This window comes from Xyrauchen texanus, chromosome 31 (assembly GCF_025860055.1).
Source record: "Xyrauchen texanus isolate HMW12.3.18 chromosome 31, RBS_HiC_50CHRs, whole genome shotgun sequence".
Taxonomy (NCBI): domain Eukaryota; kingdom Metazoa; phylum Chordata; class Actinopteri; order Cypriniformes; family Catostomidae; genus Xyrauchen; species Xyrauchen texanus.
In genome coordinates, this window is record NC_068306.1 from 2,767,141 (window position 1) to 2,911,319 (window position 144,179).

Genomic DNA, 144,179 nt, shown 5'->3' on the forward strand with positions numbered 1-144,179 from the left:
GTAGACATGAGTTATACAACATCTTACCAACAATAAGTGCATCTGATCTAATGTTTGAAGGTGCTGCCATCTTGTGGTGGTGAAGAGTCATCACAATCGCTGGCAAGTTGCATAAGACAGCATGTTTGATTCCTGGTTTACAGAGTGTGGGTATAACCACTTCCGGTTTCACCTGGGGCTGGTACGGACACCATAGAAAATGGCATTTTACATGAGATGTTAACAGAAAAGAGATGTAAAATGTATTGAAGCTTCATAATGAAGACACATGAGGTCGATCTCATAAACAGTGTGTTTAAGGCTGTTGTTGGAAACAGCCACGCCGTACACTCTGTAATGGTTTAGAGAAGCACACTTAAAAACAGCGGTGACCCCCTTCTGCACAGTCTGCCCCATGCACACATACATACACTAAACATAAGAACGATAATAAACTTTTGTTAGCACTTTACAATAAGGTTCAATTCCTAAACATTGGTTAATGCATTTGGAAAAATAAACTTACAATTGTAACTATTTTAGAGCATTAATCTAAGCTAATGTTAAATTTAAATATATTATTGTTCATTGTTCATGTACCATTAGTTCATATGCCCCATGTAAATGTATAGATAATCACATTTAATCAAATTTGCTGCTGCTGGTTGAGGCACAAGACAATGTAAAGTGAATGTTATCTACCGTCACTGATAAACCACTATCATTTCTTTACTTGTAAACATGCTCATGCTGGTCTCAACCAGGTCTCCTTTGGAAGTTTATTCTCAAAGCAACACCGCGATCACACCATGTGTTCTCACTCAGTTTCAATGAGCACTCATACAACCAGACATAAACATGCACATAGTCGTGTGGTGAAAGCTCACAGGCGCCATCTTGTGAAACAACCAATTAGACAAGACTATTCAGTATGAATTCTCTCATGTTTTTTTAGGTTGTCTGACCGAGTGAAACTCTTTCCACAGTGTGAGCACTTATAAGGTTTCTCTCCAGTATGAATTCGTTGGTGCTTTTTCAAGTTGTCGGCTGTAATAAAGATCTTTCCACATTCACAGCACTTATGAGCCGCCACACCGGTATGGATGTTCTGGTGCTCTTTATAATAGAACAGGCCTGCAAAACTCTTTCCACAAGAAGAACAATTGTAAGGCTTCTCTTTTGAGTGAGTTTTCAGATGTTGTTTTAGGCCTGAATTCACAGCAAATGTTTTACCGCACTGATCACATTCAATTTACATGCATTTGCTGCTGCTACTATCTGTAGAAGCCCAACTCATGGCACAACAACTCCCGGTTGCTAACCTCCTGGAGTATGCCTATTTGAAGAAAGCATTCTGCAACAGATTGGCTGCAGCCCGGAACAGCACCGCCAGCATATTTCCAGGACCAATGCCCCACGATGGAGGTGGAGACATTGGTCCGGGTCCCCGCCATATGTGACAAATGCCACCGGCCACCCCCGATCGAGCAGGAGTGTAACGGATTCCATTTTTTAAAGGGGGGTACATATCAAGCCTTGGTGGATTCCAGGTTGTAATCAAACCTCCATTCACCAGTTAGTTCACGCCAGCGGGTGAAGGTAAGGTATGTGCACGGGGATATTCACAATTACCCGTTAGTGAGAGGTGGTCTCCACAATTGACCGGGGTAACTTGATCGGTGGCTTTTCAGTTCATCTCCGGTCCGAGCTCTTACCTATCCAGGACCAAGGTCGCGAAAGTCACGGGAACTGGTTCGCTTCTATGGTGTTTAGGAGATTGAAGTGGAAATCTGACATGCTTCGCCTCTAACTGTTAGTTTAACATGTTAATTGATTGTGTTACCTCAAAGAGCCCTTGCAACCCGGTGCAAATTCCCATAGCTGAGTACCCCTATTGTATAATTCTCCTGTGTTAATTGCCCCAGCATATGGAGTTTTGCTCTCAAGTCAAGAACATATTGAATTTAGTTTTTGCTGTTTGAAGGTCCCTCCTCCCAATTTTCCCACAGGACTTCGAGCATGACACGTGGTCGAGTGGAGAACCCCATGGATGCTTGCAGGACCTCTCAAACTGAAAATAATAGGGGCTCGAGACACTTGTCTCAATTCTGAGGGTCTTTGTGCATGACCTTGCAAATCATATTTTTTGTGTCTGATTAAATAGTTGACCAAGCTGTCTGTTTGGGGGGTGATAAACGATGGTCCAAATCAATTTAATCCCCATTTATTCGTACAGTTCACATAGTGTGCATGACATAAAAGTCATGCCTTGATCAGTGAGGATTTCTTTCTTTCCAAGCCATGCCTGTGTGTTGTCTGCTCTATTGGCCTGACGAGGTCCATACCAATTCGTTCTAAGGGGACCTTGATCAAGGGAAGCAGGTGCAATAGTGCTCTTGGGGTGGCTGGCAGATTCACCAGCTGACATTCAAGGCATGTCGCACACCATCTGCGAACATCCCCGTGAATGCCCAGCTAATAGAAGCGGGCCATTAGCCGGTTCAGTGTCTTTTCCTGCCCCAGGTCACCTGCCATCGGATTATATTTAGCTGTCTGGAACAACATTTCCTAGCGGCTCTTCGGTACTAACAATTGGGTTGTATCTTCCTTTGTATCTTCCTTTGTCTGAGCATCCGGTGGCACTGGATAGAACCAATACTTGAAAAATATGGATATGTAAGTGCAATGTCTGGCTGGAGGTGTTGACCATCAATCACTTTCACTTGATCAAAGGAATGCCTCATCTCGCATTTCCCAATTCCTTACGTCATCCTGATGTACAGCCCGGCTCTGCCTCCCCAGCCAGTGAATCACAAACCACACATCAAGACACTTTGTTAAAGGACACATCCCAACAAATTTCCCTCAATAAAGCAGTAAACGTTGGCTAGTGCATACACAAGATTAGTGGATGGGTGGGGCAGGGACTAACCGCAGCCTCGACACTATGCTTTTGTCACCGAAATGTAACGATGACGGTCACTAACGGGTAATTGTGAATATCCCCGTGCAAACAACTTACCTTCACCCACTGGCGTGAACTAACTGGTAATAGACAAATCCTATAGTGAATGGGCCAGCCCAGTGGTGTTGATTCCTAAGAGCGATGGCTTTGTCCGATTCTATGTGGATTATAGAAAAGTCAATATGGTGTCTAAATTTGATGCGTACCCGATGCCTTGGATTGATGAACTGCTCGATCGGTTAGGCACGGCTTGCATTTATTCGACAGATTTGACTAAGGGATATTGTGGTGATGGGGGCGTGGCCGAGCAACGTCTGTGAAGATGTGTGAGTGTGAGCAGTAAGGATGACACCTGTGGGAAATCACCTATAACAACTGTTTTGTGTTTGCAATGAGAACTATTTAGGTTCAGATTTGTCCTGAGGAGCCAAGAGAGAATCTCAGCCATGTCAGGGGATGGTTTATCACTGAGAAAGGAGGGACATAACATCTCGTTCCCTCCATTCGGGAACAGACATTCCCTTTCTATTACTCGCTTGACATTGTGTCGATGTAGTGACACTAGGGGTTCCTTTTCGAAATGCCGCAGGCGCTGAGCCATGTCACGAGGTATGGAGGAGCGGACACAGGCAAGCTTGTTGGTGCAAACACCAATTTGCGAAGAGATGCCACTTGAGAGTGTACAGCTGCCTCAGGAGTGATCATGTCTATCTCCACTTGCAGAAGGCCTGCTAGGTCTTCTGCATCCTGTACAGGAGTCAGACGTGGAGGTTCCAGAGGTGTGGCCATGGGTGCCAGAGCATGCCCTGCCCATGAGTGAGAAGGTCTGCCTCAGGGGAATGTGCAAGGGAGGGGCTAATGCCAGGAGCATCAGATCTGACAAAAGTTGGGCTAGTACAGTGCAACCATCAGGACTTGCTGCCCATCCTCCCTGACTTTGCACAATGTCTGTGCAATGAGGCTAACTGGGGAAATGTGTACTTGCGCAGCCCCTGAGGCCAGCAGTGCGACAAGGCCAGCTGTGCGACAAGGCATCCATGCCAAAGGGAGCCTGTGACGGGGAGTAACAAAGAGGGCAATGAAAGGACCCTCGGGAGGTGAACAGGTCCACCTGCACTTCCCCAAATCTCCCAAATCAGCTGAACTGCATGTGAATGGAGTCTCCACTTTCCACAGAGCATAACCTGTCGTGAGATGGCATCTACTGCATGATTGAGGACGCCCAGGAGGTGAGTGTCTCGCAGAGACTTCAACCTCTGCTGACTCAAAAGGAGGAGGCGGCAGGCGAGTTGCGACAGGCTAAGTGAGTGTACGCTGGCAGTTCATGTACACCACGGTCGCTGTGTTGTCCGTCCAGACCAGTATGTGCTTGCTCTGAATCAATGGCCGAAGCTTCCGCAGGGCCAGTGATACTGACAGCAACACCAGGCAGTTGATGTGCCATTGCAGACGGGGCCCTGTCCAGAGACCCAATCCTGCCTGCCCATTGCACACAGTGCACTTGTCCGATTTCGAGGCATCCATCGTGACTACGACTCGCTTTGAGACCTGCTCTAAGGGAACCCCTGCCAGTAGAAATGCCAGATCTGACCAAGGCCTGAAAGTATGGTGGCACTGTGGTGTGATAGTCACATGCTGGGTGCCGTGGCGCCATGCCCACCTCGGGACTCGAGTCTGTAGCAGTGCTGAAGTGATATCATATGCATCAACCTGAGGGGGAGTACCGCCGAGGATGCCATATTCCCCAAGAGCCTCTGAATTTGTTTCAATGACCAAGTCCAACTCCATACAGAGAAAAGAGATGCTATATGCCGGAGAGAGCTTGCTCTTTTCCCCAGTTGACTTGAAGCCCCAGTCGGTTGAGGTGCTGAAGCACGAGGTCCCTGTGCACACACAATAGAACTCACAAGTGAGCTAGGATCAGCCAGTTGACGAGATAATTGAGGATGCAAGTGATCTTCTCCCTTAGCGGGGCCAGGGCAGCCTCTGCGACACTGGTAAAGATGCGAGGAGACAGGGACAGACCGAAAGGGAGAACCTTGTACTCGTATGCTCATCCCTCGAAGGCAAACCAAAGAAAGGGTGTGTGTCGAGGAAGAATCAATATGTGAATGTTGCGTCCTTCAGGTTGATGCCCATGAACCAGACCTGATGTCATACTGATGCCAGGGTGCAGCTGAGACGGATCGTCCTGATGCGCCATCTTGATGGGCTGGAAAGCGCTAACCAGGCTCCCAGCCTCTGCACTCATGGCACCAGGGAGACAATTGATTTTATTACTCCCGGGGTGGGAGCCCTGTAGAGGACAAAATTGGAATGTATTACATTATAAATTGACAAAGACATTAATGGATAGGGAAAGCTGTGAAATTCTCTGGCCACATGTAAAAAATTTCCCACATTTGGCACTTGCTGAATGTTACTTTAGGAGCCTGGGTGAAATTGATTCAATTATTATGTGCACAAAAAATAAGCATGACAGTGATCAATAAATAAATGGAAATGAAATATTGATTTGAAATTAATTTATCCATGTAATCCGTGTGTATGTGAGCACACTTGGCAGTAAAGCTCATTCTGATTCTGAACATGTGAGAATAAAAAGAGTGCAGAGTGACACAAGAGACATAAATCTAGCACAGCTAAGCTTGCTCGTGATGACAGACAATTATTCAGTTTAATGCTTGTTATGCAAACATTTTTGTCTGCAGACTGCCACGACTGACCAGTCACAAAGTATTCCAGAGTGCCAAGTAATTATTTCTTAATTGCTCACTGAAAGAATTAATTGCAATGAAAGCGAGTCAGTCTCAATCTGGTCTTCTTTACATCTCCTCCAGAGGATTGAGAATCTGGAAGAGGCCTCACGCTGCTATGGGGAATCTCACACCTTTAATAGAACCTTCTAGATGAGAGCAAAGACAGGCAGGTGGCTTTTCATCTGTTACGCATTCAAGGAAATCTCTTTCACAATGATCACAAGTCTGATAAATCTCTTAACGTGGGCTCAGAACGCTCTCACAGGGAACTGTGGGTAAGACAGCAATATCTGGAGTAAACGAAGACGAACAACATGAAAACACAAAACCTTTATTGACAGGAACAGTGAGGTCCAAATCAGCCTCAGTCTTGTGTATCCAGACCTAAGCATAAAGATATAAGCATAAAGTCTGGTTCACATGGTTCAAGAAAAAACAACATAAGGTTCATTCACATCTTAACAACTCTACCAACAACCTTAATGTGGATCAGAGTCTTGAAAGGGATTGCTCATCCAAAAGTGAAAAAATCTAACAGAACAACGTACTCCAGAAAACACGAGTTGTGAAAATAAGATGTGATCTAGTAACTTAAAAACAGCGGTGAACCCCTTCTTCACGGTCTCCCCCAATACACTAAACATTCAGTAACAGCTATCAATGCAAGACATTACAACCCAGTAAAATACAGAACACAAATTTCTCTTATCAGTTAGAATTAAACCATAACCAACATGTCAACATGTTACAGTAAGTACGCAGTTACATCGATGACTATGAAGGTAAGAACGATAATAAACTTCAGTAGCTCATCTAAGTTTCTGTGAAAAGAATTAATAATGCTAGGCTTGGATACAGATTCAGTAAGATACACAATTTGAAGTTGAATATACAACTGTAGAGTAAATAAGGTCACATTAATCCTCTGTTGGACAACAACCAACAGTTATAAAGTTACAATTTCTGTTTGTGTCTTACGTCTGATTACACATGCAACTTTTTGGTAACACTTCACAATAATGTTCAATTCGTAAACATTGCTTAATGCATTTGGTTAATGTTTCATTTAAATATATTGTTCATTGTTAAAAAACCATTAGTTCATATGCCCCATGTAAATGTAGATAGAAATGAACATTAATGAAGGTTAATAAATGCTGTAAAAGTATTGTTAGTTATTTCATGTTAGCTATTGCATGTTGACATACAGAACCTTATTGTAAAGTGTTACCTACAATTTTAACACTATTTACTTCATATCATTGGTCAGCTCGTCGCTGCTGGTTGAGGCACACAACAATGTAAAGTGAATGTTATCTATCGTCAATGATAAACCACCATCATTTCTTTCTTTACTTTTAAACACGCTCATGCTGGTCTCAACCAGGTCTCCTTTGGAAGTTTATCCTCAAAGCAACACCGCGATCACACCGTGTGTTCTCACTCAGTTTCAATGAGCACTCATACAATCAGACATAAACATGCACATAGTCGTGTGGTGAAAGCTAACAAGCGTCATCTTGTGCAACAACCAATTAGACAAGACTATCCAGTATGAATTCTCTCATGTAATCTCAAGCTGTTTGACAGAGTGAAACTCTTTCCACATTGTGAGCACTTGTAAGGTTTCTCTCCAGTATGAATTCTCTCATGTGCTCTCAAGCTGCTTGACTGAGTGAAACTCTTTCCACAGTGTGAGCACTTGTGAGGTTTATCTCCAGTATGAATTCTTTCATGTAATCTCAAGCTGTTTGACAGAGTGAAACTCTTTCCACATTGTGAGCACTTGTAAGGTTTCTCTCCAGTATGAATTCTCTCATGTGATCTCAAGCTGTTTGACAGAGTGAAACTCTTTCCACAGTGTGAGCAGTTGTAAGGTTTCTCTCCAGTATGAATTCTCTCGTGTGTTTTCAGGTTTTGTGACTGAATGAAACTCTTTCCACAGAGTGAGCACTTGTATGGTTTCTCTCCAGTATGAGTTCTCTCATGTGTTTTCAGGCTTTCTGACCGAGTGAAACTCTTTCCACAGTGTGAACACTTGTATGGTTTCTCTCCCGTATGAATTCTTTCATGTGTTTTTAGGTGTTCTGACTGAATGAAACTCTTTCCACAGTGTGAACACTTGTATGGTTTCTCTCCAGTATGAAATCTCTCATGTGCTCTCAAGCTGTTTGACAGAGAAAAACTCTTTTCACATTGTGAGCACTTGTAAGGTTTCTCTCCAGTATGAATTCTCTCGTGTGTTTTCAAGTTTTGTGACTGAATGAAACTCTTTCCACAGTGTGAGCACTTGTATGGTTTCTCTCCAGTATGAATTCTCTCGTGTGATCTCAAGGTATTTGACAGATTAAAACACTTTTCACAGTGTGTGCACTTGTAAGGTTTCTCTCCAGTATGAATTCTCTCATGTGTTTTCAGGTCTTGTGACCGAGTGAAACTCTTTCCACAGTGTGAGCACTTGTATGGTTTCTCTCCAGTATGAATTCTCTCATGTGATCTCAAGCTCTTTGACTGAATAAAACTCTTTTCACAGTGTGAGCACTTGTATGGTTTCTCTCCAATATGAACTCTCATGTGTTTATTAAGACTGCTTTTACATTTGAAACTCTTTCCACACTGAGAGCAGGTGAAGGTATTTTTGGCTGCTCTTCTTTGAGGCTGTTTTGCTGTCTTTGAATTGCCAATTGCGTTATGAATTATAAAATCATGATGTTTCTCCACTTCATTCATTTCTTGATGTTCCTCTTGCTCTTCCATCAGCTCTACACAATTAATAAATTAACAGAAGTTATTTCAAAAGGGACAAACATTACATAAATCAAATCGAATGCTAATTTAATAGTAGAACACAAGCGTCCATTATATATTTGTGATTTTTGTTGTATACCAATTCTCTCTGATAACTGCATCTCATGATTATATTATAATTATAAATGAACAAATTAAGGCTTTAAGCAAAAATCTTAATCCCAAGTTAAGCCCCTGAAGATCTTTTATGATTTTGGAAACAATAAAAGGTTAATTCCAGCATTACAGATGTGACATTTGCAGTGAAAATACAAAGTCCCCATTCTGTCACTCACTCGGCGTTGTGTCGATGAATTGACACTAGGGGTCGCTCTTGGGAGTGCCATTCTTCTTTGATCTTTTGAGAAAAGGCCAATGAAAAGTTGCGAGTGTAATTTGCATGACACTCCCCTGGACATACGGGTATAAAAGGAGGGAAAATAAAGCCACTCATTCAGATTTCTCCTTCGGAGTCGAGCACTTGTATTTCATAGAGCTGAAACTACTCTGCCAAGCCATTTTCATCTCTCCCTCTTACTACTGAATTCTATGGTGCATTACAACAGTTCTCCCCCTCTCGCACTGGTGTTGGGTAGAAAATTACTCCTAAAAGAGCTGATTTTCCTGTTTATTCTCCTAAAAAGATAATATTTCCCTACTAAAAGAGTGGCACTCACGAAAGTGTCTTTTTCAAGATGCCTTTTCATTTGTGTGTTATTCCTGGTTGCGGTCATTATCTCTGCTTCTGATGGCCACGATTGCTGTCTCACGTGTCTGGGTGCTTCCCGTGGATGGTTCATGTACTCATTAAGAACATCACCATGGTTACGTTGTGGCTTACCTTCGTAAGAGGGAATGCCAACCCCAGGCTTGGTACGAATATGAGGTGGAATTGGTTAGCGCTGTTTCTTTCATGGCGCGGTCTCTCTTGGGCCTTTGGCTCAACCTGGTCGAGTCGAGAGTGGCTGACAAAGTTCGCTTCCTTGATGCCCCCATCTCCCAGGTTGGCCTGTTCGGTGACACCTTCTGAGACTTTGCCTGGCCGTTTTCGATGGTGAGGAAGCAGACGAAGTCTATCCAACACATTCTGCCCCGGCGCGGCTCTAGATCCCGCACCCAGTGTGCTCGCCAAGAGCGTCCTCCTGTGGAGACAACAATGGCTCCACCACAGCCCGCCCCAGCAGAAGACACCTGTCTCATGGCCGGCCACAAAGAACCTGCAGAAGGCTTCATAGCGCTCCTGAGACAAGCAGCCCAGGAAGTTCAGTAGCTGCGCTTCAGGAGCTGGTAAGGAGACCACTCCTTCCCCAGGTGGAGGGCCGGGTGGAAAATCTTTATTTCGCTTTACTTTTGGTTTTGCCGCATGCCCGAAGGAAGAAAAAGGGCAGTTTCCGCACTTTCTGAGCCCTACACTTGGTTTGCACGGACATTGTTTTCATGACTGCCAGGCACAGTTTCTTTTTGGCAGGTTTGGCACTCCGGGTGCAGGTCCCCTTGCCACACATGCCCAGCTGTGGCACAAATCCATCCCCTATGTAATTGCCTCCACGGGGTACGAGGAAAAGACTCTTCCTCTCCCATCCGAGACTTTTTCCAGGAGTGATCACAAGGAGCCAGGTAATTGCTTTGATGTCCCTGGACTCAGCACAACCACAAGTGGCACCTGAGGCTCTGCCCCGTCGTGAAGCCTTGCCCACCGGTTTGTCCAACATGACTGTTCCCTTGGTCACCTCACACAGAGCTTTGGGGCGTGGCTCGTGCTCCCCAACCCATCGCGGTGGCTGATCAGGACTCTCCGACTCGGCTATGCACTTCAGTTCACCAGGCGCCCGCCCAGGTTCAACGCTTGCGTGCTGAGATGACCGCCCTTCTACAGAAGGACGTGATAAAGCCTGCCCCTCCAGCTGAGATGAAAAAGGGGTTTTACAGCCCCTACTTCATCATAGCCAAAAAAGGCAGGGCATTGTGGCCAATCTTGGACCTGTGAGTTCTGAACCGGGTTATCCACAGACTCCCGTTCAAGATGCTGTTGCAAAGGAGCATTTTAGCAAGCGTCTAGCATCAAGATTGGTTCGCGGCAGTAGACCTAAAGCATGTGTACTTTCATGTCTCGATTTTACCTCGTAGGCTGGACAACACCTAACACTTATGCAAGGTTTTACAAACTTCAGTGTTGAGCCAGTTTTCTCCTGTGTTATCAGGTGACACAAAACGGTAAGTTTGTGACAGCTGGCCGGGTGTACCGCTTGCGCATAGCACCTTTGCACTCCCTTGAGCTGAAGAGATGTGCACTCTTTTCCCAGTCGTGTTCGCAAAAAAAGTGTGAACCCTGGTTGAACCCAGTGGCTGGCAAGTCTTCCGAGAAGCTTATCGCCAGCCCAGTACGTGCGTCAACTAGGCCCTGTACTGAGGTAGGTGCTCCACATGTGCTGGTTACCCGTTGATAACACCGTGTGATGTATTTTCCGCAAATGGTTTCCCCGTTGGTAAAACATGTCTCCCTTCCCAGATGCTTCCGGTCACTGTGTTTTGTAGTAACTCCTCCCCCCTTGGGTAGGATCTACCTCGGGACCCTTCCACATGTCATGCTTCTGACCTGAGAGGTACTCGGTGAGACCATGTGTTGTATTTCCAATTTAAAGCCCCCCCCCCTCTCTTTCTAGGTGGGGTGTGGTCTCCATGGTGTTCTCCTCTTTGGCGGACACACCCCCCGACGTGGACCTTATATGGCCATCAGATGAACGATTTCATTCCTTTCTTGGGGAGAACAAAAGAGAGAAGGCCGTGGCTGGGTCAGCTGGTCCTTAATTTTTGAGCAGTCATCTTGTCCCTGAGGTGCAGGGGACCATTTTGACACCTACCTGTGCGTTGGGGTAGTTACGTGATGGCCTGGTGCACTGGCTACGAGGCACAGAAAGTTCTGCCGGTCTCGCACCACCAGTCCACGTAACACAGTTCAGTAGTTGTGGCATTTTCCATAGGGACCCCTAGTGTCACTTCATCGACACAACGTCGAGTGTGTGACAGAAGGGGAATGCCTCGTTTACTAACGTAACCTCCATTCCCTGATGGAGGGAATGAGACGTTGTATCCCTCCTGCCACAACTCTGAACTACCCGCTGAAATGGCTGGGACCTTGTCTTGGCTCCTCAGTGCGAAACCTGACTGAGTGGCTGGATTTTCCCTCCTTTTATACCCATTTGTCCGGGGGAGTGGCATGTACATTTTCATTGGCTTTTTCTCAAAAGATCAGAGATGAATGGTGCTCCCATTGAATGTCACATCATCAACACAATGTCTTGTTCCCTCCATCGGGGAACGAGGTTACGTTAGATGTTGATGAACAAAATGGGTCTCCTTTCTTGTCTTTAAATAACCATAATAAAACATTACATACGTGACAGTTACAGATCGCTTTATATCAGATCATTTGGATAGGCCATAAATGAGAGACTCAAACATACAATGCTTCTTCTATTATGTTAATCATTTATCATTTCATACTGATGCATTGCTCAGTGTGGACCCCAGACTGCTGCTAGTGGGCACCGTGAAGGGTTTATGATTATACATACAGTGCATTCAGAAATAATTAAAATGTTATGTTTTGTTGGAGCCTTGCTAAAATGCTTTCAATATGTTTGTTTCACATCAATCTACACTCCATACCCCATAATGACAAAGCAATCCCCAGATTTTTGATAACTTTGCAAATATATTAAAAAGAAAAAACTGATATATCACATAAGTATTCACACCCTTTGCTATGAAACCTGAAATTTTGTTTCTACACTTTGATTGGAGTCCACCTGTGGCAAAATCCAAGCCCTGAGGACAAAGGAACTGCCTGCAGAGTTCAGAGACAGGATTGTGTCAATGCACAGATCTGGGGATAGCTTTAAAACATTTTGACTGCATTGACGGTTCCCAAGAGCACAGTGGCCTCCCATAATTATTAAATGGAAGTTTGGAACCAGGACTCTTACTAGAGCTGGCGTCTGTTCAAACTGAGCAATCAGGGGAGAAGGGCCTTGGTAAGAGAGAAGACCAAGAACCCCATGAACATTTCAGCCCATGTCTGCATTGAGTGCTTCAGTCAGTTCTGCGTGATCGAGCAGCGCCCTCTAACGTTGTGTATGGCACATGGGTCATTCTATGAAAATGGTGGCTTTTTGTACAGACAACTTTTAAAAAATTTAATTCTTTTTTTTTATACCAAAACTTATAGTCAGATAATAGTTAACCTCTTAACATTATAAATCAACTTAAATGACAGCTTAATGTATTTTGATATTTTTACTACATTACATAAAGAATTGCTTGTGCTGCCTTTTTGTCACTGGTGTTACCTATATTTTAGATGACAATTCAGGCTTTCCAGAATGTAATTTGACTATTTAATTTTCATACATAATCAAAGACAGAAAAGGTTAATGTAATATTAAGAAATTGTCTTGATTAGTAATAATTTACTTTAAACAGGTATGTGTAAAGTTCTATTGTGTGACAATTTTTATTTCTACCATTGTGTTTTTTGTTGTAACATTAGAAATATTTGAGGTTGAGTGATCAAAATTGAATGATCATATCCTTAAAATGCTTACTAATGAATGCAGCAACAGGTAGATACAAAAACCATAATCTAGAAACTGGGCAACTCTGATGCCAGAACACCAATACATGCCATGCAGTAACACCAGTGACGCAATGTAACACCAGTGACACAATGTGAAACCAATGACATAACTTAAGATTATATCAAACAAATTTTTATCAATTTATTAGTAATATTTTACATTACAAATAATTTCAGATTTCATAAAATTAAGGTTATTGGTCAGATTATGACCGAACGATGAAGCCATATTGACTAAAATGTGTCTTATAACACAACATTGTCATACAAACATAAATCATATCCACTAGAACATTAGAAACACCAACATTGAACGCAAACTAAATCTGTTTTTCCAACAGTGCTGATATGAACATTTTGTATGGAATATATGTTTGTCTTTGCCATGTTATTGTCGCGTCCATTTTACACATTCAGGTGCTCCAAGTACTTCCAGATACTGTGGTCAATGACCTTGCAGTACTGGGTTGACTGTCTGGAGTGGATGGGGGGGTCAACACTGTCTTTCCTGCTCTCAATCTCTCTCTGTGTTTTGCCTGTCTGACCCGCCATTTCCTTTGCTCCTGTCTTTTTCCCCTTTCTGTGAGATCCTTCACTCGCTTTCTTTTTTGACTCTCTAGATCCTTTAAGTAGGTCTGTTGTTTCTTTTTAAGGTAGGCTGCTCTGCGGTCTGGGTCAGTGTCCCTGCGCTGTCTGTAGAGTTTTTGCTTTTCAGCAGCACTTAATTTCACCATATCTGTCAAAAGGAAAGCCACATTATGTTTGTACAATATTGAAACAGTAATAAAATGCTAATAAGTCTTTATTAATATAATTGTTGAGGCTTTTATGAAATCTTATGTTGATAAAAATGTTAGTGGTGTTATTGATTGTCACTGGTGTTATCATCATGTCACTGGTGTTACCAGCAGCAACAGTAACACCAGTGACGATAACACCAGTGACAAATCTGCAGACAAGATGGGATATCTAAGATGGCGGCCACAGTAGCTCAAACTACACTTCTTAAATTGTAAATAAATCACTTAATCATGCAAATTGAACAATTATTTTAATCAAATTTCCTTTCCCCTTACTATAAACTGTAGAACAGCAGTGACGCATCTTAAGTCCTTGCATGAATTATCAAATTATTTATCAAATTGCTAAAAGATGAAGAGAGAGTGAACACTCACCATGTGCTTTTCAAAACAGCCCCGCCTCCAATGAACCTTTGACCCAGGAAGAAGTTGGCAAGGATGTTGCATTTTTTCAAAGTGGTGTTTTTTATAAATTGTAACACCAGTGACATGAAATTGAGGGACAGCTATTCCTTGTAAATTATTTATAATATTTAGTTGATATTTTAGTTTTTTAAGTAGTCCACTAAATAACTATACTTCTTTCATTTGTATTATGACATTTAAAGGGGGAGAAAAATATATTTTTTAACTCAAACTATGTCACTAAACAACGACTCCTGACCCGAGGGACAAGCCAATTTCATGGTACTGACCGTATTCTACAATATATAAAAAAATTGCTTTTCAATATAACTGTCTTACATATGTTTTATTAACAATAAAACACTTAAATTAAAACAAACAACATATATTTTGAATCGTTATCCGACACTTTTAAGTGTTTTTCCTGGTGATTAAGGCCGGGCCAGGAAAGCCACCATTTTCGTAGAATGACCCACATGCTGAACAACACAATAATGTAAGATTATGCTAATTAAATAACGATTCAAATTGCTAGATTTGTCCAAATTATCCCTTCCCAAATGTTGGCCATTAATGCAATTAGTAATAAAAATAGCAGTGAACTTTTAAGTGACTTTTGAGTTATTAAACCGCATTTGTCTGACATAAGAGTCGATAGTCATAAAAATATATTAAACATTAAATTAAGAAAAATACCTAAAGGAATAAAATCCTCATCATCTTCATCACTCTGTTGTTCCTCTGCTATATTTTCTTCTTTTATCTCCACCTCCTTCACTTCAATCTTCACTGGTGTCTGCAGCATCTGCTGTTCTCCAGCGTTACAGACAGAAGTCAGAGACTCTGTGGAGGTTTGATCACCCTGATTACTGTCACACACACTCTCCTGAGCATCAGTAGAACAGAGTAAAGTGAGCTGTGAGTCCTGTGTGTCTCTGGATCTCTGTTCAGAGAGTTTGTCCAGCAGCTGCTGTGGTGTGGACCGATCTCTGCCGCTCCACACTGAATCCTGACATTCTGTGGAGGTCCCATCAGTCACACACACTGAAGATTGACAGGAAACCTTTTCCAGCTCCTGACAAACACAACACAATCACATCTGTACTGTTCATCATCACAGAGTCACAGTCATATCACATCATTTGAAACTTACTTACAATATCAACTTTAACTCGCTCAAAACAGGTGCAGGATGAATACAGTTCTCTCTCCTTCAGTTTTGTCTCCAGTGACGTCACCTCTTTCTTCAGCTGAGAGATTTCTGTGATGAAATCATCAATATCCAGCATGGACAGATCAGTTCCTACTGATTTACAGCAGATCACATCCACCTGCTCTCTCATGATGAACATCTGAACACAAAAACATCCTCATTATAATGGACTGACATTCATCACACTCAAAAACATTATTATAATTACACACACAAGAACAGATCTGTTAAACAATAGGTTTGTGTTTTGGTGTATATAATTGTGTGCTTTGTGTTTGGTTTGATTTTCCTAACAGAATATTATCGGATTTTAACCCATAACGAGCTTTTTTCGACATAAAATCACCTTCATTGAACTCTTTTAAAATCTCTTTTATAAATTTAACGAGCTCATTTATCAAAAATTCATCATAATATTCAGATATTTCTGCTTGTTTCTCCTGAAACTGAATATATTTTAAAGCGTCCGTCACAAAACCGCCACATAAGACGATAATAAGATTCGTTTACGATCATTAAAACTCAACATGAACAGAAACAAAACATCAAAACAAATATAAATCTCACAAATTACCCAAAAAAACACCTTAAACACGAACCAACTGAGCGCTTAAACTGTGAGTTCCTCTTTCTTCTGCTCGTGTTTAATGGCATTTGCAAAACAATGTATGACGCTTTCGCGCCAACTACTGGACTGGATCGGACTGGTGTGTGTGTGTGCGCGCGTGCGTGTGTTATAAATGTGTAAATGACATGACGTTAATTATATGTCCAGACCAATTACATATCCAAAAGTGTAAATCCCACAAAACATTTATTTGAATACACCTCTTCTATGATTCTATGATGCAATTTTTTTCTGGGGCTGAAATTAAAGACAAACTTTTAAGATTCCGAAAAAACTGGAGGTAAAAGTTATATCTCGTAATAAACAGCTCACTACAAAGAGTTTGTACCAAGGAGGAGAGAATGTATTTCGAAGAACCATCACATATAATCTTAAAAGCGTAATTTAACCTACATTGAAACTGTCTGTTATCACTCATGAGTTCTTGTTTAGAAAGAGGATTATATTATAATATACATTAATTGTCCACTAGCTTTTGTTCACTTCATAAAATGTAGCAAAAAAATAAACTCTGAGTTTTATTTAAAAATCCAGGTTGTTGTACTGGTTTATTTCATACAATATAACAAATATACATTTTATAACATGTATTTAGCTTTTTATTTGATTACATAAAATCAAATGGCTAACTAAATAATGATATATGCAAAAGGTTTTAAAACACTGTAACAATATTGAGAACGAGTAGAGAAGCATTAGATTCTCACTTTAATAAGTGCAACACATTGATCAATTAAACTTCAACATACCGATTTATTGATGTGAACTGGGATCTAACTCAAATCTGCCATCTCCTTATTTGCAGACTTGTTGATCTATCGGGGGAGAAGTGCCTTGGTAAGGGCAGTGACCAAGAACCTGATGGTCAATGTGGTTCAGCTTCAGAGATCATGCATGGAGATGGGAGAAACTTGCAGAAGGACAACCATCACTGCAACACTCAACCAATCTGGCTTTGTGGCAGATTGGCCAGATGGAAGAGTTTCCTCAGTGCAAGACACATAAATAACACCTAAAGGACTCTCAGTCTGAGAGAAACAAGACTCTCTGGTATGATGAAATGAAGATTGAACTGTTTGGCCTCAGTTCCAAGCGCCATGTCTAGAGGAAACCAGGCACCACTCATCACCTCAATACCATCCTAACGGTGAAGCATGGTGGTGGTTGCATTATGCTGTGGGGTTGTTTTTTAGCGGCAAGGACTGGGGGACTGGTCAGGGTTGAAAGAATGCTGAACACAGCAAAATAAAGAGATATCCTTAAAGAGAACCTGGTTCAGCGTGCTCAGGACCTCAGACTAGGCTGAAGGTTCACCTTCCAACAGGACAATGACCCCAACCAAACAGCCAAGATAATGCAAGAGTGGCTACGGGACAACTCTGTGAATGTCCTTGAGTGGCCTAGCCAGAGTTCGGACTTGAACACAATCGAACATCTCTAGAGAGACCTGACAATGGCTGTCCACCGGCAGTCCACATCCAACCTGACAGAGCCCAAGAGGATCTGCTGAGAAGAATGGCAGAAAATCCTCAAATCCAGGTGTTTTGCAAACTGTTCTAAACTTCTTCCATTTAAGAATTATGAAGGCCAATATGCTCTTGGGAACCTTCAATGCAGCCAAAATGTTTTGAAGCCATCCTCAGATCTGTGCCTCGACACAATCCTGTATCTGAGCTCTGCAGGCAGTTCCTTTGTCCTCAGGGCTTGGATTTTGCTTTGATATGCATTTTCAGCTGTGAGACATTATATAGACAGGAGTGTGCCTTTCCAAATCATGTCCACTCAGTTGAATTTGCCACAGGCAGACTCCAATCAAAGTGTAGAAACATCTCAAAGATGATCCAGGAAAATTGGATGCACTTGAGTGAACATCTCTAGAGAGTGGAGGTGGCGTAGTGGACTAAAGCACATAACTGTTAATCAGAAGGTTGCTGGTTTGTTCCCCACGGCCACCACCATTGTGTCCTTGAGCAAGGCACTTAACTCCAGGTTGCTCCGGGGGGATTGTCCCTGTAATAAGTGCACTGTAAGTCACTTTGGATAAAAGCATCTGCCAAATGCATAAATATATAAATATAGAGAGACCTGACAATGGCTGTCCACCGACAGACAACATCCAACCTGACAGAACTTGAGGGGTGCTTCAACTAAGTACTGATTTAAGGGTCTGAATACTTCTGTCAATGTGATATTTCATTTTTAATAAATTAGCAAATTTATCAAAAATCTATGGAGTGTAAATTGATGTGAAAAAATAATTGAAAGAATTTTAGCATAAGGCTGCAACAAAATTTTTTGAAAAAATGAATACTTTCTGAATGCACTGCGCAAATTGTTTGATTTACTTGTGATGAGTACTTTCTACAAAAACTTCACAATTTCCAGATATTAATTTAGATAAACATTAATTGGCTTTATTTTATTCATTATTTATGAACATCTGGGTTATTTTAAATGAATAAGGTTTTAACTTATTTACATTTTAATTCTGTTGACTACTTCCTGTGTGGTGCACTTTGTTTCTTGTGCATTTGTCTTGCACATTTATGTTTTCTATAACGAACAGAACTTTGAATGTGAGTACATTTAAAAGTTGAAAAATCGACATGAATCAACCTTAAGTTAAAAAACAAAAAACTTTGATTTACATTTTTTGCCATATCACCCAGCCGAACATGCAGGGTTTCATTTTTCTTCATTGTCGTTATTTCATAAATGGGTAAAAAACAACTGTGGTGATAGGAGCATGGCCGAGGGTTGTCTGTGGAAAGCGAGGCCAAAAGAGTGAGTGCGGTAAGGTTGACACCTGTGTGAATTCACATCTTACAGCTGTTTTGTGTTTGCAGTGAGAGTGGAGAAGTATTTAAAGGGCAATCCAGACTTCTGGGGGTGGGAGACGAGCTGAAAAGCATTGTAAAAATAAAGATTCAGGAGAACTGTACACCTGGCCCGGCTTCCTCCTTGAAAGACATGCGGAAACCCTGGATAGGAGTTTTCAAGTCCCTTGCCAGCATCCACCAGGCACAACACCAGGCTCTCATGGAGCTGCGGAAGTAGCAGAAGCATATTAAGGTGCTCCTCCAGGCCCAAATGGAGGATCGGTGTGTGTTGTGGTGCTTGCTACCCCAGGAGGGGGCTTCAGCCGCGACCTCAGCAACAGCAGCAGGACTCCATGTGACGCTCGCTAAGATGGCACCACAGAACGACACGGAGACCTACCTGGAGCTCTTGAAGCACATGGCCAGAGCCCTGAAGTGGCCGCGCTCGCAGTGGGTGTCCACAGTGCCGGTGGTGGTTGCAGTCTGAGGAGGGCGTCACGGACGATGTCATCAACATCGTGGTGGTGGAGCAGTTAGTCTCTCGCTGCCAAAGGGGATGGCAGAATAGGTCCAGTACCACCATCTGGCGTCACTGGAGGAGGCAATTCAGATGGCTGAGGACCATATAGTGGCATATCCGGGGGCCGGTGAGCCCTTTTCTCTCTCTCTTTCTCCCTTTCCTCCCCCTCCCCTTCATCTTGTTCTTGTTCCCGGAAACGGGGAACTCCCTAACCAAAACCGGTTCACCAGTCCCGTTGTTCAACCCATTGGCTGTCCCTAACCCTGTCCTTTCTCCCCCACAGGCTGGCGAATCCGCTGCCAAGGGTGTGGGCATGAAGTCTGGGCTGGTCAGCTGGAGCTGCGGGGGTCCTTGGTATTTCCAGGACAGATTCCCAACAATGGAGGTGGAGACATTGGTCTTGATCCCCGACATGCCACAGGCCACCCCCAATCAAGCAGGAGTGTACCAGATACCTGTGAGTATTCATGATTACCCATTGTACTCGACAATCATCATTCAATTTCAGAGACAAAAGCATAGTGTCGAGCCTGTGGTTAGTCCCCGCCTGACCCATTCACTAATCTTGGGTATGAATTAGCCGGCATTTACGGATTAATTTAGGGAAATTTGTGCGGATGGGTCCTGTAACTCGTGTGTAGTTTGCCATTCACTGGCTTTAGAGGCAGAGCCAGGGCTGTCTACATCAGGATGACATAAGGGAGGGGGAAGTTTCGGCTTCCCCAGCCCTTAGACGATTCCCTGCAGGGGATTTACCTCTGGAGCAGATATGAGACAAAGTGCCTCTTAGGCACTGATCAAGCAAAAGGGATTGATTGACAAAGCCTCCAGCCAGACATTGCTCTCGCATATCCGTATTTTTCAATTATCAAGGATTGATTGTATTGAGTGATACAGGATTCTCAGACAAAGGAAGACACAACCCAATTGTTACTACCAAAGACCCGTCGGGAAATGTTGTTCTTAGACAGCTCATTAAAATCCGATGGCAGGTCACTTGGGGCAGGAAAAGACACTAAAACGTCTAATGGTCCATTTCTATTGGCCAGGCATTCACTGGGATGTTCACAGATGGTGTGTGGCATGCTGTGAATGTCAGTTGGTTAATCTGCCGGCCACCCCAAGAGCGCCATTGCACTGGCTTCCATTGATCGAGATCCCCTTCGAACGATTTGGCTTGGACTTTATTGTGCCATTAGAGCAGATGGCAAGCAGGTATCGCTCTGTGTTGGTCCTGGTGGAATACGCAACAAGATATCCGGAAGCAGTGCCTCTGCTCAACATCTCAAAATGTAGTGTTGAGGAGGCACTCTTCAGAATAAGACTTTTCAAAGTGTAGTAGATGTTCCAAACGCACATATGTTGCCTTTAGCTTTAGCTATAGTTTAACACTTATCTCTCAAATAATGTACATATTCACACAGCATGTAGTGATGGTAAAGTATTCAACTCAAGGTGCTGTCTTCACAGAAGTTTTTGAAATGGTTGCCAAATTTAGCATTAATAGTAATCAGACTAGCGTGATTCCACCCATTCCGGTACGTAGGGCTAGCCGCGACCTTTCATATAAGGTGTGTTTGACTTCATGCAGTGCTGTGCAGACCGTTTCAGCACCTGACTTGTAGCACTGCATGTCAGTTAGAAATTTTGTCTGACTTTTGTCTATACCACTGCTGCATCTATAGTACATTTTTCTATATTATAGTGTATTTTTATATCAAACATAGAAAAAGTACTTATATAGAATAGCCTGGGCATTATGTGATCCAGGAGAGAGAATGAGGCCTAAAGTGCTTATGCTGTAAGAAACACACGGTGCACTCAGCTGTAGCAAGCACAATGGTACAATGCATTCCTAGGCACTGGGAAACACAGCCAATAGTTAAAGATTTAAAAAGACAATGGTCAAAGGTTACTGTATTATGCTTAAACTGTTATATTCTTTTTACTAAAAATTTATACTTTTATAATAAATGAGTTTAAAAGGTTATTTTTAAAAATGGACTAAAAGCCAGGTTTCCACAAATAAAAAGAAGTCAGAGGCTCTGTGAAATATTGGTGGAGGACGGCACCTATTGGCTAGAAAAAATAACAAGATGGGCATGTGTATGAGGTAATTCAAGATAACAAACTGTATAAGAATGAGAGTCTAGACCGAGAGAGTCAGATCGTCAGCTGGCTTTCTCTGGTTTGTTTGAAGATTGATAAGTTAGATAGCTTGACAGGGAGTTTTTAAATACCATAATTACATAAAAAACACATTTTGCACCCCCAAGTTGTGAGAAGGCAAGCTGAGGGAAAATATTCCAAATAGAGGAGGGATTTTTAAGGAATCGATTCAGCAGTTTATTTTAATTGTGTTATTTAGTGAGCTGAAATCAATGCAGTTTAAGCCACCCTTTATGTGAGAATTTAGTATCACTGACTTTTTCAAATAATGGGATTTGTTTTTCCATAAAAATGTAATAAATATCCCATTGATTACTTTACACGTGGGCTTATCAATGTACAATACATGAGTGGCATTAATTAGGTGAGACAGACCCTCTGATTTAACAAGCAAATCTCTGCCTATCAAAGAAAGGTCTCTCTGCAGCCAGCAATTAAGCCGTTTCATTGTTTATGTAACAATTGTGTTAAAATTAGCAGTGCTAATCTAGAGTTATCTTTGGTTATTTGTATACCCAAATATGTAAAACAGATTTTAACTGAAATACCACAAATTGAAGATATCGTACCTTTTTAATCGGACGTAATTCACATTTATTAATTTTAAGATGTAGGCCTGAGGCTTTAGAAAAGACATGGAGTACATATGGCTGCTGTTAAACTAAATAGTTTACATTAGTTAGAACCCATTTGGGAAATGGAGTGGAGGTGGTGTAGTGGTCTAATGCACATAATTGGTAAACTGGTAATCGGAAGGTTGCTGGTTCGTTCCCCACAGGTAAATTGTATTAGTGCTGTTAGGCTTCTGAAATATGTATTTCAGTGGTTCAGGAAATAAACAGTTTGAAAATATCAACCGATTTCCCCAAAAGGAATCGTCTCCAGCTCTGGAGTCGATTCCAATGTTCTGAGTCGATTCTTGATTCCCAAAGCCTCGGAATCAAGGAATAGATTTTTTTGGAATCGATTCCCAGCCCCACTTCCTAGCAAGTCAGTCCACTGTCGGATATCTTTGGAATGATCTCAGGAGGCTAGGCTATTTCCAGTCATGACCGTGCAGCTCCTATCTACTTGAACTGAGAAAGACCAAAATCTCAATAACAGTTGGTCAAGATTACGATCAAAGAACAAATTTAAAATAACCAATAAAATCTGACAATACTGTTATCATATATTGTGATTCTTAACCTCATGTCATGTTAAAAAACAAAAATGTCCAGGTTTTATAGCTAATGCACATGCACATTCTTGGGTTGATTGACAGATGATGTCTGTATCTAAAAGGTGATTGGCTATTTTACCTGTAAGGCAGGACTTCCTTTCTACATCTGTTGACAGTTGGGTGCTTGGAGCTCCAACTTCTCCCATTCACTTTAATAGAAGTGGCCCATCTCTGCTAAATAATTTCTGGCAGGTATGCATATATACTGTATATATACACACAATTTTTGCTTTCTTTAAAGAGAAGGAGGGACGAGTCCAAATAAATGTTTGTGGTAATCAACAACATTATGCCACAATTTAATGCAATCGATTGAGCTTAACTTGTAGTGAACCTGGAACATCCCTTTAAGTTTTTTGTTTTTCTGTCTCTGGATGGTTACATCACATTATTATTTTTCCTTGCAGCCCCAGAAAAAAATTGAAAAATAGCCACTCCAATACCTTGACTTTGCTGTCCTTAAGCCATTTTGCCACAACTGGAGGTATGCTTGGGGTCATTGTCCTTTTGGAAGACCCATTTGCAACCAAGCTTTAACTTCCTGGCTGATGTTATTTCAATATATCCGCATAATTGTCCTTCCTCATTATCCCATCTATTTTGTTAAGTGCACCAGTCCTCCTGCAGCAAAGCACCCCCACAACATGATGCTGTCACCACCATAATTCACGGTTGGGATGGTGTTCTTCGGCTTGCAAGTCTCATCCTTTTTCCTCAAAACATGGTCATTATGGCCATACAGTTCAATTATTGATTCATTAGACCAGAGGACATTTCTCCAAAAAGTAAGATCCTAGCTCTGGTGCCTGTCCAAACGGAGCAATCAGGGGAGAAGGGCCTTGGTAAGAGAGGTGACCAAGAACCTGGTGGTCAATCTGGTTGAGCTCCAGAGATCATGAATGGAGATTGGAGAAGCTTGCAAAAGGACATCGCTGTAACACTCTGCATCTGGTCTTTATGGCAGGGTGGCCAGACGGAAGCCTCTCCTCAGTGCAAGACAAATAAAAAGCACCTAAAGGACTCTCAGACTGTGAGAAACAAGATTCTCTGGTATGATAAAATGAATATTGAACAGTTTGGCCTCAGTTCCAAGCATCATGTCTGGAGGAAACCAGGCACCGCTCATCACTTGTGCAATACCATCCCAACGGTGAAGGATGGTGATGCTGTGGGGGTATTTTTCAGCAGCAGGGACTGGGAGACTGGTCAGGATTGAAGGAAACTGAAAACAGCAAAATACAGAGATATCCTTAAAGAGAACCTGGTTCAGCGTGCTCAGCACCTCAGACTGGGCTGAAGGTTCACCTTCCAACAGGACAATGACCGTAAGCACACAGCCAAGACAATGCAAGAGTGGCTACGGGACAACTCTGTGAATGTCCTTGAGTGGCCAAGCCAGAGCCCAGACTTGAACCCAATCGAACATCTCTAGAGAGATCTGACAATGGATGTGCACTGACAGTCCACATCCAACCTGACAGAGCCCAAGAGGATCTGCTGAGAAGAATGGCAGAAAAGTCCCAAATTCAGGTGTGCAAAGCTTGTCGCATCATACCAAAACAGATTTGAGTCTGTATTCACTGCCAAAGGTGCTTCAACTAAGTACTGAGTTAAGGGTCTGAATACTTCTGTCAATGTGAGATTTCATTTTTTTCTTTTTAATAAATTTGCTAATTCAAAAAGCCATCCAATATGGAATAGTCATAGCTATTTAAATCTTGGCTCTACCACTTTGCATATAGAGAGACCCCCTTCTTCACAGTCTTCCCCGTGAACACATACATACACTAAACATTCAGCAACAGCTAGAATAAGGCCATAAACAACATGTGAACATGTTACAGTATGTACGCAGTTACATCGATGACTATGAAGGTAAGAACGATAATAAACTTCAGTAGCTCATCTAAGTTTCTGTGAAAAGAATTAATAATGCTAGGCTTGGATACAGATTCAGTAAGATACACAATTTGAAGTTGAATATACAACTGTAGAGTACATAAGGTCACATTAATCCTCTGTTGGACAACAACCAACAGTTATAAAGTTACAATTTCTGTTTGTGTCTTATGTCTGATTACACATGCAACTTTTTGGTAACACTTCACAATAATGTTCAATTCGTAAACATTGCTTAATACATTTGGTTAATGTTTCATTTAAATATATTGTTCATTGTTAAAAAACCATTAGTTCATATGCCCCATGTAAATGCAGACAGAAATGAACATTAATGAAGGTTAATAAATGCTGTAAAAGTATTGTTAGTTATTTCATGTTGACATACAGAACCTTATTGTAAAGTGTTACCCACAATTTTAACACTATTTACTTCATATCATTGGTCAGCTCGTCGCTGCTGGTTGAGGCACACGACAATGTAAAGTGAATGTTATCTACCATCACTGATAAACCACTATCATTTCTTTCTTGTAAACACGCTCATGCTGGTCTCAACCAGGTCTCCTTTGGAAGTTTATTCTCAAAGCAACACTGCGATCACACCGTGTGTTCTCACTCAGTTTCAATGAGCACTCATACAACCAGACATAAACATGCACATAGTCGTGTGGTGAAAGCTCACAGGCGCCATCTTGTGAAACAACCAATTAGACAAGACTATTCAGTATGAATTCTCTCATGTTTTTTTAGGTTGTCTGACCGAGTGAAACTCTTTCCACAGTGTGAGCACTTATAAGGTTTCTCTCCAGTATGAATTCGTTGGTGCTTTTTCAAGTTGTCGGCTGTAATAAAGGTCTTCCCACATTCACAGCACTTATGAGCCGCCACACCGGTATGGATGTTCTGGTGCTCTTTAAAATAGAACAGGCGTGCAAAACTCTTTCCACAAGAAGAACAATTGTAAGGCTTCTCTTTTGAGTGAGTTTTCAGATGTTGTTTTAGGCCTGAATTCACAGCAAATGTTTTACCGCACTGATCACATTCAAATGGTCTTTGTCCAGAGTGACGGTGGAGATGAGTCTTGAGATCGTGTGCATATGCAAAACTTTTCCCACACTGATGGCATGTGAAGGGCTTTTCTCTAGTATGAACTCTCATATGTGCATTGAGCTTGCTTTTACATTTGAAACTCTTTCCACACTGAGAGCAGGTGAAGGTATTTTTGGGGGCTCTTCTTTTAGGCTTTTTTGGTGAGAAATTATTTTCTGTCTTTGAGCAACTCAAAGACTTTTCTCCAATTATAAAATCATGCCGTTTCTGATACTGATGTTTCTCCACTTCATCCAGTTCTTGATGTTCCTCTTGCTCTTCCATCAGCTCTATAAAATGAATAAATTAACAGAAATCATTTCAAAAAGGACAAACATACAATAAATCAAATTGAATGCTAATTTAATGGCAGAACACAAGTGTCCATTATATATTTGTGATTTTTGCTGTACACCAATTCTCCCTGATAACTGCATCTCATGATTATAGTCATTTAGATTAAATGTGAGCCAGAGTCACAGAAAGAAAGTCATACATGTTGGGAATAACATGAGAGTGAGTACATATTGACAATTTAAATTTTTGGGTGAACTATTCGTATAATGTCATAATTATAAATGAAGGCTTTAAGCAGAAATCCTAATCCAGAGTCATTGTCCCTCAAGATCTTGGAAACATTAAAAGGTTAATTGTCCTGGAGTATGCCGATTTGAAGAAAGCCATTCTGCAACGGGACAGCCCCAGCCCGGAACAGCACTGCCACAGCCAGTGTTTCCGCAAACTAACTGAGCAAGGTAAGCCACCTGTGTTTGCTTTTACACAACAGCTCTGTGATGCCTGTTGGCAGTGGTTGCTGGCTGAGGAGGAGGGTGACACCAACAAAATGTAATAACATCGTGGTGCTGGAGCAGATAGTCTCCCGTCTGCTGAAGGGGATGGCAAAGTGGGTCCAGTGCCACCGTCCAGCATCGCTGGAGGAGGTGATCCAGTTGGCTGAGGATGATATAGCAGCATATCCGGGGGACGGTGAGCCTCTCTCCTCTCATCCTGTTCCCCGGAAACATGGAACACCCTTACCAAAACCAGTTCCCCGGGCCTGTGGGCCATTTATCCTGTTGGCTGTCCGTACCCTCTCCATTCTCTCCCACAGGTTGGTTAATCTGCTGCCACAGGTGCAGGCATGTAGTCTGGGCTGGTCTGCTGGAGCTGTGGTGGTCCTGGGTATTTCCAAGATTCCCACATGAGCCACAGGGCGCCCCAATCAAGCAGGAGCATACCGGATACCTGCGAGTATAAAGGGGGTACATAGCAAGCCTTGGTGGATTCAGGTTGTAATCAAACATCCATTCACCAAAGCTTGATTCAATCCGAGGCTTTGGATACAAGCCGGCGGATGAAGGTAAGGTGTGTGCATTCATGATTACCCCTTAGTGACTGTCATCATTCAATTTCAGGGACAAAAGCATAGTGTCGAGGCTGCGGTTAGTCCCTGCCTCACCCATCCACTAATCTTGAGTACGAATTGGACAGCATTTACTGCTTTATTATGGGAAATTTGTGTGGATGGGTCCTGTAACAAAGTGTCTTGTGTGTGATTTGCGATTCACTGGCTGGTGAGGCAATGTCAGCTCTGCGTCAGGATGACATAAACGAGGGGTAAGTTTCAGCTTCCTCAGTCCTTAGAGGATTTCCCTCTGGAGCAGACATGAGATGAGACTCTTAGGCACACCTTTGATCAAGTGAAAGTGACACATATTGCACTCACATATCCGTATTTTAAATGATATCGAGTGACACAGGACGTGCGGAAAAAGGAAGATACAACCCAACTGTTAGTACCAAAGAGCTGTCGGGAAATGTTGTTCCAGACGCCTCATTATAATCCAATGGCAGGTCACTTGGGGCAGGAAAAGACAATGAAACATCTAAATTACCCTTTTCTATTAGACGGGCATTCACAGGAATGTTCGCAAATGGTGTGCGGTATGCCGTGAATGTCAGTGAATCCGCAGGCCGCCCCAAGAGCGCCAGAGCGCCCGCTTCCCTTGATCGTGGTCCTCTTCGAACAAAATGGCATGGACCTCATCGGGCAATTAGAGCATATGGCACGAGGGCATCGCTTTGTGTTGGTTCTGGTCCACTATGCAACATGATACCCGGAAGCAGTGCCTCTGCGCTACATCAACATGAAGTGTTACGGAGGCACTCTTCAGAATTATCTCCGAGCCACACGAATGAAGTGAATGACGGGACTCGAACACGCAAAAATGCTTCATTTGCGTATTGAAATGTTTATTGAAACTTGAGCGAGAAATTTGCTTGACGCATTGTCGCGAAAGCCTATCAGCATTGAGGTTGTCCGGATGTCACTGACATTCTGACGTAGTAGCAGAAGAAATCTGGAAAAATTAATGAAAATATTGTTGTAGCGTAGTGTGGGCACCCGTCATACACGTACAGAGAACGGACAAAAAAAAAGACATCGCTTGGAGGAAAGTGAGCGAGGAAGTTGGACTTCCTAGTAAGTTCTGAAAATATGCGCGTCTACTTGATTCCAGCTATTGATTGTACTTTATTCTGAACCAAGTCGTAGAAGCCACTCCTCCTGTCCTTATCCGGAAGAGAAGGGGGAATACTCGCGGGTTTTTCGTGCAAACGCAAGTTTAAACACAAATTTATAATCCAGCGGTCAGACTTGCATGAGCAATGTTAGGCACCACACGAGGCAAGTGTGCAATTGGAAGGGTGGCACCAGATCATGTCCAGTGGACGAAGCCATGCCAACAAGCGTTCACACAAGTGAAAGCTGAACTTTGCGGCGGGCTGTTATTGCACCCTCCTGACTTCTCTCTCCCTTTTATCTTGCAGACGAGCACATTGGACAGGGGGTTGGGAGCTGTTCTGTCCCAGATGGTGGAGAGGGAACAACGCCCCATGATGTGCTTTCACCCTCTTTTCAGACCATGCCCCGCTCAAGTGGCTCCATCGCATGAAGGATACCAATGCACGGATCACCCGTTAATATGTAGCTCTCCAGATGTTTAAATTCAAGGTGGTCCACAGGCCTGGGGCGCACATGGCTATTGTGGATTTCCTCTCCAGAAATGGGGGGTGGGGAAGGGAAGTGGCAGGACATATGGCTCTCCGGCCTGAGTCGGGCATATTTTTTATCATTGTCATTATTACATAAATGGGGAAAAACTGACTGTGATGACTGTGGCCGAGCAAAATCTGCGAAGAGCGAGGCTGAAAGAGTGAGTGCGGTTAGGTTGACACCTGTGGGAAATCACCTCTAACAGCTGTTTTGAGTTTGTAGTGAGAGCGGGAGGTATTTAAAGGGCAATCCCGACAGATAGAGGAGAAGAGAGAGCAAAGCCTGAAAAGCATTGTAAACAACAAAGAGTAATGAGATCTGTTCGCCTGGAACCCGCTTCCTCCTTGAGAGTACGAGAACCTTGAAACACCGATGTAACAGGTGAGACATTTGTGAGGCTGCACTTACATGATGAGGGAAAGCCATCCAAAACGGTTTAAAAACCCTTAAACTTTGACCTCTTTAACATCAGTATGGTTTCTATCAAGGTTTCATGACGGATTGAAATAAGATTGAAATAAGATTGAAATCCCCATTTGTCCTTGCACGATTGCTACACTTCAAAAGGCAGTGATGACATTTCAGTGGAATTGGCAAAAAAAAAAAAGTACTTTTTTTAAAAGTTAAAGGAGCACTTCTAAAATGCCAATAAAAATAACAGGGAACTTTTAAGTGACTTTTGAGTTCTTAAACCGCATTTGCTGCAACAGATTCTGACATAACAGTCGATAGTCTTAAACTATATAAAACAGCAATAAAGAAAAATACCTGAAGGAATAAAATCATCATCATCTTCATCACTCAGTTCTTCCTCTGTTGTGATTTCTTCTTTTATCTCCACCAGCTTCACTTCAATCTTCACTGGTGTCTGCAGCATCTGCTGTTCATCTTCATCTTCTTCATCATTCTGTTGTTCCTCTGTTGAGGTCTCATCATCATCTTCATCACTCTGTTGTTCCTCTGCTGTGTTTTCTTCTTTTATCTCCTCCTGCTTCACTTCAATCTTCACTGGTGTCTGCAGCATCTGCTGTTCTCCAGCGTTACAGACAGAAGTCAGAGACTCTGTGGAGGTTTGATCACCCTGATTACTGTCACACACACTCTCCTGAGCATCAGTAGAACAGAGTAAAGTGAGCTGTGAGTCCTGTGTGTCTCTGGATCTCTGTTCAGAGAGTTTGTCCAGCAGCTGCTGTGGTGTGGACTGATCTCTGCCGCTCCACACTGAATCCTGACATTCTGTGGAGGTCCCATCAGTCACACACACTGAAGATTGACAGGAAACCTTTTCCAGCTCCTGACAAACACAACACAATCACATCTGTACCGTTCATCATCACAGAGTCACAGTCATATCACATCATTTGAAACTTACAATCTCAACTAGGGCTGGGACAACGCGTCGACGTCATCGATAACGTCGACGCAAAAAATATGTCGACGCAAAATATGCGCGTCGATTCGTCGGATCCAAAACAAAGATGGCGGCGCCGGCGAGTAGTAGTAACACGAGTGGCTCCTCAGACTATCAGAAGTGCAAGGCGGCATGCACTCGTTCCTCTAAAGTATGGGAATTCTTTAATTTAAAAGGAAACAATTCCGTGATATGTCGTCTTTGCAAAATGGAGATGGCCTTCCATTCTAGCACCACGCCAATGCACCAGCATCTGAAGAGGCGCCACCGGGAGCAGCTGCAGATGACAGAGCACCGTAAGTTTTTTTCAACTCCCGACTTTGCACTTTCGATGTTGGAGTAGGCTATATACGTTGTCGACACCTAAAGTTTTAAACTATAGCTATTAATAATAAGCTTATAGCTATGAATGTACGTGAAAAATACATAGAGGACACTGACAACGGCTGACAGACAGGACCAAGCAGGTAACATTTAATAAAGTCTCAACTTTCAAATTTGGTAATTCAAAGAAAATTAAACCATAAATAGGCCTACTATTTTGTGGCTCTTTAATGTGTCGTGACAGATTGCTTCAGTTAAAGCTGCTCGTGAACCGATCATCTTTTCCTTGGTTAATTTATAGCATCAAATAGGCTAAACATGAATGTAGCCTACATCAGAAGGACTGTTGTTTTAACCGCGGAAAGATGTCAGTACAGTAGCCTACAATCCATTATTCAAATTCAAATTCACCGACGTTAATCTTCTCTCTCCTGACTACTTTGTCTGACAAAAATGGAGTATTATGATTGATTGATCAGATCGCCAGTCAATCAAACTCCCGGCAAATGTTTTTTTTTTACATTTTATACACCCCCACCCCCGATGAAACCGGTATTACCGGTGTTGTCACAAGTCGATTCATCGAATCGAAATCGAATCGGACTGGAAAAAAAAAATTAATCGTTAGATTAATCGATGCACCGGAAAAATAAATCGCTAGATTAATCGTTTAAAAAATAATCGTTTATCCCAGCCCTAATCTCAACTTTAACTCGCTCAAAACAGGTAATGGATTAAATAAATGTTTAACCTGTAACCTGTCATCTCTCTCCTTCAGCTTTGCGTTCAGTGACGTCACCTCTTTCTCCAGTGACGTCACCTCGTTCTTCAGCTGAGAGATTTCTGTGATGAAATCATCAATATCCAGCATGGACAGATCAGTTCCTACTGATTTACAGCAGATCACATCCACCTGCTCTCTCATGATGAACATCTGAACACAAAAACATCCTCATTATAATGGACTAACATTCATGACACTCTAAAACATTATTAAACACAAGAACAGATCTGTTAAACAAAATAGCTTTGTGTTTTGGTGTATATAATTGTGTGCTTTGTGTTTGGTTTGATTTCCTGACAGAATATTATCGGATTTTAACCCATAACGAGCTTTATTCGACATATAGTCACCTTCATTGAACTCTTTTAAAATCTCTTATAAATTTAACGAGCTCATTTATCAGAAATTAATAATGATATTCAGATATTTCTGCTTGTTTCTCCTGAAACTGAATATTTTAAAGCGTCCGTCACAAAACCGCCACAAGACGATAATAAGATTCGTTTGCGATCATTAAAACTCAACATGAACAGAAAAAATACATCAAAACAAATATAAATCTCACAAATAACCAAAAACACACATTAAAAACAAACCGCTTAAACTGTGAGTTCCTCTTTCTTATTCTCGTGTTTAATGGCAGTTTGCAAAACAATGTATGACGCTTTCGCGCCAACTACTGGACTGGACCGGACTGGTGTGTATGCGTGTGTGTTCTCTCACTTTTATAAGTGCAACACATTGATCAATTAAACTTCAACATACCGATTTATTTATGTGAAATGGGAAGCTAACTCAAATCTGTCATCTCCTTGTTGCAGACTTGTGTTGTAACATCAGGTAAGTTGTTATTGAATGTCACAAATTTGGCACGTTGATTAAATGTTGAATCAAAAGTAAAATACCAAACCACAAACAGAGCGGATTTACAGATGCGGACAGACTACAAAATCATGATGTCAAGCAAAGAGGCGCTGAGTTGACTTCAACTGTTTGTGTGTGTGTGTGTGTCTCAAAATTAATTCAGAAAGTATTCAGACCTCTTAATTTTTTCACATTTTGTTGCAGCCAATTTAAAATGCTTTAAATTGTATATTTTTCACATCAATCTACACTCCGTACTCCATAATGACAAAGCAATTTTTTGCAGATTTATTAAAAATAAATAAATATCACATTGACATAAGTATTCAGACCCTTTGCTATAACACTTGGAATTTAGCTCAGGTGCATCCCATTTCTCTGGATCATATTTGAGATGATTGGAATCCACCTGTGGCAAATTCAATTGATTGGATGTGATTTGTAAAGGCACACAGCTGTCTATATATGGTATAACTGCGGAAAATTAATATCAGAGCAAATACCAAGCCATGAGGTTAAAGGAACTGCCTGCAGAGCTCAGAGACAGGATTGTATTGAGGATACATTGAAGGTTCTCAAGAGCACATTGGCCTTCATAATTCTTAAATGGTAATTTGGAACAACCAGGACTCTTGCTACAGCTGGCCGCCCGGCTAAACTGAGCAATCAGGGGTGAAACGACTTGGTAAGAGAGGTGACCAAGAACCCGATGGTCAATCTGGTTTAGCTCCACAGATCATGTGGAGATGGGGGAATCTTGCAGAAGGACAACCATCACAACAACACTTCACCGATCTGGGCTTTATGGTAGAGTGGCCAGACGGAAGCCTCTCCTCAGTGCAAGACACATAAAAAGCATCTAAAGGACTCTCAGTCAGTGAGAAACAAGATTCTCTTGTATGATAAAAGGAAGACTGAACTCAGTTCCAAGCATCATGTCTGGAGGAAACCAGGCACCACTTATCACCTGTGCAATTCCATCCCAACGGTGAAGGATGGTGGTGGCAGCATCATGCTGTGGGGTGTTTTTCTGCGGCAGGTACTGGGGGACTGGTCAGGGTTGAATGAAAGCTGAACACAGCAAAATAATGAGATATCCTTAAAGAAAATCTGGTCCAGAGCACTGAGGACCTCAGACTGGGCCGCAAGTTCACCTTCCAACAGGACAATGACCCTAAGCACACAGCCAAGATAATGCAAGAGTGGCTTAGGAACAACTGTGAACAAGTGGGGGGCGAGCCTGAACTTGTGTGTGTGTCTGTATGCTGAAAAGCATTGTAAAAATAAAGAGGTAGGAGAACTGTTTATCTGGCCCCCGCTTCCTCCTTGAGAGAGTACAAGAACCTTGTCACACTGGTGCTGAAACCCAGGATAGGGGGAAGGATACGTCGCCATGATGTCCTCGCCGTTGCAAGAAGTCTTCAAATTCATCGCCAGAATCCACCAGGCACAACACCAGGCCCTCATGGACTTGTGGAAGGAGCAGAAGAAGCATTTTGAGGTGGTCCCTGGGTGTAGCGGAGATTGATGCTCCAGGATGGGGCTTCAGCCGCGACCTCAGCAGCAGCAGGACTGCATGTGATGCTCATTAAGATGGCACCACAGGATGACCCGGAGCGCTTCAAACATTTGGCAAGAGCCCTGAAGTGGCCACGCTCGCATTGGGTGGTCCATCTGCTGCCACTGCTGTCTGGGGAAGCCCAACTTGCGGCACAACAACTCCCGGTTACCAACCTCCTGGAGTAGGCCAATTTGAAGAAATCCATTCTGGCATGGGTCGGCCAGGGCCCAGAACAGCACCGCCAGCGTTTCAGTACACAAACAGTCCACAGCCACTCTACAACGCCTGCCAGTGGTGGTTGCTGGCTGAGGAGGGCATCACAGATGATGTCATCAACATCCTGATTTGGAGCAGTTCCTGCTGCCAAAGGGGATGGCTGAGTAAGTCCATTGCCACCATCTGGCGTCACTGGAGGAGGCGATCAAGATGGCTGAGGGCCATATAGTGGCATATCCAGGGGCCGGTGAGCCATTTTATCTCTCTTTCTACCTTCCCTCTCCCTCCCCCCTTCATCCTGTTCTTGTTCCCCGGAAATGGGGAACTCCCTAACCAAAAACGGTTCTCCACTTCCGTTGTTCATCCTGTTGGCTGTCCCCAACCCTATCCGTTCTTCCCAACAGGCTGGCGAATCCGCTGCCAGGGGTCTGGGCATGAAGTCTGGGCCGGTCTGCTGGAGCTGCGGGGTCCTGTGTATTTCCAGGACAGATGCCACACAATGCAAGTGGACAAATTGGTCTGGGTCTCCGATGCGCCACAGGCCACCCCCACCCCCACCCCCAGATCACTTGACTGTTTGATGAGTCTAAGCTCTTTTTTGTGCTTGTTCTTCCCATAGGCTGATGTCTATTTTGTAGAATAACACACCTTCAGGAGTTTTATGGATGAAGCTACACACTCATTGTGTTTCTTCTGCCTATTGGCTGGAGTTTGTTTTATAGATTATCTTTTGCTGTGTAATGTTTTTGTCTACTGATGAGGATATTAGAAATTTTGTGGAACCATTAGAACTTCCTAAACTGATGACTGAGCAAAAAAAATTATCTTGATTCTGTGATAACCTTGGATGAACTTGCTGTGGCTCTGGGGCCAGACGGCTTTGCCGCTGAGCTTTTTAGGTCTTATGCTACAGAACTGACTCCGCTTTTGTTAGAAGTTTATACAGAATCATTAAAGAATGGAAAGCTTCCGCCAACCATGATGCAAGCCTGGATCAGTCTGATTCTTAAAAAGGACAAAGATCCAAGCAAGTGTAAGAGTTACCGTCCAATTTCCCTGATCCAGCAAGACATTAAAATATTGTCAAATATTTTGGCTAATGCTATGTTATGACATATCTTATACATATTTATCAGGTGGGGTTCATTCGGGGCCATAGCTCTTCTGATAACATTATGCGTTTCATTAATGTCATGTGGGAAGTGGCGAACTCTCACTTGACACTGATAAGGCATTTGATATGGTAGAAAGGGATTATCTTTTTAAGATTTTGGAAATGTACAGGTTCAGGAATACTTTGATTGGGTGGATTAAGTTTGTTTGTAGACACCCGGTAGCGGTGGTATAAACTAATGGATTAATATCAGATTATTTTACTCTGGATAGGGGCACCCGGCAGGGTTGCCGTCTTTCCCCATTAGTGTTCTGTCTTGCCCTGGGACTTTGCGGGGTGAAGGGTTTAATTTTTAAACTTGATTCTGCATTTTCTCTTATGTTTATATAATTTGTTGATTTGAATCAATAGAAATAGTTCATAATAAAAAAAGAACCAATTCTGATACAGCAGTTCGTTTGTTCTCTAGAAACACCTGTGCAATTGCCTGTAGGCCTCCCGAGCCCTGTAGAGGATAAAACTGGAACGTATTACATTATAAGTTGACAGACATTGATGGATTGAAGAGTGCAGAGTGACACAAGAGACATAAATCTAGCACAGCTAAGCTTGCTCGTGACGACAGACAATTAAATTTAACGCTTATGCAAACATTTTTGTCTGCAAACTGCCCCGATTGACCAATCACAAAGTATTCCAGAGTGCCAAGTAATTATTTCTTAATTGCTCACTGAAATAATTAATTGCAATTAAAGCGAGTCAGTCTCAATCTGGTCTTGCATACATCTCCTCTAGAGGATTGAGAATCCAGAAGAGTCCAGGGGTTTTGCCTCACACTGCTATAAGGAATTTCACACCTTCAATAGAACTTTCTGGATGAGAGCAAAGACAGGCAGATGGCTTTTCATCTGTTACGCATTCAAGGAAATCTCTTTCACAATGATCACAGGTCTGATAAATCTGTTAACGTGGGCTCAGAATGCTCTCACAGGGAACTGTGGGTAAGACAGCGATATCTGGAGTAAACGAAGATGAACAACATGAAGACACAAAACCTTTATTGACAGGAAGAGTGAGGTCCAAATCAGCCTCAGTCTTGTGTATCCAGACCTAAGCATAAAGATATAAGCATAAAGTCTGGTTCACATGGTTCAAGAAAAAACAACATTAGGTTCATTCACATCTTAACAACTCTACCAACAACCTTAATGTACATCAGAGTCTTGAAAGGGATTGCTCATCCAAAAGTGAAAAAATCTAACAGAACAACGTACTCCAGAAAACACGAGTTGTGAAAATATAAATAACTAGGAACTTTATAGAGTTGAGGAGACTTCACATTGCTTCCGAAAAGTTCAAATTTAGTAGGGTTCTTATCGTCTGAAACACAAGAACAATACAGTACAACATTACATGTTCTCAAGACATGAGTTATACAACATTTTACCAACAATAAGTGCATCAAATCTAATGTTTGAAGATGTTGCCGTCTTGTGGTGGTGAAGAGTCATCACAATTGCTGGCAAGTTGCATAAGACAGCATGTTTGATTCAGTAAGATACACAATTTGAAGTTGAATATACAACTGTAGAGTACATAAGGTCACATTAATCCTCTGTTGGACAACAACCAACACATTTATAAAGTTACAATTTCTGTTTGTGTCTTACGTCTGATTACACATGCAACTTTTTGGTAACACTTCACAATAATGTTCAATTCGTAAACATTGCTTAATGCATTTGGTTAATGTTTCATTTAAATATATTGTTCATTGTTAAAAAACCATTAGTTCATATGCCCCATGTAAATGTAGATAGAAATGAACATTAATGAAGGTTAATAAATGCTGTAAAAGTACTGTTAGTTGTTATTTCATGTTAGCTATTGCATGTTGACATACAGAACCTTATTGTAAAGTGTTACTCACAATTTTAACACTATTTACTTCATATCATTGGTCAGCTCGTCGCTGCTGGTTGAGGCACACGACAATGTAAAGTGAATGTTATCTATCGTAACTGATAAACCACCATCATTTCTTTCTTGTAAACACGCTCATGCTGGTCTCAACCAGGTCTCCTTTGGAAGTTTATTCTCAAAGCAACACCGCGATCACACCGTGTGTTCTCACTCAGTTTCAATGAGCACTCATACAACCAGACATAAACATGCACAGTCATGTGGTGAAAGCTAACAAGCGTCATCTTGTGCAACAACCAATTAGACAAGACTATCCTGTATGAATTCTCTCGTGTCTTTTTAGGTTATCTGACTGAGTGTAACTCTTTCCACAGTGTGAGCAGTTGTAAGGTTTCTCTCCAGTATGAATTCTCTCATGTGTTTTTAGGCGGCCTGACCGAGTGAAACTCTTTTCACAGTGTGAGCACTTGTATGGTTTCTCTCCAGTATGAATTCTCTCATGTGTTTTCAGGTTTTGTGACTGAATGAAACTCTTTCCACAGTGTGAGCACTTGTATGGTTTCTCTCCAGTATGAATTCTCTCGTGTGATTTCAGGCTTTCTGACTGAATGAAACTCTTTCCACAGTGTGAGCACTTGTAAGGTTTCTCTCCAGTATGAATTCGTTGGTGCGTTTTCAAGTTGTCCGCTGTAATAAAGGTCTTCCCACATTCAAAGCACTTATGAGCTACCACACCGGTATGGATGTTCTGGTGCTCTTTAAAATAGAACAGGCGTGCAAAACTCTTTCCACAAGAAGAACACTTGTAAGGCTTCTCTTTTGAGTGAGTTTTCAGATGTTGTTTTAGGCCTGCATTCACAGCAAATGTTTTACCGCACTGATCACATTCAAATGGTCTTTCTCCAGAGTGACGGTGGAGATGAATCTTGAAATCATTTGCATATGCAAAACCTTTTCCACACTGATGGCACATATAAGGCTTCTCTCCAGTATGAACTCTCATGTGTTTATTAAGACTGCTTTTACATTTGAAACTCTTTCCACACTGAGAGCAGGTGAAGGTATTTTTGGGGGCTCTTCTTCGAGGATTTTTTTGTGAGAAATTATTTTCTGTCTTTGAGCAACTCAAAGACATTTCTCCAATTATAAAATCATGTTTCTGATACTGATGTTTCTCCACTTCATCCAGTTCTTGATGTTCCTCTTGCTCTTCCATCAGCTCTATAAAATGAATAACAGAAATCATTTCAAAAGGGACAAACGTAAAATAAATCAAATTAAATGCTAATTTAATGGCAGAACACAAGCGTCCATTATATATTTGTCTCATAAGTACAATTCATGATTATAGTAATTTAGATTATATGTGAGCCACAGTCACAGAAACATGAGGGTGAGTACATAATGACAATTTTCATTTCTAAGGGTGAACTATTCCAATAATGTTTGGTAATTTAGCTCAGGAGCATCCCATTTCCCAGGATCATCTATGAGATGTTTCAACACATTGATCAGAGTCCACCTTCAGCAAATTAAATTGATTGGACATGATTTGGAAAGACACACACCTGTCTATATAAGGTCTCACAACTTCAAATGCATATCAAGAGCAAAAACCAAGCCATGAGGTCAAAGGATCTGCCTGCAGAGCTCAGAGACAGGATTGTGTCGAGGCACAAATCTGGGGTAGGCTACAAAACATTTTGGCTGCATTGAAGGTTCCCAAGAGCACAGTGGCCCAATAATTCACAAATTTGGAACAAGGAGGGAGCAGGAGAAGCATTTTGAGATGCTCCTCCAGACCCAAGTGGAGGAGTGGCGGGTGTTGTGGAGCTTGCTGCCCCAGGAAGGGGCTTCAGCCACGACCTCAGCAACAGCAGGACTCCATGTGACACTTGCTAATATGGCACCAAAGTATGACCCGGAGGCTTCCTGGAGCTCTTCAAGCACATGGCCAGAACCCTGAAGTGGCTGCACTTGCAGTGGGCAGTCAATCTGCTGCTGCTGCTGTCTGGAGAAGCCCAACTCACGGCACAACAACTCCCGGTTGCCAACCTCCTTAATTATGCCAATTTGAAGAAATCAATTCTGCAACAGATCGGCCGGAGCCTGGAACAGCACTACCAGCATTTCTGCACACTAACACTGAGCGAGGGCGGCCACCCATTTGCTTTTGCACAACAGCTCCGTAACACCTGATGGTGGTGGTGGTTGCTGTCTGAGTGGTGGTGGCGTAGTGGGTTAAAGCACATAACTGTTAATCAGAAGGTCGCTGGTTCAATCCCCACAGCCACCACCATTGTGTCCCTGAGCAAGGCACTTAACTCCAGGTTGCTCGGGGGGATTGTCCCTGTAATAAGTGCACTGTAAGTCGCTTTGGCGTCTGCCAAATGCATAAATGTAAATGTATCCAACATCCAGCATTGCTGGAGGAGGCAATCCAGTTGGCTGAGGGGGGCTTTGAACCCTTTTTCTTTCTCTCCTTCTCCCTTCACCTGTTGACTGTCCCTAACCCTTTCCATTCTACCCCACAGGCTGGTGAATCTGCTGCCACGGGTGTTGGCATTAAGTCTGGGCCGTTCTGCTGAAGCTTCAGGGGTCCTGGGAATTTCCAGTGGACAATGGTCTAGGTCCCAGATATGCCACTGGTCGAACCCCGATTGAGCAGGAGCGTACCGTATACCTGTGAGTATGGAAGGGGATATAAGCAAGTCTTGGTGTATTCAGGTTGTAATCAAACCTCCATTCACCAAAGCTTGATTCAATCTGAGGCTTTGGATACAATCCAGCAGGTAAAGGTAAGGTGCGTGCACAAGGATATTCATGATTACCTGTTAGTGACCATCATCATTCAATTTAAACCATAGTGTCGAGCCTGCAGTTAGTCCCTGCCTCATTCATCTACTAATCTTGGGTACAAATTGGATGGTATTTACTGCTTTATTGAGGGAATTTTGTGTGGATGGGTCCTGTAACAAAGTGTCTCATTGCAGAGCCGGGGCCATCTACGTCAGTTCTGCGTCAGGATGACAAAAGGGAGGAGGAAGGTTTCGGCTTCCCCCAGCCCTTAGAGGACTGCAGGGAATTTCCCTCTGGAACAGATGTGAGACGAGAATCTTAGGCATGCCTTTGATCAAGTGAAAGGGATTGATGGTCAATGCCTCCAGCCAGTCATTGCACTAGCATATCTGTATTTTCAGCGATCAAGGATCGGTTGTATCGAGTGACACCGGACACTCAGTCAAAGGAAGATACAACCCAATTGTTAGTACCGCAGAGCTGTCGGGAAATGTTGTTCCAGATGGCTCATTATAATCCAATGGCAGATCACTTGGGGCAGGAAAAGACACTGAACCATCTAATAGCAAGTTTCTATTGAACGGGCATTAACAGGGGTGTTTGCAGATGGTGTGTGGCATGCCGTGAATGTCAGCTGGTGAATCCACTGGCCACACCAAGAGCGCCATTGTGCCCACTTCCCTTGATTGAGGTCCCTTTCAAACAAATTGGCATGGACCTCATCAGGCCATTAGAGTGGACAGCATGCAGGCATCGCTTGGTGTTGGTTCTGGAGGACTATGCAACACGATATCTGGAAGCAGTGGCTCTTCACAACATCTCAGCACATTGTTGCGGAGGCACTCATCAGAATAATCTCCTGAGTGGGAATTCCGAAAGAAATCCTCACTGATCAAGGCACAAACTGTATTAATAATTGAGGATTAAATTGATTCGGACCAGAGTTTTTCACCCCCAAATGGATGTCTTCGTCAAGCGATTTAATCAGACACAAAAAAATATGATTCGCAAGAGGCTCAAGCCACGGTTATTTGCCGTTTCAGAGGTCCCGCATACCTCCACGGGGTTCTCCACTTGACCGCACGCCGTGCTCCATTTCCTGCAGGAAAATTGGGAGGAGGGACCTTCAAACAGCAAAAACTAAATGCAATAAGTTCTTGACCTGAGAGAAAAACTCCACATGCTTTGGCAATTAACACAGGAGACTTTGCTCCAGGCTCAAGAACGTCAAAGCCGGCTGTATAATAGAGGTACTTGGCTACGGGAATTTGCACTTGGAGATAACGTTCTTGTTTTACTCTTCAAGTGGTATGGGCCTTTTGAAGTCACATGGCAAGTCGGGGAAATCGATTATGAGGTTAAATGAAGGGATAGAGGTGGAGCATGTTAAATTTACCACCTCAATCTCCTAAAACCATGGAGAGAGGCGGTTGCTGTAACTTTGGCGATGGTGGTCCCAGAGAGGGAGGAGCTTGGACTGGAGGTGAACTTAAAAGCCACCGATTGAGTCACCCCTGTCAACTGCAGAGACAACATCTCACCATCACATGTCATGGAGGTTGCCAAGTTGGAAGGAAAATTATCCGACATGTTCTCGCCTCTTCTCGGTAGTACAAATCACATAGAGCTTCATATCGAAACGATCCATGGTGTAGTGGTACGCAGTTGCTCCTACCGATTACCTAAACACAAAAAAGTGGTTTTGAAAGACTTAAATGCCATGCCGGAAAGGGGGGTATACCAGTGGACAAAGCAGTGTCAGCAGGCGTTCACATAAGTGAAAGCTGCACTTTCTGGTGGGACATTATTGCACTTCACTGACTTCTCTCTCACTTTTATCTTAAAGGCAGACAGGAAACTGGGGGCGGTTCTGTCCCAGATGGTGGATGGGGAGGAAAACACCATGCTATACATTAGTTGCAAGCTCTTGATGAAAAAGATTAAGTACAGCACAATCGAGAAAAAGAGTTTGGCCATCAAGTGAGCGGTCCTCACACTCCTGTACTATCTGTTGGGACATGCTTTCACCATCTATTCAGAACTCACCCCACTCCAGTGGTTCCATAGCATGAAGAATATCAATGTGCGGATCAACTGTTGGTATCTAGGTCTCCAGCCATTTAAGTTCGAGGTGGTCCACAGGCGGAGATGGCTGTTGCGGATTTCCTCTTCAAAATTGTGTATGGGGGAGGGGGGTGATATGTGGTGATGGGGGTGTGGTAACGTTGACACCTGTGGAAAATCACCTGCATTTTGGTGTGCTGAAAAGAATTGTAAAAATAGAGTTACGAGAACTCTTCACCTGGCCCCCGCGTCCTCCTTGAGAGAGTACTTGAACCTTGTAAACACCGATGTTACAGACATGACGTTTGTGAGGCTACAATTGCATGATGAGGGAAAGCCTTCCAAAACGATTTAAAAACCCTTAAACTTGGACCTCTTTAACATGAGTATGGTATCCATCAAGGCTGCATGATGGATTGAAATAATACTGAAATCACATTTGTCCTTCAAAAGGAAATGTTTTAAAATATAGTCTGCATTGAGTGATTCAGCCAGTTCTGCATGAGCGAGCCAAAAAGGTTGAGAATCACTGGTTTTAAGGATATAAAATGTACCTCTAAAAAATCCAGCAAACCTCATTAATGTTGTTTCTTTCATTGCTGAAAACAAAATTTTTCCACGGTATAGTTGCTATTTCAGTGGAATTGCCAAAAAAAGAAATATGTACCTTTTTAAAAGTTAACAGGGAACTTTTAAGTGACTTTTGAGATCTTAAACCGCTTTTGATTCTGACATAACAGTCGATAGTCTTAAACTATATAAAACAGCAATAAAGAAAAATACCTGAAGGAATAAAATCATCATCATCATCTTCATCACTCTGTTCGTTCTCTGTTGATGTCTCATCTTCATCACTCTGTTCTTCCTCTGTTGTGTTTTCTTCTTTTATCTCCTCCAGCTTCACTTCAATCTGCACTGGTGTCTGCAGCATCTGCTGTTCATCTTCATCACTCTGTTCTTTCTCTATTGAGGTCTCATCATCATCTTCATCTCTCTGATGTTCCTCTGCTTTGTTTTCTTCTTTTATCTCCACCTCCTTCACTTCAGTCTTCACTGGTGTCTGCAGCATCTGCTGTTCTCCAGCGTTACAGACAGAAGTCAGAGACTCTGTGGAGGTTTGATCACCCTGATTACTGTCACACACACTCTCCTGAGCATCAGTAGAACAGAGTAAAGTGAGCTGTGAGTCCTGTGTGTCTCTGGATCTCTGTTCAGAGAGTTTGTCCAGCAGCTGCTGTGGTGTGGACTGATCTCTGCAGCTCCACACTGAATCCTGACATTCTGTGGAGGTCCCATCAGTCACACACACTGAAGATTGACAGGAAACCTTTTCCAGCTCCTGACAAACACAACACAATCACATCTGTACCGTTCATCATCACAGACTCACAGTCATATCACATCATTTGACACTTACAATCTCAACTTTAACTCGCTCAAAACAGGTAATGGATTAAATAAATGTTTAACCTGTAACCTGTCATCTCTCTCCTTCAGCTTTGCGTTCAGTGATGTCACCTCTTTCTCCAGTGATGTCACCTCTTTCTTCAGCTGAGAGATTTCTGTGATGAAATCATCAATATCCAGCATGGACAGATCAGTTCCTACTGATTTACAGCAGATCACATCCACCTGCTGTCTCATGATGAACATCTGAACACAAACACATCCTCATTATAATGGACTGACATTCATCAAACTCAAAAACATTATTATAATTACACACACAAGAACAGATCTGTTAAACAATAGCTTTGTGTTTTGGTGTATATAATTGTGTGCTTTGTGTTTGGTTTGATTTGATTTTCCTGACAGAATATTATCGGATTTTAACCCATAACGAGCTTTATTCGACATATAATCGCCATCATTGAACTCTTTTAAAATCTGCATATTGATTTAACGAGGTCATTTATCAGAAATTAATCATAATATTCAGATATTTCTGCTTGTTTCTCCTGAAACTGAATATTTTAAAGCGTCCGTCACAAAACCGCCAAATAAGACGATAATAAGATTCGTTTGCGATCATTAAAACACAACATGGACAACAATAAACAAAAAACTAAACATTTATAAATCTCACCAATTACAAAAAACAACAACACACATTAAACACGAACCAACAGAGCGCTTAAACTGTGAGGTCCTCTTTCTTCTTCTCGTGTTTAATGGCGGTTTGCAAAACAATGTATGACGCTTTCGCGCCAGCTACTGGACTGGAGTGCGTGCGTGCGTGCGTGCGTGTGTGTGTGTGTGCGCGTGCGCGCGAGTGTGTCATACCTGTCAACATTTAGGCAGGCTAAATGCAAATTGCGCTGTTGTGATTTAATGTGCTGAGTAACGTATCGGTTACCTAACGTAACCTCGGTTCTCTCTAGATGAGGGAACGAGTATTGCGTAAGCTAGCTTACGCTACGGGAAAGATTCATCTTTTCTGAGATATTGAAGCCAAAAAATTATCCTTAATTTTTGTATCCATTGTCAACGCAGTGCGGCAGCTGCAGACCTTGAGCGGGCTAGCTAGCGAGCTCATAGGTTGCTCTGTGGCAACTGCTGCAGCCTATAGACGAGCTTGGGCGAACTCACATCCAATGAGAGGTGTCCGCGCTCACTGCATCAAAGCCCGCCAAAATGGGCGTGACTAGAGTGCATATAAGCGTGGTTCAGTAGGCTGGAACCCTGGTTTTCATTGACTGAAGCGAAAAGTCGCCAGTAGGCGCTGAACGACGCCGGCTACGCTAATACTCGTTCCCTCATCTAGAGAGAACCGAGGTTACGTTAGGTAACCGATACGGTCTCTTACGAGAGGTTCTCTCAGTATTATGTAAGCTAGCTTACGCTCACGAGAACCCATTGTCAACGCCGTCGCGTCAAGCATCCACTGTATGAGCCCCAGGGAATTAAGGGGGACCGGGGAGCCCTTATGAGTGGGGAAATAATATTTGGCAGGCAAGAATGCGGGTCATTGATTGTGTAATACATAAGCACATAGTGGGAAGGGAGCGACAGAGCGGCGGTGCGGTCTGTGTGGAATGTGTCCCATCAGTGCAGCTCACCAGGGAGCTGTAGCGTGTTAAACCGCTAGTAGTTTTGCCTGCAGAGCGGGCACTTCCATATTGTAAAATCTGACAAAGGTGGAGGGAAGTCCATCCGCTGCCACACATATGTCGTGAATGGAAATCCCACTGGACCATACCCACGAGGATGCCATGCCTCTAGTGGAGTGAGCCCTAATGCCCAGCGGGCATGGCAGGTCTTTGGCGCGTATGCAGCAGCAATAGCGTCCACTATCCATCTAGATAGTGTCTGTTTCGAGCGCGAGACCTTTGGTGCGCCCTCGAGCGAAGCGAAAAGCTGCTCGGGCGTCTGAAAGCAGCGGGCGCGCAGTATACAATCTCAGTGCTCTGACCGGGCAAAGGAGATTGGCGTCGCGTTCGCTATCGGGTGCTGGCAGCGCCGATAGGGAAATGACCTGTGCTCTGAAAGGAGTACCGATCACCTTGGGAACATAGCCGTGTCTAGGCTTTAAAATGACCTTGGAGTCACTTGGTCCAAACTCAAGACACGCTCAAGCTCGTTTTTACCCCATGACTGGCCGTGCAGGGGTTCAGCGAATGCCGCAACGGCCGCCACATACACTTTGAGCGTGGATGGGGATCTGCCCTTATCCAGCAGCTCTTGTAGAAATACGAGCAGCGACGACACCCCACATGTCCGCGGGTCCAGGTCTCTGTCGGTGCACCATTTTGAGAACACAGACCATTTTGGCGCATAGAGTCTTCTCGTGGAAGGGGCTCTAGCGTGTATGATGGTGTTTATTACTCCTTCTGGCAGAGCGGCGGGTAGTCGTTGATCACTACGCATGCAGCCCAGCGCTCTGGGTGGGGATGCCAGATTGTGCCGTAAGCTTGAGAGAGGAGATCTGCTCTCACTGGGATGGGCCCGCGGCTGTCAGTGACAGCTGCGTAAGCTCCGGGAACCATGTCTGATTCTCCCAGCGGGGCTATGAGGAGCACTGAGTGGCCGTTTCCCTGATCCTCTGCATTACCTGTGGCAATAGCGAGGCGGGAGGGAAGGCGTAAGCGGGCGTCTGGGCCAGTCCTGGGCCAGCGGCGTCCTCGCTTCGAGAAAAACATTGGGCAGTGAGAGTTCTCTTTGGGCGCTAAAGAGGTCTATCTCTGCTCTGCCGAATAGGTGCCATAATGTCTGGACTGTTTGGCGTGCAGGGACCATTCCCCTGGGGAATATTGTCTCTGGACAGTCTGTCGGGCCGTCATTCAGGTGGCCTGGCACGTCGCGTCGCCCTCAGCGGCGCAGGTGGCACTGGGACCAACTCAGTATGCGTTTTGTCAGATGGAAGAGGTTCCTGGATCTGACACCGCCCTGGCGGTTTAGGTAGGATACCACAGATCTGTTGTCGAGCGGACCAGGGCGTGATGACCCTGAATGACCGGGAGAAAGCGCCGCGGCGTGCTCGACCACTATCATTTCCAGACAATTTATGTGAAGGAGCTTTTCCTGAACTGACCATAGGCCAAAACCGGAGAGCCCTCGCGGACCGCGCCCCAACCCGTGTTGGGCGCGTCTGTCGAATGACTTTCGGCGAGATACAGCTCCCATTGTCACTCCCGCTGATACCATTCGGCCACTGTCCAGGGCTGCAGAGCTGATATACAGGTCTGAGTCACCTTGATGGGCTGGCGGACTGTGGCCCAAGCCCGGCGAGGCAGCGGTGTTTAGCCAATGCTGAAGCGAGCATGTGCAGTAAACCCAGCTGAAGTACTGCTGCGGCTGAGGCCATGTAACCTAGCACTCTCTGGAATTTCTTCAGAGCGTGAGGCTGTTCATCTGAAAAGATCGCGACTAGTCAGCTGAACACGGCGTCGTGCTGTGTAGATAAGCGAGCCGTCATTGCCACGGAGTCTAGTTCTATTCCCAGGAAGGAAATGGTCTGACTGGGCTGTAGTGAGCTCTTGGTCCAATTGACTGCAAGACCCAAACTGTTCAGATGGCTGAGGAGAACTGCTCTGTGAGACAGAAGCTCCATATGTGACTGAGCCATAATCAGCCAGTCGTCCAAATAGTTCAGAATTCGCAAACCCTGACTCCGCAGGGAGTGCGGCGCCGCATCCATGCGCCGTGAAAGTGCGAGGTGCTAAGGACAGGCCGAGCGGAGGGCGGTGTATTGATAAACCTGGCCGTCGAGGCGAATCTCAAGAATGGCCTGTGGCGGGATTTATCTGAATCTGAAAGTATGCATCTTTCAGATCGAGAGAAATAAACCAGTCCCCTGGCGCACATCTGCGAGGAGTTTCCTGATTGTAAGCATTTTGAGCGGTCTTTTTGCAAGCACCTTGTTCAAAACCCTGAGATCTAATATGGGTCTGAGGCCGCCATCTTTCTTGGGAACAAGACAATAACGGCTGTAAAGCCCGACTTCAGCTCAGAGAGGGTGGCACTTTTCTATGGCCCTTTTGCACAGAAGGCTTGCTATTTCTGAGCGAAGCATGCACGCTGCTTCCGTGTTCACAGTGGTTTCGAGCAGCCCTCTGAAGCGAGGCGGCGATCGAACTGTAGCAAATAGCCCTGTTGTATTGTGCTTAACACCCACTTGGATATCCCTGGAATAGCTTCCCACGCTTTGAAGCGTAGCAGCTAGAGGGTGAATGGCCAATTCGCTCTGATTGCCGCACACAGAGCTGAACAAAATGTGTGGCGCGTTTAGTGTGTTCATGCATGATTGCTGCGCAGACAGCATGAACAGGCTGTTTTGTGAGTGACTTCCGATTGGAATGAATGGGGAAAGAGTCACATCTGTTACGTGATGCGTAAGCATAGTCATGAGCACGGGACTTACACACAGAGGAATGGTTGCTGGCCGTGTAACAGAGCGGGCAGAGAATGGTAGCGTGCGCGCATTTGTGAGCGCCTTCATTGACTCTGGCGCTTCGGCGGTTAAGTAACAGCTTTATGTGGCGTGCTCTGGTGGGGACCACGAGACATGCAGTGCTTGTGTGCAGAAGTGAACACTGGATTGTGGGCACATTTTCTACACATAGGGCTGGTGCGTGTGACAGAGCGGGCAGAGAATGGTAGCGCTTGCGCATTTGTGAGCGCCTTCATTGACTCTGGCCTTCGGCGGTTAAGTAACAGCTTTATGAGGCGTGCTCTGATAGGGAACGCGGGATGTGTTATGCTTGTGTGTAAGGCGAACACTGGGTTGTGGGCACTTTTTCTACACATAAGACATGTTTGCTCTTTACAAGATTTATTTGAGTCGCCGTGAAAGCGGCGTTTGAGTCTGAGCAAGCGGGCAGTGTCACCGGCTTGTTGGCTGCTAAATTCACCACTGTAGTAGCCTGAGAGAAGGGGACTGACAGGGGCAAAGCTTTGGCGGTGGTCCGGCCGGCGGGACTGAGCCGTCGTTTGTTCAACAAAGTTAGGAAGACTTCGGTTGCTCTGGTTTCAGCGTTACCTTAAATCGAGGCCAGCGGGGCAGCGGTCTGCGGCGGCTGTCTGGCCTTGATCGAGGCGGCCACCCTGTCGGCGCTGAGAAGTCTGAGTTTGTTGAACTGGAGCTGTGAAGAGGCTGCGTGCAGGAGGCTGATCACGTGGCGGCCTGCAGAGGAGCTAAGCGGCAGCGGCAGGAAGAGGTTCATGGCTTGGGTGGCTTTCTGGACTTCTGAGAAGCGGTCAACAATGCCACTCACCGCGGAGCCGAAGAGACCCGGTCGGAGAGGCGGTGCGTTGAGGAACGTGGGCGCTCTGCTTCTCCCATGTCGGCTAGTGTTAGCCATAAGTGTCTCTCGGTCACAGTCAGCGAGGCCATGCACTTCCCTAGAGCTTGGGCTGCAGCTTTGGTAGCCTGAAGGCGAGGTCTGTCGGCTTCAGTAGATCAGTAACAGCCTCTGGGTGCCTGCCTTTCTCATCCCACTCCGAAGAAGGTCTGCTTGTAGGATCTGTAAAGCGGCCATTGAGTGCAGAGCAGATGCGGCTTGGCGGCGGCGGAATAAGCGCGGCCAACATAGGCGAAGTCAGCTCTGCAGGCCTTAGGCGGGAGCACAGGCTTGGAGCGCCATCTCGCGGAGGCGGACAAAGGTGTGCTGCTACCGAGTCCTCGACCGGGGGATGGAGGAGTAGCCTCTCTCAGTGGCGCCGTCCACCGGCCGAGAGAGGTGGAGGCGTGGGAGCGGGTCCTGGCTGAAAAGGGCGTTCCACGACTTTGCAAGCTCCGTATGTAATTCTGGCAGGAAGGGAGCCGGCGTGGTGTAAGCGGCGATGGCTTTGAAGAAAGCAGCCGTCGAGTCTGTTGGGTGCCTGCTCAGGGGCGGTGACCACTCGAGCCCGAGGCGGTCGGCGGCCTGTGTGAGGCGTGTTAACTCCCCTTCGACTCCGGCGCGGTCCTGCTGGATTCCTGGGCGAGGAGGATGCTTGGGAGCCTGACCACTCCTCGCTGTCGAAGCCATGTTGGAACAGCGGCCCTTATCGTCCGCCTCGTCATCCGAGATGGCAGCAGTCGCGGCGCTTCGGTGGCAACTGCGGCGTCCGAGGCGGGGAGGGTGAGCGATGCTTTCGGGGAGAGGCTCCGGCGAGGCAGTCGCTTCAACCACAGTTTCCGGCAGCCTTTGTGGCGGCGCTTCTTCCTGCTGTGGCTGAAGGTAAAGCGGCGGTTCTGCGTCGGGTCGAGCCCGCAGGGTCGACATCGGTAGCTCCTCGCAGAAATCGCATCCGCCCTCAATGAGGCGAGCTCTGCGTGCCCCAGTCCCAGGCAGAGGCGCCAGATGATGTGGCGGTCTCCTGTGCTGAGAAGGGTGCGACATGAGGCGCAAGTGGGCGAGGCATCTTGAAAAGACGCTCGTACTCTTTTGTGAATAGTTAAGTGAGAACTAGCTTGCTGAATAAAAGGATACGTCGTCGGATGGCGTAGCTTCGCAGGATGGCTGAAGGTGGCTGAGGCGGCCGGCTTCTTCTAGCGCTATCCACGCTTGCTTGATGCCCCTCGAGCGGCGGCGGCTTCCAGGTCAGCGATCGCGAAGAGCTTCGCTGAAGAGATGAAAATCAGGGTTCCAGCCTACGAACTACGCTTATATGCACTCTAGTCACGCCCATTTTGGCGGGCTTTGATGCAATGGCGCGGGCGCCTCTCATTGGATCGCGAGTTAAGCCCAAGCTCGTCTATAGGCTGCAGCAGTTGCCACAGAGCAACCTATGAGCTCGCTAGCTAGCCCGCTCAAGGTCTGCAGCTGCCGCACTGCGTTGACAATGGATACAAAAATTAAGGATAATTTTTTGGCTTCAATATCTCAGAAAAGATGAATCTTTCCCGTAGCGTAAGCTAGCTTACGCAATACGAGAGAACCTCTCGTAAGAGAACGTCATTTTTCCCACCGTGTCCGATATTAAAATCAGTGCGACACACTTTGCAAAAGGCGGGCATTGTCGAAATGGCTTCGAGATATGAACTTTAATTCTTCCTTCCAGCTGTTGTTAAATGTACATCTATATTTAGTTTTTTTTTCGCCAGAGCACCACCTGAGTCTTCTCCTCATCTACCAGTGACGCTTGATTCAACTTCCCGCGTCTACCACCTGCGCAGATATCAACAGCGCAACTGGGTTTGCCAGTTTGAGGTGGGTTGAAATTTGTATGTCTCGATTGTGTGCGTACGATGCGTTTATAAATCCAGGTAACAGTTTTAGGTTCTGAAAACGTTTTCCAAACGTTGTTTAAAAACGTTACTAAAACGTTAAAATGTCCAGTTTTCTTGTCGTGATTATAACGTTTTTTAAAAGTTAAAAAAACGTTTCTTACAACGTTCTCCTAACTTTAATTTCACCCAAAATACAAAGTTCTCTGAACGTTTATTTTTAATATTCTGTGCACATTAAAATGTCGTTTTTTTGTGATTTTAATATTATTTAAATGTAACAAATAAAATAAAAGTTTTAAAAACATTTTTCAAACTTTATTTTCCCTCACAATATAACACTGTTTAAATGTTTATTTAAACATTATATTAACATTACAATTTTCTTGTTGTGCTTAGAATGTCATTGAAAGGGTAGAGTAATGTTTATTTTACATTTTGCTAACTTTATTTTCCCTGACAATATATTTCTTGGAATGTTTATTTGTAATATTCCAATTACATGAACATGTCCAGTCTTCCTACCATGAATAGATCATTTACAGCATGCATAGAACAGGATAGCATTCCTGCTAAAAAAAAACTGTATTCTTTCTCATAATAAAGAAATCATGTAAAATTATGTTATATGAAACATTTAAAACTTTTCACAACAGATCTGAAATGTTCAAATCATTTTCAAAAAAACTGGTTTAATTGTAATTCAAAAAAACAAGGACAACAAATATAAATTTTTATACATTACATTTTCATGCAAAATTATGAAGCCTCAAATTAAATGTATGTATGTGTATTTTATAAAATTAACAGTATATAAGTGTGTGTACACATTACACACACCACTGGTGTCCACTGTCCTGATTCTCCTCCTGTGAAGTGAACAGATTGCCTCAAGTTATTATTTTTAATTGTTGTTATATTATGAGCATATCCTAAGACATTCACTTTCGCAACTTCATGCAACTGAACTTATTTTATACTTACTGAACTTATTTTATTCATACTAGTCATCGACAGACCTAGATGACTAGGCAAGGAAAGGCAAGGCAAGTTTATTTATTTATATACATTTATATACATTTCATACACAATGGTAATTCAAAGTGCTTTACATAGAAGAGATTAAAATAAGAATAAAAAAATAAGAATAATTGAAACAGTTTAGAATAAAATAAAATACAGTACAAACAGTCGGACACACAGTGGCACAGTGCTCAATCAGTAAATGCACAGCTAAACAGATGTGTTTTGAGTCTGGATTTGAATGTGACTACTGTAGGAGCACATCTGATCTCTTCTGGAAGCTGGTTCCAGCTGCGGCTGGCATAATAGCTAAAAGCAGACTCTCCTTGCTTAGAGTGAACCCTTGGTATTTCTAGCTGATGTGATCCTAATGATCTGAGTGATCTGTTGGGTTTATATTCAGTGAGCATATCTGCAATAAATTGAGGTCCTAGCCCATTGAGTGATTTATATACCAGTAATAATACTTTAAAATCAATCCTAAATGTAACTGGGAGCCAGTGTAAAGACCTGAGGACTGGTGTGATATGTTCATATTTTCTGGTTCTGCTCAGAATCCTGGCAGCAGCGTTCTGTATGAGCTGCAACTGTCTTATGGTCTTTTGGGAAGGCCAGTGAGGAGTCCATTACAATAATCCACCCTGCTGGTGATGAAAGCATGCACAAGTTTCTTTAGGTCTTGACTGGAAACAAAGCATCTAATTCTTGCAATATTTTTCAGATGATAGTATGCTGATTTAGTTATTGCTTTGACATGACTACTGAAACTGAGGTCTGACTCTAGAGACACACCAAGATTCCTGACTTGATTTTTAGTTGTTTGACCCCTAGCGTCAAGGTATGCATTCACCTTGAGAACTTCATCTTTGTTTCCAAACACAATAACTTCAGTTTTGACTAGTATAAATAAATATCACTGACTGCTCGGGGAAGGTTATTGAGTGGCTGGAAACAGTTAAGATCACATATGTGCATTAAGCCTTGCCAATATGCCAGTAAGTCACTGACCACCATGTGGTACACATCCATGTTGTAATTAAAACTTACCCTTGTTCTGCGATGTGGAGCATACTTTAAGGTCCCTGCGATGCACTCAACAAACACTTAATAGACACCTTTGGATGCATCTTGCGGCATGCCTCATAAATAATTTGCTTGCATCAAAATAAACAATTTTAAACACTTTTCACACCTGAGAATTTTAACCAAGGGTCAGTACAATAACACCCTTTCTACACTGTGCCAGGCAGATGGCACATGAGCTTGAGTCTGTCTACACTGGCACAATGAAACATTTTTACATATTCTTCTCTCCCTGTTCTTGCCTGTACTTTTCTCAATCACTTTGGATCCTCATATTGTTATCACTTCTTATGTTATTGCTGATAAATGGCTTGTTGTATTCCTGATTTGTAAGTCGATTTGGATAAAAACTTCTGTTAAATTTGACAGACATTCCCTTTCAAGCCGGTCACTTCGATGCTGAATCAGTAGCTAATGCTAAAGGAACCATATACCACAGTGCCATGCTACTGATTCACATGCACAAGGCATTGCCTAATAGCCAATAGGATAGTTGAAAGGCCTCGACATGTTCCCCCTTTGTATCGAAAAATAGGATTGAAATAGAGAATTCAATAACCGCATATGGTTTGAAAATATAACAATGACACTTCATGCAGGATAGTAAAACATTTTACAGAAATACTTGCCCATGCTGTGACAGGGAATGAGTTCAGAGTGGTTAATGACTGACAGAATAATGTAATGCTTTTACTAACAGGGTAGCAGACATTATAAACATGACTCTTCATATCAGAAGAGTCAAAGAAACAGCTAATATACAATGACACCAGCCCCAAGGGCAGTCACCATGGAGAAATTAACTCTCCTTCACAGTGAGGAATTGGGTAGAAGCTAGAGAAGAAATGTCAAAGTTATAAAACCTGGCAATGGTACTAGGGGAAGCCCAGTCTGTAGCCAGACAGATATCCTCCAAGAACACACCTTTTGCCCTAGATGTGGGCAAAAGCCCAGATGTGCTATCAGCACATTTAATTGAGACTTCATGAGTGTACGAATCAAGTGTCTCAAGTCCAACATAGGCCGTAGCCCATAGTCCTTCCTTGTGTAAGCATAAAATAATGGCTGTAGGAAATGTTCTGCACACTGGTACGCTACCTATTGCATCTTTGGCGAGGAGATTGTACTGGCACTGTGACAGTGGAGGAGAGGATGCCATTAAAGCGAGGCGGACACCTTGTGATGTGAAGAACACAGTCCTGAGTAGTTTCTTGACTTGCACAACTGCAATTGGGTTTGAATACTTTGTTGAAACATGACAATCATTGCACAAAGCCAACAACAACACAACCAGTGAACACACTGCGACCGTTACTTGTTCCTTGCTTGTCAATGGCGGGAAAGTGAGAGGGCCACTTTACCGGGCCTACTGCATACATCTTATGTTGTGTTGTGACATGGCAGTCTTGTGGCATGTCATTATCAACAGCAAGACAGGCAATGATGTGACCAGCATCACGGCACAAACTCATTCCCGGGTCGCCACGAGAAGGCTGCTAGGCTACATGAAAGCACCTTAAATATCTTTGTGTGCTGCGACATGGCAGTCCTGGTATGCAGTCAACGGCATTAAAAACAGGACGAAACTGTCCGGTGTTACAGAGGAGATGTCACATGGTGGCAGGAACGGCAATCCGTAGCACTGCATAAGATGCAAATAACAGCACCGGCAGCTGGCAATCATAATCCTAGTTAGTTTTTGCAGTTTTTTATGTGCTTATTCTCCATATTAATGACTGCCCCATCTAAAATACAGAGTCTGGGGCAAAATAAAATTTGAGAGCGCCATACCTCATAGGCATAGATCTAGTGGGGTCGGAGATGAATAATAAAATATAATCTGCGTAGAGCAATAGTTTATGCGCCATACCTCCCGCCACTACTCCTGGAAAATCATCTTTGTTTCTTATCGCGGCTGCTAATGGTTCCAGGGCAAGACGGAACAATAATGGAGAAAGAGGGCAACCATGCCTGGTGCCCCTATCCAGAGTAAAATAATCTAAAATTAATACATTTGTACCGCTGCTACCGGTTGTCTATAAAGTAACTTAATCCATCCAATAAAAGTATTCCCATACCCGTATATTTCCAAAATCTTAAAAAGATTTCTGCCATATCAAACGCCTTTTCAGCATCAAGTGAGATGGCAGCGGCCGGAGTCTGATCATTCACCACTAACCACATGATATTGATGAAACCCCTAATATTATCAGAAGAGCTGCAGCCCCAAATAAAACCTACCTGATCTATATGTATAAGAGATGTCATAACTTTACTTAATCAGTTAGCCAGAAATTTGTACAATATTTTTACGTCTAGCTGGATCAAGGAAATTGGACGGTAACTCTTATTCTCGCTTGGATCTTTGTCCTTTTTAAGAATCAGACTGAAACGGCTTGTGTCATGGTTGGTGGAAGCTTTCAGTTCTTTAATGATTCCATATAAACTTCTAGCAAAAGTGGAGCCAGTTCTGTAGCATAAGATCTAAAATATTCAGTGGAAAAGCTGTCTGGCCACGGAGTCTTGCCTGTAGGCAAGGCCTTAATTACCTCGCCAAGCTCCTCCAAGATTATCTCAGAATCAAGATAATTGTTTTGCTGAGTCGTCAGTTTAGGAAGTTCTAATAGTTCCACAAAGTTTCTAATATCCTCATCAGTAGATGAAGACATGGAACTATAGAGATCAAGATGGAATTCTTTAAAAGCAATATTAATATCAATGGCTAATATTGGAGGTAAATATTTTACCACCGGCTGATTTCACTGAGGGAATGGTAGAAAAAGACTCACTCTGCTTTATATATCTAGCCATAAGTTTTCCTGCTTTGTCCCTCTACTCAAAGTATGACTGTCTTGCCCTGAATAGCCAAAACTCCACCTTCTGTGACAAAGAAGTATTCCATCTATATTTCAATTGGGTCAATTGAAAAAATGTATAGTCCCTACCAGATGAGTTCAAAAGTCTTCAAATATCAGTAAGACCAAGATTTTTACACATCCTGTGAAGCATCAATGTTGCTCTAGAAGGCTTACACACTTTTGCTTCACTATGATCAAGGACTGAGTCCATCAATAGATTAAAGTCTCCTCCCAATATTATATCATGAGGGGTGCCAGCAGCTTGCAACATCCCTTCAAGATCTATAAAAAAGCCCTGATCATCAGTGTTAGGTGTGTAACTATTAGCCAAAATCAGTTTGCCCATGAATTTCTGCTAAAACAATAATGACTCTTCCTAATCTTGAATCTGTTTGAGACATTTAAATTGTAGATGCTTTTCAGTGTAGAATTTGACATATTAGAAAAAATAGATTGTGCCAAAAATAAAATTATAAAGACCACATTCCATCATTAGTGAAACAATCAAACCCAAATTTCTCCTGAACCAAAAAAACAAAAATAAAGCGCACGACAGTGCCAACCGGCGTCCATCCCTCTAAACTCAAACAGTCCATGTACGACTACGAGAGCCCCCGTGACAACTTTGCCATCGGATTGCTTAAATCTGGTGTTTCTATACAAATTTTGTGAGACAGAATTACACAACAGAAGATAATCTAGCAAACAAACTCCAACCAATAGGAGGCATAAGCACAAAGAACATGCAGATTCATCCACAACACTGTCCCGAAGGTGTTATTCCATGAAACAATCTCCAGCCACTAGGTGGAACCAGCACAAAAAAGGTGCCCAGTTTCCTCGGATGGTCAATTGAATGTTCAGTGAGTCAGGCTCACCTTGCTGCATTGTGAGTACCACAAAATTACTTAGTCATTTAACTTTATTAAGGATATGTCTTGCCGCCATTTTGTAGCCATCCTTAGTATTTTTATTCTCAATTTGGCCGGGAACATCAGTGCAAGAGTGACCTTCAGTTGATGCAAGAGTTTCTTGCATTCCTTGAATCAATCACATTGCTCTCATTGAATTTGCAAAGTCTGAGAACAAGAAAATTCTGTGGTTCTTCCAAGAAAGCCTTCCTTTACTCCTCGTATAACACAAGATCTTTATCGGATGATCTCAGAAATGTGGCCAGAATTGTTTAGGGCCTGTCTCCCTAAGCGGATCGCCGAGCCGGAACTTTGTGAGCTCGCTCGATTTCCAACTTATGGCCTGTTATGTCGAGCAGACTTGGGAGAGCCCATCCAGGAATTCCACCATATTCTGACCCTCCATTCCAACAATTTGGACGTTATTCTGCCGGTTCCCAAATCTTCCAGCTTCACCCAGACATGCTCCAAATCCACCCTGGTCGCTAGGAAATTAGCAATTCCCTCTCCGATGACTCCAGATAATCTGTTTCTCGACAACCCCCACACTTGTAACCATCTCAGTGAATTTTGTCTCCATGGCAGTGATCAATCAACGTATTCTAGCAAGCTCCTCCGAGTCAGCAACGAACTTCGTCAGTATTGCCAACACGTTCATCAATTCTCGCCGAATTTCCTTCACCTCGCCGCCCATATCGGCTCCTGGGCTTACCGCCTACTGCTCAGGGGGTTCAGCTTGAGCACATAAGTGTCTTTTAATGTCTCCAGAACCCAAGGATTTTAAATTCTTTGTAATATTGTCTTCTTGGAACATATAAGAATCAGGGTGTATCAAATCTCACCAGTTTATGACACGAACGGATTTGTGCATCTGCCAAATGCACAAAAAGTATTAAAACTAAAAAAAGTGTGCAGAGCTCACCGTTCACACATCCGAACCTTTCTTGGTGCCACACTACTCTCTAATCTAACATTTGAAGGTGCTGCCATCTTGTGGTGGTGAAGAGTCATCACAATAGCTGGCAAGTTGCATAAGACACCATGTTTGATTCCTGGTTTACAGAGTGTGGGCATAACCACTTCCGGTTTCACCTGGCGTCGGTATGGAGAATAGTACGTAGATTTAAAATGTATTGTAGCTTCGCAATGAAGACACATGAGGTCGATCTCACAAACAGTGTGTTTATTTAAGGCTGTTGTTGGCCACAGCCATGCCGTACACTCTGTAATTGTTTAGAGAAGCACACTTAAAAACAGCGGTGAACCCCTTCTTCACAGTCTCCCCCGTGCACACATACATACACTAAACATTCAGTAACAGCTATCAATGCAAGACATTACAACCCAGTAAAATACAGAACACAAATTTCTCTTATCAGTTAGAATAAGACCATAAACAACATGGCAACATGTTACAGTATGTATGCAGTTACATCGATGACTATGAAGGTAAGAACGATAATAAACTTCAGTAGCTCATCTAAGTTTCTGTGAACAAGAATTAATAATGCTAGGCTTGGATACAGATTCAGTAAGATACACAATTTGAAGTTGAATATACAACTGTAGAGTAAATAAGGTCATATTAATGCTCTGTTGGACAACAACCAACACACTTATAAAGTTAAAATCAAAACTTTTGTCTGATTACACATGCAACTTTTTGGTAACACTTCACAATAAGGTTCAATTCGTAAACATTGCTTAATGCATTTGGTTAATGTTTCATTGAAATATATTGTTTATTGTTAAATACCATTCGTTCATATGCCCCATGTAAATGTAGATAGAAATGAACATTAATCAAGGTTAATAAATGCTGTAAAAGTACTGTTAGTTGTTATTTCATGTTAGCTATTGCATGTTGACATACAGAACCTTATTGTAAAGTGTTACCTACAATTTTAACACTATTAACTTCATATCATTGGTCAGCTCGTCGCTGCTGGTTGAGGCACACGACAATGTAAAGTGAATGTTATCTATCGTCAATGATAAACCACCATCATTTCTTTCTTGTAAACACGCTCATGCTGGTCTCAACCAGGTCTCCTTTGGAAGTTTATTCTCAAAGCAACACTGCGATCACACCATGTGTTCTCACTCAGTTTCAATGAGCACTCATACAACCAGACATAAACATGCACAGTCGTGTGGTGAAAGCTCACAGGCGCCATCTTGTGAAACAACCAATTAGACAAGACTATCCAGTATGAATTTTCTCATGTGTTTTTAGGTTGTCTGACCGAGTGAAACTCTTTCCACAGTGTGAACACTTGTAAGGTTTCTCTCCAGTATGAATTATTTGGTGCTTTTTCAAGTTGCTGGCTGTAATAAAGATCTTCCCACATTCAAAGCACTTATGAGCCGCCACACCGGTATGGATGTTCTGGTGCTCTTTATAATAGGACACACGTGCAAAACTCTTTCCACAAAAAGAACAATTGTAAGGCTTCTCTTTTGAGTGAGTTTTCAGATGTTGTTTTAAGCCTGAAATTACTACAAATGTTTTACCACACTTGTCACATTCAAATGGTCTTTCTCCAGAGTGACGGTGGAGATGAATCTTGAGATCGTGTGCATATGCAAAACTTTTCCCACACTGATGGCACATGTACGGCTTCTCTCCAGTGTGAACTCTTTTGTGTACATTAAGGCATTCTTTACGTGCAAAACCCTTTCCACACTGATGGCATGTGAAGGGCTTCTCTCCAGTGTGAACTCTCATGTGTTTATTAAGGTGGCTTTTAAATGTGAAACTCTTTCCACACTGAGAGCAGGTGAAGGTATTTTTGGCTGCTCTTCTTTGAGGCTTTTTTGGTGAGAAATTATTTTCTGTCTTTGAGCAACTCAAAGACTTTTCTCCAATTATAAAATCATGTTCCTGATACTGATGTTTCTCCACTTCATCCAGTTCTTGATGTTCCTCTTGCTCTTCCATCAGCTCTATAAAATGAATAAATTAACAGAAATCATTTCAAAAGGGACAAACGTAAAATAAATCAAATTGAATGCAAATTTAATGACAGAATTGATGTGCATCAATTCTGTCTGATAACGGAATTTCATGATTATAATCATTTAGATTAAATGTGAGCTAGAGTCATAGAAAGAAAGTCATACATGTTGGGAATAACATGAGGGTGAGTACATAATGACAATTAAAATGTTTGGGTGAACTATTCGTATAATGTCATAATTATAAACTAACAATTATAAGATCCCTGATAAGATTATATGTCCCTGAAGATCTTTTATGATTTTTTATAATTCCAGCATTACAGACGTGACATTTGAGGTGAACCTATGAAGTTTAAATTCCCTTTTGAATACTAATTGCCAGTTTATAAATATATGTTGCCTGTATAATCCCAAACCCCAGCACATACAGTCCAGACATCAGAAAACATTTAGTCAAGACAAGTGTTAGAGTTCACCGTTTGGATAATGAAAATTAGACAAAAGAACGTTTTGTTTTTGGAGAGCACACACTTAAAAACTGTGAATTACAGTCCAGAGATAATACTAACCACAGAATGGATACGAGTTGACAATCCCAAGTACATGTATGTACAACTGGGTGATCTTTTTTGTTTTTTATACCATTTTTAAATTTGGAAAGGCACACACCAGTCTGTATAAGCTCCCACAGCTGAAAATGCATATCAGAGCTAAAACCAATCCATCAGGAACTGCCTGCAGAGCTCAGACAGGACTGTGTCGAGGCACAGATCTGGGGAAGGCAAACAAACATTTCAGCAGCATTGAAGGTTCCCAAGAGCACAGTGGCCTCCATAATTCTTAAATGGATGAAGTTTGGAACAACCAGGACTCTTTCAGAGAAGGGCCTTGGTAAGAGAGGTGACCAAGTACCCAATGGTCACTCTGGTTGAGCTCCTGAGATCATGTGTGTAGGTGGGAGAAATTTGCAGAAGGACAACCATCACTGCAACACTCCACCAATCTGGGCTTTATGGCAGAGTTGCCAGATGGAAGCCTCTCCTCAATGCAAGACACATGAAAGCCTGCTTGGAATTTGGAAAAAAAAGCACCTGAAGTCCTCTCAGACTGTGAGAAACAAGATTCTCTGGTCTGATGAATAAATATTGGACTGTTTGGCCTCAATTCCAAACGTCATGTCTTGAGGAAACCAGGCACTGCTCATCACCTGTGCAATACCATCCCAACGAAGAAGCATGGTGGTGGTAGCATCATGATGTGGGGATGTTTTTAGTGGCAGGGCGGACTAGTCAAGCTGAACGCAGAAAAATACAAAAATATCCTTAAAGAAAACCTTGTCCAGAGCACTCAGGACCTCAGACTGGGCAGGAGGTTCAAATTCCAACAGGACAATGACCCTAAGACAACACAAGGGTGGTTTAGGGACAACTCTGTGAAAGCCCTTCAGTGGCTCAGCCTGAGCCCGGAATTGAACCCAATCAAACATCTCTGGAGAGACCTGAAAATGGCTGTCCACCGATGGTCCCCATCTAACCTGACAGTGCTTGAGAGGATTCTGCAGTGAAAAATGACAGAAAATACCAAAATCCAGGTGTGCAAAGCTTGTCGAATCATACCCAAAAAGACTTGAGGCTGTAATCACTGCCAAAGTTGCTTCAACTAAGTACTAGTAAGTTAAGGGTCTGAATACTTGTGTCGATGTGATATTTCAGTTTTTTCTTTTTAATACATTTGCAAAGTTATCATGTTTTTGTTTTGTCATTACAGGGTATGGAGTGTAAATTGATTTGAAAAACAAAATATATATATAGCAAAAGGCTACAACATAACAAAATTTCATTTCTAGCTAGACTTGGTTGGTTTATATTGACTAGATTGGCTTTTGACTACTTCCTGTGTGGTGCACATTATTTTTGTGCATTTTTCTTGCACACCTATGTTTTCTATAATGAATAAAACTTTGATTTCTCTAACCAGGCTGCCATGCATTCTAATAAAAATTATGTTGAAGTTACGTTTTAGATGAGTATATTTAAAAGTTTTTTTTTTTCTTTTCATATTTTGCCATATCACCCAGCCCTAAATGCAGTGTTTTATTTGTATAAATTGTCATTATTACATAAATGGGGGAAAATGACTGTGGTGATGGGTCATGGCTGAGCAACGTCTGTGAAGAGAGAGGCCGAGAGAGTGACTGTGGTAAGGCTGACATCTGTGGGAAATCGCCTCTAACAGCTGTTTTGTGTTTGCAGTGAGAGCGGAGAAGTATTTAAAGGGTAATCCAAATGCCGGAGGGGGAGAGAGAGCTGAGCCTGAACTTGTCTGTGTGCGTTATGGTGTGCTGAAAAGCATTGTAATATAAAGAGTTATGAAAATTGTTCACCTGGCCCTTCCTCGTTAAGAGAATCCTAGAACCTTGACACACTCATGCTGAATCCCGTGACAGGAGAAACAATACGCTGCCATGATATCCTCGCCACTGGAAGAAGTCTTCAAGTCCCTCGCCAGCATCCACCAGGCACAACACCAGGCACTCATGGAGCTGCAGGAGAAGCGATTTTATATTCACCTCCAGGCCCAAGCGGAGGACAAGTGGGTGTTGCAGAGCTTGCTGCCCCAGGAGGGTGCTTCAGCCATGTCCTCAGCAACAGCAGGACTCCATGTGACGCTTGCTAAGATGGCACCACTGGATGACCCGGAGGCCTTCCTGGAGCTCTTCGAGAACACAGCCAGAGCCTTGAAGTGGCCACGCTCACAGTGTGTGTGGTCCATCTGCAGCCGCTGCTGTCTGGAGAAGCCCAACTTGCGGTACAATAACTCCCGGTTGCCAGTTTGAAGATGCCGATTTGAAGAAAGCATTCTACAATGGATCGGCCGCAGCCTGGAACAGCACCTCCAGCGTTTACACACACTGATGCTGTGCAAGGATGACTGCCCATTTGCTTTAGCACAACAGCTCCACGATACCTGCGTGGGGGTTGCTGGCAGAGGAGGAGGAGGTTGACATCATCAACATCATGGTGCTTGAGCAGTTAGTCCCCCTCACTTTCTCTCTTCCCTCCCCCATCCTCATCCTGTTCCCCAGAAATTTCCAAGTCCTGTGGGCCATTCATCCCGTTGGCTGTCCCTAACCCTCTCCGTTCTCCCCCACAGGCTGGTGAATCCACTGTCACAGGTGTGGCCGTGAAGTCTGGGCTGGTCTGCTGGGGTCCTGGTATTTCCAGAACCGATGCCCCACAATAGAGGTGGAGACATTGATCCGGGTCTCTGATGCACCACAGGCCACCCCCGTTCAAGCAAGAGTGTACCAAATACCTGCAAGTATAAATGGGGGTACGTATCAAGCCTTGGTGATTCAGGTTGTAATCAAACTTTCATTCACCAAAGCTTGATTCAATATGAGGCTTTGGATACAAGCCGGAGGATGAAGGTAAGGTGTGTGCACGGAGATATTCACGATTACCCGTTAGTGACCATCATCCTTCAATTTCAGGGACAAATGCATAGTGTCGAGGCTGCAGTTAGTCCTAGCCTCACACATCCACTAATCTTGGGTATAAATTGGCTGGCATTTACTGCTTTAATGAGGGAAATTTGTGTGGATGGTCCTGTACCATAGTGCCTTGGTGTGGTTTGCAATTTACTGGGTGGGGAGTCGAACCCATCTACGTCAGCTCAGTGAAAGAATGATCTAAGGGAGGGGGAAGTTTCGTTCCCTTAGAGGACTCCCAGCAGGGTATTTCCTTCAGGAGCAGACGCGAGAAGAGACTCTTAGGGACACCTTTGATCAAGTGAAAGTGCTTGATGGTCAACGCCTCCAGCCAGACATTGCACTCGCATATCCGTATTTTTCAATTATGAAGGATCGGTTGTATCAAGTGACACAGGATGCTCACACAAAGGAAGATACAACCTCATTGTTAATACCAAAGAGTGTTGTGAAATGTTGTTCCAGACGGCTCATTATAATCCAATGGCAGATCACTTGGGGCAGGAAAAGACACTGAACCATCTAATGGCCCATTTCTATTGGCTGGGCATTCACAGGGATGTTCGCAGATGATGTGCGGCATGCTGCGAATGACAACTTGTGAATCCGCCGGCAACCCCAAGAGTGGCATTGTGCCTGCTTCTCTTGATTGAGGTCCCCTTTGAACGAGTTGACATGGACCAATTAATAAAGGAGTTGGCTTTATAATAGGGGTACTCGGTTATGGGAATTTGCACCGGGGGAAAAAGTTGTTGTATTACTCCCTGAATCAAGCTCTAAATTACTCGCCAAGTGGCAAGGGCCATTTGAGGTCACAAGACGAGTCGGAGAAATCGCTTATGACTCTCCCGTGACTTTGCGATGGTGGTCCCGGAGAGGGAGGAGCTTGGACCGGAGGTGAACTTAAAAGCCATCGATTGAGTCAACCCGGTCAATTGTGGAGACCACCACTCACAGTCACAAGTTGCATGGAGAATTCTCTAACGTGCTCTCGCCGCTTCCCGGTTATACGAAGTAAGTGACAGGCTGGATGGCTCCAAGGCGAGGTATTTAAAAGGCAATCCAGACTGCCGGAGGGGGAGAGCCGTGCCTGAACTTGAGTGTGTGTGTGCATTTTGGTGTGCTAATAAGCATTGTAAAAATAGAGTTACGAGATCTGTTTACCTGGCCCCCTCTTCCTCCTTGAGAGTACTAGAACCTTGTCACACCGACGTTACAGATGTGACATTTGTGAGGCTGCACTTACATGATGACGGAAAGCCATCCAAAATGGTTTAAAACCCTTTAAACTTAGACCACTTTAACATCAGTATGGATTCCATCTGGATGATGGATTGAAATAATATTGAAATCACATTTGTCCTTGCACGATTGCAACACCTCAAAAGGCTGTGTTTTAAAATATAGTCTGAATTGACGGCTTCAGTCAGTGCTGCATGAGCGAGCGGCACCCTCTAACAGTGTGTATGGCACATGTTGAACAGCGCAATAAAATAAGATGATGTTTATTATATAACTAATCAAAGTGCTAGGTTTGTCAAAATGATCCCTTCCTAAATGTTGGCTATTAATGCAATAAGACTGAAAGATCACAGATCAAAGCAATAAAAAGCAAGCTATCTGAATCATCATGGGGAAAAAAACACCATTCATCATATGATTTGATATGAAGAGTCTATACCGATCATGTCCGTTTTATCGGCACTATCATCTGTAATCAGCATTTCAAATGCTACTATGGCAAGTTGTGCAGTCCACCAATAACCTTAGAGTGGTGGCAGCAGTAGGAACGCCCACCGGCAACATAGATCGCAAAGTTGTGCGTCACCAAGATACAATACCGCCCGCAGTGTGAATGGGGCATTATAATGTGTGTTTAATTTAAAAAGAGACCATTTGTTCATATCAACTTACTTTACAAACGTTTATAAAATGTACCTCTAAAACATTACATACGTGATAAAGTACTGAAATACAGCAAACCCCAATAATGTTGTTTCTTCCATTGCTGAAAACACAATTTTTCCATGGTATAGTTGATATTTCAGTATTTTTCAGTAATTGCCAAAAATACAAATATGTACCTTTTTAAAAGTTAAAGGAGCACTTCTAATATGCCAATAAAAATAACAGGGAACTTTTAAGGGACTGTGGAGCGGAGGGGGGCAGGACCAGGCTAGAATGTCACACGCCCGGTCCCCAATCGCCTGATGGGGCGCGCAAGGGATAAAGGCGGCCAGTGACGACGGTTCGAGAGAGAGAGAGAGAGAGAATTACGGGCATGTCCGTCATGTGTGTGTTTATGTTTGTGCTTTTGGCTTAAGTTTCCATTCAATTATTATTTATATTGACAAGCCGGTTCTCGCCTCCTCCTTGCCCATCTTAACCCCCTTACATTGGTGCCAAAAACTGGGAAGGAGGAGGGATACCCGTCGCAGAGTCCTCGACACTGGCGTCCACCCAGGGGAGCGCCGCTGCCATCTGCCGGAGTAGCCCGACCGCCCGGATGCGGGGAATGGCCGCCGTTCGCGGGGCGAGTGGGGACTGGATTCCCCGACCTCCTGGAGCGATGGAGCCGCTGCCAGGGGCGGAGGAGTGCCCTGCCGTCCCCCAGAAACGCAGTGGGGTCGAGTGAAGACCGCCGTCCGCAAGGGGAGGAGTAACTCCCCGATCGCCTGGAGCAGTAGGGATGCGGCCGGGGCGGAGGAATGTCCCCAGGTGCCGCCAGAAAAGCGGAGGGGCATTCTATCCAATGGGGGTCGGAGGTTTGACTCCGGTTCACCCGGAGAGGAGCGGCTGTCGTCCGCAAGAGAGTGTGGAGGAGTGTTCGAGGACCACTCGACGGTTCATCAGAGAACCGGTGAGTGAGCTTTTTCTCTCTCTCCTCTCTATCGCACCGTGTTGGCCTTTTCTATCTCCTATTTTTTTTGTTGTTGTTTTTCCCCTCCTGTCTCCTCCCAGGTCGAGTAAGGCAGGGATGACCTGATGGGGCGCAAAGCACGCCCCTCCCCAGGGAAAGAGGGGGGGTGTAGGTCATGCCGGTGGCACCCCGGCCTGAGGTAACGCCGGAAGGAGTGTGGAACGGAGGGGGGCGGGAACGGGCTAGAATGTCGCACGCCCGGTCCCCAATCGGCCTGATGGGGCGCGCGAGGGATAAAGGCAGACGGTGACAACGGTTTGAGAGAGAGAGAATTACGGGCATGTCCGTCATGTGTGAGTTTATGTTTGTGCTTTTGATTTAATTTCCATTAAATTATTATTTATATTGACAAGCCGGTTCTCGCCTCCTCCTTGCCCATTGTAACCCCCTTACAGTGACTTTTTGAGTTATTAAACCGCATTTGTTGTAACAGATTCTGACATAACATTCGATAGTCTTAAACTATAAAACAACATTAAAGAAAGAAAAATACCTGAAGGAATAAAATCCTCATCATCTTCATCACTCTGTTCTTTCTCTGTTGATGCCTCATCATCATCATCATCATCATCACTCTGATGTTCCTCTGTTGTGTTTTCTTCTTTTATCTCCACCAGCTTCACTTCAATCTTTACTGGTGTCTGCAGCATCTTCTGTTCATCTTCATCTTCTTCATCACTCTGTTCTTTCTCTGTTGATGCCTCATCATCATCTTCATCATCATAACTCTGTTCTTCCTCTGCTGTGTTTTCTTCTTTTATCTCCACCAGCTTCACTTCAATCTTCACTGATGTCTGCAACATCTGCTGTTCATCATGAATTTCATCACTCTGTTCTTTATCTGTTGAGGCCTCATCATCATCTTCATCACTCTGTTCTTCCTCTGCTATGTTTTCTTCTTTTATCTCCTGCTTCACTTCAATCTTCACTGGTGTCTGCAGCATCTGCTGTTCTCCAGCGTTACAGACAGAAGTCAGAGACTCTGTGGAGGTTTGATCACCCTGATTACTGTCACACACACTCTCCTGAGCATCAGTAGAACAGAGTAAAGTGAGCTGTGAGTCCTGTGTGTCTCTGGATCTCTGTTCAGAGAGTTTGTCCAGCAGCCGCTGTGGTGTGGACTGATCTCTGCCGCTCCACACTGAATCCTGACATTCTGTGGAGGTCCCATCAGTCACACACACTGAAGATTGACAGGAAACCTTTTCCAGCTCCTGACAAACACAACACAATCACATCTGTACCGTTCATCATCACAGAGTCACAGTCAAATCACATCATTTGAAACTTACAATCTCAAATTTAACTCGCTCAAAACAGGTGCAGGATTAAATAAATGTTTAACCTGTAACCTGTCATCTCTCTCCTTCAGCTTTGCGTTCAGTGACGTCACCTCTTTCTCCAGTGACGTCACCTCGTTCTTCAGCTGAGAGATTTCTGTGATGAAATCATCAATATCCAGCATGGACAGATCAGTTCCTACTGATTTACAGCAGATCACATCCACCTGCTCTCTCATGATGAACATCTGAACACAAAAACATCCTCATTATAATGGACTGACATTCATGACACTCTAAAACATTATTATAATTACTCACACAAGAACAGATCTGTTAAACAAAATAGCTTTGTGTTTTGGTGTATATAATTGTGTGCTTTGTGTTTGGTTTGATTTTCCTGACAGAATATTATCGGATTTTAACCCATAACGAGCTTTATTCGACATATAATTGCCATCATTGAACTCTTTTAAAATCTGCATCTTGATTTAACGAGCTCATTTATCAGAAATTAATAATGATATTCAGATATTTCTGCTTGTTTCTCCTGAAACTGAATATTTTAAAGCGTCCATCACAAAACCGCCACATAAGACGATAATAAGATTCGTTTGCGATCATTAAAACTCAACATGAACAGGAAAAACATAAAAACAAATATAAATTACCAAAAAAACAAAACAAAACACATTAAACACGAACCAACTGAGCGCTTAAACTGTGAGTTCCTCTTTCTTCTGCTCGTGTTTAATGGCGGTTTGCAAAACAATGTATGACGCTTTCGCGCCAACTACTGGACTGGAGTGTGTATGTGTGTTTGTGTGTGTGGGCATGTTTACGTGGTTTACGCGGACAATTTTTTAGGTGACAAACTGGTAATTACAAGGATATTATGCTATAAATGTAGTTTATGAGGACATTTCTAGTGTCCCCATAATTTAAATAGCTTAAAAATCATAATAAACAATGTTTTATTGAAAATGTAAAAATGCAGAAAGTTTTTTGTGAGGGTTAGGTTTAGGGAATAGAATCTATAGTTTGTACAGTATAAAAATCATTATGTCTATGGAAAGTCCTCATAATGATAGGTAGACCAACATGTGTGTGTGTGTGTGTGTGTGTGTGTGTGTGTGTGTGTGTGTGTGTATATGAGAGTGTGTGTGGGAGTCGATCGATCCAAGATGGCGGCGCGGTAGCACGCAGCGGCCACTCCGGATCCACAATGGTGCTATTTTTGTTAAAAAAGCCCGACTTTTGCAACACATGGACATCGGAGCAACCAGTGTTCGTGTCTACCATCGCCAGACACTACTCAAATATAAGACTCATGCAAAAACCAAGCTGCATGATGACCTGCAGGAGGCGCTACGGCGTACTCGGCTTGCTGCGGAGACCAGGCCTCCAGCCCTCGGCGTCGCCTGATGCCGGTGGCGGGGAGAGGGCGTCGTAGCGGTGTGCGCGAAAGCGGAAGCACGGAAAGAGGGCGGGGTCCATGCTAGGCTAAAAACAAACCCTAGCCGGCCGGCTCTACCGTCTATCCTGCTCTCAAATGTTTGCTCCCTGGACAATAAACTGGACTATATCCGACTCCAGCAGGCTACGCAGCGTGAGTTTAGAGACTGCTGCGTCTTTGTTTTCACGGAGGCGTGGCTCAGCGACAGAGTTCGGATGCCGCCATTCAGCTAGGCGGGCTCGCCTCGTTTAGTGCCGACAGAAATACAGCTCTCTGCGGTAAGACTTCGTGGTGGTGGCTTGTGTGTTTACATCAACACGAATGGTGCAAGAACTCTATGCTAGTCTCTAGTTACTGTTCATCGCTGTTGGAGCTTGTGACTGTTAGATGCAGACCTTTTTATCTACCACGGGAATTCACCACTGTTTGCATAACCGGAGTTTACATTCCCCCAGCTAGCGCTAAGGAAGCTCTGTGAACTGTATGGGGCTATGAGCGAACTGCAGAGCGCTCACCCCGACGGACTGTTTATTGTCGCCGGAGATTTCAACCATGCAAATCTCAAGACAGTGCTCCCTAAATTCCATCAGTATGTGGACTTTGCAGCGAGAGGCTGAGCAGCTTGATCTTGTTTACACAAACATCCCAGGCGTGCAGGTGGAGCCCGCCCCCACCTCGGCTACTCAGACCACATCTCTGTTATGTTAATCCCAGCATACAGACCGCTAGTCAGGCGCACAAAACCGCTTCAGAAGCAGGTGAAAACCTGGCCAGCAGGAGCCATCTCTGCTCTTCAGGACTGTTTTGAGTGTACTGACTGGCACATGTTCAGGGAGGCTGCAACATATGGCGATTCTACCAACTTGGAGGAATACACAGCATCAGTGACCAGCTACATCAGCAAGTGCATTGATGATGTCACTTTCTCAAGACCATCACCACACGCTCCAACCAGAAGCCGTGGATGACTGCGGAGGTCGCGCGCTGCTGAGGTCCGAGACTCGCCTTCAGAGCGAGGCGATAAGGCAGCCCTAAGAACAGCTAGGGCCAAACTGTCACGGGCAATCAGAGAGGCAAAGCGCGCACGCCCAGAGAATCCACAGTCACTTCCAGGACAGCGGTGACACGCGGCGCATGTGGCAGGGCATCCAGGCCATCACCAACTACAGGACAACATCAGTTGCCTGTGACAAAGATGCCTCCATTCCAGATGCGCTGAACGACTTCTACGCTCGGTTTGAAGTGCAGAACGACGTGATGGCGAGGAAGTCCACCCCTCCTCCCAACGACCAGGTGCTCTGTCTTACCACGGCAGATGTGAGGAAAACTCTACGTAGAGTCAACCCACGGAAGGCTGCTGGACCAGACAACATTCCTGGCAGAGTGCTCAGAGGATGTGCAGACCAGCTAGCAGATGTTCTTACCGACATCTTCAACATCTCTCTGAGCAGCGCCGTCGTTACAACGTGCTTCAAGGCCACCACCATCATCCCCATGCCAAAGAAGTCTTCAGTGTCCTGCCTCAACGACTACCGTCCCGTCGCACTTACACCCATCATCATGAAGTGCTTCGAGAGGCTCGTCATGAGGCAGATTAAGACCCAGCTGCCCCCTCACTAGACCCACTGCAGTTTGCGTATCGTTCAAACCGTTCAACGGACGATGCCATCACCACAACCCTCCATCTGGCCCTCACCCACCTAGACAATAAGGACTCATACGTTCGAATGCTGTTCATAGATTTCAGCTCAGCATTCAACACAATCATTCCCCAGCACCTGATTGGAAAGCTGAACCTGCTGGGCCTGGACACCTCCCTCTGCAACTGGATCCTGGACTTCCTGACTGGGAGACCTCAGTCAGTCCGGATCGGGAACAGCATCTCCACCACCACCACACTGAGCACTGGGGCCCCCAGGGCTGTGTGCTCAGTCCACTGCTGTTCACTCTGCTGACTCACGACTGTGCAGCAATGCACAGCTCGAATCACATCATCAAGTTCGCCGATGACACGACCGTGGTGGGTCTCATCATCAAGAACAACGAGTCAGCATACAGAGAGGAGGTGCAGCGGCTGACGAACTGGTGTAGAGCCAACAACCTGTCCCTGAATGTCGACAAAACAAAAGAGATGGTTGTTGACTTTAGGAGAGCACAAGGTGAACACACTCCGCTGAACATCGACGGCTCCTCTGTGGAGATCGTCAAGAGCACCAAATTTCTTGGTGTTCACCTGGCGGAGAACCTCACCTGGTCCCTCAACACCAGCTCAATCACCAAGAAAGCCCAGCAGCGTCTCTACTTTCTTCGAAGGCTGAGGAAAGCACATCTCCCAACCCCCATCCTCACTACATTCTATAGAGGGACTATTGAGAGCATCCTGAGCAGCTGCATCACTGCCTGGTTTGGGACTTGTACCGTTTCGGACCATAAAGCCCTGCAGAGGATAGTGAGGACAGCTGAGAAGATCATTGGGGTCTCTCTTCCCTCCATCAAAGACATTTACAAAAAACACTGTATCCATAAAGCAACCAGCATTGTGGACGACCCCACACACCCCTCACACAAACTCTTTACCCTCCTCCCGTCTGGCAAGAGGTACCGAAGCATTCGGGCCCTCACGGCCAGACTGTGTAACAGCTTCTTCCCCAAGCCATCAGACTTCTCAATACTCAGAGACTGGTTTGACACACACGTGTCCTGAGTTGCACTTTAATAACTGTTGCTTTATAACTGTCTGCTACCTCAATAACTGCTATGTGCATAGAACACTATCTCATAGTATGTTATGTTTACATTTTAGAAACTGTCATCTTTTTGCACTACTGAGTACTGGTCGGTGCTGCACTGTCTATTGTCCTGTTCATTGTCAGTAATTTGTTGTACTGTCCTGTACTTTTTGCACATGTTTGCACGTGCACTTTATATAGGTATATATAGGTAGTTTATATAGGTATTTTATTTCGTTGTGTAGTCTCATGTGGTCCTATGTTGGTCCTTTGTTGTTTTTTATGTAGCACCATGGTCCTGGAGGAACGTTGTCTCGTTTTGCTGTGTACTTTACTAACTGTATATGGTTGAAACGACAATAAAAACCACTTGACTTGACTTGACTTGAGTGTGTGTATGTGTAACGGTAGCCAGCTGGTAGGTAGCTGTGCAGTGTGTAAACCTCACTCCACTGGCCTCAAGCGGTGCACTAGTGCTGACACTAGGGACTGTAGCCTTTAGCCTCCTTGTTAGCATGCCCGCCTCCCATGCCAGATACGCCAATTTGAATCCTGTTTGGAGCGGGTCGAGTAGGACTGGTTACATATGTGCATGTGTGTGATGAGGTGCATTAGTGAAAAATCTCTAAACAAGAATGATGGCTAAGCCACAATAGCACGTCGGTGCAAGGTTGTTTATTTACAGTTCCCAATCAGTCCTCAAAAGTGCACAAAAATATTCACAGAAATATATAAACAGCTCTTGGCTTGATTTCCTTTTACACAAAGGATCACAAACACACTACTTGGAAAATGGCACCACTCTTACACATCTTACTCCTCCTAATATGTAAGAGAGCCATGCTTATAAAGCAGAGGCTCCACCCACTGTGGACAAACCATTGTATGGTAAGTATTAGGTAAGTATCAGCAGATCAACCTTTTACAAAAAGGTAAGTTTACCCCATCATATACATACACATTCACATCTACATTTAAGCATATATTATGCACATGATATGAACACACATTATTAATCACATTTTCCATAGTTCTATATATTAAGTAAAAGGAGTCCCCTCACCCACCCCCGACAAATAACATTTTTCCCGTCCAGCCACTAGAGGGATCACAGCATGGGAAATCCTCAATTTAAGGACTTGCGAACCTCTGCCTACTTTTAGCCCCACATGCTTGACGTACCCTCGGCAGGCTGAACCCGGAAGATACTACAAGATGGACAATCCACAGCGTAAAGACAAATATACAGATGAGTAAATAAAGATGGTGTGATTCACTTATCTGGTGTGTGCATGGGGTTATTGGGATGGCAAACTAGTAGGGAAAAGCGATGTATAATGGCCGTGTATGAGTGTATGAAAATAGAGCGTTAGCGCAATCCCATGTGTGCACCCGAGGGAAAGGCTAAACAACTGTAAGTGTTAGAGGAGATGATGTGTAGATAACTAAATGGGGCCAGGATTGTTAGTGCTGTCACGGCCGGTCTCAGAGACCTCTGTCACATTACCTCCCTCCTCTCCTGAATTAACGAAGCTTGGCAATCGGGACAGAAAGTCTGCTGTGACATTGCACCTCCCAGCTCTGTGACAGACCTTAAATTGGAATGGCTGCAGGGAAAGGTACCAGCGAGTCACCTGGGCATTATGGTCTTTCATGGTATGTAGGGAGGTATGTCCTCAGTGGTCTGTCTCAAGGTCAAATTCCCTTCCCAACAGGTAGTACTGGAAGCTATCCAGTGCCCAGTTAATGTTTAGGCCCTCCTTTTTGATGGTGGAATAACAGGTCTCACTGGGCAGAAACTTGCGTCTAAGGTAAAGAATGGGTTGCTCTTGGCCAACGTCCCCTTGAGCCAGCACTGCTCTGATCCCCTTGGTGGAGGCATCCACCTGAAACAAGAATCTTTTAGTGAAGTCAGGGCTCCTCAGGACTGGATATGTGCACAGATGATGTTTTAGCTGTCTGAAGGTAGTCCTCCATCCAGGTCACTGGATTCTTGACCGCTTTGGTGGTCAGGTTAGTCAGGGGTACCGCTGTGATGGAGACCTGAGGTATGAAATGGCTGTACCATCCAACTAGCCCTAGGATAGAGAGTACCTCCTTCTTGGTGCGGGGTCGGGGACAGTTGCGTAAAGCTTCAACCTTGTCAATTTGGGGTCTCACCTCGCCGTTTCCAAGCTGGAACCCCAGATAAATGTGAGTGGGTCTCTTGCCTCGCCCACTCACATTTAGACACATTCAGGGTCAGGCCGGACTCAGCCGAGTTGAGTTGCGTTGCTGCAAATTTTGAAGGTGATTGTCCCAGGTGTCACTATAGGTGACAACATCATCCAGGTAAGAATGTAACATTAGTCCTTGTAGTTTCTGAGAACATGATCCATGAGCCGCTGGAATGTCACTGGTGCCCATGTAACCCAAACATCATTGTCGTGAACTGGAATAGGCCTATCGTGGTCCAGAAGGAAGTGCATTCTTTGGACTTCTTCCCCAGCAGAACCTGCCATTACCCCTTACATAGGGCCAATGTGGTGATGTACCTTGCCCTTCCAATCCTCTCAACTAGCTTGTCGATTCTGGCCATTGGGTAAGCATCAAATGAAGAGACAGCATTAAGCTTTCTGATGTCCAGACAGAGCCTTAGTGATTCATCTTTCTTTGGGACCAGAACAATCGGACCACTCCATGCGCTAGTTGATGGTTCAATTACTCCCATGTCTCACCAAATTAATATAATTTTCAGATGGGCTACAAGGCTTTCTGGTACACAGTATGGCCTCTGCCGAATAGGAGTAGGATCTGTCAGGTGGATGTGTGCTTCAACAAATTGGTTCTTCCGGGCTCGGGTCTGAAAAGTTCAGGGTAATCAGCAAAGATCTCTGCCAGCTTCTACCTTTGGACCCTCTCCAGGTGGTCCAGACTCAACATAGACTGAGGATGTCTCACAGACTCGTCATCCACTCTGTCATCATCTTCCTCATCTTCTGGGACCACCCAAGACTTCTTCCCCTCAGGCATTGTCTCTCGCCACTACTTGATTAGGTTGGTGTGGTAGACGTGGCTCACCTTTCCTTTGTCTGGATGGTGAACCTCATATGTGACTGGACCCATTTTCCTGAGAATGGAAAGAGTCCTTGCCACTTTCCCAAAAACTTGTCAGGCATGCTGGTCATACCACAACTTCTGGGCTTTTTGGGCTGTCTCAAGGTTCTCAGGCCTGTTCTCGGTACATCTCCAGATGGTCTCTCATCTGCAGCACATGAATATTGGCACATCCCAGCTCTTCTTTAACAGGCCTAGTTGGCCCTGAACAGACCAACCATACACCAACTCAAAAGTGAAAACCCTGTAGAAACTCTGTATGCAAATAGCAGAAACGGCAACCATTTATCCCAGTCCTTACTTGTGTCATTGACCAACTTCCTTAACATGTTTTGAGAGTTTGTTTGAACCTTTCTACAAGTCCGTCAGTCTGCGGGTGATATGGACTGGTTTGAATGGGAGTGTTACCAAGCTGTCTGTGGAGTAGCTTCATGAGTCGGGATGTGAAGTTGGTGCCCTAGTCGGTAATGATCTTGTCTGGGATGCCGATTCTGGAAAAGAGCTGAACACGTGCACTGATTACCTTGGCAGTAGTGATGGTGCATAGAGAGAAGGCTTCAGGGTACCGGGTCGCATAGTCACAGATAACTAGAATGTATTGGTTGCAGGTACTGCTTCTCTCCAGCAGTCCCACTATATCTATAGCAATCCTTTCAAATGAAGAGATCATGGGAAAAGGACACAGCGGAGCTCGGGCCAACCTTTGTACTGCACATGTTTTTGACAGACAGGGCAGGTGGAGCAGTATGTAAGCACATCTGTGTATATTGATGGCCAGTAAAAGTGGGAACTAATTCTGTGGTATGTTTTCTGATGTGCTAGCTATCCTGATCAAAGGTCTGTTAAAGACTTTTATCACATCAGACAGAACATACAGAACAGCATTTTCCACAACATACATTTCAGCCCTGATAGTCATGACGATGGTAGGTCTCAGTGGGTGTCTCTCCCGGGGTTGTCGATGTCTGTCTGAAGCGTTGACGGTAGGTCTCCACGGAAATATTGAATTTCTCCAACAGCGCCTCTTTCAGGTCATCACAGATGAAGACCTTGTCCTCATCTGTTGCAATGTACACTTCCAGCACCTTTCTGGTGAGTAATGGCACTAATCGACATGCCCATTCCTCCTCTAGCCATATCCAGGTCAAATGTTCAGAATGGTAAAGATAGTTCTCTATATCCACCCCCTCTTGATATGCTGGCATCCGGGGCTCCTGACGTGGCTCAACCAGCTGCTCAGTCACCTGAATGGGATCTATAGATGGATGGAATCTCCCCTGAGGGCTTTTCGCTGGCGTCCCTATATTGCGATGGGCCCCTGGGGTGGAAAGCTCCAAACGCAGGCTCAAAGTCTACTCTGGTGATCTCTGCAACTGGATCGACTCTCGGAGACATCGGAGTTGGTGAGAGATGTGAGAGAGAGAGTCATGCTTATAAAGCGGTGGCTCTGCCCACTGGGGTCAAACCATTGTATGGTACGTATTAGATAAGTATCAGCAGATCAACCTCCTACAAAAAGGTAAGTTTAACCCATCATATAAATACACATTCACTTAAATCTACATTTAAGCAATATTATGCACATATAAACATAAATATTATTGATCACATCTTTTTACTTTTTAACATAACAGGGACAAATTTGATGTCACCCTGCCAGAGACTATTTAGCAGAGATGGGCCATTTTTCTATTCAAATGGGAGAAATTGGAATGCTGAACCAAGGAGCTCTGAGAGCCCAACGTTGAACGGATGTGGAAAGGAAGTTCCACCTTACAGTTAAAAGAGCCAATCACCTTTTTGACACATCACCTATCAATCAACTCGCTAACGCGAATGTGCATTAGCTATACAAGTTGGGAAAATTAGTTTTTTTATCATTAAATGAGGTAAAGAATCACAATTTATGATACCAGTATTGTCAGATTTTATTGCTGATTTGACATATGTTCTTTGATCATAATCTTGACCAACCGTTTTTGAGATTTCAAGCTTTCTCAGTTCAAGTAGATAGGAGCTGCACTGTGACCGGCAGCGACAGGGGAGTAAGAGCCCTTTATCTCCTTTTTAGATGTTGTTTGGCAAATTTTAATCTGGCCTTCCTGTTTTTGAGGCTCACCAATGGTTTACATCTTGTGGTGAACCCTCTGTATTCACTCTGGTGAAGTCTTCTCTTGATTGTTGACTTTGACACACATACACCTACCTCCTGGAGAGTGTTCTTGATCTGGCCAACTGTTGTGAAGGGTGTTTTCTTCACCAGGGAAAGAATTGTTCGGTCATCCACCACAGTTGTTTTCCGTGGTCTTCGGGGTCTTTGGGTGTTGCTGAGCTCACCGGTGCGTTCTTTCTTTTTAAGAATGTTCCAAACAGTTGATCTGGCCACACCTAATGATTTTGCTATCTCTCTGATGGGTTTGTTTTGATTTTTCAGCCTAATGATGGTTTGCTTCGCTGATAGTGACAGCTCATTGGATCTCATATTGAGAGTTGACAGCAAATAGCTCACTTGAAATGAACTCTGGACGTTTTATCTGCTCCTTGTAAATGGGATAATGAGGGAATAACACACACCTGGCCATGGAACAGCTGAGCAGCCAATTGTTCCATTACTTTTGGTCCCTTAAATAGTGGGAGGCACAAATACAAACTGTTGTAATTCCTACACCGTTCACCTGATTTGGATGTAAATACCCTCAAATTAAAGCTGAAAGTCTGTAGTTAAAGCACATCTTGTTCGTTTCATTTCAAATCCATTGTGGTGGTGTATAGAGCCAAAAAGATTAGAATTGTGTCGATGTCCCAATATTTATGGACCTGACTGTATTTGGATTTTTACAAAATTATCTTTAAAGTACAGTGTCCGGAAAAGGAAATGTTTATTTTTTTGCTGAGTTTTTATATATAGCATGGAATCATAAAGGAGGGGAAGCAGGGCAACATTTATATTTTAATACACAGTTTGATATAATGCTAATTTTACTTACGGCCCAAGGTACTCAATCAAGTTTGATATTTTGCCCTTCACAGGACAAAATTTGTCCACCTCTGGTCTATGGGGTGTTGGCAAAGGTTGTAATTCTGTTTGGTGCCGCTAGTACTACAGAAATTACATACTTCACCTTTAATTGCATTCCCCCAGAGATGCCCTTGTGTCTAGAGCACCTTTTGGTCAAGCTCCCTTTGCCATGAGTTTGTGCTTTCACCAGTTACTTTTGGCACCTTTACAGCTGGTTTATCTAGGCTCAGTATAGCTGTTGAGGAGCGATAGATTTGCAGAACTCAACTGCTTAAAGCAGATGGGGTCAACGGTGACAGGTAACAAAGCAGGAAGTGGAATGCACTAGACAGAACGCATTTATAGTAAGATTACAGTTTAGTTCTTATTATAGTTGTGGATTCAGAACATGTCTGTGTAACTGGTCTTTTGACTTTTTCCGTTGCATGTGTCAATACAACTCATTCTCCAATCAATCTGTCTCCATCAGTTTATTTACTGAGAAAAACACCACAACACAGGGTGAGTTGATATATTCACAAAAGCATGCTCTGCGGGCCTTAAATGAAAGGCATGGTTTTCAAACTCTTAACCAGCCAGTAAAACCGAATCCATACACAATGCATGATACAACACATATACAGTGCATCCGGAAAGTATTCACAGTGCTTCACTTTTTTCACAGTTTGTTATGTTACAGCCTTATTCCAAAATTGATTAAATTAGCTGTTTTCCTAAAAATTCTACAAACAATACCCCATAATGACAACGTGAAAGAAGTTTGATTGAAATCTTTGCAAATTTATTAAAAATAAAAAAATTTACATAAGTATTCACAGCCTTTGCTCAATGTTGAAGCCCCTTTGGCACCAATTACAGCCTCAAGTCTTTTTGTGTATGATTCTACAAGCTTGACACATCTATTTTTGGGCAGTTTCTCCCATTGTTCTTTGCAGGACCTCTCAAGCTCCATCAGGTTGGATGGGAAGTGTTGGTGCACTGCCATTTTCAGATCTCTCCAGAGATGTTCAATCGGGTTCAAGTCTGGACTCTGGCTGGGCCACTCAAGGACATTCCCAGAGTTGTCCCGTAGCCACTCCTTTGTTATCTTGGCTGTGTGCTTAGGGTCGTTGTCCTGTTGGAAGATGAACCTTTGCCCCAGTCTGAGGTCCAGAGCGCTCTGGAGCAGGTTTTCATCAAGGATGTCTCTGTACATTGTTGCATTCATCTTTCCCTCGATCCTGACTAGTCTCCCAGTCCCTGCTGCTGAAAAAAATCCCCACAGCATGATGCTGCCACCACCATGCTTCACTGTAGGGATGGTATTGGTCAGGTGATGAGCGGTGCCTGGTTTCCTCCAGACATGACGCTTGGCATTCAGGCCAAAGAGTTCAATCTTTGTTTCATCAGACCAGAGAATTTTGTTTCTCATGGTCTGAGAGTCCTTCAGGTGCCTTTTGGCAAAATCCAGATGGGCTGTCATGTGCCTTTTACTGAGGAGTGGCTTCTGTCTTGCCACTACCATACAGGCCTGATTGGTGGAGTGCTGCAGAGATGGTTGTTCTTCTGGATGGTTCTCCTCTCTCCACAGAGAAATGCTGGAGCTCACTCAGAGTGACCATCGGGTTCTTGGTCACCTCCCTGACTAAGGCCCTTCTCCCCCGATCGTTCAGTTTGGCCGGGCCACTAGCTCTAGGAAGAGTCCTGGTGGTTCCAAACTTCTTCCATTTCCGGATGATGGAGGCCACTGTGCTCACTGGGACCTTCAATGCTGCAGAAATGTTTCTATACCCTTCCCCAGATCTGTGCCTCAATACAATCCTGTTTCGCAGATCTACAGACAATTCCTTGGACTTCATGCACTGTTAACTGTGGGACCTTATATAGACAGGTGTGTACCTTTCCAAATCATGTCCAATCAACTGAATTTACCACAGGTGGACACCAATCAAGTTGTAGAAACATCTCAAGGATGATCAGTGGAAACAGGATGCACTGGAGCTCAATTTTGAGTGTCATGGCAAAGGCTGAGAATACTTACGTACACATGATTTTTTTTTTTTTCATTTTGTATTTTTAATAAATTTGCAAAGATTTCAAACAAACTTCTTTCACGTTGTCATTATGGGGTATTGTTTGTAGAATTTTGAGGAAAATATTTAACTGAATCCATTTTAGACAAAACAAACAAACCAAATGTGGAAAAAGTGAAGCGCTGTGAATACTTTCCGGATGCACTGTATCAGCAATGACAGTAGTATTACACACATTTTATTGACAAAATTACTCTAATAAGGATACATTATATTTTTGGAGCTCCCAATAGCTATTACTCACTGTTGGCATTACAAACAGACTGAGCAGCTCTAACTCACTCCCAGAGAGATTGCCAGCCAACAGGAATCCCTGTTGCACCAGTCATGTCCAATCACGATATAGTGTGATAATTTCATATTTAAGTATTTCATCATTGGGAAGTAGAGACACACCTTTAAGCTTATTACATCTGAACATGCAGTGAAACCAAAGAACGGATAGTTCTTGGAGGCTATTAATCAAGAAGAGTGGACAACTATTTACAGTATATGTATGTATGCTAAAGTATTATTTTAATGGAAACAAATGTTTATTATTTCTCAGTTCAACAGCTAAGACAACAAAAAAATGTACATAAAATATAAGATTTGTTTCCATTAAGATGATTTTTAAAGTTGATTTTCCTTTAAGATGATGTTTGCTCACTGTGACTATTTGGGCAATTATTTTTCAGATGTTTCTGTAGAGGACCTGATTGGCTGAAACCTTTTCCACATGAAGAGCATTGGTATGGTTTCTCTCCAGTATGAATTCTCTCATGTGTTTTCAGGTTTCCTGACCGAGTGAAACTCTTTCCACAGTGTGAGCACTTGTATGGTTTCTCTCCGGTATGAATTCTTTGGTGCTGTTTCAAGTTGCCGGAAATAATAAAGGTCTTCCCACATTCAAAGCACATATGAGCCGCCACACCAGTATGTGTTTTCTGATGCTCTTTCAAATAGAACAGGCGTGTAAAACTCTTTTCACAAAATGAACACTTGTAAGGCTTCTCATTTGTGTGCACTTTCAGGTGTGCTTTTTGGTCTGAATTCACAACCATTTTACCACACTTATCATACTCAAATGGCCTTTCTCCAGAGTGAGAGCGAAGATGATTATTGAGATGGGCGGCACGTGTAAAACCTTTTCCACACTGATTACACATGAAGGGCTTCTCTCCAGTGTGAATTCTCTCGTGCACATTAAGATGGTATTTACGTGTGAAACTCTTTCCACACTGATGGCACGTGTAAGGCTTTTCTCCGGTATGAATCCATGTGTGCGTACTAAGGTTTCCTTTATTTTTGAAACCTTTGCCACACAGATGGCACGTGTGGGGCCTCTCTCCAGTATGAACTCTTATGTGCACATTAAGACTTTCTTTGTATGCGAAAGTCTTTCCACACTGATGACATGTGTAAGGCTTCTCTCCAGCATGAATCCTTATGTGATCTTTAAGTTTTCCTTTCATTTTGAAACCTTTTCCACACTGAGGGCACGTGTAAGGCCACTTTCCAGTGTGAACTCTTGTGTGCACGTTAAGACTTTCTTTATATGCGAAACTCTTTCCACACTGATGGCATGTGAAGGGTTTCTCTCCAGTGTGAACTCTTGTGTGCACATTTAGACTTTCTTTATGTGTGAAACTCTTTCCACACTGATGGCACGGGTAGGGTTTTTCTCCTGTGTGAATTCTCATGTGTATTTTAAGCTTGCTTTTAAATGTGAAATATTTTCCACACTGAGAACACGTGAACACATTTTTGGCTGCTACTCTTCGAGGCTTTTTTGGTGTGAAATCCTTTTTACTCTTTGAACAAGTCAAAAACATTTCTTTAGTTGGGAAATCATGATGTTTCTGATACTGAAGTTTCTCCTCCACTTCATTCAGCTCTTGGCTGTCCTCTTTTACATCCTTAAGCTCTGCAATAAACACATGAAAGGAAGAAAAATCATTTCCAGACAGACAAATGTGCCACACCCAAGACTTTCACCCACTGTTGCACTTGTATGTATAGTTGAGTGACAATAAAGGGATTTGACTTTGACATTTTGAACTTTGAACACGCTGTATGCTAATGCATCTGGAATTATTTGCACTAATTAGTGGGTCCACATGGTGGCAATGCTCACAGTTGCGCTGTTGCTTTCACGAAGAAGAGGGCTTAGGGAGGAGATGTAATTGCCGCTAAAATTCAGGAGAGTAATGTAGAAACATCAATAGTGAATGTGCACGTCAACAGCGCGTGTGAGGAGATCAGAAGATGTCTGCATCTGCATAACTCGAGTTTGAAGGACTATTAAGACACTATGAAGGGTATAAACACCTGAAGATAAATAGTCCGGTGTCGCATAGCAGTCGTAGCTTGCATGTGTCAACAGCTGGTATATACACTTACAGTCATATGAAGTATACTTTGAAAGGCTAGCTTTTGACTGTACGCAGATGCTAACCGTACATTTCCACTGGCGCTGACCAACTTTTTGATGCTTGATCCACTCTGCTTTCAAACCCACAATCGATCTCATGAGCATGGCACTCGACTCCTATTGAATAAAAAAAACGCTCGCTAAGCTTCACTCACAACGGGCTAGTGGAAATGTCCTGCAAGCGTTTGCGTCAAAATCGTCATTTCAGAGGAGTCAAGCTTCCCCTGAAGATGATAAAATTGGCAAAATTTCATTGAAAGATGTCAGACACCTTATGTAGAATTAAATCCTAAACTGAGTATACTTTTTGAACTAGAGTTGACTTATAATCAATAAAGTTACGGAGACACTTCCCCCCTCCGAGTTTCTGGGGGATGGCAGGGCTCTCCTCCGCCCCTGGCAGCGGCTCCATCGCTCCAGGCAGTCGGAGTATCCAGTCCCCACTTGCCTCGCGGACGGCAGCCGTTCACCGCATCCGGGCGGTTACTTCCTTCCCCGGTGGATGGCAGCGGCGCTCCCCTGGCTAGACGGCAGTGTCGAGGACTCGACGGCATCCCTCCTCCTTCCCGGGCTTCGGCACCAGTGTAAAGGAGTTCAATGGAAGGAGGAGGCGAGAACCGGCTTTTCAACTTAAACAGACACAAACACACATGACGGACATGTCCGTAAACTATCTCTCTCTCCCGCACAATCCTCTGCAGTCGGGCTTTATCCCTCTCGGAGGCTTAATTAGCCTGATAAGGGACCCGGTGTGTATAATCACAACCCGGCCTGCCCTCCGCCCTGCCACACCCACCTTTTTTGTTTTCTCCATTGTGAATGGTGAAGTTTATCACATTTAGTCTTTTCTTTTCCACAATGAATGTGATAGCTCATTGTGGTAGCTCATTATTACTGTTAGGCTTCCTACCGCATTCGCGTTCATTCTCAACATCTGTCATTTTCTGCATTTGTGATCAGGCTGTCTTATTATAGGCCTATTTGACAAAATCCATTGTGGCAGGGCGGAGGTCGGGGCGGGGTCGTGATCCGACACACCCGGTCCCGTATTAGGCTAATCAAGCCTCCCGAGAGGGATAAAGGTCGACAGCAGAGGATCGTGCGGGAGAGAGAGATTGTTTACGGACATGTCTGTCATGTGTGTTTGTGTCCTTGTTTTAAGTTTCTCATTAAAATATTATTTATATTGTCAAGCTGGTTCTCACCTTTCCATTGATCTGTTTACACTGGTGCCGAAACCCGGGAAGGAGGAGGGAAGCAGTCGCGGAGTCCTCTACACTGCCGTCCACCCAGGGGAGGAAGTAGACCGACCGCCCGGACGCGGTGAACGGCTGCCGTCCGCGAGGCGAGTGGGGACTGGACTCCCCGACAGCCTGGAGCGATGGAGCCGCTGCCAGGGGAGGAGGAGAGCCCTGCCACGTCCATCTTTCTTGTAAATGTTATCCTATGCTTGTGATGGAGTGGCATTGGAGCAACGGAAATGCTGATGTCCTGACTTTCAGAGAGAGAGAAAATATGCTCCTCCGTGGTGGGCCGTTTCTCTTCTATTCCGCAATGCTCCCGTAACGTGAGTCACGTTCACTGATCGGGACAATTGGGAGTCGGCTATGGTGTATATTGTGCAGTCTGACATAACGTCGCACAGTGTGCCATGGCAATATCAATTACATTATACATACACGCAATTTCTCACAAACAAGAGAATAAATGTTTTTATCAATGCTTTCAGTAATACTGTGATGTTCTGTCTGTATATGTTGTGTTTTGGATTGTGCTGTGAGGATCTAAATAGAAGCACTTCATTTAAAAAATAAATAAATAATGCAACGGTATGTTTTAATTCGATTAAAGTTGCATGAATTGATTTCATTCGACTTTTCATTAAATTGCTTCATTAAACTTTATAACAAAGAATCAATAAAATGGCTGTCAAAGGGCCCTTGTCATGAAAAACAACTTTAAAGGAAGAAACACACCTGAGGGAATAAAATCATCATCTTCATCACTTCTTGTATCCTCCTGCTTCACTTCAATCTTCACTGGTGTCTGCAGCATCTGCTGTTCTCCAGCGTTACAGACAGAAGTCAGAGACTCTGTGGAGGTTTGATCACCCTGATTACTGTCACACACACTCTCCTGAGCATCAGTAGAACAGAGTAAAGTGAGCTGTGAGTCCTGTGTGTCTCTGGATCTCTGTTCAGAGAGTTTGTCCAGCAGCTGCTGTGGTGTGGACTGATCTCTGCCGCTCCACACTGAATCCTGACATTCTGTGGAGGTCCCATCAGTCACACACACTGAAGATTGACAGGAAACCTTTTCCAGCTCCTGACAAACACAACACAATCACATCTGTACCGTTCATCATCACAGAGTCACAGTCAAATCACATCATTTGAAACTTACTTACAATCTCAACTTTAACTCGCTCAAAACAGGTGCAGGATGAATACAGTTCTCTCTCCATCAGTTTTGTCTTCAGTGACGTCACCTCTTTCTTCAGCTGAGAGATTTCTGTGATGAAATCATCAATATCCAGCATGGACAGATCAGTTCCTACTGATTTACAGCAGATCACATCCACCTGCTCTCTCATGATGAACATCTGAACACAAAAACATCCTCATTATAATGGACTGACATTCATCAAACTCTAAAACATTATTATAATTACACACAAGAACAGATTTGTCAAACAAAATAGCTTTGTGTTTTGTTTCATTTTCCTGACCAAAGGAATATTACCATTACCATCGTTTACAATCAGCTCATATATCAGAAATTACATCATTTTAAATCAAGTTTTTCCTGAAACTGAATATTTTAATGCGACATTCTGAGATAATAAGCTTCTTTCACGGTCATTAAAACACCAAAGAGAAACACAACATGCACAGAAAAATACCGATCCACATAAAGCTTGATGTACATACAACATAAATAAATAAAATGATGTAAAACACATTAAACACGCACCGGAATGAGCGCTGTCAGCTCTTCTTTCATCTTCTTGTATTTCAGGCGGTCTCAAAACAACTCTCGGTGTTCTTCCGCCCCCTCCTGGACTGGAGTGCGGATACTACTTCTACTACTTTTCTTGGCGACTCGCGACTAACTAGCGCATTACTGTTAGCATAGATTACAAACATTAATACTTCTACCATTTATAATTTCAGACATATGAAGGCCTCATCTCCTCCAGCCTCCACCAGATCCTCTTATTCAGAATAAATAAATAAATAAACTACTTAATTAAATAAAACTCACTGCTTGTATTTAAACACCATATCTAACTCTTTGTTTAATATTTCTTAAATCGATTAAATTAAACCTGTACATTTCAGGAACCGAAGTAATAACTGTATTTTGTCACATCTTATAACTGGGTTTAAAAGGCTGTTTAGTGCTATCTCATTCAAAGCTGGAATTATTGAAAACAACTTGCATAATAAACTTTTTAATTATTTATTTAAAAACAAAAACAGTGGAAAATGGAAATGTTCACCTTCTTTGAAGAATTCAATCAGGACATTTAAATGTTCTGTTAAGTTGAAGACAATTATTTTACTTTGATCTATGCCAAAATAAATAAATAATAAAAACACTTTTGCTAAAAATCCTTTAGAAATACACAGAGAAAGATTTTTTATCGGATGGTGGGGCACATTTGGTTTAAAAAAAATAGACAACAATTAATAACCTCCATATACACTTTTTTCAAACTTAGCACCTTTACGGCAGCTGTGGCTCAGGTGGTAGAGCGGGTCGGCCACTAATCGCAGGGTTGGTGGTTCGATTCCTGGCCCACATGACTCCACATGCCGAAGTGTCCTTGGGCAAGACACTGAACCCCAAGTTAATCCCAATGGCAGGCTAGTGCCTTGCATGGCAGCTCTGCCGCCATTGGTGTGTGAATGAGTCACAGTGTAAATCGCTTTCAATACCGCTAAGGTTAAAAAGGTGCTATATAAATGCAGACCATTTTCCATGCATACATACATAACATAAAATAATTTATAATAAGTACAATGGTTCTCAAGTTCCAAAATATCAGTCAAAATCTGCATGAACTCTACTATCAATCAGGGCTGGACAGGTAATCTGGCATACTGGGTATTTTCCTGTTGGGCTGATGCACTTTGGGGCCAATCAGGGGCAGACCAGCCATTGGGAGAACCGAGCGGGCAGGTGGTTTATTTATCATCCTGTTCTGATAATCGTGCATTAGATAAACCTTACAACAATTGGTTTTTTATTTATGGTCTATATATTCCCCAGATGAAGGTTGTTGTTTATTTAACAAGACAAACGTAATGGGTACTTGACTAGTAGGGGCCTACATCAGAAAAAGTAACATCAGAAGACTACAGAGCACAAAGGAAGAGGTAGCCTGAGCAATAACAGGATATTTAGATTATGTATATAATTAATAGTTTTACTGATGTTTTATTTTTTTAAATATTTTTTCTTCATTAAGTTTTGGTTTGAAATACAATAAATAAATGAATTAAATAAAATAAATACAATAATAATAAACAAACAAACAATGGAATCACATTCATTTTTCAATTAAATTATTTACCATGGGTGCACCCTCTAAGTTACTTTACACATACCGGCATTCACAATTCCAATGAATAAATTCAAGTAAACAATGTAAATCCTTTTCAAAATATTCAGATGGATTCAACAGTTACATGTAACTAAACACAATCAAAGATTTAAGTTTAACATCAAAGATTCAAGTTCACGTCACATAAGAACAGTCTTTTTGTCCTCAAATTCTAGACTAGATATATTTCAATCCCATGGGAAAATAGGAAAACAGTCTCTGTGGTGAAAGTCTCTTACTTTGGTGAAGAAGATAGGAAGAGTGAAACACTACTGTGCTTGTAAGTCGCCATCTTTTAGTGTTAGGTTGGAAGGCTCACAATTAAATTGGAGATCCAGCTAGACCAAAAAACCTGGTCTGATCACAGAGAGTGCGTTATCAAACCAGGATGGACGTTTTTCAAACAATGAACATGTTTGCCTACTACACTGAGATCCCTTACTTTCAATGGATAGTTCAGAAACGCCCAGGTTTGGAAACACTCATTGATTACTACATTGAGATTCCCTATTTTCATTTGAAAAATGGCCAACTCGGATTGAAAACTCCCACAGAGAGTAAAACGCCCATTATTGTTCTGCAGAGACCTATACTTCGGATCATAGGTCAGCGTATACATATTGTGGATCATGATATAATTTGTTTAACAAAAAAGGCAAGTGAAACATACAATTATTTCTCCATAATGAGTAAGATATATTTTATTACTTCTCTATTCACGTCTTTTTTTCTTTTCTACAGGCACATGCAACCAACCATAGCATCAATGAGCTGCAGTGAACAAGCAATAAACCATGAATTTTAACTATGAAACTATGACCACAATTGCAAACAAAGAACTTCCACAATTATCACTTCAAAATACAACATGAAAATAAAACACTGTAATGAACCAAATAAAATGTTATCTGTTACATGGAAATAGTATTGCGTTTTATCACTCAATATTTTGGATTAATTAGACTGGCAACGATCTCACCAAGTTGAAATATTCACTCTGCGGTATACAAAGGACACAACTGACACTGGATGATCCGATGTAACAATGTTTCAATCAATTTAGTCCTGTTTGAGTGCAATTTCATAGGTTTTAAATACTTTTTAAAAGAGTTTAAAACAAGTTGAGAGCAAACATTTTTCTCGACTTCTCACCTAACCTGCATGTCTGAGGGGTGGCTTTGGCTCAGGTGGTAGAGCGGGTTGTCCAATAATCACAAGGTTGGATTCCTGGCCTGCATGACTCCACATGCCCAAGTGTCCTTGGGCAAGACACTGAACCCCAAGTTGCTCCCAATGGCAGGCTAGCACCTTGCATGGGTGCTCTGCCGTCATTGGTGTGTGAATGTGTGTTTCACTTGGTTAGAAGATTTCATGAACAGTGGAGTATCTTATTGTTTCCACGAGTAAGAAATTGTCATACCACCAGAAAGAATTTTCATCTTCTGGATCAATGAGAAAGTCGCTGTCGTTAGATTCTTGGGTTCTTGGCCTTGAAGTAGGTTTGTATGAAGCAGGGTTCAAAACCTCAGGCAAGAATGGCTGGCAAGAATCTACAAGGGAGCAGAAGATCCCTATTAAGAGTAAGAAGAGAACCATCCTTGTTTTCAGGACAAACAGTGTAGACAGGTAAATCAACTGCTTGCTTCATCACTACATTGACCTCAAACTTCCACTTGTCCGCTAACTTGTGCTTCCTACGGTGGCAGACATTTAGGGTGGCAGTAGCTCAGTTGGTGGAGTGGGTTGGCTGTTCGGATCCCAGCCCACACGACTCCACATGCCGAAGTGTCCTTGGGCAAGACACTGAACCCCAAGTTGCTACCAGTGGCAGGCTAGCACCTTACATAGCAGCTCTGCTGCCATTGGTGTATGAATGTGTGTGTGAATGGGTGAATGAGTCACAGTGTAAAGCACTTTGAATACCGTTAAGGTTAAAAAAGGCGCTATATAAGTGCAGACCATTTACCATTCTTCTCAGAACATGGTCACAGCCTCTAAGGAGGAATTGGCACACATTTGTCAAACCTACAGTAGCTTTGTTCCTTTCTGCACTATTAAGCACATTGCGTGAGGCAAGTATTTTGTTTTCTTTCAGTTGAGACTTTATGTGTTGGACTTTATGGGACTGCTGCAAACTCAATGTGGAATCTGGATATGGAAAACCAAAGGTAAGGCTCTGTAACTTCATGCATCATGCAATTATGTGCATGGACAAATAGCTTAACAAAATCTCTCCTATGGGCTTTGTCCTTTTCCTCTAATGTGCCAAGCATATCAAGCAAAGATCTATTGAAGCATTCCACAGGGTTCCTCTTGGGTGGTAGGGTGTCATTTAAATTTTCTGAATGCCTGTATGTCATAGAGCTCCTTGATAGTGGTGACTCAAAATCTGGAGCCTGGTCACTTTGAAGGCACTCAGGAAACCCATAATGCACGACGGAAAGATCCCATAGGCACTTTGCTACTGTTCTTGCCCTTTGGTTTTGTGTAGGAATAATCCCAGCATAGTTAGAAAAAAATCTGTCTATGCACACAGCGACCAAGTCCTAACTTTCTTTTCCACTTCAGCAGCCATTCTTGGCCAGTATGGATCAAGCCAAATTCAGAGTTCTCTATGTAATCCTTTGACCCATACAATCATTTGCACTGATTACAGTGAAGAATTCAAGTTTTTCTGGCAACACAAAGCAATAATTGATGGAATCTTTAAACCATTTCCTGTAAAGGACATCTTTTAACTTGAGATGGTTCCGTTCCCATAAAAAGGGGAAGATCAGGTAGTTCCTTTCTTACAGTGGGTGGGTTTTTTTCTCCCAAATCCAGGTGGAATATAACTTCTTGAAGGACTGGGTTAGCTCTTTGCTTGTCGACTAAATCTTTTGTCAGGTAAGGTATGAAAGGTAATAATCAGAATAGGTTTCTCACTCGTAACTGTCAAGTAGTGTCCTGGTGGAAGCAAGAGATACTACAAAGATCAGATAGGGATCATGGGTAGCTCAGCGAGCAATGGAGCTGACTACCACCCCTGGTGTCATGAGTTAGAATCTAGGGTGTGCTGAGTGACTCCAGCCAGGCTTCCAATGTAACCAAATTGTCCCGGTTGCTAGGGAGGGTTACCCTCTTTGTGACTGCAATATAGTGGTTTTCGCTCTCGATGGGGCACTTGGTAAATTGTCCGTGGAGATTGCAGGGAATAGCGTGAGCGTCCACACGTCTCTGTGGTAATGCGCCCAGCAAGCCACCAGATAAGATGCATGGGCAAACTGTCTCAGAAGCGGAGGCAACTAAGATTTGTCCTCCGCCACCTGGATTGAGTTGAGCAACTGTGCCACCACAAGGACTTAAGTGCTGCAAGCGATTTTTTTTATGGAATGGTATTCAGAAAATTGTCCTACTCTCTAAAAGACAACACTGAAACAAGTGCCCTGAGATTTATCAGAATGTCTCTGTGACAGCGGGCTCCAAAGCTGTCTGCCTTTCAATCATTTTGAGTACAGTGTTGAAGTTGAAGTGGATCATTGAGGCTTTATGTCACATACATATTTTGCTACTGTTGTGTTTGACAATCTTGGGAAGACACACAAATCCTCTGCTCGGTCTCAGCGGTATCTTTGGAGTGTGTTTTTTGAAAAGAGGGGGTGTGGCTAGTTCAACCACTAAGTCTCATTGAAGTTCCAGAACAGCAAAAATTGCTTACAGCACCTTTAACTATTGTCGTTGATTTTTTTTTTCTTTTATTTTATAACGACAGTTCCAAAGTAGATATTAATCATCAAACCAATAAAATCAGTCAACATTTAATCCACATTGACTGGTTAAGCTTTTATCACAATACAGCCAACAGCTAAGACAACAAAAATGTAATTAACATACAACTGTATCTGTTAAAATACTAATTTAGCCCACTCATAACAGAAAAGGATCATCAAGTTTTCTGAATCTTATAGTATTGAAAAATGGCCCCTCCCTTTGGTATTCGTGGTCATTTTTGACCGAAAGGGTCAGATGTATAACCCTTTATTATGATAATGAACAAGAACAATATATTTATACATTTCTTTAGGGATTTCATGCTTTTTTTTAATCTTATTTACGTGTACATTTCTCAATTTGACCATTAATTTGCATATACAAACAAGCTAATTTTTGGATAACAAGAAAATGAAATTCAGAACCTACACTTCTAAGTTGAAACATGAAGAAAAGGAGAATGTGAAAAACTGTTGGCAGATTGCTGCCATCTGGTAAATAAAATTTAAATAACATGACTTGAAAACGTAATGTAAATGTAATGCCAGTAACAACCAATAGGATGGCGGTAGCCACCTACTGTGTAGTCTGATGGCTTGTTGTAATCTAATTTTATATTTTGTCAAAAGATATGCATTTGGATATCTATTAAGACAATATCTATCAATTATTTGTCAACATTTAGCATTTTAAAATTGATTTAGCAGTTAATGTCATTATGCTTGCAATCAAACCTGACCATGGTGTTACAAAGACACAGAATAAGCATTTTTCTACCAATAATTTATTTCAAACATAAAAATGTAATATCTCAAAGTAAATGCATAATAATGTCATGAAAATGAATATCAAGAAACAGAAATGAAAATTAAATTAGAGTGTAAAATTTTCTATTGTAAAAACTAATTTTGCAAACTAATTTTTGCAATGGCTGTGAGCGCCACTTATTGATGCCCTAGTTATGTGTGCCTGTTCTGCATTGAGAGCATGTTAAATGTCACACCAATTCATTTGTGTGTTTTGCACTGAGGATATTTTAGTCACCACAATTTCTGTCTATTTTTTCCTGCATTGTGGCTGATTTATTGATTATATTTGACAGATGAAAATATATGCTGTTTTTTGGTCTTGCCCATTAATTTTCAATGGTCGGTCAATTTTGACCGCAAATACCAAAGGTGTTGCTTTTTTTTCTTTATGACCATGTGGACTTATCAAATCAAGCCCAATTTGTTTTTGTATGTTCAGAAGGCAAATGGAGTTAAAGTCACCAAGTCTTGTACTACTCAGACAAAGGAACCTACTTTTAGTAAATGAGGAAAATGTATTTTGATCAAAAATGGCCAAATACCATAGGAGGGTTAATACGATTACCTCCCCTAAACTTCCTTTGTTGAACAAGGACACATTTAATCACGGCAGGAGATTTTAAATGATGCTCTTGTGGGAGAAATTCCATCTTTGGGATTATCTGAATTTCCAGGTAGTTATTTGAAGCATTGATCCTGAAGATGGACTGCTCCCTGTGATTACTTTGGGCAATACTTTTTCATATGGGTCACTAGAATCCTTGCTGCCCTGAAACTTTTCCCACACGAAGAGCAGTGGTATGGTTTCTCTCCAGTATGAATTCTCTCGTGTGTTTTCAAGCTGTCTGACCAAGTAAAACTCTTTCCACAGTGTGAGCACTTGTAAGGTTTCTCTCCAGAATGAATTTTCTCGTGTTTTTTCAGGTTTCCTAACTGAGTGAAACTCCTTTCACATTGTGAGCACTTGTAAGGTTTCTCTCCAGTATGAATTCTCTCGTGTTTTTTCATGTTTTGCGAGCAAGTGAATCTCTTTTCACAGTGTGAACACTTGTATGGTTTCTCTCCTGTATGAATTCTCTCATGATTTTTTAAATGTTGTGACAGAGTGAAACTCTTTCCACAGTGTGAACACTTGTATGGTTTCTCTCCAGTATGAATTCTTTGATGCTCTTTCAAGTCGCTGGCTGTAATAAAGATCTTCCCACATTCAAAGCACATATGTGCCCCCACGCCGGTATGAATTTTCTGGTGCTCTTTAAAATAGAACAGGCGCGCAAAGCTTTTGCCACAAAAAGAACAATTGTGAGGCTTCTCATTTTTGTGAGTTTTCAGATGTTTTTTTAGAGATCGGGACAGAGCAAATGTTTTATCACACTTATCACATTCAAATGGCCGTTCTCCAGAGTGACAATGGAGATGATTTTTTAGATAATCTGCATATGCAAAACTTTTTCCACACTGATGGCATGTGAAAGGCCTTTCTCCTGTGTGAATTCTCATGTGTACATTAAGACTTCCTCTCTGTGAGAAACCTTTTCCACACTGATTGCAAGTGTAAGGCTTCTCTCCAGTGTGTATTCTTGTGTGAGCATTAAGATATTCTTTTTGCGTGAAACTTTTTCCACACTGAATACATGTGTAAGGTTTTTCTCCAGAGTGAATTCTCTTGTGCACATCAAGGTGTCCTTTATTATTGAAACGTTTCCCACACTGATGGCACGTATAAGGCTTCTCTCCAGTATGAATTCTCATGTGTATTTTAAGCAGGCATTTATAGGTGAAAATCTTTCCACACTGAGAGCAGGTGACAGCATTTTTGGCTGCTCTTTTTTGAGGCTTTTTTAGTAAGAAATTCTTCTTAGTCATCTCTTGACGTTGCTCTTTCACTTCCACCAGGTCTGAAACACAGTACAACACAGCAAGTTGACCAAGTTGATATGAAAATAAAAAAAGATGTCACCATACTAAAGTTTTTACATTACCAGTAGTCTGACTGACACATAACTGCTATAAAATGCTCACACACAAATTTGACATATTTTGGAAAGAATCTGATGCACAATTAATTAAATTAATGATGTCATTGAGTGATTATTAAACCGCAAAAGGCTGTGATTTAGTCTGCATGTGCTGTGCCCTTCAAAGTGAATGTGTGAAGCCGCTCATTCACTAAACACTAACGATTTGAGTACAATATGTGATGTGCAACATTGTAGAAGATGACAGAGAAGATTCACTGTGAAGCATGCAGCACATGCATATATTATTAAATCGCAGCATTTTGCACTTTAATAATCACACTGGGCCACAAAACCAACAGCTTATCTGGAAGTGTGAAGTTAATGTCAAAAAACACATAAATTGAAAAGCCTTCATCAAAATAAAAGCTCAATTAAACTAGATAAGTGAAATTGGAATAGGGACAGAAATATATTACAACTGTATAATAAAATGTGATATTCACTTTAATAATAATAACAATAATGATCTATAATAATAATATTCAAGCAATATTTGAAGAAGAAACCAGCTCAGCACCACCCTGTCTCAATAACCCTTCTGAATGGTTAATACCACCATGTTGAGGGACGGGTGTCTGCGACTAGTCTCCTGGAATACCAAGGGCCAACAAAGCTAGTAAGAGCTTAACACATTTACAGTATCTTAAGGCAGATATTATGTTAGACTTGGACTGTCTGCAATAGCTGATGAGCTGTCTAGGTTAGATCAGCTTGCTCGAGTACCCCACAATTGACGAAAACATTGCCAAGTGCCTTGGCAACACAATTACAGGATCAGAGATACAGGAGGTGATTAAATCCTTACAGTCTGGAAAGTCCCCTGGCCCTGACAGCTTTCCAGCTAAGTTTTATAAAGTTTTTGCCCCCCCTTTAAGTTCCTACTCTGGCAAAGCTATACAATGACTCCTTTAAAGAGGTCTCCCTCCCTCCTACTCTATCTGAGGCTTCCATTTCTATGCTCCTCAAAAATAATACTTATAGACCAATATCACCTTTGAATGTTGATTTCAAAATTCTGGCCAAAGTTTTATAAGAGACACTAGTATAGCTAACACTAGCAGGCTTCTCAACATTCTCTCCTCCCTTCCATCTGACTCACCTGAAATTATTGTGTCCCTAGATGCAGAGAAGGCCTTCAATAGCGTAGAATGGGGCTACTTGTTTTTTATTTTGGAAAAGTTTGGGTTTGACTCTAATTCTCTTGGATTTGGCTTATTTACTCTTCCCCAGTGGCATCCGTATATACTAATGGCATGCGGTCTCCCCCCTTCTCTCTTCAACGTGGGACACGACCAGGGTTGAGGAGTAACGGAATACATGTAACAGGATTATATATATAAAATACAAAATATAAGTAACTGTATTCCACTACAGTTACAGATTAAATAATTGGTAATTAGAATTCAGTTACATTCAAATAGTTTTTGATTACTGGAGTGATGTGTTACATTCATACGAACAGACAGAGAAGTTTGGAGCAGAAGAAATAGAAGTAAACCTTGTGTAAATTGCCAGCTTTATGCTAAGCTAAAATGGTATTTCTAGCCATTTTACATGCACACGTTACCAGGCACAATCATATTTTTTTTTAGGGCTGGGACGATTCATCAATGTCTATTCTAGAGTAAATCTTATGGACTGATGAAAAAAATGTATAGTCCCTACCAGATGGGTTCAAAAGTCTCCAAATATCTGTAAGTCCAAGATTTTTACACATCCTGTGAAGCATCAGTGTTGCTCTAGGGGGTTTGCACACATTTGCTTCACTATGATCAAGGACTGAGTCCATCGATAGAATAAAGTCTCTTGCCAATATTATATCATAAGGGGTGCCAGTGGCTTGCAACATCCCTTCAAGATCTATAAAAAAGCCCTGATCATCAGCAATAGGTGCTTAAATATTGGCCAAAATCAACTTTTGCCCTTGAATTTCTGCTAAAACAATAATTACTCTTCCTAATTTATCTTTAACCTGTTTGAGACATTTGAATTGTAGATGTTTACTTATCAATGTAATGACTCCCCTGCTCTTACTTGAGCCAGCACTAAAGAAAACACGTCCACCTCATATCTTCCCAAATTTTCAGCTTCCTGCAGGGAAAGATGTGGTTCTTGAAGAAACTCTACATCACACTTCTTATGTTTAAGAGAAAAATAACCTTCCTTCTTTTTATGGGGTGCCCCAACCCATTCACATACCACGTGGAAAGAGACACTGTACCGAAGGAGTGTTATTCCACAAAACAAACTCCAGCCCCTAGGCAGAACCAGCACAAAAATAAACAAAAATGGCGCACAGTTTCCTCGGATGGTCAAGTGGATGTTCACTGAGTCAGGCCCACTTGGCTGCAACATGAGTACCACAAGATAACTTACTCAGTCCATTGACTTTATGAAGGACGTCGATTGCTGTGGACAAGTAAATATTTTGCAGCTATCCTTAACATCTATTCTCAATTTGGCCGGGAACATCAGTGCAAATGCGACCTACTGTTGATGTAAGAGTTTCTTACATTCCTTGATGTGATCACATTTATCTTGTCGAATTTGCAAAGATTGGGAACAAGAAAATGCTGTGATTCTTCCAAGAAAGCCTTCCTTTACTCCTTGCCTCACATAACACGAGATCTGTATCAGATGATGTCAGAAATTTTGCCAGAATTGATTGGGGCCTGTCTCCCTAAGTGGATCACCAAGCCAGAACCCTATGAGCTTGCTCAATTTCCATCTTATGGCCTGTTATGTCGAGCAGACTTGGAAAGAGCCCTTCAAAGCATTTTACCAAATCCCGACCTTCTTTGTCCTCAGATATTCCAACAATTCGGATGCTACTCCGCTGGTTACGGTTCTCCAAATCCTCCAGTTTCTCCCAGAAGCATTCCAAATCCACACTGGTTGCTAGCAAATTAACAGCTAATTCCCTCTCCGATGACTCCAGATAATCGACATCCCCCACTGTTGTAACCACCTCAGTGAATTTAAACTCCATAGTAGTGATTAATCGACATATTACAGCAAGATCCTCCAAGACAGCAACGGCTTTCTTCAGCATTGCCAACACGTTCAACAATTCTCGCCAAATTTCCTTCACTTCACTGGCCAAATCGGCTCCTGGGCTTGCGGCCCGCTGCTCAGGGGTGTCAGTTTGAGCACGTAAGTAATGTCTCCAGCGCACAAGGATTTGAATTCTTGACATATTGTCTTCCTAGAACAGTTAAGAATCAGGGTGTATCGAATCTCACCGGTTTATGACACAAAAAGTAGCTTCAATATGCATCTCATGTCAGGAAATAAACGATGTTCGCAGGCTGGGGTATCACCCTCGAATTATTCGCAGATCGACTGGGGGAGGGGGTCTCCCTCAATAAATTTGCATGGAAAATGGGCGTCCCGATGCGTGAGGAATAATGTATTTCTTTGGTAAGTAGCCATATAATAAGCATGATCCGCTCCCCTTTGGAATCCTGATTATGGTTTATTTGCAGATAAAAATGGCTGACTATAAAAAACCTTATAATTATACTTGTTACTCACCGGCATTTGAGTCACGTCCAATATTGTTGCCACTTAGAGGTGGGAATCACAAGATAACTGGTGGTACGATATAATACAAATATTACGATAAATCACAATATTATATTATTGCGTTTCAAAACTAGGACATATTATGATATTTCCACTCAATGTTTCTCATTCGTCTTCATCGGACTTAAGAGAACTGTTTCCAAATCGCCAAATGAATTGGTAAATTAATATAATTTGGTACAAATACATGGTTAAATACATTTAACTTGGAGACCTAAAAAGGGTAGGTTTATTACATGACGCAACCAAAGCGAGAAGCTCCATATCCTTTTTGTCTAATCAATGCTTTACTCGTATGCCACAATAATTAATTAATTTTAATTGTCAGATTTTTTTTATTTATAATGAAATATAATATTTATAATGACAGGATTTCTCAGTAAATATTTATACAACCATCATCCAGTATTTGTGATATCTGCTGTAGTGTTTGCCCTACATGCATTTGAAGGACCCAGCAGACTTCATTTGAAATCGAAGAACGAACGTGTGTTTCGTCACTTAAAACAAAATCTGGCCAAAACAAATGTGTTTTCAGAATCAGAATCAGAATCAGCTTTATTGCCAAGTATGCTTACACATACAAGGAATTTGTCTAGGTGACAGGAGCTTCCTGTCTACAACAATACAAACAATACCAAAAACAGCAGCAAGACATAGGTAATTAAAAACAGAAAAGAACACAAAATAAATAATTATACATATACGTACATACACTCACCTTCATACATAACCACATACACACACGGAGTGCAAATCTAATACAATCTGTTATATAAAGAACAAAAAACTGTATATTATGTACAGAGCAATGTAAGTAATGGCAGAAGTGCATATGTTGGATAATATAAATTAAAATTAAAATTAAACTGTGTATTGCACATAATTATTGCTCAATGGGGCAATTTAATTGTTCATTAGATGGATGGCCTGAGGGAAAAAACTGTTCCTGTGCCTGACGGTTCTGGTGTTCAGAGCTCTGAAGCGCCGGCCAGAAGGCAACAGTTCAAAAAGGCAGTGGGCTGGGTGAGTTGGGTCCAGAGTGATTTTACCAGCCTTTTTCCTCACTCTGGAAGTGTATAGTTCTTGAAGGGGGGGCAGGGGGCAACCGATAATCCTCTCAGCAGACCGAACTGTCCTTTGAAGTCTTCTGATGTCTGATTTCGTAGCTGCACCAAACCAGACAGTTATAGAAGTGCAGAGGACAGACTCAATGACTGCTGAGTAGAACTGTTTCAGCAGCACTGGTGGCAGGTTGAACTTCCTCAGCTGGCGAAGGAAGTACAACCTCTGCTGGGCCTTTTTCACAATGGAGTCGATGTGTATCTCCACTTCAGGTCCTGTGAGATGGTAGTGCCCAGGAACCTGAATGACTCCACTGCTGCCACAGTGCTGTTTAGAATGGTGATGGGGGTCAGTGTTGGGGTGTTCCTCCTAAAGTCCACAATCATCTCCACTGTTTTGAGCGTGTTCCGCTCCAGGTTGTTTTGACTGCACCAGAAAGCCAGCCGTTCAACCTCCTTTCTATATGCAGACTCATCATCATCTCGGATGAGGCCGATGACAGTGGTGTTGTCTGCAAACTTCAGGAGCCTGACAGAGGGGTCCTTGGTGGTGCAGTCATTGGTGTACAGGGAGAAGAGTAGTGAGGAGAGCACACATCCCTGTAGTCATTAAGTCCTGCGATTTTAGGTTTCTTAGGGACGGGGATAATAACGGAGCGTTTGAAGCAGCATGGGACTTCACACTGCTCCAGTGATCTATTGAAGATCTGAGTGAAGAGGGGGGCCAGTTGGTCAGCACAGGAACGAAGGCAAGCTGGTGAGATGCCATCTGGTCCTGGAGCCTTCCTTGACCTTTGCTTCCAAAAGACACGGCACACATCATTCTCACAGATCTTGAGTGCAGGTAGTGTAGCAGGAGGGGGGTTGCAGGAGGTGTTAATGGTTGTGTGAAATGAAGGACCGAGTGCATGTGGGGTGTGAAATCGGGCCTTTCAAATCTGCAGTAAAACACATTCAGGTAGTCAGCCAGTCGTTGGTCCGCCACAGGGTTGGGGGTAGGAGTCCTGTAATTAGTAAGTTGTTTCAGGCCACTCCACACTGATGCAGGGTCGTTAGCTGAAAACTTGCTTTTCAGCTTCTCAGAGTAGCTTCTTTTAGCCACTCTGATTTCCCCATTCAGTGTGTTCCTGGCCTGATTATACAAGACTCTATCCCCACCCCTGTAAGCCTCCTCTTTGGCATGACGAAGCTGTCTGAGTTTTCCTGTGAACCATGGTTTATCATTGTTGAATGATAAAAATTTCCTAGTAGGGATGCATATATCCTCACAGAAACTGATGTATGATGTAACAGTATCTGTGAGCTCGTCCAGGTCTGTAGCTGCAGCTTCAAAAACACTCCAATCAGTGCAGTCAAAGCAGGCTTGTAGTTCCAGCTCTGCTTCATTAGTCCATCTCCTTATAGTCCTTACAACTGGCTTTGTTGATTTTAATTTCTGCCTGTAGGTCGGGAGAAGATGAACCAGACAGTGATCAGAGAGTCCCAAAGCTGCACGTGGGACAGAGCGATATGCATCCTTTAATGTTGTATAGCAGTGATCCAATATATTCCTGTCTCTGGTGGGGCATGTAATGTGCTGTCTGTATTTGGGCAGTTCGCGTGTGAGATTTGTTTTGTTAAAGTCCCCAAGAATAATAATAACAACTGAGTCCGGGTGTTGTTGTTCTGTGTCTGTGATTTGATCAGCCAGCTGTTGCAGCGCTAAGTTCCCAGACGCGTTTGGAGGAATGTAAACACTCACCAGAATAAACTAAGAAAACTCCCGCGGCGAGTAGAACGGCTTACAGTTAATACAGAGCGCTTCCAGATTAGGACAGCACATCCTCTTTAATGTTGTTACATCTGTACACTAACTTTTGTTGATTTAAAAGCATGTTCCACCGCCTCTCGTTTTCCCCGTTAACTCCGCGATGCGATCCGCTCTGAACAGCTGGAAGCCCGGCAGATGTAATGCGCTGTCCGGAATGGCTTCACTCAGCCAGGTTTCAGTGAAGCACAGTGCAGCAGAGTTTGAAAAGTCCTTATTAGTATGTTTGAGATGTAGTTCGTCCGTTTTGTTGGTAAGAGAGCGGAGATTTGCGAGATAAATGCTCGGCAGTGCTGTTCGAACGCTGCGCTGACGGAGTTTAACCAGCGCGCCAGCTCGTCTCCCTCGCCTGCGTCTCGTAACGCATCTAAACAACACAGCAGCGCCTCCAACTAAAATGTCCAGCAAAACGTCAGAATATTGAAAAAAACGGCAAACAATTATCTGGTATGTGCTGCCGAATGTTCAGCAGTTCGTCCCTGTTAAAACTGATTGGTAAAAGATTGCTAAACACAGGACAAACTAACAAAAACAACAAAAGAATTGGAGAGCTCCACACCGAGGCAGCCATCTGCGGCGCCATGTTGTATATATTTTCTCCATTTTATATTTTGAGTTTGTTTCGGTGGTTTGTAAAAGTTTGCCAGTGCAAACAGACGCTAAACCCCTTCTTACTGCCATTGGTCCATGTCATCGGTAGGTGTGACCTGGAGCTACAGACAATTAATCATCATAGTCGCAATTATTTTATTAATAATCGTTAACCATACTTCATAATCGTGACAGACTTACGACTTACCTTTTAAAAGGTAACCCTTTCTTTGTAACACATTCTGACATGACTGATCGATTTTCATGAAAATTTAAAACAACATTAAAGGGAAAAAAAAATACCTGAAGGAATAAAGTCATCATCATCTTCATCACTCTGTTGTTCCTCTCTTGTGTTTTCTTCTTTTACCTCTTCCTGCTTCACTTCAATCTTCACTGATGTCTGCAGCATCTGCTGTTCTTCATCATCTTCATCTTTCTGTTGTTTCTCTGTTGTGTTTTCTTCATCATCTTCATCTTTCTGTTGTTTCTCTGTTGTGTTTTCTTCATCATCTTCATCGGTCTGTTGTTCTTCTTTTACCTCCTGCTTCACTTCAATCTTCACTGGTGTCTGCAACATCTCTCCAGCATGAATCACATCCACCTGCTCTCTCATGATGAACATCTGAACACAAAAACATCATCATTATAATGGACTGACATTCAAACTCTAAAACATTATTATATGTTTATACACAAGAACAGATCTGTTAAACAACATAACTGTTTTTGAGAATACGTGTGCTTTGTGTTTGGTTTCATTTTCCTGACAGCAGGAATATTATCAGCCATTATAACTATATACTGTACAAAAATATTATCAGCTACATTGAATTCATCAACAAAAGTCGCTGTATTTAAAGAGATTCTTCTATTTGAAGAAAATCAATTGATTTTATCAGATTTCTGCTTGTTTTTCATGAAGCCGAATGCTTTTAAGCATCCAACACAAAACAATGCGACGTGCTAAGATAATAAGCTTCTTTTACGGTCATTAAAATGCCAATCTTGATGCACATACAACATAAATACATCAAATGATGTTAAATACATTAAACTCGTACCGAACTGGGCTCTCGGATTATCAGCTCTTCTTTCATCTTGTTTGATGGCGGTTAGAAAAACAACTGTCGGGGTTCTTCCGCCATCTACTGGACTGGAGTGAATCACAAACTGAGTTAGCCGGAAAAACTGAGACATATCCAGCTGCAGACCCGCAGCACCACCAGTTTCAGAACCCCAGTTTCAGAACCCCAGCGCCAGAACCTGAAGTGAGGGGCGGAGTTATTGACAATGAGACAAGCATGGCGGAGAGCATGGTGAGTTGTGTAACGTTTTTGACATCATGTTGTGAAAAATTATCGCATATAATAAGTTCAGCGTTTATCTGCTAAATATTTAATTTGTGCATAACTTTATCATCTTAATGAAGCTTGAATATGTTGTCATACTTTACTGTATTAAAAAAAAATTCTACGGATGGTTCGATACATTTTTGCGTGTTGTAAATGGGCCTTGCGGTGACGTTTTGAAGACATCTTGTGAAGGTGTTAAAGTGTTTGTTCCACGTTCCTCTGTTATATGCATTGTTTGTGAGTTAATGTTACCTTATAGTTGAGGTTTTTTTTTACGTTGAGATTATTGTGTGGTGCTTTCATCTGTTGTAGAGACATTTCGAATGAATGAAGACCACAAGGAAAAGGCCCGCTACAATCTCCTGGAACAGTCAGAAGCTTCCAGAGAGCCCTTTCTATTTCATTTTGTGTTCAGGGATGACATGGAGTTATTTTAGCAAGAATGTAAGGACAAAATGGGCCTGAGAGTGAATTCCTCATTTGATACATTTTAAGTTTAATTTATACAGGATTGTCATGATAAAATGGGCCTAGGGGTGAATTGGTCATTTGTTGTATATATTTTTATTGTTTCTTTTAAAATTATGCTGAATTTTCTCTCTTTTTAGTTTTTTGACATGTTTTATTTTACGTAAAGAAAAATGCATGCTGCACATGTTCTTGTGAAATAAAGTATATTTTATATAAAATGCCCATAAGTTTCAAGCATTATTTTTCACCATCATGATCAGGAAGTAACTCTCATAATACAATTAAACGGATAACTATATACAATTACATTACACAAGATCAATGTTTTAAAGTGCTTATTGTACTGTACCTTAAAGAATCATTATAACATACGTATAAAGTATGATGTTTCGTTTGTAATAAAAGCAAAGTACTCTCCAAAACGTTAGGTGGCGCTACTCGGTTTCGAACGTAAGCTCCGCCCCTCACTTCAGGTTCTGGCGCTGGGGTTCTGAAACTGGTGGTGTAGCCTACTCTCCAAAACGTTAGGTGGCGCTACTCGGTTTAGAACGTAAGCTCCGCCCCTCACTTCAGGTTCTGGCGCTGGGGTTCTGAAACTGGGGTTCTGAAACTGGTGGTGCTGCGGGTCTGCAGCTGGATACTATTGGAAAAACTAGCACAGTTCATCGTTTTAATTCAATTTTGCCAAGTCAAATCTATTTGAGATAACTACTGCAATTTTGACTAGTAATAAGTCACTTTGGCGAGATCTTAGTTCAGTGAGTCGTTCAACAAGGAGAGAAAGGATGCTCAATTATTTTTAAGCTGTTGTTTTTTAGGCCTAGTCCACACTAATGAGTTTTCGTTTGAAACGCACTCCAAAGTGGACAAATTTGAAAACGCCGTTTTCGCGTTGTGGTAAAACGGATGCTTTGGAAAATGATGAGGCATTTTTAGTCATGTGATCTATCCAACCAAAACAATCAATATGGCGGCCCGTGTTATAGCGGCGCTGTTGCGCCTGATACTCACTTTGATAGCGTTGTTAAATAATAAATGTCACTTTGTACAACATTCACATTGTGTTCCTTCAAAAGGTGAAGGGAAGTTTACTCCGTGTCCGGTGACGGAGTACGAGGACAATTGCGTTTCAGACCGTACACATAATGGGGATTTTCCACATGCGCAGTGACAATATTTAAGCGTTTTCATACATTTCAGTGTGGACGAGCAACTTATGGAAAACACTTGAAAACGTTAGTGTGGACGGAGAGTGTTTTCAAATGTATCCGGATTAATGTAGACATAGCCTTACTGTAGTGTTACAAAAAGCATACTCTGCAACCTCACAATGATAAAAATGCTTTGTTGTCATGTGTGGAAAAATGCTTATGATCACTGATATGTAATACACACTCACCGGCCACTTTATTAGGTACACCTGTACATCTAATTATTCATGCGATTATCTAATCAGCCAATCGTGTGATAGTAGTGTAATGCATAAAATTATGCAGATATGCGTTAGGAGCTGCAGTTAATGTTCAAATCAACTATCAGAATGGAGAAAATGTGATCTCAGTGATTTGGACTGTGGCATGATTGTTGGTGTCAGATGGGCTGGTTTGAGTATTTCTGTAACTGCTGATATCCTGGGATTTTCATGCGAAAGTAACGGGAGCCAGCTGGTAGATAGCTGTGCAGTGTGTAAACCTAACTCTCCTGATCTCAAGAGGTGCACTAGCGACTGACAGTAGGCTACAGAGGCTACAGCTGTAGCCTTTAGCCTCCTTGTTAGAGCACTCGCCTCCCACGCCGGAGACATTGGTTCGAGTCCCGTACAGAGCGGGTAGAACAGGAGTGTCACACGAACAGTCTCTAGAGTATAAAGAGACTGGTGCGAAAAACAAAACGCATCCAGCGTGTGGCAGATCCATGAGTGAACGCACCTTGTTAATGACAGAGGTCAGACTGGTCTGGTCCAAGCTGACAGGAAGGTGACAGTGAACCAAATAATCACTTGTTACAACAGTTCTATGCAAAAAAGCCATTTCTGAACATACAACACATAGAACATTGAGGCGGAAGGTCTACAGCAGCAGAAGACCCAGTTACCACTACTGTTAACTTAGAACAGGAAACTGAGGCTGCAGTGGGCACAGGCTCACCAAAACTGGACAGTAGACGATTGGAAAAACATCACCTGGTCTGACAAATCTGGATTTCTGCTGAGGTACACAAATGGTAGTTCAGTTCTTGGCTGACAGATGTGGAACCCGACATGGTCTTCTGCTGTTTTAGCCCATTCGCCTCAAGGTTCAACGTGCTGTGCATTCTGAGATGCTATTCTGCTCGCTACAATTGTACAGAGTTGTTTTAGGAGTTAGATCAACATTAGATTAATTTCTTTCTTCTGAAGTGAACAGTTTAGCAGATCAATCTGCTTCTTTATTTGTAGTCAATACATAGGCGTATATTTAGGTAGGGATGATTGGGACATTTCCCTTTCAATTTTCAGAAAATTGGGGAAAAAATAAATAAATCACATGTACATAAGTATTCACAGCATTTGCCATGACACTCAAAATTGAGCTCAGGTGCATCCTGTTTCCACTGATCATCCTTGAGATGTTTCTACAACTTGATTGGAGTCCACCTGTGGTAAATTCAGTTGATTGGACATGATTTGGAAAGGCACACACCCGTCTATATAAGGTCCTACAGTTAACGGTGCATGTCAGAGCACAAACCAAGCCTTGAAGTCAAGGAATTATAATAATAATAATAATAATAAATTTTATTTGTAATGCACTTTGCACATGAAGGAACATATCTCAAAGTGCTACAAGTGCACAGGTAAAAAAAACAAACAAAAAAAACAATAAAAATAGATTAAAACACTTAATAACAAAATTAAGAACAATTGGTGACAACAAGAACAGGATATGTTTTAAGAAAAAGCAGTTAAAAATAAGTGGGTCTTTAATTTATTTTTAAAAACCTCTATAGACTGTAGCGCCCTCAGGTGATTAGGGAGAGCATTCCACATTCGAGGCGCAGCTACCTGGAAGGCCCTATCTCCCATAGTACGGAGTTTGGACTTAGGAACCTGGAGTTTGTGGCTGTCAGAAGAGCGGAGATGTCGGTGTGGATTATGCAAAGTAATGAGTTCTTTAAGGTACACTGGTGCGCTACCGTAGACACACTGATAGGTCAGGAGACAGATCTTATAATCAATCCTGAGTTTAACAGGGAGCCAGTGAAGTGTTTGGAGGATGGGTGTGATGTGCTCAAATTTACGAACCCCCATCAGGACCCTGGCAGCGCAGTTCTGAATGTACTGCAATCTTTGTATGCTCCTGCCAGGGATCCCAACAAGTAGTGAATTGCAGTAGTCAAGCCTGGAGGAGACAAAGGCATGCACCAGCATCTCTGCATCAGAAAAAGAGAGGGAGGGGCGGAATTGTCTGTAGACCTCGAGGCATAGATCTGGGGAAGAGTACAGAAACATTTCTGCAGCATTGATGGTCCCAATGAGCACAGTGGCCTCCATCATCTGTAAATGGAAGAAGTTTGGAACCACCAGGACTCTTCCTAGAGCTGGCCGCCCATCCAAACTGAGTGATCGGGGGAGAAGGGTCTTAGACAGGGAGATGACCAAGAACCCGTTGGTCACTCTGACAGAGCTCCAGCGTTACTCTGTGGAGAGAGGAGAACCATCCAGAAGAAAAACCATCTCTGCAGCCCTCCACCAATCAGGCCTGTATGGTAGAGAAGCCACTCCTCAGTAAAAGGCACATGATAGCCTGCCTGGAGTTTGCCAAAAGGCACCTGAAGGACTCTCAGACCATGAGAAACAAAATTGTCTGGTCTGATGAAACAAAGATTGAACTCTTTGGCCTGAATGGCAAGCGTCATGTCTGGAGGAAACCAGGCACCGCTCATCACCTGGCCAATCCCATCCCTACAGTGAAGCATGGTGGTGGCAGCATCATGCTGTCGGGATGTTTTTCAGTGGCAGGAATCGGGAGACTAGTCAGGATCGAGTGAAAGATGAATGCAGCAATGTACAGAGACATCCTTGATGAAAACCTGCTTCAGAGCACTCTGGACCTCAGACTGGGGCGAAGGTTCCCTAAGCGCACAGCCAAGATAACAAAGGAGTGGCTACGGGACAACTCTGGTAATGTCCTTGAGTGGCCCAGCCAGAGCCCAGACTTGAACCCGATTGAACATCTCTGGAGAGATCTGAAAATGGCTGTGCACCGACGCTCCCCATCCAACCTGATGGAGCTTGAGAGGTCCTGCAAAGAAGAATGGGAGTTCCCAAAAATGGAAAAAGTTCCCAGTCCGTGCCGCCCCTACCCAGGCACACAGGATCACCTGGGTTCCAAAATAAGGGAGTGAAATTGTATGTTTTGTAAAATATAGGTTAATATAGCTTTTAATTAGTGTATTGGTATGCATCAGTTAGATTTATTATATTACAAATTTAAAAAACATTTTTCTTTGAGTTCATATACAGGAAAAAACAGTGGAAAACATGCATACATTTTTCTTCAACTATATTTTTATTTCATTATACATTCTGATTGTACTTGGCTACAATGACGATTAAGAGATTAATCAATACATTTATTATTTAAAAATCCTGGACGTACGAAAGGAGACCCCCAGCTGAATGGTTGCTTGCGGCCATGAAAATTGTAACCCCACCCTAGGGTGTTATACATGTAGTCTTGTTCATCCTCATTTACTGAAAATGTTTATCTCAACACCTCCCCCAGCAGCTTGGCAGTTGTCTGAATGTACAGAAACAGTATGTCGTTGCTCAGCAGTTTCAAACTTCTTTTTACCTCCGAATGAAGAAGAACTTCTCCATAAGTATGCTGGGGCCTTAAGACCTGTCTCCAATATGAATCCTTGTGTGGTTATTAAGGTTTCTTTTATTTATGAAACTTTTTCCACACTGATGGCAAGTGTAAGGCCTCTCTCCAGTATGAATCCTTGTGTGGTTATTAAGGTTCCTTTTATCTATGAAACCTTTTCCACAATGTTGGCATGTGTAAGGCTTCTCTCCATTATGCATCCTTGTGTGGTTATTAAGGTTTCTTTTATTTATGAAACCTTTTCCACACTGATGGCAAGTGTAAGGCCTCTCTCCAGTATGAATCATTATGTGATTATTAAGGTTTCGTTTATCTTTGAAACCTTTTCCACACTGTTGGCAAGTGTGAGGCCTCACTTCAGTGTGAATTTTTGCGTGCACATCAAGACTGTCTTTGCGTGCAAAACTTTTTCCACACTGATGGCATGAGAAAGGTTTCTCGCCAGTGTGAACTCTTATGTGCACAATACAACTCTCATTATGAGCAAAACTCTTTCCACAGTGATGACATGAGAAAGGCTTCTCTCCAGTATGAATCCTTATGTGTACATTAAGTTTTCCTTTATCTGTGAAACCTTTTCCACACTTATGGCACATGTAAGGCTTCTCTCCAGTGTGAATTCTTGTGTGTGCATCAAGATTACCTTTACTTTTAAAGCTCTTAAAACACTGATGGCATGTGAAAGGCTTCTCTCCAGTGTGAACTTTTGTGTGCACATTAAGTTTTCTTTTATCTGTGAAACCTTTTCCACACTGATGGCACATGTAAGGTTTCTCTCCGGTATGAATCCTTGTGTGGATATAAAGATTTCTTTTTTCTATGAAACCTTTTCCACAGTGATGGCAAGTGTAAGGTTTCTCTCCGGTATGGATCCTTGTGTGGATATAAAGGTTTTTTTTTTCAATGAAACCTTTTCCACACTGATGGCAAGTGTAAGGCCTCTCTCCAGTATGAATCTTTGTGTGGTTATTAAGGTTTCTTTTATCTATGAAACCTTTTCCACACTGTTGGCAAGTGAAAGGCTTCTCTCCAGTGTGAATTATTGTGTGTGCATCAAGATTATCTTTACGTGTGAAACTCTTTCCACACTGATGACATGTAAAAGGTTTCTCTCCAGTGTGAACTCTTATGTGCACATTTAGACTTTCTTTATAAGCAAAACTGTTTCCACAGTGATGACATGTGTAAGGCTTCTCTCCAGTATGAATCCTTAAGTGTACATTAAGTTTTCCTTCCTCTGTGAAACCTTTTCCACACTGATGGCACATGAAAGGCGTCTCTCCAGTATGAATCCTTATGTGTACATTAAGTTTTCCTTTATCTGTGAAACCTTTTCCACACTGATGGCACTTGTAAGGCTTTTCTCCAGTGTGAACTCTTGTGTGTACATCAAGATTACCTTTACTTGCGAAACTCTTAAAACACTGAATGCATGTGAAAGGCTTCTCTCCGGTGTGAGCTTTTATGTGCACATTAAGTTTTGATTTATCTATGAAACCTTTTCCACATTGTTGGCACGTGTAGGGCTTCTCTCCAGTATGAATCCTTGTGTGGACATTAAGTTTAGATTTATCTATGAAACCTTTTCCACACTGATGACATGTGTAGGGCTTCTCTCCAGTGTGAATCCTTGAGTGCACTTTAAGACTTTCTTTATATGCAAAACTCTTTCCACACCGATGACACGTGTAAGGCTTCTCTCCGGTGTGAATTCTTGAGTGCACAGTAAGACTGTCTTTATATGCAAAACTCTTTCCACACAAATGGCACGTATAAGGCTTCTCTCCAGTGTGAACTCTCATGTGTATAATAAGATCCCTTTTAGTTGTGATACATTTTCCACACTGAGAGCAGGTAAAAGTATTTTTGGCTGCTCTTCTTTGAGGGTTTTTAGGTGAAATATTCTCTTCTGTCTTTGAAGCACTCAAAGACTCTTCTCCAGTTGTGAAATCATGATGTTTCTGATCCTGAAGTTTCTCCTCCACTTCATTTAGCTCTTGATGTTCCTCTTTCAAGTCCATCAGCCCTACAATGAACAGAGTAAATTGATAAAAATCAATTCAAGAGGGGCAAATTTATTTATTTGTGATTTTTCTGTGCAAGGTCCATATATTTATACTAGGGCTATCAATCGGCTGTCAATATTTTTTTTTTAATAAACTTAATTTCAGGATGATTAATTAATCAAATTAATCAATTATCGCATATCATTATTAGCTGAGAAAGCCACTCCACAAAATAAAGATAATTCAATATATATGAAACGTAATAATGCAAATAATTACAAATATAATATGTATGGCCTATTATATCTACAATAATTCAGATATTCAGATTTTGGGGCAGAGGATTAAATCATAGATTTGACAATACAAAAAGTGGCTTTAGTGGCAATATATTGTTCCCTGACCGCTGCCCCACTACCAGATGTTCCGGGATTAATGGGGCAAAACATCTATGATGGGATGGGATGGGCTAATGACTCCACAGCTATACTGAAGGCACTGGCGCAGGTACAGCAGGCAATAAGGCCCAGCAGACATTGACCGCCATCTTTGAAAAGTAAAATGTTCAGTGGTAGCTTCCTGTTACTCTGTGATGATGCTTCCTGTTCCTGTTGAAGATGGCACATAGCTCAAATTGATGTTTGTAGCCTGCTATCCTGCTTAGTATTTTCTATTCTCATTATTTTAGTCTTAATATCTATTTTACCACATGCATCCATTTCTTTCTACTTTCACCGCAATTTATACGGTGTGCATCAGTTTCTACCAATGCGTTTTTTCACAGATTATTGCATCAATCTCAAACCCCGCTGCCCAGGAACCACAACAAACAACTGTTGTAAGTCATGGCACCAACACACGATATCGCTACTTGGACTGTATGCCACATGTTTACTATAGCTTCTTCCATCAGCAGAGAGGGATTTACATGTGATAAATGTAAGGAATTAGTTAGGCTAACTGAGAAGACTGCCGAGTTAGAGACATGCATCCGAACATTAGTGGAGGTCTGTGTAAAGAGAAGCAGGTAGATTTTGTATTGGATGCAGCAGGTACAGCGAGCAACACACACTTCGGTTCGTGCTGTAGAGCCCCCACAGCAGGGCAATTGAGTCCTCTGCACCATTCTCGCAGGGCAACTTGACACCAGTCTCCCATTCCTGTTAAAGAGTTTCCACCAGGTCCTCCCCTACACTGTGATGCACCCACAGAATCCTGTTGAAAGTGCCCTGAATATAAGTGATTCTATTTTAAGGTACGTGGAAATAGAGACTACAGCCACCATTATTATATGTTTTCAGTTTGTATTAGTCCACCAGGACTAATACAAACTGATATCCATGTGCTGACCTCTCTAATGGCCCGACGAGGTCCATGCCAATTCTTTCGAAGGGGACCTCGATAAATGGGCGCAATGGCGCTCTTGGGGTGGCCGGTGGATTCACCAACTGACAGTCGCGGCATGCCGCACACAATCTGCATACATCCCAGTGAATGTCCGGCCAATAAAAGCAGGCCATAAAATGGTGCAGTGTTCTTTGGGGCAGACGGTTAGCTGCTCCAGCACCATCAGCTCGATGACATCTTCCACGACGCAGTCTTTCTAGGCTTGCACCCATTTCCTTCAGGCATCATGGAGCTGCTGGGCAAACGCGAACTGGCGGCCAGCATCACTCAGGGTGAGGGAGTGGAACCGCTGGCAATGTTGTTCTGGGGTGCGGCCAACCCGTTGCAGGACAGCTGTCTTCAGCTTCACATAATTCAGCTGGTAGTTGCTGCTCCTTGAGCTGAGCCTCCCCGGAAAGCAGCGGCAGCAGGTGGATCGCGGCCAGCCAGAGGCTGACTGCTCAAAGAATCTCACAAACACCTACAGCTTGTCTTGTGGGGCCCATCTTTGTGAGCGAGGGGTGCGGCCCCCGGGGCTGCCTCCAGGGTCGCGGCAGGGGATCCACCTGGAGCTAGCCAGCTCCGTAAGACCTGCTGATCCTTGGCATGTGCTTGGAGGAGCTCCTGGAACCTGCGTTCTTGTTCGAGGAGAGCTTGCTGGCGAATCTCCTGGATGCTAGCCAAGACACAGATGACTTCAAGCTGTGAAGTGTCCATGGCGACCCGTTTTCTACCTTATCCCGGGTTTCGGCACCAGTGTAGAGGGGTTCGAGTAGGAAGGACACGGGAGCTGGTTTCACAGTCCACGTGAGTCAACTTTTAATTCAATGCTTTTTAGCTTCACAACAAAATATCACCAGGTGATGGCCCTTACCGCTTCCTCTCTCCCCAGTGACAGACATACGACCACGTTCTGCTTTTTACAATTACACACAAACTCATGATAAGAAATGCCACATATGTTGTTATTTAGTGAGTATTTCTCTGTTTTCTGTCATTCCCTCTACAAGACTCTGATCCCTCTTGTTTGAACAAGTCTTGTGATGGTGCAAGCGCTTGTCTGCTCCTGTCTTTCAGCATTTATTCATGTTAAAATGAGCAGAAGAAGACATTTTTCTAATATGATCTAATCCTTTTAATTTCACTGTGAAGCTTGTGATTATTGTTCATGGTAACCAAATAATAATATCCCTAGTTTAAAAACAAAATGTTAGAATCTATATTTTTGTGTGAAGATCGATATTTTTGCATCATTATCGGAAGTAATGATACTTTAGGTTCGATCTGCCCATCCTTAATAGTGTGTGAAAACGCCACATCTTGTGACGTAGACTAGATGTTGATTTTAAACCCTGAAGATGAAAACAGCACAAAAAAATCCCTAAATGAACCACTTTCCTTCTAAAATTACAAGTAATGGATGCTAACATTGGCATACTTATGTGTTAACATCTTAGAAAATGCAGTTTAGTATTTCATGACCCTTTAAGGAAATTATCTTAAATATAATAAAATTAAGACTTCAAGCAGAAATCCCTAATCCAGAGTCACTTTAGACATTTTAAATAAATAAAAATAAAATTTTAAAAGGCTACTGAGCACATCTAAAACAATACAAGTGGTGGGAAACTTTTTAGGTGCAACTTTTGTTTGATAAAACCCATCTGGTAAGAGATTCTGACATGACTGATCGATTTTTATGAAAATGTAAAACAAAATTAAAGGAAGAAAAATACCTGCAGGAATAAAATCATAATCATCTTCATCAGTCTGTTGTTCTTCTGTTGTGTTTTCTTCTTTTATCTCCTCCTGCTTCACTTCAATCTTCACTGGTGTCTGCAGCATCTGCTGTTCTCCAGCATGAATCAAATCCACCTGCTCTCTCATGATGAACATCTGAACACAGGAACATCATCATTATAATGGACTGACATTCATCAAAATGAGATTAACATAGGTTGGTGCGATACGTGCAAATCAATCCCAGAACAACAGCAAAGGACCTTGTGAAGATGCTGGAAACAGGTAGACGAGTATCTATATCCACAGCAAAACAAGTCCTATATCAACATAACCTGAAAGGCTGCTCAGCAAGGAAGAAGCCACTGCTCCAAAACTGCCATAAAAAAGCCAGAATACAGTTTGCAAATGCACATGGGGACAAATATCAACTTTTTGAATAAATTTTCTCTGGTCTGATGAAACAAATTGTAACTGTTTGGCCATAATGACCATCGTTATGTTTGGAGGAAAAAGGACGAGGCTTGCAAACCAACAACACCATCCCAACTGTGAAGCATGGGGGTGGCAGCATCATGTTGTGGGGTTGCTTTAATGCAGGAGTGACTGGTGAACTTCACAATATAGATGGCATCATGAAGAAGGAAAATTATGTGGATATATTAAAGCAACATCTCAAGATATCAGCCAGGAAGTTAAATCTTGGTCGCAAATGGGTCTTCCAAATGGACTCCAAAACTGTGGCAAAATGATTTAAGGACAACAAAGTCAAAGTATTGGAGTGGCATCACAAAGCCCTGACCTCAACCTGATAGAATATTTGTGGGCAGAACTGAAAAAAGCATGTGCGATCAAGGAGGTCTACAAACCTGCCTCAGTTACAACAATTTTGTCTGGGGGAATGGGACAAAATTCCAGCAACTTAATGTGAGAAGCTTATGGAAGGCCCATTTACATTTATGCATTTGGCAGACGCTTTTATCCAAAGCAACTTACAGAGCCCTTATTACAGGGACAATCCCCCTAGAGCAACCTGGAGTAAAGTGCCTTGCTCAAGGACACAATGGTGGTGGCTGTGGGGCTTGAACCAGCATCCTTCTGATTAACAGATTACCAGTTATGTGCTTAGACCACTACACCACCACCACCACTCCTACCCAAAGTTCTGACCCACTGGGAATGTGATGAAAGAAATAAAAGCTGAAATAAATCATTCTCTCACATTCTTAAAATAAAGTAGTGATCCAAACAGACCTAAGACAGGAAATGTTTTCCCTGATTAAATGTCAGGAATTGTGTAAAACTGAGTTTAAATGCATTTAGCTAAGCTAGCTACTGAATTCAACTGTACATTATGCCTATACACTGTTAAAAAATATTATCAGCTACATTGAATTCATTAACAAAACAAAAAAAAAAAACGCTGAATTTAAAGAGTTCTTATATAAGAAAATAAACAGATTTTCTCATATTTCTGCTCGTTTTCCCTGAAGCTGAATGTTTTAAGCATCCAACACAAAACAATGCGACATTCTGAGATAAAAGCTTCTTTTAAGGTCATTAAAACGCCAAAAACAGAAAAACAACATGCACAGTAAAATACATAGATACTGATGCACATGTAAATGACGTAAAATAAATTAAACTCGTACCGAACTGGGCTCTCGGATTATCAGCTCTTTCATCTTGTTTGATGGCGGTTAGAAAAACAACTCTCGGTGTTCTTCCTCCATCTACTGGACTGGAGTGAATCACAAACAGAGTTAGCCTGAAAAACGAGCACAGTTAATCGTTTTAATTCAATTTTGCCAAGTCAAAGCTATTTTAGTAATATGTAATCCAAAATGTAATAATAATAATTCACATTATTATTGATCTTAGTTCACGTTGGTCATTCAACAAGGAAATTAATTAAAATTAAAAGCATAAACATGACTGATATTCACACATTACAATGGCCAAAGGATGTTATTGAAACTACTATTATTGTTGTCTTTGCAGGCTGGTGCTTTTCAAAAACTATCCATATATATATATCCAAATATTTAAGTAGTTGAGAGTGCGGGGAGCGCATAAGTCAGTGTGTCATGGGAGTGGGCGGTCGCTGAAGAGCTCTTATGGTGCACTTTGTTAGGCCGCGATTCTCTTACAACACATTTTCTTTCATGAAGATGAAATAATCTGGAGTGATAGCTTAAACAGAAGCATATACCATCGATTAGCAACCTTGGTGCTACCAGTTTGTCTGAATAAGTAGGTGTACAGGTGTTCCTTATAAAGTGGTCAGTCAGTGTATAGACAAACACAATTTGCTTATCAACACAAAAACATATATAATCTTTCATGTCTTTATTAAACATCCCATTAAACATTCACAGTGCTGTGGAAAAATGAAGTAAACCCTTGGATTTAATAACTGGTCAATCCTCCTTTGGCAGCCCCAAATCATGATGCTCCCGCCACCATTCATGTTGGTATGTGGGGCCCTTTTTACATAATACGTAGTGCTGCGTGCTCTTCCCAAACAATTCAGCCTTAGGTTCATCTGTCCACAAAACAGATTCCCAGTAGTGTTGTGGTGAGTCAAGGTGGTCTTTGGCAAACCCCATGCATGTGGCATTGTTTTTGTCTTCCTTTGTGTTGTCCTGCCATGGACACCATGCCTGTTTAATGTTTTCCGTATGGTAGACTCATGAACAGAGATGTTAACCAGTTTCAATGATTCTTTCAAGTCTTTAGCGGTCAATCTTGGGTTCTTGTTTACCTCATTGAGCATTCTGCGGTGTGCCCTTTGAGTCATCTTTGATGGCTTATTGAAACTTAGATAAAGACCAAACCAGATTTTAAGACAAATTTATACTTAAATGCAGGTAATTCCAAAGGGTTCACATACTTTTTCTTGCTACTGTACACACACACACAAAACATTTCTGAATTAATACAAAGACATTCCTTAAAGGTCCTTTGTTATTCTCTTAAATGATGCTGCTCTATTGGAAGAAATTCCATCCCAGTTATCACACGTACGTCTCGTGATGTCCGTTTTGCAATCTAATTAACATTCGCTAAACATCTTAAAAAGATCAGATATACAAACATTCTAAATCAAAAATGTCTCCAAGACATCTGCTGAATGTCTTATTTGTCAACCTAGACCTACTTATTGGCATATGTCTTACAGACATTTTGCAGATGAGCAAACAACCTAAAATACTTACGTATTCCAGATGTAAACACACATATCTAATAGACGTCTGGGTGATGTACAGTGGATATAAAAAGTCTACATACCCCAGTTAAAAAGCCAGGTTCTTGTGATGTAAAAGAATGAGACAAAGATAAATCATGTCAGAACTTTTTCCACCTTTAATGTGACCTATAACGTGAACAATTCAATTGAAAAACAAACGGAAATCTTTGAGTGGGAAAAATTAAAAAACTCCCAATAACCTGGTTGCATAAGTGTGCACACCCTTAAACAAATACTTTGTTGAAGCACCTTTTGATTTTATTACAGCACTCAGTCTTTTTGGGTAGGAGTCTATTAGCATGGCACACCTTGATGTGGCAATATTTGCCCACTCTTCTTTGCAAAAGCACTCCAAATCTGTGAGATTGCGAGGACATCTCCTGTGCACAGCCCTCTTCAGATCACCCCACAGATGTTCAATTGGATTCAGGTCTGGGCTCTGGCTGGGCAATTCCAAAACGTTAATCTTCTTCTGGTGAAGCCATGCTTTTGTGGATTTGGATGTGAGCTTTGGGTCGTTGTCGTGCTGAAAGGTGAAATTCCTCTTCATCTTCAGCTTTCTAATGGATGCCTGAAGGCAAGGCAGAGGGCAGGGCCGGGTCGTGATCGCCTCCTCCTTTCCATTGATCCCTTTACACTGGTGCCGAAATCCGGGAAGGAGGAGGGATACGCCGTAGTGGAGTACTCTCCACTACCGTTCACCCCAACGGAGCAGCCGCGGCCATCTGCCGGGGGACGAGGAGCCCAGCCGCGTGGAAGAGGACGATGGCCGCTGACCACAAGGGGAGAAGGGGCTCCTAACCGACTGCTAGGAGTGGTCAGGGCCGCTGCCAGGGGCGCAGGAGTCGCCTACCGGCCGCTGAAACGCAACAGGGTTTGAGACCGCCGACCGCGAGCAGGGAGGGGCTCGCTGCGACCGCCTGGAGCGGGAAAACCGCTGCCAGGGGCGGGGGAGACCCCTTCTGTCCCCCGGAAGGCGGAGCCGGGTCGTGATCCTACACACCCGGTCCCGTATTAGGCTAATTAAGCCTCTGAGAGGGATAAAGGTCGAATGCAGAGGATCATGTGGGAGAGAGATAATTTACAGACATGTCCGTCATGTGTGTGTTTGTCTTTTAAGTTTATCATTAAAACTATTATTTATATTGTCAAGCCGGTTCTCGCCTCCTCCTTTCAATCGATCCCTTTACAGCCTGGTATTTGGAACTGTTCATAATTCCCCTCCACCCTGTCTAAGGCCCAGGTTCCAGCTGAAGAAAATCAGCCCCAAAGCATGATGCTGCCACCACCATGCTTCACTGTGGGTATGGTGTTCTTTGGGTGATGTGCAGTTTTGTTTTTGCACCAAACATACCTTTTGGAATTATGGCCAAAAAGTCCAACCTTGGATTCTTCAGACCATAACATATTTTCCCACATGCTTTTGGGAGACTTGATGTTTGTTTTTGCAAACTTCAGCTAGGCTTGGATGTTTTTCTTTGTAAGAAAAGGCTTCTGTCTTGCCACCCTACCCCATAGCCCATTCATATGAAGAATATGGGAGATTGTTGTCACATGTAGCACACAGTACTTGCCAGTAATTCCTGCAGTTCCTTTTGCTGTAGTTTTGTTTGCTGTTAATGTTGCTGTAGGCCTCTTGGAAGCCTCCCTGACCAGTTTTCTTCTCGTCATTTCATCAATTTTGGAGGGACATCTTATGCTTTGGACATTGTTTTTACCCTTCTCCTGACTGATATCTTTCAACAATGAGATCCCTCTGATGCTTTAGGAGCTCTCTGCGGACCATGGCTTTTGCTCCGAGATGCAACTAAGAAAATGTCAGGAAAATCCTGCTAGAACAGCTGAACTTTATTTGTGATTAATCAGAGTCACTTTAAATGATGGCAGGTGTGTAATGACTTCTATTTAACATGACTTTGAATGTGATTGGTTAATTCTGAACACAGCCACATTCCCAGTTATAAGAGGGTGTGCAAACTTATGCAACCAGGTTATTGTAAGGTTTTTCATTTAAATTTTTCCCCCACAAAGATTTCAGTTTGTTTTTCAATTGAATCGTTCACATTATAGGTCACATTAAAAGTGGAAAAAGTTCTTCTTTTCTTTTACATCACAAAAACCTGGCATTTTAACAGGGGTGTGTAGACTTTTTATATCCACTGTACATGTAGTATCAGGGTCTTTGGGTTTAATGTGAATTATTTACTTGATATCGTTGGACCTGAAGATGACTTTTGCTCACTGTGACTCCTTGGGCAATTCTTTTTTACATGTCTATGTAGATTACTTGCTGCGCAGAAACTCTTTTCACAGTGTAAGCAGTGGTATGGTTTCTCTCCAGTGTGGACTCTCTCATGTTTTTTCAGGTTTTGTGACTGAGTGAAACTCTTTCCACAGTGTGAGCAGTTGTAAGGTTTCTCTCCAGTATGAATTCTCTCGTGTTTTTTCAGGTTTTGTGAATGAGTGAAACTCTTTCCACAGAGTGAGCAGTTGTAAGGTTTCTCTCCAGTATGAATTCTCTCATGTTTTTTCAGGCTATCTGATAGTGTAAAATTCTTTCCACAGTGTGAGCACTTGTATGGTTTCTCTCCAGTATGGATTCTCTCATGTTTTTTCAGGTTTTGTGAATGAGTGAAACACTTTCCACAGTGTGAGCACTTGTAAGGTTTCACTCCAGTATGGATTATCTTGTGTTTTTTCAGGCTATTTAATAGAGTAAAATTCTTTCCACAGAATGAACACTTGTAAGGTTTTTCTCCGGTATGAATTCTTTGGTGCTCTCTGAGGTGGCCGGCTGTAATAAAGGTCTTCCCACATTCAAAGCACATATGAGACTCCATGCCGAAATGTATTTTCTGGTGCTCATTAAAATAGCACAGCCGTACAAAACTCTTTCCACAAGAAGAGCACTTGTAAGGCTTCTCGTTTGTATGAGTTTTCAGATGTATTTTCAGGGCTAAATCCACAACAAATGTTTTACCACACTGATCACATTCAAATGGGCGTTCTTCAGAGTGAGAATGGAGATGATTCTTGAGATGGTCAGCATATACAAAACTTTTTCCACACTGATGGCACGTGTAAGGTCTCTCTCCAGCATGAAGTCTCATGTGTATATTAAGCTTGCTTTTACATGTGAAATTCTTTCCACACTCAGCGCAATTGAAAGTATTTTTGGCTGCTCTTCTTTGATGTGTTTCTGGTGAGAAATTCTTGTAAGTTTTTGAGCCACTTAAAGACTCATCATGCTGTTTCTGATACTGATGTTTCTCCTCCACTTCATGTTGCTCTTGACTTTCCTCTTTCACTTCCATCAGCTCTACAATGAACACAGTAAATTGACAAAAATCAATTCAAGATGTACAAATATAAATCATGAAATTGAACCCTACTTTAATGGCAGAACACAACAAATTTCCAGTATATATTTGTGATTTGTGCTGTGCAAAAGGTATATATTTATACCATCAATTCTGGCTGATAACTGCATGTCATGATTATAGTCATTTAGATTGAATGTGAACCACAGTAACATAATTAAAGTCATACATGTTTGGAACAACATGAGCAGGGTATGAAATTAACGTTTTTGCCTACCAACCACGGTGGCAGGTGAATACCCAATTTTACCAGCCACTGATTTTTCACTAGTGATGCAAATTTTGGCTAATACTTTTACCCGAGTAACCACCAGCATTGTCAATGTCAAATTTATTTATATAGCACAATTTAATACAACAGTGGTTGACCAATGTGCTGTACAACATCAAATACATTTACATTACATTCATGCATTTGGCAGATGCTTTTATCCAAAGCGACTTACAGAGACCTTATTACAGGGAGCAACCTGGAGTTAAGTGCCTTACTCAAGGACACAATGGTGGTGGCTGTGGGGATCGAACCGACAACCTTCTGCTTAACAGTTTAGTGCTTTAGCCCACTACGCCACCACCACTTCCATAAATACAATAAAAGACCTCATAAGAAAATCTCCAAGCTTGATTAAAAGCCAATGAGGATACATGCGTTTTGAGCACTGAATTAAAACCAGGTACCAAAGGGGCAGTTCTAATATGCCAAGGCAAACTGTTCCAGAGCTTAGGGCAAGCTTTGACAAAAGCATGGTCACCTCTTTGCTTCTCTGGATCTAAGAACAAAAAGCAATCTTTGATCACCAAATCAAGACCTCTAGAGGTAATGTATAGGCACAATGGTTCAGAGCGGCAGTTAATTGTTTTAAGATTTATAAAAAAAAATCTGTATCGAATCGGCAGCCAATGAAGCTAGACTAAAATTGGAGGAACGTGTATAAGCATACGAATGGCCTTCTAGAGGCAGCATTTTGGACCAGTTGTAGGGCTGAAACAATTAGTCGACGTTATTGACACTGTCGACAATAAAATATGTTGAATAGTCATTTGGTCTCATTTAATATAACATGATGTCACATTAAACTCAAGATGACGCCTGAGAGGAGCACTGCAGCTCACGCCTGATTGAGGAGAGGAAGAAGACACAGCTTACAGTCTAGATGCACTACAATCTTTTCATACAGCTTCAGGTGAAGTAGATCGCAAAGTATGAGGAAATTATACAAAAATATAAAATAAGTAAATACAGAAGCCCAACTGCATTTATCTGCTTATCAAATTTGAGGCTGCTGTCAATTAAGAAACCTAAATTCTTCACACAGAGTGAAGCGTGGGAACACTGGAATGGAAGATTTATACTTGGGCTAGGATTCTAAAAAACATCAAGTCTGCATCAAGAGATGAAATGGTGCTCCTTATGCAATTCAAGGTTTACATTCTATTTGACCCCCTCTAGTTTGTATAGGCTTGGTCTTAAAGACACACCCACCTGCTGGCGATACCAATCAGAAGATGGATACACAACACATGTGTTCTGGTGGTGTTTTAAGATACAAGAATTTTGGATGAAGGTTCAGAGTTTTATGTGTGAAATTTTGGGTACTCAAATTTCATTTTGCCCCAGACTCTGTATTTTAGGCGAAGAGGCGGTCATCAATATAGGAGATAGACACATAAAAAATGGGATGGCATCCATTTCCACTGATCAACCTCTATATAAGGTCCCACAGTTAACAGTGCATGACAGAGCACAAACCGAGCCATTAAGTCCAAGGAATTGTTTGTAGACTTCCGAGACAGGATTGTATTGAGGCACAGTTCTGGGGAAGGGTACAGAAACATTTCTGCAGAATTGAAGGTCCCAATGAGCACAGTGGCCTCCATCATCAGTAAATGGAAGTTTGGAACCACTAGGACTCTTCCTAGAACTGGCTGCCCGGGCCAAACTGAGCGATCGGGGGAGAAGGGCCTTAGTCAGGGAGGTGACCAAGAACCCGATGGTCAGACTGACAGAGCTCCAGTGTTTCTCTGTGGAGAGATGAGAACCTTCCAGAAGGACAACCATCTCTGCATCACTCCACCTATCAGGCCTGTATGGTAGAGTGGCCAGACGGAAGCCACTCCTCAGTAAAAGGCACATGACAGCCCACCTGGAGTTTGCCAAAAGGCACCTGAAGGACTCTCAACTCTTTGGCCTGAATGGCAAGCATCATGTCTGGACGAAACCAGGCACCACTCATCACCTGGCCAATACCATCCCTACAGTGAAGCATGGTGGTGGCAGCATCAGTGAATCCAACAAGTCGACACCTCCCATGTGCTGATTGAATGTGGATACTACTGCATGGCATGGGACCTTGATGGTTTTCTTTTGGCCTTTGTCCTATCTGTCAACATGGGATACAGGGTGAGCACCTATGTAGCTACAAAGGAGGGTGACTGGCCTGTTGTTATACCATTTGACGGCATGCAGCTGGGTATCACGAACATAGGCTGTTTTTTCCTGGAAAGACCCACGGCCAGATTTTTTCAGATCAGCGTCTGGCATCATGGAACTTCCTGGCAAGCGATTAGAGTGTACTGTACCTAGACAGTGGATGCCTTGCTGGGACAGCACAAGCATCAGTGGGACTGAGCTAAACCAGTTGTCAAAGAACAGCTTGAAATTCCTATTCTTCGGTACTGGTTCTGCCAGGCGCAGTATTACATTCCCACTTTACCCTATATCTGGAAGCTCAGGTGGATGGACAGCTTTCCCAGTATAAACTTCAAAATTGTGTGGAACGCCATCTGATCCAGCAAGAACCAGTATTTTGTAACCCCATTTTCTTGGTTTACTGGGTAGGTACTCTGCTTGATTCTGCTCTTGCCTTTAAATGGCACCACTTGTTCATCCACACTCAACGTCTCATGCATAGGAAGTTGTTTCAGCTTGGTAAGGATGTGATTTAGGAGAGGCCGAATCTTGTATAGCTCATCTTAGTCAGCCATATCTCTTGTGGGCTGACAACGGTTGTCACTGAAATGGAGAAATCTTTTGATAGCCTCCCATCATGCAAGAGGCATCACATCAGCAACATGTGCAATACGGCTACTTTGGCTCCAAAACATGCGGGTGTCTGGAAGACCAAATAAAGACAGGGGGAGCACAGTGCCAAAGAACTGTTCAAGTTCTTGAACAGTAAGGTCAAGCGGATTGGCAGGATTGCACTGGATGTTGTACAGGTTTGACTCATTAACAATTAGCTCAAAGAGGTCATCGGAGATAAGACTTTTGAAATATTGGTATGGAGACTGAATTTCATCGGCTGAGGGAGGGATGAGAAACCATGCATTCCTTTGTAAGGTGGTCAAATGTAATTTTGGAATGCGCTTCAAGATACGTTTTTAAAGGGTGAAGCACTTTAACTTGATATGGCTAAAAAACGGCACTCCTGCACAAGCTGCTGAATAAACTAGGAAGCTCAACTGCCAAAGATGTTGGCCTAGCGCAGTGGCTCTCAAACTGCAGGGTGCCGCAACAACTGGCTAAGGGTGCCACGCAATCTCTGCTCAGTTCAATATTTTAATAGCTACCAATGCTAAGAAATACCAGTAGTATCAAGCTCTGACCCAGTTCGGTACCTACATGCCATTTGATTGATCAAAATGCCCCTCTTGACACACTATTAATGTAAACACTGCTGTTATTATACAAGTAGACGGGACAAAAATCTTATATTTCAAAATATTGGATCTGTGTGATGTGACTTTTGAGTCTTGTAACAGACTCTGAATTGTCTGTTGTCATGAAAATGTAAATCATTAAAGGAGCAAATATACCTGAAGGAATAAAATCATCTTCATCTCTCTGTTGTTCCTCTGCTGTGTTTTCTTCTTTTATCTCCTGCTTCACTTCAATCTTCACTGGTGTCTGCAGCATCTGCTGTTCATCATCATCTTCATCACTCTGTTGTTCCTCTGATGTGTTTTCTTCTTTTATCTCCTGCTTCACTTCAATCTTCACTGATGTCTGCAGCATCTCCTGGTCATTATCATCTTCATCACTCTGTTGTTCCTCTGATGTGTTTTCTTCTTTTATCTCCTGCTTCACTTCAATCTTCACTGATGTCTGCAGCATCTGCTGTTCATCATCATCTTCATCACTCTGTTCTTCTGTTGTGTTTTCTTCTTTTATCTCCACTTGCTTCACTTCAATCTTCACTGGTGTCTGCAGCATCTGCTGTTCATCAACATCTTCATCACTCTGTTCTTCTGTTGTGTTTTCTTCTTTTATCTCCTCTTGCTTCACTTCAATCTTCACTGGTGTCTGCAGCATCTGCTGTTCATCTTCATCTCTCTGTCGTTCCTCTGATGTGTTTTCTTCTTTTATCTCCTCCTGCTTCACTTCAATCTTCACTGGTATCTGCAGCATCTGCTGTTCTCCAGCATGAATCAAATCCACCTGCTCTCTCATGATGAACATCTGAACACAACAGGATATTCTCAAATTTATTCTCGTTTCTTCTGAAATTCAGCGAGGCTAAGATAGTTTTGTTGTTGATTTTCCAGACACAGTGATAAACAGTGATAACTCTTAAACGACTTAGAAAATACTATCCAAAATAGTATTACTGTAAAACATGGAAATCTAATAATATTCTTCAAGCTTGTTTTCATTATTTTCACTCGATATTATGAGCATTTGCCTGCAAAAGCCGTCGCAATGTGAGTTACCCCGGGAAGAGGTCCTCCTGTCGGCAGCGGTAATTAAGGGACCGTAGAGAAAGTGCAATTTTTCCTTTTGAACCTTCTTTTTTTAATAGATTTTGTTGAAAAACAGAGGCACGAAACCAACGTCATTCAATAGAGGAGGGCAGTGTGGAACTTTCACAACCTTTCATTTTAACCTTAGTGGATGAATAAGGATCTGCATGTCCAAAATCACCTTTTTTTTGTAATAGCTTTTCGGTTGAAAAACAAGAGGCATGAAATCAATGTCATTCAATAGATAGGACAATGCGCAACTTTCACAACCTTTCGTTTTAGCCCTAGAGGTCCACTCGCCGGCCAACTTTGGAATGCTGCGTACTGTCCTCTTCTATTGAATGATGTTGGATTCGAGTCTTTATGTTTTTCAACAAAAAGCTATTACAAAAATAAACTTAATTTTGGACGTGCTGTAGCCTATTCAACCACTAGGGGTAAAACGAATGGTTGTGAAAGTTGCGCCCTGGCTTCCTCTATTGAATGACGTTGGTTTTGTGTCTTTATGTCCTTACAAAAAGAATGTTTATATTGGACATGCATTTCACACACCAAACTATTACACACACAATTACATTTTTTTATTGCACTTTCTCCACGGTCCCTTAATTACCGCTGCCGACAGGAGGACCTCTCCCCCGGGGTAACTCACATTGCGACGGATTTAGCAGGCAAATGCTCATAATATCGAGTGAAAATAATGAAAACAAGCTTGAAGAATATTATCAGCTTTCCAAATATTTTCTAAGCCATTTAAGATTTATCGCCGTTTATTGCCGAATGTGTCTGGAATATCAACAACAAAACTATCTTGACCTCGTTTAGCGTCCTTCACAAAACAACGCGACATGCTGAGATAAAAAGCTTATATTAAGGTCATTAAAACGCCAAAACAACATTCACAGTAAAATACATAGATATTGATGCACATGTAAATACATCAAATGACGTAAAATACATTGAACTCGTACCGAACTGGGCTCTCGGATTATCAGCTCTTCTTTCATCTTGTTTGATGGCGGTTAGAAAAACAAATCTCGGTGTTCTTCCGCCATCTACTGGACTGGAGTGAATCACAAACTGAGTTAGCCGGAAAAACTAGCACAGTTCATCAATTTTGCCAAGTCAAAGCTATTTTATGTACTGGGATCTTCTTTAATGTTGGTCGTTCAACATGTAAAGGGGGCGGATGAATTATAATTAACTGATGTTTACACATAATGATGACAAAAGGATGTTGTAGAAACTCATACATTTTTAGGCTATTATTATAGTCTTTTGGAAGAGTGTTATAAAAATCCTGCTCCGCAGTCACAAAATGGTAGAAATGCCTAAACTGTGTTGACATCTGAAGGAAATACGCTCATGAACACTTGCAGAACATAAGTTATAACTTAGAAATACAATGCTGAGTCTTCTAAATCAACACCATCCTGAAAACTGAGCCTTTATTTAGGGTTTCATAAAATACTGTACCGGAGCACTGTAACTGCATTATTCAAAATAACCAATGACTTCAACATAGTCGATGGGTTTTAAAATAAGACATATATAAACAGTAGCTGTTGGCAGAATTATCAATATAAATAACTGTAAAGCTTTTCGAGGGGAAGGAGGACAGGAAACAGGTCTTCACCACAAGGTAAGCTTTTTTAATTCTCTTTGGTTCTCACAGTATTATTATCACACACAATACAAATGTCAAACACTGGGTTTGCTTGTCGTCTCTCTCCTCGACTGGAGGCTCTGTGTCTCCTTTTATGCCGCTCTCCTCATGCTCACTGGAATCAGAGACAGGTGTTAGGGCCCTTACCGCTTTCCTCTCCCGGACGGGTGCTTGACCACGCCCCCGCTGCCACATACCCCCACCGCCCGACTCAGGCCGGGGCACCATCCGGCCTGCCTACCACTCCCCCCCCCATTTCTGGAGAGAAAGTCGGCGACAGCCATCTGCACCCCCGGTCTGTGGACCACCATGAATTTAAAGGGCTGGAGCGCCAGGTACCAACGGGTGATCCGGGCGTTAGTATCTTTCATGCGGTGGAGCCACTGGAGAGGGGCGTGATCCAAGCAGAGGGTGAAGGCCCGCCCCATCAGGTAATACCGGAGGGTGAGGACCGCCCACTTGATGGCCAAACACTCCTCCTCCACGGTGCTGTACTTGGTCTCCCTCAAAGAGAGCTTCCGGCTAATGTAAAGCACTGGGCGCTCCTCCCCCTCCACCACCTGCGAGAGTACGGCCCCCAGCCCTCTGTCTGAAGCGTCCGTCTGCAAAATAAAAGGGAGAGAGAAGTCAGGTGCATGAAGAAGCTGCCCCCACAAAGTGCGGCTTTAACCTGCATAAACGCCTGTTGACACTGCTCCGACCATTGAACCGGATCTGGAGCCCCCTTTTTAGTGAGGTCAGTCAGCGGGCTGGTGACGTCCAAATAATTAGGCACAAACCTTCTATAATAGCCAGCCAGCCCCAGGAACTGCCTCACCCCCTTTTTGGTCTTAGGTCTAGGGCAAGTCGCAATCGCCGCGGTCTTATCAATTTGGGGACGCACCTGGCCATGACCCAAGTGGAACCCCAGATACCGTACCTCCACACGCCCAATCGCACACTTCTTAGGGTTTGCTGTGAGCCCTGCCCGCCGCAGCGATCTCAGGACAGCCCTCAGATGTTGCATGTGCCGCTGCCAATCATTGCAATAAATGATAATATCATCTAAATAGGCAGCGGCGTACGCGGTGTGTGGTCTGAGGATCCGATCCATGAGGCGCTGAAACGTGGCCGGAGCCCCAAACAAACCGAAAGGAAACGTCACAAATTGGTGTAATCCAAACGGCGTCGTGAAGGCTGTTTTCTCACGGGACATTGGTGTCAAGGGGATCTGCCAATAACCCTTTGTTAAATCCAGGGTCGAATAAAATCGAGCAGTACCTAACCGATCGAGCAGTTCATCAACACGGGGCATTGGGTACGCGTCAAATTTAGACACCGCGTTGACTTTTCTGTAATCCACACAGAATCGAACCGACCCATCACTCTTGGGAACAAGAACAACCGGGCTGGACCAATCACTGTGGGATTCCTCTATTACGCCCATATCAAGCATCGCATCTAATTCCTCCCGTACTATTTTCTTTTTATGTTCGGGTAAGCGATAGGGGCGGCAACGCACCACCGCGCCCGGCTCGGTCTCGATGTGGTGCTGTATGATGTCTGTACGGCCCGGTAGAGGGGAAAACACATCCGCAAATTCCTTTTGTAATTCGGAAACCTCTGAGTTGACGCGGTGAGAGGTGATCTCCACAAGTAACCGGAGTGTTAAGATCATAGTTTTTGTTTACCTCCGGTCCGAGCTCCGCCCTCTCCGGAACTACCGTGGCCAACGTCACAGAGGCCGCCTCCTCCCTCCACAATTTCAGGAGGTTGAGGTGATAAATTTGACGTGCGCCCCCTCTATCGGTACGTTTAACTTCATAAGTAGATCCCCTACTTGTCGTGTGACCTCAAAGGGTCCTTGCCACTTGGCGAGTAATTTAGAGCTCGATGTTGGGAGTAATACGAGTACCTTATCTCCCGGTGCAAATTCCCGTGAGCCGAGCACCCCTGTCATACAGTCGGCGCTATGCTTCTTGAGCTTGGAGCAAATTCTCCTGTGTTAGTCGCCCCAGTGTGTGGAGTTTTGCTCTAAGATCGAGAACGAACTGAATTTCATTTTTGCTATTAGAAGGTCCCTCCTCCCAAGCTTCGCGGATGATGTCAAGGACACCGCGGGGTGTCAGCCTGCACAGCAGCTCAAACGGGAGAACCCTGTGGAGGCTTGTGGGACCTCTCGTACTGCAAACAACAGGGGTCTAGCCACTTATCCCAATTTCTAGCGTCATCGTGTACGCAATTTACTGAATCATGTTCTTGAGCGTTTTATTAAATCGTTCCACTAGGCCATCAGTCTGCGGATGGTAAACGCTAGTGCGAATCGATTTAATGCCCAAGAGCTCGTAAAGTTCGCGAAGTGTTCGTGACATAAAAGTCGTAGCCTTGATCGGTGAGGATTTCTTTCGAATCCCCACCGGAGATTATCTTGAAGAGTGCCCCTGCAACACTACGTGCGGAGATGTTGCTCAGAGGCACTGCTTCCGGATATCGCGTCGCGTAATCCACTAGGACTAACACGGCGATGTCCGCGTGCTGACCATTCTAATGGCCCGACGAGGTCCATCCCAATTCTTTCGAAGGGGCCTCGATTAATGGTAGAGGGCGCAATGGCGCTTTTGGGGTGGCCGGTGGGTTTACCAGCTGACATTCACGCACGCCGCGACACCACCTGCGGACGTCACCGCCAATGCCCGGCCAATAGAAACGGGCTATTAGACGGAGAAGTGTTTTCCGTTCCCCTAGGTGACCGGCCATAGGATTATAGTAAGCCACCTGGAAAACCATTTCCCGGCGGTTCCGTGGAATCAATAATTGTGTTACTTCCTCCTTTGTTTGAGCGTCCTGCGTCACTCTATATAACCGATCTCTAATCATGGCAAAGTATGGGTATGCAATGGCGATGCCCGGCCGGAGCTGTTGACCATCAATTACTCTCACTTGGTCAAGAGCATGTTTAAGGGTTTCGTCCCGCGACTGCTCTAGAGGGAAGTCCCCCTCAGGGAATTCCCTGAGAGGAGGGTTGGCCACCTCGCCCCTTCCCTCGTCATTCCGAGCAGCCGAGGACGGCCCCGGCTCCGCCTCCCCTGCCAAAGCATCGCACACCACACACCTCTTTATGCAGTGAGGCGGGAACTAACCGCTGCCTCCACACTATGGTTTTTTCCCCTGAATTTAATCGCCAAATTCACCATGGGATACTTGTGAACATCCCCATGCACACACCTCACCCTCACCAGTTTAGCTAAACCCAAAGCCCCGGGTTGAACCAAGCGTTGGTGGATGATGGTCTGATTGCAGCCGGTATCCAGCAAAGCTTGGTAAATACCCCCCTGATCCTTACCGGAATCCGGTATGCTCCAGCCCGATAGGGGGCAGCCTGCGGGGCATCAGAGATCCGCACCACCGTCACCAACTCCATCAGCGGACACTGATCCCGGAAGTGGTCCGGGTCTCCGCACCTCCAACAGGCCGGCCCAGGCGTTGCGGCCGCACTTGTGCTGGCGGGCGCCCCCACCTGAGGAGGAGAGCGGCTGAAAGACGGGGAATGGGAGGGTACATTCTCCCAAGGCCGGGAAGCTGGTCTCTGGAACCCTCCACGCCTGCGCAGGGCAGGAACAGGCCCTGGGGAGAGAACAGAAGGAGAGAACATAGGGGAGGGGGCGAGGGCAGGGGCAGACACAAGGGAAGGGGAGAGAGAGAGAGACGAAGAAGAGGGCTCATCCACCCTCGGGATCGCCGCCAAGTGGTCCTCCTCCAGCGACACCGGGCGATGGCACTGGACCCACCCTGCCGTCTTCCGAGGCAGCCGTTGAACGAGCTGTTCCAGTACCACCTGGTCGATTACTCCCTCGACGTCGCGGTCCCCCGCGAGCAGCCACCTCTGACAGGCGTCCCGGAGCCGTTGGGCGAACGCGAATGGGCGATCGGACATTCCTAGTTTCATGCCCCGGAAGAGCTGGCGATTCTCTTCCGGGCTCCGACCGACCCGCTGCAGAATAGACCTCTTCAGATCGGTGTAGGCCAGGAGGTTCGTCGCTGGCAGCTGCTGTGCCGCAAGTTGAGCTTCCCCGGACAGGAGAGGAATCAGGCGGGCTGCCCACTGTTCGCGGGGCCAGCCCCAAATTTCTGCTGAGCGCTCAAACAAATTGAGGAAGGCCTCAGGATCATCTGCTGCCCCCATCTTCTGTAGCATGGGGGGGGCAGTGTAGTGCGGGTGTCCGGGGTCGCGGTTGTGGCCGACGCCTCCTCCTGGCTGAGGAGGCTCCGGATAGCGAGACGGTCGTCTGCCTGAGCCCGCATGATTTCAAAAAACCGGCGATCTTGGTCCTGCCGGAGCTCAAGCAGGGATTGCTGGTGGCCTTGATGCAGCGTCGCGAGGGACTGGAGGACTTCTGCCAGCTGGGATGACTCTATGGGGCGACCACTTTCCATGCTTCCTTTAAAGTTCCCGGGTTTCGGCACCAGTGTAAAGCTTTTCGAGGGGAAGGAGGACAGGAAACAGGTCTTCACCACAAGGTAAGCTTTTTTAATTCTCTTTGGTTCTCACAGTATTATTATCACACACAATACAAATGTCAAACACTGGGTTCGCTTGTCGTCTCTCTCCTCGACTGGAGGCTCTGTGTCTCCTTTTATGCCACTCTCCTCGTGCTCACTGGAATCAGAGACAGGTGTTAGGCATAATTTAGCTCAGGTGTAAGCGCCCTTACCGCTTTCCTCTCCCGGACGGGCACTTGACCACGCCCCCGCTGCCACAATAACATTAAATCAACCTTAACTAGGCCAATGAAGTGAGCTTTTGTTTATGGTTATAAAAATATAACTTTTTTTTGGTGACGTTTGCTTTAAACTAGGTGCCGCTGTTGCTCTGTCCTGTGTTTATGGATTTTCCAAAATCCATAAACCAATTCTTATTCTGTACAAAATGTTGGCACCTGATTGTCTTTCACTGTTTGTTGTACAACCATGAATAAGGTGTTAAATCGACCGGGTTATTGAGGAGATGATTGCTGTGACTTTTATAAGAGATCGGGTGAACGATATCTGCCCGCCACGTAAAAAACAGTGCAAAAAAATACTTAACACTGAGAAGTGATCAGTCGGATGATATCTCAAGATGGGATAGGATCTTTTGACTTGGGCTATAGCAAGAAGCCATTTTTGTTTCACCCTGGAAACTATTTAATAACCATCAAGGGTATCCTGGTAACCGTTTATCAACACCCATTTCTCAGCACCAGGACATCGTAGATACATGGGAGTGGGATCTTTTGACTCCGGAAAGTGTACTGACTGAGGCCCTTTATGGGACATTATGGTGACGAGTTTTGCCACGCCAAGCACCACTCACATTTTCTTCAGAAAAAGAACCAATCTAGTTAATATAGAACATTTAGATGCAACTGAAGTTGACCCAAAGACCTCCACAATTCAGAAAAACCCATTACAATCCACAGAATAAAAACGTGCAAGGAAACAAAAACCAAAATATATCATAAAATAAAATTAGAAAGACAATATTAATAACATCATATAGCTAAAAAAAAAAAAAAAAAGAATAAGGAAGGGTTGGCCATAGACCTCAGTCAAAAGTTATAAAAATGGGCCTTCCGAGAACTTTCGTTGGAAACACTGTACTTGCAAAGTTGCTTCTGGAGATGTAAGCTACACTCTAGTATTGCCACACAAATGAGCTCATTGTTGTCAAGCTCCAGATAAATTCGTAAGATACTCGGAATATGCATCTTTATACTTACTAGTTACCAGAAGAACCATCCTACCTCATGTGCTGGATCCCCCCGCACACCAGCTGCCATTCAATCCGGCGATGTTATTGGATGACCACGTCCGCCACGTTTTCTGTCCAGTGTGAATATGATTCGGAAAAGAGTTTGAGCCTTTTGTTGCCATGCAGGACATGCATAACTTAACCAAAAAAAAAATTAAATGCACTCTACAGGCCAAGTATACTTCGGCTGCCCACGTTGCGGATCACAGATCAGCGGCAAGTTGCATGATGCAAAATCTGTCATGAGCTTAGGTGCTTTCACACTAGCACTTTTGGTGCGCACCCCGGTTCGAATGACATCAGAGTTCGGTTCGTTTGGATGATGTGAACACTGTCTTCCGAACTCGGGTGCGCACCCGCGAACCGTACTCGAGTCCGCTTAAAAAGGTGGTCTGGGGTACGGTTCATGTGAACTCCAGTACGGTTCGCTGCTGATATGAACGCAATCGAACCAAACCGCGGAAGTGAACCGCTATTGATGACGTATAATGTGGTCGTCAGTCTCACACGCGTCACTTTCAAAATGAGCGGAAAGGGTTTACTTTAGCGTGCGCGCGTGCGCGTGCGGCGTCGTGTATACACACGCACTTCGATGCGGCGCGCGTGTGTATACACTTACCTTGACTAAAGCGGGATTGACGCACACGCACTGCAAGCAGAGAGATGATTTCTGCTTGCCTTCGCAAAAATTGTCTTCGGTGGACAGCCCGCTGTCTTTTGAACGATTTCAGTATTTTTGCGGCAGACAGACGCAAGTGTGTTTCTGTATCTTGATGTTGAAAACAAAACCAAAGGTTAAAAAAAGAAGAACAAATGTGAACCGAGCAAGTCTATTCATTGAATTTTGACGCCTTTTCATTTTGCGGTTATCAAGCAACACGATTACGCACCAGCTGCAGCTTGATGACGCAAGCGTACCGCGGTTCGGGTACAAATATATAATGTGAACACAGTCCATCGGGGGCAGGGGGGAGCAATCGAACTCTGGTTCAGAACAGGCAATCGAACCAAGTGTGAAAGCCCCCTTAGTCTGCCAGGCAGACCACAAGCAGCCCAGATTTCCTTGACACACGAACAAGATCCTCGTCTGTGCGTGCCATCTGTGGATGCGCCTGCCATTGATTGTACCAAAAGACTACTACAAAGCAGCTGTAGTGGGCATGCATCGAACACGTTTGTATTCAATCACGGACAGAAGAGTATACTTTGAAAACATTGCAGTTGACTGTGTGAGAGCCGATCTGGAATGCACAAAAATAAAGTATACCCTGGTCTTAAGCCTATTCATCTACACAATTCTTTGCAAAATAGGCTTTTAGGTCCTAAGTTTTGACTTGCGCCCACAGACAAAATATGAAACCACGAGCCTGGCAATCAATTTCATCAGAAAAGTGCAGTGAGAGATGCTGAACATGTTGGCAATGCTGACGAAGGTCGTTGCTCACTTGGAGGATCTTGCTGTGATTTGTGGATCGATCACTGCCATGGAGGTGAAGTTAACTGATGTGGTTACAAGAGTGGGGGATGTTGAGAAATGGACCGATTATCATGGAGTCATCAGAGAGGGAATTATCTGCTACCTCAGAGAGGGACGGCTCCTCTGTGGAGATCGTCAAAAGCACCAAATTCCTTGGTGTTCACTTGGCGGAGAACCTCACCTGGTCCCTCAACACCAGCTCTATCACCAAGAAAGCCCAGCAGCATCTCTACTTTCTTCGAAGGCTTAGGAAAGCACATCTCCCAACCCCCATCCTCACTACATTCTATAGAGGGACTATTGAGAGCATCCTGAGCAGCTGCATCACTGCCTGGTTTGGGACTTGCACCGTTTCGGACCGCAAAGCCCTGCAGAGGATAGTGAGGACAGCTGAGAAGATCATTGGGGTCCCTCTTCCCTCCATCAAAGACATTTACAAAAAACACTGTATCCATAAAGCAACCAGCATTGTGGACGACCCCACACACCCCTCACACAAACTCTTTACCCTCCTCCCGTCTGGCAAGAGGTACCGAAGCATTCGGGCCCTCACGGCCAGACTGTGTAACAGCTTCTTCCCCAAGCCATCAGACTCCTCAATACTCAGAGACTGGTTTGACACACACGTGTCCTGAGTTGCACTTTAATTACTGTCACTTTATAACTGTCTGCTACCTCAATAACTGCTATGTGCATAGAACACTATCTCATAGTATGTTATGTTTACATTTTAGAAACTGTCATCTTTTGCACTACTGAGTACTGGTCGGCGCTGCACTGTCTATTGTCCTGTTCATTGTCAGAAATTTGTTGTACTGTCCCGTACTTTTTGCACATGTTTGCACGTGCACTTTATATGGGTATATATAGGTTTTTTATATAGGTATTTTATTTCGTTGTGTTGTCTCATGTGGTCCTGTGTTGGTCCTTTGTTGTTTTTATGTAGCACCATGGTCCTGGAGGAACGTTGTCTCGTTTTGCTGTGTACTGTACTAACTGTATATGGTTGAAATGACAATAAAAACCTGACTTGACTTGCTAATCCGCTAGTGACCAAGGTGGATTTAGAGCGTGTCTGGGAGAAGTTGGAGGACATGGAGAACTGTAATCAGGGGAATAACGTCCATAACGTTGGAATCCCTGAGGTAGCAGAGGGACAGGATATGGTGAAATTCCTGTATTGACTCTTTCTGAATCTGGTCAACATAGCAGGCCATAAGCTAGAAATCAGGTGAGCTCACAGGCCCCGATCAATTCTGTCCAAATTTCTGAGATCATCCGATAAGGACCAAAGGAAAGCTTTCTTGTAAGAATCACAGCATTTTCTTGTTCCCATACTTTGCAAGTTTAACAAGAGAGAAATGTGAACAATTCAAGGAATGCAAGAAACTCTTACATTAACGGAAGGTCATGTTTGCTCTGATGTTTCCAGCCAAACTGAGAAGAGATAACATGCAAACATTTTAGTCTCAGATCACGCCCTGGTGTGTTTTGAAGTGTTGCTACATATGAAGTAAAGGAAATCATATAGTTGGCACTTTAATGTATCCCTTTTTTGTCATAGCCATAGCCTAACGGGCTGTGCTCATGACATGTGGTGACCCAAGTTTGTGTCCAGGCTTGGGAGGTCCTTTCCCGATCCATTCCCACTCTTCTCCCTCTCATTCCTGTTGCCTCTCTACTTTCCCTATCCCATTAAAAAGCTAACATGCCATAAAAAGGCTGAAATCAATGTATATATGGAGACCAACTGGTCCTCAGTATCCTCTCTGGTTGTGGCTTGGGAGGCACTTAAGGTGGTTCTTAGGGATTGGATCATACATTATGCCTCATTCACCAAAAAATCCAAAGCACAAGAACTCGTGGAATTGGAAGGGAATACTAAAAGTGCCATCAGCAGAGCTGAAGTGGTAAATGTCGTCTAATGGCTAAGATATAATACTATTTTGTCACAGAAGGTGGAGTTTTGGCTATTCAGGGCAAGACAGTCTTACATTGAGTCTGGGGACAAAGCAGGGACGTTTTTTTTCTAAATATACAAAGCAGAGAGAGTCTTTTTCTACCATTCCCTCAGATAAATCTGCTGGTGGTGAAATATTTACCTTGGCCACTGACATTAATAATGCTTTTAAAGCATCAGACAGCTTTGCTGCTGAATTTTTTAGATATTATGCTACAGAACTGGCTCCACTTTTGCTAGAAGTCTATATGGAATCATTAAAGAATGGAAAGTTTCCACCAACCTTGACACACGCTCGGATCAGTCTGATTCTTAAAAAGGACAAAGATCCAAGCAAGTGTAAGAGTTTCCCTGATCCATCTAAATGTTAAAATAGTGTAAAAAAAACACATCACCAAAGTAAGCGTATATAAACAGCTGCTTACATCCATGCTGTGATGGGGGGGTGTGTGTGTATTGTAGTTTGGGTCAAGTCTCGAGCCTTGAGCCCTCCTCCAGAGACAATGAGCCAAACATGTTTACACTATTCTCATGATAGGATTACATTAACTTGCAAAATACTGAAATTATTAGTTCATTAGAAACCCAATGTCACTTAAAGCAGAGTTCATAAGCAGATCTCACGACCACGATGTTGCCAGTTCACTCTAATTTAGTGTGGAGTTTTGCTCCAAGATCTAGAATGTACTGAATTTTGTTTTTACTGTTTGAATGTCCCTCCTCCCAAGCTTCCCGTATGACATTGAGCATGCAAACGACCAATGCCCATACAGCAGCACGAATGGGGAAAACCCTGTGGAAGCTTGTGGGACCTCTTGCACTGCAGATAAAAGGGGATCGAGCCACTTATCCCAATTTCTAGCATCCTCGTGTACAAAGAAATGGATCAAGTTTTTCAGGATTTTATTAAATTGTTCCACCAGCCCATTGGTTTGTGGGTGGTAAACATTGGTGCAAATCGATTTAATACATAATAATTCAGACAGATTGCATAGTGTCCGTGACATAAATGTAGTGCCCTGATCAGTGAGAATTTCTTTTGGAATCCCCACTCGGGAGATTATACTGAAGAGTGCCTCCACAACACTGTGCAAAGATGTTGCGCAGGGGCACTGTTTCCGGATATCGTGTTGCATAGTCCACCAGAACTAATGCAAAGTGATGTCCGCGTGTGCTCTATTCTAAAGGCCCAATGAGGTCCATACAAATTTTCTCAAAGGGTAACTCGATCAGCGGCAGAGAGCGCAATGGTGCTTTTGGGTTGGCAAGTGGATTCACCAACTGACATTCATGGCAAGCCAAACACCACCTACAAATGTCCCAGTGAATGTCTGGTCAAAAACAACGGGCCATTATTTGGTTGTTCTTTCCTGTCCTAAATGGCCAGCCATTAGATTTGGTGAGCCCCTTGGAAAATCACTTCCTCTTGCCAAATTAATATACAGATCCCACGATCACGATGTTGCCAACTCACTCTTATTCAGCAGTTGTGAGGTTAACTAATATCTTTAAATCAGGCTTTCTACTGCTTGCTCATAACTAAATGATAGTTTTGCTCAGTCACGTATGTACATACAATTTACTTAGGTGAGCGATAAGTCCATGATTGACGGTCACCCAAATAAATATGCACCTGTTTCTCTTATTCATAGGCTGCAGTAATATTTTTACCCTGGTCATATACTTGCTGTAATATCAGATTTCATTAATCTATTGGAAATAACTAATTCAGGAGAATTGTGAATAATCAAAACAATAAATTTATTTGCCACGTAGGATTAAAACTTTACATCAGAAATTAAAATTCAAAGCGAATTTACAAATGATCAGAATATATATAATAGATTACAACTCAGAGAAATACACCTAGCAGTCCGACACAGAGTAACAGTGCGGGACATCTGAATTACAGATTTCTCCCAAAAGCTTTTGCTAATTCTCCTTAAATATCCAGATCTGAAGGATAATTGAATCACATGGAAACAATAGACAATTAAACTGGAGTTTACAATAATGGAATTCCACTACTTGAGGTGTTTGGGAATCAATTGAATTCAAGACCCCATGAAGGCACACCCCAACAGCAGAGACATAATTTCTGTAAATCATAAATCTTTGTTATAACTAAGTCAACTGCTGTGATAGACCAATGTACCAGTAACTCTTAGACATTTTGAATGATACCAAACATAGTTACATTCTTTGTATACAGCAGATAACGTATTTTGTACATACAGATCTTAGGTGGGTTTGAGGTAATTCTGTGATGAGAGTGGGTGAAGGGAACAGACGTGGAAGGACAACAATGAAGCAATTCACACTCAGTGGGGTCTGTTGCGTCAGATAGAGATAGTAACTTTGTGAGAGACTTCTTATGCTGATTTTCTCCGAGATATTTGTTTACTTTTCTCACGAAGCAATGCTCACTGGGACCAGATGACTTGGCACCTGTTTACAGTTTGCATGACTCCCACAAGAACTGAATACCAATAGAGTATAATTCAATAGGAATCAAAACATTATAAGTATTACCAGACTTGGCTTTGCCTGAAATCACAGACACAATCAAATCCTCTCTCGTTCAACACCTAAAAAAAAAAAAACGCATTTCAATTGTTACTGCAGGTGATTCATGAAATGTAGTCTTATTGTGTTATTAAGAGTGACTCTTTGAACTTACAAAACACATTCTGTGCTCTCCATGCTCTTTCTGATGTTTTATAACACTGAAGAAAACAAATTCCACATGAATTTTCTTGACAAACTATTTACTTGACATCACTATGACTACTTGGGCAATTCCTATTTACATGTTTCGGTAGAGGCCCTGATTGTTTGAAACTTCTCCCACATGAAGAGCAGTTGTATGGTTTCTATACTCTATGGATTCTCATGTATTTTAAGTTTTTTTGACTGAGAGAAACTCTTTCAAAGTGTGAGCACTCGTATGGTTTTTCTCAAGTATGAATTCTCTCATGTCTTTTTAAGTTATCTAACTGAGTGAAACTCTTTTCACAGTGTGAGCACTTGTATGGTTTCTCTCCAGTATGAATTATTTGGTGATCTGTCAAGTCGCTGGCTGTAATAAAGGTTTTCCCACATTCAACGCACATATGAACCCCCACACCGGCATGTATTTTATGGTGCCTTTTCAAAAACAAATCCTCTCTCGTGTGAATTCTTGTGTGCAATTCAAGATGTTGTTTTTGCATGAAACGTTTTCCACACTGATGGCACATGCAAGGCTTCTTTGCAGTATGAACCTTCATGTGTATTCTAAGGTAATCTTTTTTTCTGAAGCTTTTCCCACACTGATGGCATGTGTAAGGCTTCTTTGCAGTATGAACCTTCATGTGTACTCTAAGGTAATCTTTATTTGTGAAACTCTTTCCACACTGACAGCATGTGAAGGGTTTCTCTCCAGTGTGAATCGTTGTGTGTACATTAAGTTTTCCTTTACATGTGAATCTTTTTCCACACTGATGGCATGTGTAAGGTTTCTCTCCTGTGTGAAATCTCATGTGTATATTTAGCTTGCTTTGACATGTGAAATTCTTTCCACACTTAGAGCAGGTGAATGATTTCTTGGCTGCCCTTCTTTGAGGCTTTTTTGGTGAGCAATTTCTTTCAGTCTTCGAGACACTCAAAGATTTTTCTCCAGTTGTGAAATCATGGTGTTTCTGATACTGAAGTTTCTCCTCCACATCAATCAGCTCTTGACTTTCCTTTTTTACTTCCAACAGCTCTACAATGAACAATGAACACATGAAATTGAATCAATTAAATCAATTCAAGAGAGACAAATGTGAAAAACTAAACGGAACTCAAATGTCTTGGCACAACACAAATGTCCACAATATACCCTGGAAGAGGTATTAGGGAGGCCAGCAGGGGGTGCTCACCTTAATGCCCTAGTGTAGTGAAGGGGACACAGGCACTGAGGTCCTCACTCTCTGTGGTTATTAAAAATCCCAGGGCACTTCTCATTAATAGTAGGGTTGTAACCCCGGTGTCCTGGCCAAATTCCCTCCATTGGCCCTTCTCAATTATGGCCTCCTAATAATCCCCATCCAATAATTGGCTCTATCACTCCACTCTCTCCTCTCCGCCAATAGCTGGTGTGTGGAGAGTGTACTGGTGCACTATGGCTGCAGTCACATGAATGCGGTCACATTTAAATTATGGATAATTGCAACATCAGACTTGGGGTATACTCTCGACTTTAATGTTTACACAGGTAGTTATGATGGGCATGTCATTGACTTGGCCACCAAAGTAGTTGAATCGTTACTGCAGCCATTCAAAGACCAGGGCCACAGTGTTTGATTTGACACCTATTACACATACACAGCTCTTATGGTTAAGTTGTTAGAAATGGGAGCTAATGCCTGTGGGACATGTAGGGTGAATCGTAAACAGTTTCCTGCAGAATTTAAAGACATCAAAAGATGGGAAAGCAGGACAGCTCATGTGGATATGAGGTGGTGTAGGATTGAGGAGAATATACTTGTATCCATATTCATATTACATTCATATAACATCACACACCTGTACTGTATATACCACAATGAAGAGAAGAACTAGGGCTTTCAAATGATATAAATATATGTATGATTATTTAAGGGTAATCATCCTTTATCAATAAGATTTCAAATAGCAATCTTTACAAAAATCTTCTCCGGAAATTGGACAGCGAAGATACTGAGACAGGAACCATGTGAATAATCGTTCCCAAATGTGAACAGGTTGGACAGCCCGGAAACTGGGAGTGGTGTTAGATGACCAGCTCAACTTCACTGTCAACTTCTAAAATCTCCAGATCTTTAGAACAACATTAGAAAATTCAGACCTTTTCTGTCTGAATATGCTATACAGATTCTGATCCAAGCTCTGGTCATTTCAAGACCGGACTACTGGAATGCCCCATTGGCTGGTCTACCAGCTAGCATGATTAAGACACTGCAGAGCGTCTGATCTTCAATCAGCCAAAGAGGGTTCATGTCACCTCTTTCTTGATTTAAACGGTCAATGAAGGAGCGGCGCCTAGTGGTCCCGTAACAGGCAAAGTCTATTTTACGAGCATTCATTCATTCCACACAATCTGGTTATACCACCTCAAAATTCAAGAAACGTACAAACGTTAATGTACATAAATGATGCACATTCAAATTATTTCAGGCACTTTTATATTATTTAGCAATGCATTTGGTGATTTGACAACAATTCTTTGAAGTCCTATGAGGAACAATTACAAACAATGAGTAAAATATTGCAATATATTGCAGTTTGTAATCGTAATAAACCAAAAATAATCACAATTATATCGTGTCTTGACCTAGATATCAATATAATATCATATTGCCAATTACCTTGTGACTCACACCCCTAACACCTGTGTTCATGTTGATTGATGTTTTTTTTTTGATTGTCCCCTTTTTCATCCAATTTGGAATGCCAAATTCCCAATGCACTTTTAAGTCCTCGTGGTCCGCATCTGAGATGGTCAACCCGCGCAACTTATCACGTGGCTTGTGGAGTACGTTGCCACAGAAACATAGCGCATGTGGAGGCTTCACGCCATCTAACGCAGCTCCACGCTCAACTCACCACGTACCCCACCGATAATGAACCACATTATAGCGACTGACTGAACAACTAATCAGAAATGGCCTCGAAGGAGGAGCTGCTCCAGGTCACACCTACTGATGACGTGGACTAGTGGCAGTAAGGTGTTCAGTAGCCGGCACAAATTTGTCCTGAAAGTTTGCACTGGCAAACGGTTACAAACCATTAAAAGAGACTCAAAAACACCTTTATTTTGGTCCAATTGTTTTTTGTTTTTGTTCACAACCATTCCTTCCTCAATTTTGTATGAAGTATGCCGGGTAATTCACGATCCCTGATAAACTTGTATGACTTTGGAAATAAAAAAACTGAACCTTTAAGGACAACGGAGCACTTCTAAAATGACAATAAAAACAGGGATTGTTATGAAAATGTTCAGCAACTGAAACATACCTGAAGAAATAAATTCATCACACTGTTGTTCCTCTACTTTGATTTCTCCTCTCATCTTCATCAGGTTCCTGCAGTCCAGCAGCTTCACTGAACACATCTTCACTGGTGTCTGCAGCATCGGCTGTTCATCATCATCTTCATTTCTCTGATGTTCCTCTGTTGAGTTTTCTTCTTTTATCTCCTCCTGCTTCACTTCAATCTTCACTGGTGTCTGCAGCATCTGCTGTTCTTCAGCGTGAATCACATCCACCTGCTCTCTCATGATGAACATCTGAACACAAAAACATCATCATTATAATGGACTGACATTCATCAAACAAAACAAAAATATATTATTTGATTAAAATGTAAGAACAGTTCTTTAAAACAAAACAAACATTTCTGAAATGAACCATTTCTCAACCAGCCCATGTGGCACCAACAATCATCCATGCAATGATCTAATCACCCAATTGTGTGGCAGCAGTGCATAAACTCATGCAGATAAGGGTCAGGAGCTTCAGTTAATGTTCACATCAACATCAATGCTATTCTGAGATGCTGGTTGGCGCCGTTTTGGCGGCATGAGGGGGACCTACAAAAGAGAGGAGAGGAAAATGTCAGCAGTCTGAGCGAGTTGATGTAGTTGTCGTAAATTGATATTTAGTTCATCTTGTTAATGATCTGATGCATTGAGCACTGCTGCAGTTAATATTGAAACACTCTCCCCTAAAGAATGTTAATTTTTAGGGACAAGATAACTGATTGTCAAATTAGAATGACAGTCTGAATGAGTTGGAGTCGTAGATTTCATACATTGATAGATTGTTAATGATTAAGTGCATTGAGCACTGCTGTGGTTAATGTACAGTTAAAGTCAGAAGATTACATACTCTTATGTTGAAATCCAAATTTTTTAATACAGCTACTTAGAGTATGACACAAGTAATTTGACCAACAATTGATTACAGACAGATTGTTTCACTTTTAATTGACTAAATCACAATTCCCATGGGTCAGAAGTTTACGTATACCAGTTAACTGTGCCTTTACGTAGCTTGGAAAATTCCAAAAACTTATGTCAAGCATTTACACAATTAGCTTCTGATAGGAGGTGTACTGAATTGGAGGTGTACCTGTGGATGTATTTAAGTCCTACCTTCAAACTCAGTGCCTCTTTGCTTGACATCATGGGGAAAACATATGTATAATTGTGAAAAAAGTTAAACAATTTGAAGGCAATGCTAACAAATACTAACAAGTGCATGTAAACTTCTGACCCACTGGGAATGAAAGAAATAAAAGCTGAAATAAATCTCTATCTCTAAAATTGTTCTGACACTTCACATTCATCTGATCTGCTCGAGTCACGTAAATTACATATTTTGGACAGTAAACACCGGTGAATTTAGCCGAAATGCGACTAGTTCGCAGGTGTGCATATTAACCTCACAAATGACACTGAACACGTACCGTACTGAGTCTGAAACGCTCTGCGAGATCATCTTCTTCTGATGTTAATGGCGGTCGGCAAAACAACTTTTGGTGCATTACCGCGCCCAGCTGGACAGAGAGCGGTAAAGTTATTTTATATTTGACATTCATGACAATAATATTAAACTATCCGAGCACATTTTTCACATTTTCAAGCCAAACCAACTTGGAAATTCATGAGTGGGTTTTCTTTGCCTAGCACAAAGCTGCATTTAAAAAAAATATATACACATATTTCTTCATATACATTTCATTACCCCTATAAATTAATTAAACAATTTAACCATTTGATTTAATATCTTATGACATCACAACAAATATGAAATGTTCTTAAATTATCCCTTGTATGACACAAGGCTCTGTTTGTGGAATTTACAAATAAATATAGTTGTGTAAATGTTTGTAATATTCTAATTCCATTAAACTCATTGACCGTTTGACCTAGAGACATGAAACCAACTGCAAAACACTCAGAATAGTATTCTTTATATACCACAAGGCTTGTTTTTGGGAGCAAATGTTAAGATACATTTACATGAATAATATGCACCTGTTATAATAAATTGAGATTGCATCTGAAATTGAAAGGCACAAACACTGAAATATACATAAAACAAACACTTTATTTAATTTGAACATTAGAATTACAAACGAATTACACAGTACAAAATACAAAATCAAACTTTCGAACTATCTACAGTAAATACATTTTTAATAAAGAGTACAGGAACAGAATATATATAAATTCATAAATACTCAAGACTTCCGGTATACCTCGTAGTGACTAGACGTGGTTGAAAGTCGCCGTGTGAACATTCATTTGTTTTTGTTTTCAGCAGAATTATTTATTTTTTCATATACACACCAAGTAATTTACTTTATTACACATTCACAAAGAAGAATGCCAAAACCAGGAAAATTGGGGCGAACTGACAATGGGAGCGAGCGGGCAGCTAATGCTACTGCTCTAGTACAAGTGGAGGAAGAGATAATGCCAGCTACCTTAAATAACTTAATTTCATCCTCCATCCGCTCAGAAATGTCCTCACTACGGTCTGAATTTTTGTCTGAACTTCGCTCTGCCATGCCCACACTACAAACAACCCTGTCATAGCAAGCTCAAAAGATCGCAAGCCCAAAAGACATTGAAACGGCACTTACGGATTCAGATGGCCATTTGACAGCGCTGGAGAAGCTGTGCAACACACTGCAAGCAGAAAACACTAGCCTCAAACTCAAGCTGGACAACTTGGAGAACCGTTTGCAGAGGCAAAACTTAAGGATTATTGTAATAACAGAGAGATCAGAGGCCCAAAGTCTGGTTGCTTTCATGGCCTCATTCTTTACTCAACTGTTTGGAGATGACTTCTTTAAGAGGCCTCTGGAAATCGATTGGGCCCATAGTGTCAGTCAAATATCTCAACAAAACGCATTTCCTAGATACACGCTGGTCCGGCTTCACCATTACCAAACAAGAGAACTGAAACTGAGTCACGAGCGGGGTTCTTTGGAGTTCAATGGTGTGGTTGTTTGTATTTTCCCCAGACATGTCTGCTGAGGTGGCGAGGCACCATGCTGAGTTCAAAGACGGGAAAAACTGCACTTTGCAATGCTGGAATCTCCTATGGAATGTTGCATCCCACCAGACTCCACGTCGATTTCCAAGGTCACCGTCATATATTCCGGACTCCGCAGGCAGCGATGGACTTTGCCAGTTCTGTCATTAAGACTGCAATGAGCAAGGTTTAACGGACATGATCTAAATCTAGAGTCTGCCATCCCTCTTAAATTGAAGCGTGCTTTAAATTTGTATTTATGAAAAAGGAGGCTGTAACAAAGAAGGACACCGGGAGCTGGATTTTTCAAACACAGGTAGGGAACTTATAATTAACCACTTCTCTGGTTTACAGCTTCACAATAACTCATCGTGATTGTGTTTTGTGTTTACCTCCGGCCCAAGCTCCACCCTCTCTGGAACAACTGTAGCCAGCATAACCAGCTAAATACACATTTTCAGGAGGTTGATGTGCCCCCTCTATTGGTTTGCTTTACCTCATAATCGAGATCCCCCACTCGTCGTGTGACCTCAAAGGGTCCTTGCCACTTGGCAAGTAATTTGGAGCTCAATGTGGGGAGTAATACGAGAACTTTATCTCCCGGTGCAAATTCCCATTATACAGTCGGCTCTGTCATTCTTGAGCTTGGAGAAAATTCTCCTGTGTTAGTTCCCCAAGGTGTGGAGTTTTGCATTCTTGCATTCTTACTGGTTGAAGGTCCCTCCTCCCAAGCTTCGCGTATGACATCAAGCACACCCCAAGCTTGCGTAGTGTTCGTGACATAAAGATTGTGCCCTGGTCGGTGAGGATTTCTTTCGATCCATGAATTGATTACGGAAAGCTATTTTAGTTTTCTTG

The 144,179-nt window shown here is 42.8% G+C and overlaps 4 protein-coding genes and 1 long non-coding RNA gene across 6 annotated transcripts; all 5 read right to left on the reverse strand.

Annotated features, from left to right (window-relative positions):
• Nucleotides 1–6,051: 6,051 nt before the first annotated feature.
• LOC127625520 (zinc finger protein 91-like) lies at nt 6,052–84,983 on the reverse strand. The gene is made up of 13 exons (XM_052100837.1): nt 84,943–84,983; nt 84,458–84,571; nt 67,250–67,297; nt 66,398–67,118; nt 37,457–38,366; nt 37,171–37,197; nt 34,382–34,578; nt 31,442–31,526; nt 26,984–27,138; nt 25,668–26,183; nt 19,392–19,474; nt 15,028–15,295; nt 6,052–8,465 (listed from the first exon to the last, which is right to left on the reverse strand). The coding sequence occupies exons 1-13, from the start codon at nt 84,970–84,972 to the stop codon at nt 7,249–7,251; spliced, it is 4,371 nt and encodes a 1,456-aa protein (XP_051956797.1). The 5' UTR covers nt 84,973–84,983; the 3' UTR covers nt 6,052–7,248.
• LOC127625055 (uncharacterized) lies at nt 43,250–44,177 on the reverse strand. The gene is made up of 3 exons (XR_007968247.1): nt 44,095–44,177; nt 43,486–43,661; nt 43,250–43,347 (listed from the first exon to the last, which is right to left on the reverse strand). It is a non-coding gene; the product is annotated as an uncharacterized LOC127625055 (long non-coding RNA).
• A 1,445-nt stretch (nt 84,984–86,428) lies between the features above and the next one.
• LOC127624997 (zinc finger protein 501-like) lies at nt 86,429–101,419 on the reverse strand. The gene is made up of 3 exons (XM_052100022.1): nt 101,270–101,419; nt 100,509–100,830; nt 86,429–93,035 (listed from the first exon to the last, which is right to left on the reverse strand). Exons 1-3 carry the CDS (start codon nt 101,303–101,305, stop codon nt 91,858–91,860), a joined length of 1,536 nt encoding a protein of 511 aa, XP_051955982.1. The 5' UTR covers nt 101,306–101,419; the 3' UTR covers nt 86,429–91,857.
• A 5,080-nt stretch (nt 101,420–106,499) lies between these two features.
• LOC127625521 (zinc finger protein 721-like) lies at nt 106,500–124,448 on the reverse strand. The gene is made up of 7 exons (XM_052100838.1): nt 124,373–124,448; nt 122,478–123,120; nt 117,488–118,600; nt 115,323–115,342; nt 113,684–113,716; nt 112,028–112,187; nt 106,500–108,925 (listed from the first exon to the last, which is right to left on the reverse strand). Exons 1-7 carry the CDS (start codon nt 124,406–124,408, stop codon nt 106,908–106,910), a joined length of 4,023 nt encoding a protein of 1,340 aa, XP_051956798.1. The 5' UTR covers nt 124,409–124,448; the 3' UTR covers nt 106,500–106,907.
• An 11,600-nt stretch (nt 124,449–136,048) lies between these two features.
• Nucleotides 136,049–141,823, reverse strand: LOC127625022 (gastrula zinc finger protein XlCGF8.2DB-like). 2 transcript variants are annotated; one of them, XM_052100071.1, is made up of 4 exons: nt 141,745–141,823; nt 140,741–140,866; nt 140,293–140,563; nt 136,049–138,019 (listed from the first exon to the last, which is right to left on the reverse strand). In XM_052100071.1, the coding sequence occupies exons 3-4, from the start codon at nt 140,561–140,563 to the stop codon at nt 137,232–137,234; spliced, it is 1,059 nt and encodes a 352-aa protein (XP_051956031.1). In that variant the 5' UTR covers nt 140,741–140,866; nt 141,745–141,823; the 3' UTR covers nt 136,049–137,231. The 2 variants fall into 2 exon arrangements, with proteins under 2 accessions (XP_051956031.1, XP_051956030.1); XM_052100070.1 differs by lacking the exons at nt 140,741–140,866; nt 141,745–141,823 and adding an exon at nt 140,685–140,721.
• Nucleotides 141,824–144,179: the final 2,356 nt, after the last annotated feature.

Coding starts and splice junctions, on each gene's coding strand:
- LOC127625520 (XM_052100837.1), bottom strand. CDS start 84,972: ATGAAAGAAGAGCTGACAGCGCTCATTCCG. Junction 37,198..37,456: donor GAGAGAATTCATACAGGATA/GTCTTGTCTAAT, acceptor TGCCTCAACCAG/CAGCGACGAGCTGACCAATG. Junction 19,475..25,667: donor GGCTCATAAGTGCTGTGAAT/GTGGGAAGACCT, acceptor CGCCCTCCTCAG/ACTGCAACCACCACCGGCAC.
- LOC127624997 (XM_052100022.1), bottom strand. CDS start 101,305: ATGAAAGAAGAGCTGATAATCCGAGAGCCCAGTTCG. Junction 100,831..101,269: donor TAATCCGAGAGCCCAGTTCG/GTACGAGTTTAA, acceptor TTTTGTGTTCAG/ATGTTCATCATGAGAGAGCA. Junction 93,036..100,508: donor TGATGACTTTATTCCTTCAG/GTATTTTTTTTT, acceptor ACTGTGTTTCAG/ACCTGGTGGAAGTGAAAGAG.
- LOC127625521 (XM_052100838.1), bottom strand. CDS start 124,408: ATGAAAGAAGAGCTGATAATCCGAGAGCCCAGTTCG. Junction 113,717..115,322: donor AACCTGGCTTTTTAACTGGG/GTATGTAGACTT, acceptor CCATCAAACAAG/ATGAAAGAGCTGATAATCCG. Junction 108,926..112,027: donor TTATGATTTTATTCCTGCAG/GTATTTTTCTTC, acceptor TGTTCATTGTAG/GGCTGATGGACTTGAAAGAG.
- LOC127625022 (XM_052100070.1), bottom strand. Junction 138,020..140,292: donor TGATGAATTTATTTCTTCAG/GTATGTTTCAGT, acceptor TGTTCATTGTAG/AGCTGTTGGAAGTAAAAAAG.